The 121,896-nt window shown below is 39.4% G+C and overlaps 7 protein-coding genes across 13 annotated transcripts; 5 read left to right on the top strand and 2 right to left on the bottom strand.

Moving 5' to 3' along the window:
* Nucleotides 1-12,460: 12,460 nt before the first annotated feature.
* kcna10a (potassium voltage-gated channel, shaker-related subfamily, member 10a) lies at nt 12,461-33,376 on the top strand. Of its 2 annotated transcripts, none has more exons than XM_079848110.1 (2): nt 12,461-12,701; nt 31,442-33,376. In XM_079848110.1, exon 2 carries the CDS (start codon nt 31,580-31,582, stop codon nt 33,269-33,271), a length of 1,692 nt encoding a protein of 563 aa, XP_079704236.1. In that variant the 5' UTR covers nt 12,461-12,701; nt 31,442-31,579; the 3' UTR covers nt 33,272-33,376. The 2 variants fall into 2 exon arrangements, with proteins under 2 accessions (XP_079704236.1, XP_079704237.1); XM_079848111.1 differs by lacking the exon at nt 12,461-12,701 and adding an exon at nt 25,841-25,912.
* Nucleotides 33,377-54,223: 20,847 nt separating this feature from the next.
* LOC307146336 (uncharacterized protein) lies at nt 54,224-66,823 on the top strand. Its single transcript, XM_079850237.1, has 6 exons — nt 54,224-54,348; nt 55,097-55,706; nt 58,218-58,358; nt 58,522-58,586; nt 58,810-59,076; nt 66,325-66,823. The coding sequence occupies exons 2-6, from the start codon at nt 55,106-55,108 to the stop codon at nt 66,367-66,369; spliced, it is 1,119 nt and encodes a 372-aa protein (XP_079706363.1). The 5' UTR covers nt 54,224-54,348; nt 55,097-55,105; the 3' UTR covers nt 66,370-66,823.
* A 3,568-nt stretch (nt 66,824-70,391) lies between these two features.
* On the bottom strand, nt 70,392-77,081 carry pnpla1 (patatin-like phospholipase domain containing 1). Its single transcript, XM_079848582.1, has 9 exons — nt 76,805-77,081; nt 76,394-76,626; nt 75,266-75,331; nt 74,934-75,143; nt 74,140-74,200; nt 73,603-73,833; nt 73,390-73,522; nt 70,927-71,049; nt 70,392-70,837 (listed from the first exon to the last, which is right to left on the bottom strand). The coding sequence occupies exons 1-9, from the start codon at nt 77,007-77,009 to the stop codon at nt 70,525-70,527; spliced, it is 1,575 nt and encodes a 524-aa protein (XP_079704708.1). The 5' UTR covers nt 77,010-77,081; the 3' UTR covers nt 70,392-70,524.
* A 613-nt stretch (nt 77,082-77,694) lies between these two features.
* On the bottom strand, nt 77,695-85,639 carry etv7 (ETS variant transcription factor 7). 4 transcript variants are annotated; one of them, XM_079848601.1, is made up of 9 exons: nt 85,357-85,639; nt 84,746-84,866; nt 83,289-83,453; nt 83,070-83,189; nt 82,367-82,513; nt 81,988-82,143; nt 81,706-81,848; nt 81,532-81,632; nt 77,695-79,235 (listed from the first exon to the last, which is right to left on the bottom strand). In XM_079848601.1, the coding sequence occupies exons 1-9, from the start codon at nt 85,390-85,392 to the stop codon at nt 79,052-79,054; spliced, it is 1,173 nt and encodes a 390-aa protein (XP_079704727.1). In that variant the 5' UTR covers nt 85,393-85,639; the 3' UTR covers nt 77,695-79,051. The 4 variants fall into 4 exon arrangements, with proteins under 4 accessions (XP_079704727.1, XP_079704730.1, XP_079704728.1 ...); XM_079848604.1 differs by having other exon boundaries at nt 82,367-82,444; nt 84,746-84,863; nt 85,357-85,605; XM_079848602.1 differs by having other exon boundaries at nt 84,746-84,863; nt 85,357-85,605.
* Nucleotides 85,640-86,780: 1,141 nt separating this feature from the next.
* ube2t (ubiquitin-conjugating enzyme E2T (putative)) lies at nt 86,781-89,358 on the top strand. 2 transcript variants are annotated; one of them, XM_079849406.1, is made up of 7 exons: nt 86,781-86,901; nt 87,112-87,229; nt 87,316-87,385; nt 88,274-88,379; nt 88,552-88,650; nt 88,865-88,948; nt 89,097-89,358. In XM_079849406.1, the coding sequence occupies exons 2-7, from the start codon at nt 87,121-87,123 to the stop codon at nt 89,217-89,219; spliced, it is 591 nt and encodes a 196-aa protein (XP_079705532.1). In that variant the 5' UTR covers nt 86,781-86,901; nt 87,112-87,120; the 3' UTR covers nt 89,220-89,358. The 2 variants fall into 2 exon arrangements, with proteins under 2 accessions (XP_079705532.1, XP_079705533.1); XM_079849407.1 differs by having other exon boundaries at nt 86,798-86,883.
* An 807-nt stretch (nt 89,359-90,165) lies between these two features.
* LOC307145918 (putative methyltransferase YdaC) lies at nt 90,166-92,835 on the top strand. Of its 2 annotated transcripts, none has more exons than XM_079849559.1 (3): nt 90,166-90,265; nt 91,037-91,474; nt 92,354-92,835. In XM_079849559.1, exons 2-3 carry the CDS (start codon nt 91,039-91,041, stop codon nt 92,548-92,550), a joined length of 633 nt encoding a protein of 210 aa, XP_079705685.1. In that variant the 5' UTR covers nt 90,166-90,265; nt 91,037-91,038; the 3' UTR covers nt 92,551-92,835. The 2 variants fall into 2 exon arrangements, with proteins under 2 accessions (XP_079705685.1, XP_079705684.1); XM_079849558.1 differs by lacking the exon at nt 90,166-90,265 and adding an exon at nt 90,367-90,567.
* Nucleotides 92,836-105,942: 13,107 nt separating this feature from the next.
* Nucleotides 105,943-120,307, top strand: LOC307146271 (putative methyltransferase YdaC; the record flags this gene model as incomplete). Its single annotated transcript, XM_079850169.1, has 3 exons — nt 105,943-105,982; nt 108,124-108,561; nt 120,111-120,307. Exons 2-3 carry the CDS (start codon nt 108,126-108,128, stop codon nt 120,305-120,307), a joined length of 633 nt encoding a protein of 210 aa, XP_079706295.1. The 5' UTR covers nt 105,943-105,982; nt 108,124-108,125.
* Nucleotides 120,308-121,896: the final 1,589 nt, after the last annotated feature.

Below are 121,896 nucleotides of genomic sequence, written 5' to 3' on the forward strand. Positions count from 1 at the left end.
AGATTTCGAATAATTTTAAAGCCTATATACAAAACACAGCTTTGTGACGATACTTTCCAAGAGTCCGCTGCTTTCATTGTTGTCTTAACAAAAGCTATAGCTTTATAAAACACCTCCGCCATGTAATGCAGTTTCTTAATAGTGGGAAGTTCACAGCTGCAATTATATCCTTTAAAACCTTATCCAAATGTATTGTAGTATAAGTATACTTCATATACGTTAAGCACAAACACTGGGGAAAAAATGAACCTCTAACTGTAATTATCATAGAAGCTTTGCCTATTGATTACTGCAGTATATAAATGTATCAGCAATCAAATCAAGCCTTTATATCTAATCAATATTCAACTGAATGTCATTACAGGCTTTACTGTTCACACTCAGGCATGTTTTATGGAGAAGAAAAACATATGCCCTCATTTGTACATGCAATATGGATATACAGTGTATATATAGATATGGATGGATGGATGAATGAATGAACAAACAGATAGATGAACAGACCAAGATTAAGAGGATAGTTGAGCAGATGTGATTCAGAGAAAGACCATAACGGAGGTCTTCTGAGATGGATGGAGGTGGGAGCTATGAGCTAGCATCTCAACTCGTTTTGAATTGAAAGCTAGGCCTTGTTCACACAGTGCATATATCCGGGACTGACTGTCTACATTATAATGTTGCAAGTGATTAGGTCGGTTTGTTAACACAGTGTAATCAATATCCAGTAGTGCATCGACGTTGATAACTATCATAATGACTTAAGCATTAGCATGATGCTAAGCTACTGCAACTGAGACACATGGGGTGTATTTTACTCATTCAGTGCACTCATTCACATGTAGCATATTGTCAATGCCACATAATTCACTACGTTAAAAACGAGCGAAAATGGGCGACTCGTCTTAGAACACAACTAGAGACATTGTGAATTGTCTGTGGCATCATATAGGCTACACGCTAAGCCCTGAACATAACGCTAAAATCTGATCCGACCATTCATACCCTTGTGAAAAACAAGTGTGCTTAATTGTATTGAATGTGCACTTGTAGTGTACTTCAAATCTTAAAAGTATATTTTTACAAAATTACATTTGCAATATCTGCACTTATAATAATACCTGAACTTGCAGATACTATTAATGTTATTAATTTCTGCACTCGCACTTAAGGTTACTTAAATTGACTTTCACCTCTGTTTCGTAACACTTAAGTGCACTTTTAAAAACTGCACTTTGTAATAAAGTCAAAGTTTTACTTTAAAGTACATTTAAAATAATTAGCTTTTAATAATCTTTTGTCGTGCTTTAAGGGAGTGCACTTATTTTGATGTGTTGACTAACATACTAAAGCACATGCATACTAAAGCACAAGTACTTGATTTTTAACTAGTACGAGCACTAAACTGCAGTTTCATCATTACAAAAAATATAAAAATACACGGCACAAGTTTTAATAGAAATGACATTAAAGTCATTTTAAGTATACTTTAACCATATTTCAAAGACAAAATAGGCCTATCTTAAACTACAAGACATTTTCATTTAATTATAAATAACGTGTAATTAAGTGTCCAAGTTAAGTTCGCACTTAAGGATATTCTTTCAAAGTAGGTTATATTATTTCTGCTATACGTACTATTTTTATAAGTATGAATTTTCACAGGAGTAGCGAAACACATTTCCAAATTTCAGACCACCTGTGAATCTGGTTTGGGTTAAGTTTGCACATCGGATATACAAATAATTAAATCTAATTTCTGCTGCCTGTGTGAACAAGGCCTTATAGAAGTATGAATGGCAAACTTTTGACTGCTTGTAAAAGCTCATGTTATCTTTCTATGTAACAGCTCACCTCTCTCCACCCTCTGTGGAGATACTCTTGATGTCAACGGGTTGACGGATAATGAACTGTGCACATCAGCGGATGAGCTGAGGTTTTAGGTGTTGGTCTGCATGTGTCCATGTGTATATGTGACATTGTCCCCACATTGTCATCCAGGAGGCCTAATCTTTCATTTCTTGTACAGAGCCTTTGTTTTCTAGGATAAAGAAGAAAAAAAACAAACTTGAACTAAACACAATAACACAATAAAGAGAAGAGATGGAGGACTCAATACATTCTCTGGATGTGATAAATATCATGCACTTTACGAGGACAACTGGATGCTAATGCTGAACCTAAAAGACAATCTTGGAAAGAAAACAAGAGATGCGTCTTTTCCTTCCAAAAGATTATAACTGTAAAGAGATCTATATATAATGATTATGAGGATGAAAATAAATCATGATAAGCTGACAATGACTCCTGATTATTTCTGTGTCTCTTCAATTCTGGGAAGATGGTGATGTTGGTTGATTTATTCATGATATCATTGGTGGCTGCTGGCTGTTCATTGTTTTTTAACCTTCTCTACCTACTTGCCATATTATATAATAGTTGAAATGGTGCCTAAAGTGGAAGTAATATATGTTTTTAAAGAGTTTTCAGATGGTTGCTAAATGATATAAAGACTAAACGATATAAAGATATTCACGCCAAGAACGATATAACACTAACTATATTACTTTATTCTTTAAATGCTTGAGCCATTAAAGCAGGATGGATTCTGATTGGCTGTCAATGTTTTTATCATTCATCAGCTGTGTAAAAAATGGTTCTGAAAGTGATTTCAAAGATATTGTTTCTCTGTGCTGTTAGTTGGTGTGGACTCTGCTATTCTTTTATATTTAGAACGATTTTTAGAACTTTATTGTTATAGTTATACTTATCATCATTGGTGTGAACGGTCTTAAAAAGCTAGTGATCTCTTTGCTGATTATCTTTCTGTTTGCTATTGAGCACTAGTGTGCAGAAATAGCTGCCTAAATGCATTGTGTTGTGCTCTAAGTGAATCAAAATGCACTCTGTTGCACTGAGAAAGCAAAGTCATCTATTTATAATCCACTCCTTATGGGCCGATAGATAACCTCTGGGAGAGCGAACATTTCCAGCTTCCTGTGACAGGCTAAGATCTCACCTTCCACCAGCCGTTTGTCCCATCTGTTCTAGTTTAGCTCATCTGGTCCAAAGCTGCCCAACACTATTACCACCCCACTGTCACAACCTTAGGTGTTTACCTCTGCTTCAGATGCCTCCGTTCTCTTTGTTTGTAAGGAGGGCCGACAGACTGTCTGAGAGGAGATAGCATGGAGTAGACAGGAGTCCTGGCAGCGGATGGCTATTGATCCAAAGAACGCCATCTGAGGCTCAACAGAATCTGAAAGAACAGCAGGGAGAATCTGAACTGTCTCTTTCAGAGCCAGATAAAAAAAAAAAAATAGTGATAAAAATGGCGCTAAAATATATTAGTTATATTGGTAACACTTTATAATAACTGCACGCTATTAATCATTAGTTAAGCATTAGTAAACAGTTAATTTGTCATTTATAAAGCATTAATAGACATTAATAAGCAGTTTATAAATACAGTTATAAATGTTTTGTTCTTGATTTATAAGCATATCTATAATGTGTTTAATAATTGTGTTTTCATACTTTATTAATGATCAATTTATCATTTCTAAATGAAGTATTGCATTATTTACAAACCGGTTATTTAGGAGTTGTCAGTGGTTCAGAAGATAACTTAGAAAGTGTAAGTAAAAGATTAATAAACGGTTTAAATACATATTATTATTCAGACATAATAGTTACTTAGTGTGTTAGTAAATGCTTTATTAACATGTATTTCTACTGTAATTCAGGAAGTTATAAAGTATTTAGTAGTGGTCTGTTAACTATTTTTGTTAGCTCATCTAAAGTGAGGACTAGTTATGCCTTGTAAAGCATTTATAAAGGAGATTTAAAGGCTATTAAATATTTCTATGTTCTGTATCACTGTGTGTGTTTGTTTCCTTTTTCAGTTTAGAAGATAACTGAGTCTTTACATCTCCTTTATAAACGCTTTAAAAGGCATAACTAGACCTCACTTTAGATGAGCTCACAAAAATAGTGAACTGACCACTACTAAATGCTTTATAACTACCTGAATCTACTACATTTACTTACACTTTCTAAGTGATTTATTAGTATTAATCAGTATTAATCAGTGACAAAACCTAGTTTGTAAATAATGGTAAATAATGTAACTGGTTTGTAAATAATTCAATATTTCATTTAGAAATGATAAATTGATCATTAATAAAGTATCAAAATACAATTATTAAACACATTATAGATATGCTTATAAATCAAGAATAAAGCATTTATAACTGTATTTATAAACTGCTTATTAATGTATATTAATGCTTTATAAATGATGAATTAACTGTTTACTAATGCTTAACTAATGATTAATAGCGTGCAGTTATTATAAAGTGTTACCGTTATATTAAAGTCATTTATTTGAAAGATTATGATGCTTCAGTGGTTCTCTGGTGGTTTCTCTTCAATACCTAGAGTACAGTTTGAATGGATGTTGACCATAAAATAAATGGGAAGTGATTTCACCTTTTAATTTGTTTTTCTTTACAAAGTATTACTTTGTGGTTAGTTGAATTTATTTACATTTAGCATTGTTTTTCTCCATTGTCCTATCAAAACAGTCCTGCAACTCATTTTTGTATCTAAAGTTAGCAAATATTCACCTGACTAAAACATTATACATCTAAAACATGATTGATTGATAAAAAATGATGTTCCAAAACAAACAGAGATGTTGATCCAGAAACTGGAGTTTCTTCTCTGTTCAAGAAAATAAGGCTAGATTCCCTTGTGAAAAAAGAAGTGCGCTTAATTGTATTGAATGTGCACTTGTAGTATATTTAAAAATAAATAAAAAATACTTGCAGATAATATAATATTAAACAGGACATAAAGGATTACTTAAGTTTATTTAATATAAATTTCAACTATACTACATTTTAGCTAATTGCAATTAACATGAAATTAGTATATACTCTTTTTAAAAGTGCACACTTCTTTTTCGCAAGGCTTCCAGTGTCAGACTATATCACTATCAATACAAATAGGCCATATTTTAAATGCATATTTACCACTTTCTCATTCAGATTTAAGCTGCAACTCATAAGCTAATAAAGTAACTAATTCACAGTTCACAGTTTAGACTGCTGACTGCAGACTGACTGCTGTTTTGTAACTACTTGCATTTGGCCAAGGAAAGTAGGACAGGGAAGTGCTGGGAAGAGTCCATTGGGATATGTAGACTTACTGCTAGATTAATATACAGCATGACGGAGTTAAGCAGATCCGGGTGCTAGTGGTGAGAGTAGTTTCCTGACGCCTTGCTATAATAGCAATTTATCATCTCATATTGCTTATTAGCGGAGCAAAGAAACCTAGAACCGTTCAGAAGGGTTGACTGAGGTGACAGACTGAAAACTGGGTTATTATATATGAAAGAGATGATTTGGCAATAGCTACAGTCAGTGTTGTTTATGTTAACTAAAACGGAAACTGTTAAAAATGGCTAAAAAGCTGAAATGTACTATTAATATTAGATTAAAAACTTACCGTAAACTGTAAAAATTAGAAATGTTAAATAAAATATGTTTAAGTTCAAAAATGACTTTTAAGGCAAGTCATTTCACTCGGCGGCCATCTTTGAAATGCCTCTCTGCAGATATTTCAGTCATGCAAGTGCAGCTTCTATCTCTTTGAATGGGGAAACAACATATTCTCCAAAGCTGTTCACCAAGCTTATGATTAAATTTCATATTTGAAATCACCAATGAAATCTTCCAACTGTCTAATAAATTTTGTTTCTAAGAAAAAATAAATAAATATATTTTTTAGGCTGGACCAGCCAATGCGCATGTGCAGTTAGTTATAAGCCGTATCCCAGAACAATTGTTGCGTCCCAATTCAGAGGCTGCATCTTTCGAAGATCCTTCACAGCCTTTATACCCCAGAATTCATTGCGCGCTAGTGACGGCAGGATTTTTTTAAGAGACATTGCCATATTACACTTTTAAACGCAAGTATTGGGTTTTAACTAACGCAAATATTTAATGATACAAAAGTAAAAATGGGTGAAACCTGTTTTGTTTTCAGACAGTTTAATATCACTTTTTTAAAATCCAGTACAAATGTCACTGTCACTCAGACAAGGTTTAAGAAAGGTTACTTGTCTCAGACTAAAATGCATGTTTGAGCTGTTTTAACTGAAAGCAACTTCCACTGGCATATCTTAAAATATGTCAGTACCATTGCTTTTTCTCAAGATGCATATCAGTAATGTTTTAAATATGTTAATAAAAGCTACTTAAATGTCCTAATTGAACTAAGGCCTAATCCTGGCTTAATCTAAGCCCTGTCTGTGAAACCAGACCTTTAAATAGTTGTATGGAAGAGTGACAGAACGTTCGCTTTGACTCGTCCAGTTTAAACAGCTTGTTTGCGTCTCTGTACAGACTTCAGAAGGATCTCGGCATCAGAAACAAGTGAATGGTTTATTTGAATGGCGTCAGAGGATTATATGGTTGTTAAGAGCTTCTGACTGTAGATTGTTTAGTGAACAAGACACACTGTAATGGAGAGTTCTCAAAGAAACTTTAGTTGACAGATGAAGAAGTCCACTGTACTGGATTTGAAAGCAGCTACATCACAAAACTTCCAGCTCATAAAACCCACGAAAACAGGATTTCAAAAAATTAGAATATTACATGAAATCACACAGTAATTACACAGTGATACCATGGTCATTGAACCAGATTTTGGTTCTTCTGGCAGTGTGGGCAGGTGCAAATCCTGCTGGAAAATGAAGGAAGCATGAAGTGCTCTGGAAATGTCCTGGTAGACGGCTGCGTTGACTCTGGATTTAATAAAGCACAGTGGACCAAAGTCCTCTTTTCTGAAGAGAGCAAATTTTGCATCTCATTTGGAAACCAAGGTCCCAGAGTCTGGAGGAAGAATGGAGAGGCACACAATCCAAGATGCTGGAAGTCCAGTGTGAAGTTTCCACAGTCTGTGTTGGTTTGGGGAGCCATGTCATCGGCTGGTGTTGGTCCACTGTGCTGTCCACTCAACGCAGCGTCTACCAGGACATTTCCAGAGCACTTCATGCTTCCTTCAGCAGACAAGCTTTATGGAGATGCTTCCTTCATTTTCCAGCAGGATTTGCACCGGCCCACACTGCCAAAATAACCAAAACCTGGTTCAATGACCATGGTATTACTGTGTAATTACTGTGTGATTTCATGTAATATTATAATTGTTTAAAATCCTGTTTTCGTGGGTTTTATGAGCTGGAAGCCCAAATTATGTACAAATAAACAACTAAATACTTGAAATCGTTTAAGTTGTGGGCCCTGAATCTATAATCTATGGAAGTTTAACGTTTTGAATGGAATTATGGAAATAAATAAATTTTTCCATGATATTCTAATTTTTTGGAAAGGGACTGTATATATACTTATGTATATATATATATATATATATATTGTGCAAAAAAACAACATTATTAACATTATGTGAACCTCAAGGAACATATTAAAATGATAAAATAAATCCATGACTCCTTTAATGATAACTTAACAACATTTTAAGACAGACATGTGATCTACATCTGTTAATCTATTATCTAATTGTGTTCAACATTGGAATCCCTGATGAAAAACTGATTCTGCAAATCAGAGAATCAATCAGAGAGTCCTGACAAGCAAACAAACTCTTTAGTGCAGGTCCACTCCCATGAAGCACTGGGATAACATAAAAGTCAGATGTTGTCCTCCAAACTAATGTGTGCATCCTCCACATTAGAGGACCTGCAGTACTAGAGACACAAAACCTGCATGTGACCTTAAGTGATCAGATATCACAGACCATAATGCACTTGCTCAAGACTATTCTATGTCTTGTACTGATGAGGAAGTGCAGAGACCACAATGGGTCGATATAGCATTGGGTCGATGGTAATTGATAAAAGCTCTGGCCTCACTCTCCTTTCACCTTCAGTCAAGTCACCTTTAATAGCGCTTTATACAACACAGATTGTTTCAAAGCAGCTTTACAGTGATAACAGGAAATAGATTCATTCCGGCTGTTGTTTAGCGTAAGTCAGTTCAGTGTTTATTCAGTTCTGTTGTAAAAGTTCATTTCATCTATAAAGCAGCTCTGCAGAAAACAGTGATGTAATCGTCCAGCTCAGTTCAGCGTCAGTACAGTCAGATCAATAATACTGTTGAATATTAAGTGTCCCCAGTGTCAGACTTGGTAAGACTGAGATCAAACACCCTGCAATAAAACAATAAAACTCGCTAATCTGGAGGAAAGATCTCAGAGAAAGAGCATAGGACACCGTCTTGCCCAAACTTATCTCTTCGTCCATCTGCACCGACCCCTTGTCCTTTCCCCCTGATTCAAGTCACTGAAAGTTCACTGAGAATGTCTTTATGACACATATTATGTATCTTGTGAATCTATTGTTTGTCCCTTTCATGTTTGGTATCATTTTTAAAGTATCAGTGTGTAAAATGGTCTCAATTTCACCGCAGTCGCTTAGGAGAAAGATTGAAAAACAGATTCCTGTTGACCCAGTATATGCAGCCTAACAATCATTTAACGGATGTGAATAATAGAAATGTGATAATGTGTTATGTGTATATGCCAGGTTAAAGAGATGTGCTTTTATAGATTTAAACTGACAGTGTGTCTGCTTCCCGGACAATAGGAAAACTATTCCAAAGTTTAGGTGCTAAATAAACTTAAAAACAAGAGAAAGGATCTACCGCCTGCAGTTGATGTTGATATTCTAGGTATTATTAACTGGCCAGAATTTTGAGACCGCAATAGATGTAAAGGACTATAATGCGTTAAGAGCTCGCTCACGTACTGGGAAGCTAAACGTTTTAGTGCTTTGTAAGTCATTAGCAAGATTTTTAAAATGTATGCAGTGTTTAATAGGGAGGCAATGCAGTGACTGAACCGGGCTATAGTCAGAGAAAATGATAATTCAGACGAACCACTCCTGATTTCTGTCTAGGACATGAATGTATAGAATGAAAAAAAAAAAAAAAACTGTTTAGAAGTTGAAATACTATTAAATTTATATTTAATATTTATCTATAGGCACATTTATCTTTAATTGAGGTTTTTTTTTGTTTTTTTTTGGAGATAAAATGAACAAAATTTGCAGTTATCAAAAATGTACTGTAAGTATTCAGTATAAATGTAATGTATTTTTTTATTTGAACTCATTTAATTTAATTTTAGTAACACTTTTTTGAACTGATGAAACCTGTCATGACAAATTACTATAACTTATACTATATAAAAGTTTGGGTTCTGTAAAATGTTTCATGTTTAATGTAAAGCCTATTTTTCTTATCAATATGCATGTATTTGATAAAAAAAAACAGTAATATTGTGAAACATTATTATAATTCAAAGAACTGTTTTCTATTGTATGTGAATAAATGTAATTTATTCCTGTGATCAAAGCTGAATGTCACATGATCCTTCAGAAATCATTCTAATATGCTGATTTGATGCTCATCAATGTTGAAAATAGTTGTGCTGTCTAATATACAGTATTTGTGAAAACTGTAACCTTATAAAATATCATTAGTCACTTTTGATCAATTTAATCACCCTTCCTGAATTGATTTATTCAAAAGACAAGTCTTAAAGACACCAAACATTTGAACATCGCTGTATATCATTCACACTTTTAACAAAGAAAACTTTTGTGAAGCACAAGTTAGCAGACATCAGACCGAAGTAGAGAGTGCCTCGGTCAGAATGGAAATTGCTTGAATAAAATAGTCATTGACTGCTAATGGTCACTCAGCACAACATCATCCACTTCAGCTCTAATATCCATCTGAGAGCTCATTGAGGAGGAGAGGCGAGAGAAACGCAGAACACACCTCTTAATGAATCAAATTAGACATGATGGATTGTGTTGCTCCTTTGTGAAAGAATGGACGAGTCTGCTTTGAGAAGATAAACCGTATCCTTTCAGACAAACGCCGAGGCTGAGAAAGGTGGAGGCGAAGAACATGGTTTGAGTCATTTCAGAAAATATGTCATGTCGTATGTTAAGTTTTCCATCTTTTCGTATCATCACAGCCTGAAAACTGGCAAAGACAGGATGAATAAGAGAGAAAAACAGAGAGCAAGTCATCACAGAAGAGAGTATGCTGCTGTAAAATATTCATGGGGGTGGGATATTTTAAGACCCCTCCTGTCTGCTGGGATGAGATGAGAATACATGAAATGACTTAGTGCCGTCATATTCTCTGTCATACACTGTAAATCAAGACCTCCTCCTCCTCTTGAAATGAGCCATGCCAAACATTTGCTGTGAAATTCTGTGTTTATTCTGTGTAAACCCCATTGATGCTGAGTGACATTACAGCAGGCCTCAACTGCTGCGACCGCTGCCAGAATATTCAATACAACAACACTGTTATACTGTATATTTACATTTTTAATGGCTGCACTCTTACAGGATATTCTATATATAGGATTCTGTCAGACACTAGAACCTATTAGGGGTTCCCATCATGGATTTACTTTTAATGAATTCATTTTGATTTATTTTTAATAAACAGTAAACATACTCTATCTATAGAAATAAAATAGAATAACCCATTAAACGTGAAAGTATTATTCAATCATTTAAGACATTTCTCCTTATATAGATCCTTTTAGGCATAAAGCGTTCTTTAAAGGAGAACTCCGGTCAATTTTAACATTGAGCTCATTTTTTTTGTAAATTTGGAGTGCTGTCAGTATAGAGAACAACGACAAAAATCGGTGTTGCCTACACCGTGTTATCCTCTTTTTAAAATTTGCACCCTGTTGACTTCAATGGGGCAAGTTTTAAACCTGCTTTTAGCCTCTTAACATCCTTGATGTGTCATTACAAGTGCACAGAAAATGTGAGTGATTCCTTCTGAGTGAACACGGGTGAATCTGACTGCAGTAGATGTGAAAGATATGAATAAAAGTGATGTTATTTCAGCCAGCGCACATACCTGTATTTACATCCTGTTTTCGGTCGAAGTCCACAGTAATCGATTGTCGAGTTCACGCGCATTGGTTTAGTACCTATGATCACGCGCGTGAACTCGACAATCGATTACTATCGACTTTGACCGAAAACAGGATGTAAATACAGGTATGTGCGCTGGCTAAATAAATGTCATTTTTATCCATATCTTTCACATCTACTGCAGTCAGATTCACTCGTGTTCACTCTGAAGGAATCACTCACATTGGCTGGTGCACTTGTAATGACACATCAAGGATGTTAAGAGGTTAAAAGCAGGTTTAAAACTTGCCCCATTGAAGTCAACAGGGTGCAAATTTTAAAAAGAGGATAACACGGTGTAGGCAACACCGATTTTTGTCGTTGTTCTCTATACTGACAGCACTCCAAATTTACAAAAAAATGAGCTCAATGTTAAAATTGACCGGAGTTCTCCTTTAAAATTGATTCAAGAACCCAAGGGTTCTATATAGAGGCCCACTGAACCTTTTTTTTTTTCTAAGAGTGTATGTAAATGCAGACTGAGATAAAGCTGCTTTGGACTTTTAAAATGATGTTAGCTGTACCACTTTATTTCTCAATACTTAAAAAGGAATATTTCTTTAAAATATTTATGTGAAAAGGCACATTTAAAGAGGTCCTTTTATGCTCTTTTACGAAGTCTTAATTTTCTTGATATATATATATATATTCTTACCACTTAGAATATTTCCTGACCTCTTGAGATCTCAGTTCAACACAGTTACCCCTATTACTCACTGACCACGGAAAACACTCACGAGCCGGGTCTAAACCTCTTTAATAATAAAGTACGAATGGATTTTCGCCTCAAGACTTATTGATCCTCTTGTTTAAAATGCGGTCCTAAACCAACATTTCATCTTAACATGAGTTCATTCACTTTGAAAAATATTAGGGTGTCATGGCATTAAGAATCATACAGCCCAGTTTATGTCCCTAGTCTTTATGTAGTCTGCTCATGGTGAAATTATGTGCAGGTCAAATGCAGGATTTCATAATCCGACAACAGGATTTTTTGTAGCTGCAGCATCTCTCGGTGGCCGGCAGGGGGCGTGGGGTCCATAGATTTTCTAGGTCCATTTTCCTTGAAGCAAAGAGGAAACGTGAGTCTGATGAAAATAAATGAATTGCTACTTTTTTCATACATGAAGTGAAAAACAACACACGTGCTTTTATTATCAAAGTAGACAGCTATAGTTGTCACATTTTTTATTCTAGTAAATATTTCGCAGGGTAGGTTTTTTTTTTTATTTATTTTTTTTTTTTTTTTTAAAGAAGACAATTTATAGACACAGACATTTCCACAGTATACACACGTTGACATTTTAGCATGGCACAGCAATAGGGATACGCTTTAGTCATTATTATTTAAATAATAGATCAGCTGACACGTTTTGTAGCCTACTACAGCACATCTGTCTGATTTGTCCTGCCCCTGTCATTCCCACACATAAATTTAAACACGGATGTTCTGCTGGAATCCAGGATGAAAATAAACTTCACCAACAATGCTGGAAACTCCTTTTACACACTTTACATTCCTGCTACCTGCTGATTTTACGACGACTTTCTCGATCTTGTTTTGTCGAATTTTTCATAGTTTACGCGCGTCTCGAGCTCTGCTGCGCGTCACCGTGTAGTTGCACGGGCGCGCGCTGGCAGGAACACATCACTGCACTTCTCACAGGTAATGTCAACATTTACACCTGAACAAAACCTTTCAGATTCATGCCAGATTTCACCTAGCTGTAGAATAACTGAATTTATCCGGTATGAATTCGCCGCAGAGGTGTGTGAAGAACAGTATAACAGCTAACTGGGAACGTTCTCAGAACTTTAGCTAACTTTAGCTAGAATGTTCGTTCAAAGTTATCTGGTCTTCAGTAACGTTCTCAAGACGGTATTTATACCGTTTTTTATGTTTTAGTTGGACAGTTCAAACCAAGTAGCCTAGAGTTTGAGTGCATCTTTGAAAATATATCATTAAACTATATGATTATTGGGTAAAACTTTACAATAAGGTTCATTAGTTAATGTATTAACTAGTTCACAGTGCATTGACTAATGTTAACAAATACAACCTTTGATTTTAATAATAATAGTAAATGTTGAAATTAATTAACTAAGATTAATAAATGCTGTAGAAGTATTGTTCATTCTTAGTTCATGTTAACTAAGGTAGTTAACTTATGTTAATTATTGAACCTTATTGTAAAGCGATTATTGTAGGTATTGACTCGTAGCATTTTCACAGATGATTTGCTTTAAATTGAAAACCATCTTCCCACTCTCATGTCACTCCTTAGGCTATAGTTTTATGACTTTTTTTTTACCTGTGGAACACAAAGTTATCAAAATGTAAAATATTCTCTTTTCCATAAACTACAATATATATTTGCATAAACTACAATATACATATTCATTTTTGCTTAATTTATTAAACACACACACACACACACACACACACGTTGTATTTTCATGTTTTATGTCTTATCCATATTCTATCCCCTTACACTAACCCTAAACTACCCATCATGAAACACTTTAGGTAACACTTTGCTTTACTATGTCCTTGTTACATGTTATACTTACCATAGTAACAGTAAATTATGTATAATTGCATGCAATTAACCCTCAACCAAAACCAAATCCTACTCCTAACCTTATAGTAAGTACATGTTGTTAACTATTACTCAGTACTTAAATGTATAATTACACTGTACAAATGACACCTTATAATAAAGTGTAACCAAACTTTCTGCATTTTTACATTTTCAAAAAACATCACTTGGTGTAGTAGCCTATGATTTATAATCTGTTTTCCTCATGGGGGCCAAAAATGTCCCCACAAGGACAAGGATTTTGTCCCCATAATGTAGGGTTTACCTGAAACACACACACACACACACACACACACACACACACACACACACACACACACACACACACACATACACACACACACACACACACACACACACACACACATTAGGTCAGTTTGAACTTGATCCTCTTGCTCAGGCCACATATTACACTTATATAAAAAAAACCTGCAGGGGTGTTAATGTTTTGTTTTTTCTTTCCTTTTCTTTGGTCATATCTTTTCCTAGGGCGACAAGTCAGCCAGGGCCACCACTGGTTCACACTCAAAAAAAGAAAATAACATCTAAATTAAAATATGTCTGTCTATGAGCTTGAGACACATGTCAGGTAAAAAATACATTGAACAAGACTTTTGCAATCTAGCCAGCATTGAGTGCATGATTAAGGTTGGATGTCCACAATACTTTAAGAGGCTATATGTAAGAATTTGCATGTATTAAACACTTTTTTATTGCCAATGTGTGAACATCTTGTAACGAAACTTAAAAAATGAGACCTTCCCCAACTTCCTAATTGTCTGTGAAAGCCTGTAGACTTATTTTTATGTGAAGGACTCTGCACGTTTTTGCCAGGAAAATCAAAAGGATGTGACGTCTACTTACGTTCCCCTCTCTTCCGTTCAATGACACATGAAACGAATGCTAATGGAAATTTCAGGATAACGTAGAAAGAGCCATTCTGTTCTGTAATGTCAATGTGCCATGCACAGAAAAGGGATTAATTCAAACTATAGTCTCACATAGCCAGAACTACTGTATATAATCTATAGCAGTGGTGCCCAATCCTGTTGGAGCTGAATTGTGCAGGTAGGTAGATCTCCAGAAGCAGCATTGGGCACCCCTGATCTATAATCCCAAATATAAATATTATAATCAAATTATCATAATAGTGTAATTTCATCTGTTGACATGATGCCGGTTAATTACAGAGATGGTGGAAACATATCCACATCGCTATGATGAGATGCTTTCACAACTGCTGTTTTCTCACCGCTGTCCTTTTTGTTGTGTGTTTGTTTTGTTATTGAGAGGAAAGCATGGAGCACATTTTTACATTCATCTAAACGTCTCTTTCAGAAGTTTGGATGGCGTCAGGATGTTTGTTAACAGTATATCGCTACAAAGGTATTTCCAACTTCTTTTTACTTCTAAGCAAAGAACAGAAAAGAACTTCGGCGTGAGTATATCAGGGCCTTGAATCACGGTCAAGCAAAAGCAATTCTGTCATGACAACTCTTGGGAGGTTGGTGTGGTAATAGAGATTGTCATGGTAATGGATATGGCAATGGTAATGGTCTTACAGATCTATACAGGTGGAGCTGGGGAAGGTGTAGGGTTTCTGAAAGCGCACTGTATTCTGCTACCAGCAACACCCCGGTATTTGTTTTAATGTTGAGCCGCAGCTCATTGGACGCTGATGCAACAGCAACCAATCAGCTGTGCCATGTAGATAATGATGTGATCGCTACCAAATGAGTCAAAGACTTATCAGCCTGCACCATCTGTTTCATGCCAGAACTAGGTAATCAGTTGCTTCCTGCAGTCCATTTAACAGCCACCGTCATCACTAATAACAAGGGTTTCTGAATTCTGCTGTACAGCTCCTTTAAAACGGATTATTTCTTTAAAATACTTAAAATACAAAGATGCAGTGCTCACATGTTGACCTTTTGTGACAACATGGCACCAAATATCACTCTACAGGCCAGATTTACTAACAGCTTGCTCCATCACAAACCCTCTTTTGGAGTTAAAAAAAACTACTGTCAGGATTTACTAAAATCCGTCAAAAAAACAAAACAAAACATTCTAGTATTTAGAGATTAAAGTCGAAACGTTTCGAGATTAAAGTCGAAACGTTTCGAGATTAAAGTCGAAACGTTTCGAGATTAAAGTCGAAACGTTTCGAAAATAAAGTCGAAACATTACCAGAATACAGTCTTCTGTAGAAGTTGCGTGTGTGTGCTTTCATAACGGCGCGGTCCACTGGTGCATAGGGCGTGTTTCCAATTCTGAAATTTTTTGTGTGTGTGTGTGTGTGTGTGTGTGTGTGTGTGTGTTTATGTGTCTGTGTAAAGAAATGCACTTGTGAAGTCGAACTGCCTCAGACATGGATCTACACAAAATAGTAGCTTTTTACTTTTATCTGGGCTTTCAACAAAAAGAAAATTTGACAGGTGCCAATCTACCAACATGCATTACCATGGCGTTGACGAGCACAGACTCCGCCGGAGTAGGTTCACAGTCTGGTCGAAACTTTATGTGGCAGTGTTTTTGACGTGTTTTCGTGCTCGTCTATAATAGGCAACACTATCTGGGTCGAGAACACTTAACAGTAACCGCACTGATTCCCTCTTCACCGTTCTGGATACATTTTAAGTGCATCATTCTGTATCCAATCATTTGGCCGGATCCCGTGATTTCCTCAAATATAATAACCACTGGTGGTGGTTGAGGAGAGATTCCCTGAAATGATTGTAAAGCGCTTTTAAGTGTAGGCCTACAGTAAACATATGAAAGCGCTATATAAATGCCTCATTCATTCATTCATTCATAAAGCTGGATATCTTGATCCAGTCTGAAAAGTGTTTTCGCCTGTAGGCTAAAGTATATCTTATAACGTCCTATAGCCTAATGCCATGTTGGTAGACCTGTAGATTTTCCTTTTGTTGAAAGGCAAGATAAATGTAAAGCTATTATTTTGTGTAGATCCAGTTTACACACACACACACACACACACACACACACACACGCACGCACACGCATGAATGCCTGTGCGGCAATGTGAAATAACGGCAAGCACACACGCAACTTCTACAGAAGACTGTATTCTGGTAATGTTTCGACTTTAATCTCGAAATATTTAGACTTTAATCACGAAATATTTCGACTTTATTCTCGAAATATTTCGACTTTATTCTCGAAATATTTCGACTTTAATCTCGAAATGCTGGAATTTTTTTTTTTTTTTACGGTTTTTTTTTTTTTACGTTGCGGTTCAGGGCTTCCGTACTAAATACATGCAGTGAAAAAATTAGCTAGGAAAAGTATGAAGGTAATTTGATGCCATAAATAATCGCATGCGCAAGGTAAGATTTGTGAAAGTGTACATACAATTGCAAGAGTAAATTTAATTTGCATGCGCAAGAGAAGATTTGTAAAGGTGTAAATCGCCTTTCAAGTGTAAGAAAAAATGTTTGCAGCATTTTACTGTTTTTCGTAAGTGTAATTCATGTATTGTGAAACTGCAGCTTCATGTGTCATGATCCTGCCATCTAGTCCTTGATGTTGTTTAATTCTTGAGGCAGGATCATGACAGACCCATGTTTTATGTGTAAGCACATGGCCATTTGTTTGGGCTGTGTGCTTGCGTTGTCTTGTCACCTTACCCCGCCCCCTTGTTATCGCTTCTTGTTATCATTATTGTATCATCGCCGTCACCTGTTTCCCTCATTAGTTTCTCCCTATTTAATCCCCTTGTGTTTGCTGTCTTGGGCCGGTTCATTGTGTGATTTTCAGTGTGTGTTAACCTTCCTGTGAGTACCTTGTGAAGAACTCTGTCTTGTAAAGTCCTGATCTTGTTGCTGCTGTTAGTTATTTGTCTAGTTATCTGTCAAGTCTTAGTCTAGTGTTGTTAGTCTTTGTTTTTGCCCTCCAGCCTTGTTTTGCCCCATCGTGGGTTTTGTTTTCCCTGTTTTGTCTGAATAAATCTGTGTTTATTGCATTCTGTCTGCGATTGGGTTCATCTCTCTCCAACCTCATAACATCATGCTAACGCAAAATAAATCTGTATTCTTCTGACTTCCATTTTTCCGCGTTTACGCTTTTGGCACGTTTTTTTCGCACAAATACGGCCAAAAGCATTGCTGGCCTGTGAACAGAAATTTGCAAGTGAAAACAACAGAGTCAGGAACTGCAAAACAGATTGATCGCGTAAAAACCAACCTTTGTAACCTTTGCGTATAACCCTATTTGTACAGTTGCGTCTATCTTTTAGCTGTAATTGGCACAATTCTCACACTCATTGAGTTTTCCGAGCGTGAAGAGGAGGGCGGGTCCAACTTCATCATGTATCCAATCAAATGAGCTTCTCGCTGACACTCGATTTACTCTTATCTGATTGGTTCAATAAACACGCCAGTCGCCAGAACACATCTTTATCTTCTTGTGGCTCAGCATCGTTCTCGTGGCTGAAATGGTACTTCTAATGCACACACACATGTTAAATAAATACATAAATCATGATTGCTTAATAAGCTGTGCACCATTAGGCTAACTAAGGCTGACTGACATTCATACTGAATTTTGAGCTTGTGTTAACGTTAATTAGTAAATCTGGACCCATGTTCTTTTTTTCTTTTTTAAAGGAGAAAAAAAAAGAAATATAAAGTCCTAAGCTTTAATGAAATATGTATATGTAATAATATATATATATATATATATATATATATATATATATATATATATATTTAATTTTTAATGTTAAAAGAGAAGACAAGCAAAAACTATTCTATGTGTATGAAATATAATATATACATATAATGTCATGTAATATTTGGGGTGGATGTTGTTGGCACAGGTTGCGCAGAGAGTGCCGGTGAGAGGAGAGCTCATCCTCCTGCCCTCCTGTTCACAGTGAAGGACCTTCTGCGTCAGTCGTAGGCGTTGACCATCAGAGACACTAATGCCCTTGTTAAACAGTGCACAGATGGGTGCGCAGCAGGGGCAGGGTATTTTTAGTGTACATTTTGGAAGGGTTTCTGCAAACTCCTTAGCTGATGATTTTGTGACCTTTGAAGGTCACTTCACAGACTCTTCCAACAGACATAGATGGAAAGACTTTGTACTGTATAATATCCCAGCATAGGTTGTAATGGCGAGTCTTACATTTGCTCATGCTGTTAATAACTGGCTCTGCGATTTGAACGTTTAAACAGTTAAAGTGTACAATTTCTGTAAAAGTATTAGATGATGCTGGCATGCAAACATGTTTGATTTATCAAGCTGTGCCAGTTGGCAGTGCCAATCCCTTACCCTCCATCTTATTTATTTCCTCTACTCAGTGCAATAAGCCCTTCATCATGATGTACAAAACTAAAAATGTAAGTTAACTTTTGCAAGAAAAGAAAAACATCCCAATACTGTACAGTACACAGTTAATAAGACTTGTTTACTCTGCTCTGGGGATTTGCTTGAAGTGGAAGCGGAAAAGTAACATCTGTGTGGCCGGGCTCAGCACTTATCTAATGGTTAGTTGGGGCTTGTTTGCAGATGTGATTTGGCAACTAAATCAGGCTAGAACAGCTGCCACACAAGGGCAGATCATGACCCCACCAGTGCTCACAGACACCAGACATTCACAGAGCTCCAAGCTGAGTCAACCAGAGGTGTGTGAGAGACGGAAATGAGATGACAAAAAAAGTCCCCTCTGGCTTTGATTTTTAGAAGCTCAATGAGAACATGATGAGCTCAAGGAAGGCAAGAAAATATTCAATATATTGAATATATATTGAGAGATTTACTCCACATAGAACCCAAAGCTGTACATATTCAGTGTCTACACAGGCCAGTTAACACTAAATTGCTAGCTTGCTAACGGAAGGCTTTCTGAAAACAAAGAAAGGAAATGTTTAGTTTGGCCATTTATAGATTCTGTAACACCAACCTTATTTTCCAGTCATTTTATTTTATTTTTATTTTTTTTACCAACCTTATTTTAAGTAATTTCCTGTGAATGTTTGACCTTAGTTGTTATAGATAAATAACTGTAAGTGCAGTAAACGGTAAAACTATCTGTGCTTCCAACCAGTGTGCTTATGTTCACGATAATAATTTAAACTGACTGTCTATTTACACCAAGTGTAAATAGCCTACCTTGTTGGCAGAGGCTAACTCCGCCCACCTTTGTCTAATTGAACCTGACAAAAATACAAAAAAAAACCCTTTGATAACAGGATCAGTGGTGTGGAGAGAAAGGTGTGAATTCGACGCAAGTTCGAATCTGCCATTTTCCGAACTCATTCTTCTTCATTTTCCCTATGACATATCAGTTCGTTATTCAAAATTAACCACAAATTTATGCATCATCAATCTTTCTCCCAAAACATGTTTTTGTCCTACCCTGATTCACTATGGTAAGTCTGTGACCAAGTGGGATGGTTTTCGTGGGAAATTGCGTACGTGCGTCACTCGCACATGCTTTTCTCGTCTTATCAGTGCCGGTCCTAGACTTCTGGGGGCCCTAAGCAAAACTTTGTGATGGGGCCCCTGTCAGTGCGTTCATAAAAAAAAAAAACAAATTACCCCCAATCTCTTAATCTGTTCTTTCAGAGCAGTTTCAATGTCAACAAACAACAGTGAGTTGAAACAGTCAGTACAATAAAACATTAAATTACAAACAATAGGAAAAATACAAAAGAAAAAAAATATACAAATGAAATAAATTTTGTCTACAAATAATAATAGTAATAAGCCTACTCAACAGAAATTGCATAAAGTAAATCAAATGTAAAAATAAAACACTGCACCGTATGAATTATATATACAATCATTCTTATTAAAGTTATTCAGTGAATGATTCTATTGATTACTTTCCCAGCTGTTTATGTTCCAGTTTGATACATGCTCTTAATCACTGATTTGAAACCAGTTTGCAAAGGTTTGGAAGCTTCACAAAGCGTGTTTCGAAAGAGCCCATCACTACTAGTTGAATGAGAAAATTCTGGAATCTGAAAAAGTATGATGTGATGAAGACTCGTTTGCTGAAATCACATGACATTGATACAATGTTAGAGTTTTGTTCGGTTGTCGGTCTCTGTCAAATGGGACTTTTACGGTTCTTTCCATGTTTATAAACCCATATGGCTGCTGATGGCCAGGGGATTTGTCTCTGCTACTCTGTGCACACTAGAGTGGATGACCCAAAGGGACAGGCTTTTAATTTGGACTCTGGCATCTCTATGTCTGAGGGCTTCCTCGTCTCTGCAAATCTCAGAAGCTGTGCCAAGGAGAATCCCCAAGCTCCACGGGCCAAAATGCACAGAATGCCAAAGAGGGAGAGCATCCTTTCCTGTCAGATCCAGACATGCAAAGTCACTGAGCTTTAAGACTGCAATTGAATAAAAAAATTATGTTGTGTTTTTCAGTAAAATAGTTGGAATAGCAAAAAATATGTCAGTTACAAAAAAATGACTTTATCGGTCTCTGAGAAACAGCTTTTTTTTTTTTTTTTTTTGTGTGCATTCTTTAGGAAGTAAAAATAGAATTTGAAAAATAGTTTCCTTTCAGCAGCCCAGTAAGCTGAAATTTCTTCCCATGGATTGAACATGGGAAAACATGGGAAGAGAGAAAGAAAATAGATTAAATAAATAAATATGAGTTATAATTGAATATTCTAATATTTTTAGGTTGTATCCGTACTGACGCACAAGTCAAACTATGACGTAGAGGAGGGTGAAAACATAAACCTCTCTCAGTGTGACTATAAACATCTATCTATCTATCTATCTATCTATCTATCTATCTATCTATCTATCTATCTATCTATCTATCTATCTATCTATCTATCTATCTCTGTCTGTCTGGTACATCCATCCTGTAACCTTTAAGGTTTTATCAACTCAACGTGTTAAAATGTCTTTACATATTTTTCCTTTTCTAGTTTTAATTAATATTAATCGATATATAAAGCCGGTCATTAAAGCTTTCAGATTTCACATTACTCGAGGACGGTTGAACCTTCCTCTCATTTGAAGTATTAGCAACTTTATTTGGTCGCTATTCTGATGTACTTCCAGTGACAGGGCATTAAATGGTGCTTTTAGGATTATTATTTTTTTATAGGCAGAGACATATAATGTCCCGATGTGGGCTTGTCCTGCAGTAAATTCCTTTTAGGTCATACTGGACACTTCCTATTAAAGGAAAATCCTGCTCCATAACATATCTTTTAACACACGCACGACATGTTATGGGTCTTTCTTATCAGGCAGTGATGGACTAGTCATCTATTGTGAAGAAGCTTCTGGATCCTGATGATGGATTGATGTTTTGGACTTTTGGACTTGTGCCCACTATAATTGAGCCTGCAGCCATGTGGCGCTAATGTTTAGTTGAGCGAGGTGATCCTCAGCTTATATCACTGATCTGCCTCTGCCACATTAATCCTCTTAATATAACCATCCTGATTCCCAACCAAGCCCAGAATCACCTGCTGTGGATCGGGTGTAGCCCAATGCAATCACAATGCACTTTTTTTTTGCCCCACTTAATTTTAAATAATGTCTCAATGTCGACAGAAAGAAAATGTAGACTCATATGTCAGTTGTTTTTTTATTTAACGCTATATGTTACGGATTTATTAATTTATTTTTTCCCAATCGCATCAGCAAATATAATGTACTGTTTAAAATTATTTTTGTTGTGCATTTTAAGTAGAATCTTTTACAGAATACAAAATGAATGTTTTTGATTACTAAGCTGTTCAACTGCCTCTTACCTCATGGAATGGTTATAATCACTTTGAGAATTCCCCACTTAAGTCTTCAGTCTATTAATAACACAGACAAAATTGTTCAAAGGACGAATGGCGTTATTTAGGATTTACACGCTTAGCCTTTAATGGCTTTTGACTTTCATATTAATTTCCTATTGAGTGACAGACTGATTAAGGAATTGTAATCATGCTTGTTATGGAAACATTCTGCTTGTGATGTGCAGTTAAAACCTTTAAAAGGGTCATGTATTGAGAAATATAATTTTCCTTGATCTTTTGATGTATTAGAGGTCATCATATTCTAAAAAAATATCCTATACGTTTCAAAACTCAAAACTTCCTTGTTAGTCCAAAAAACAGCTTTTATTGAAACCAAACTCAGAAAATGACTCGTTTGGGATTTTGTCACATTATTACGTCATAGTGTGATGAAAGAAGAAGAAGATCAATGCCTACTTCTACATCATTGCCTCTTTAGCCCCGCCCACTGATTCACGCATGTCATAATAGTAAATAAGAGAGATGCAAAAACAGTTACAAAAAGATAGAGACACCTCTGAGGATTACAATTACTCTCATTTTAGTCTGTCTTAGTTTCATTTTCAAGGACTTTTAGTTTGCTCATCTTTTGTTTCCTGTTTTCTTTTGTTCCCGCCAGTCATTGTCTCCTTGGTTACTCATTAATTAGATCCCACCTGTTAGTATTCAGTTCGTCATCTTGAATATTTAAGCCCTTCAGTTCCCTCTGTTCCTTTGTCCGGTATTGTTGTATTTGTGCATGGCACGTTGTTTTGTTTGAGTTTCATCACTCTTGGATTACCTGAGTCACTTTGATGAAAAAACTTCTATTTGAATGACGTCATCTTCTTCATCCTGCATTTAGAAAACATTTAAATATGTAATTTTTGTGATCAAAGATCAAAGGGATACAATTATTGACTACAGGGGGACTTTAAAACACGACACTGCAAATTACAATATATACATTTTTCATTTTATCGAAAAGGATGAACTGTGAAAATAGCCTGTAAGAACGACACTGCATCAAAGCGATGGTACATTCATTCATTCATTCATTCATTCATGCATTCATTCATAACACCGTAAGTCATCATTTGTCAATTATTATGGCGGTAACTCCAAATACTTAATTATTTTAAAATGCAAAACTGTTACTCAATTATAGCAGTGGGTGTTTACTTCCAAGTCTTGAATGCGGCAAGCCTATCAAATCAGTGTTTGAATGAGAGGCTCAAAAAGGATAGGAAATAGTTTATTACTTATAAATTAGGATGTTTTTTGAAGAAAAGAGGAACTCGGAGAACATAGCAAAAAAATGCCCAAGGACAGAAATGAGCAACTGTTTAACAACCTGTCACATGGAGATGGGCCGTCTTTTTAAAGGACCTGGTTTAAAAGTGTGAAATAGAAGTCACTGTTTGATTTAATGACCAGACAGAGAGAAATTGATGAGAGCATTCAGTGTTTGAACTGCAGCCCACAAGTCATTAATCATGTCACATTACCACGGCGCTTGCCAGTGCATAATTAATCTCTCTTAGCAAGAACAGACCAGACATGGATAGTTACAGCATGGTGCTTTTATCTGAGAATCTATTATGGATTATCATCTTCAATAGGTTTTCGCTTATGAAAGTATAGGTGTAATAAATATAGTCCATATAAAGTTAATAGCGTTATTTAATTTGAATACTTACACTTTGAAAGGCACTTTAAAGAAGTGTTCTGAGTGGTTGCCAGGGTGTTGCTAAGCAGTTGCTAAAGTGTTCTGAGGGGTTGCTTGGTGGATGCTTGGGCATCCTGAATGGTTGTAGGGAGGTTGCTAGATAGTTGCTCAGTTGTTCTGCAGCAGTTGCTAGGTAAATGATTGCATCACGTAGCCAGACCTTCAGACTGATGGCAGAAGGTCTGGACTCTATCGCAGCTTTCATTGGCCAAGGACCGCCCAAGAGGACGTTTGACCGACATGCAACGCAACCAAACACAGTTATGTTTTGATCCGCGTCATGTTTAGGGGCATGAAAATGTAAAGTTATAAAAAAAATGTAAAGCGATAACAGACTGGCGTGGCATCTAATAAATTATTCATTCAAGAACATTGTGCAAGTTTACTGCAACAATGGAGCCACGAACTTCACATTCATTTGAAAATCCAGCGTTTAGTTGATCCTGATAAAGCGCTCATTGTCACAGTTTTAAACATGATGGCTTTCTTTTTCCATGAGGGGGTTTGGCATCACAACGGATGTTTCTAGGCGGACTGTTAAAGAATGCGACACACGTCTCCCGGACATCCTGTAGAACTCAACCCATCAGATAATGATCCAGATTAAGTGTTTCTAGTTAAGTGTGCCATATGCATCAGACGTTTAGCCAACGGTCCGTGGGCGTGACGTCTGAGGATGAGACTACCGGTAAATGCTAGGATATTCTTGGTGGTTGCTGAGTGGTTATTAAAGTTTTATAAGTGGGTCCTGAGTCATTGCTGGGATGTTCTAGGCAAGATGGATGGATGGATGGATGGATAGATAGATAAAATGACAGATAGATAGATTGATACAGACAGATAAAACGACAGATGGATGGATGGATGGATGGATAGACAGACAGACAGACGGACGGATGGCTAGACAGATAGATGGACGAACGAGGTAGATGGATAGATAGATAGATCAGTGTAGACCGACAAACAGCAGCAGTTTTCACAACAGAAAAAAAAATCAGTGACATCTGATGCAAGCCACAAATCAATTAATCAAATCTACAGATAAGTTGAGACAAGCAATCGTCTGTCATTTGACCTCCACCTGTCTGTGGATGATGGAGCTGATCTGTAAGTGTGGAGGGTGGATCGACGAGCCGGTGAGGTGTAGTGATCTTTAAATAAGCAGGCTCAGGACTGATGTGATATGTAACCGATCGCTCTGGCACGGATTGATGCTGGATGATGTAAGGCACTGGTCAGGTATATTCAGCTTTGGTTGATCTACGCTCATCAAATGTGTCTGGGCTGCACCGGTTCGACATGTCGTGATGAATATAAAATCTATCGTATGACAGTTAACAGCTGTTTTACAAGGGCGATCAGATGTCTCTCACTGTTAAAGGTGAGAAGGTGAGCCTCTGAGGAGAGATTGGTTACAGCATTGCCTATATGGACCTCTATTAAAATTTGATCCTTTAAAATCTGACTATTTTACTGCTGTGTGATAGTTAATTCTTCTCTCTTGTATTTTGTGTTTTTGTGTATTTTTTTAGTGTTTTTTTTTTTCTACTTTTTTTTGTCGTTCTCTCTCTCTGTGTGTGTGTGTGTGTGGGTGTGTATCGAAACAAATGTCTGTGACTGTGTGCGTAGTTGTTTGCGTAGTGTGAGCTCTAGTTTCTCTCCAGCATAAGGTTACCCAATGCGGACTTTAATAGATTAAGCCACTCTGAACCCAAATGTAGAACAAGCAACAAGCAGAAACAACAGCCGGACAGGAGACCCCTCTCTCACGAGAGGTAGGCCTGTGTGTGTGTGTGTGTGTGTGTGTGTGTGTGTGTGTGTGTGTGTGTGTGTGTGTGTGTGTGCGTGTGGTCAGTTAAAAAAATGAGTATTTGGCAACATCTGTTCAGACACCCTGACATCCTAAATGTTTGAGTAATTTTGTTCTAAATTATCTGTAATTTCAATGTTTTGTAAATGTAAATGTTGCTTTTAATATCCTCTATATGCTCTACTATCATAAATTTTGAAGTGTGAACAATTAATTTGTCAGATTATTGTTTAGATTATACTGTTTAGAACTAAAATAGGCTTTTATATGAAATTTTATTTTTATTTTTTTTATATATATATATATATATATTTTGAACTTTTTATTTATCAATATACGGCCAAATATGACCTAGATATGTTGCGTGAGATTCACTGATATAATATTCGATTTGATGACAAGATTTATTGTAAAAGTTATTGTTATTGTAAGAGTTCTTAAGATTGTTAAAAATGTCCAGCTATAGAACTGGAGCTAGAGCTATGATCTCAATAACTATATTGAAATGATTTTCAATTTGAAAAGATCCTTATAGAAAGAACCCTACAGTGATAAATGGTTCTTGATATGAAGAGGGTTATTTGCTAAACTTGAGATGCTGAGAAATGTTTTATTTTTTTAGTGTATAGAGAAAAATGACAGAATATGATGAAACTAAAATATAGAATAGAATAGGGTCATATTTATTTTAATTTACTTCTGTGACTTTCACATCATGTGAAACATAAAAAAAAAAGAAGAAGATTAAAACATAAAATTAAATTGCCTAACTAGAATAGCTAATTATGAAAGATTTGATTAGATTTTCCCGGTGTGATTTTCTCTGCCAGCAGAGGTGGTGTTGAGTGACCCTGAATATATTCCTGTAAATATCATTATCCAGCCGAACAGCCCTGATCAGCATCACACACTTCTCTTAATAACATTTTCTCTTCTGCTTTATTCTTTGTTTGCTTGTATTTTTTCCAAATATATGTAAGTATGTCCTACTACATCAGTGTTTCTTCATTGTTGTAATTGATTTCCCTCGTAAAGCTATACAACTATTTAAAGTTATTTAATCTCATTATACCTGTTTTAGCTTCTTTACACTGGTTACCTGATCATTTAAGATTTTATTGTTGACATGCAAAGCATTAAATGGTTTGGCGCCTATGTATTTAGATGAGCTTTTGAGACCTTATATGTCTTAGATCTTCTTTTAACAAATTGCTGGCTGTTCCAAGAACCAAATACAAGACTAAAGGAGACGTCTTCAAAGGTATGGAATAGTTTGCCAGTGGATATTAGATCTGCTGAATGTGTGTCTGTTTTTAAATGTCGTTCACAAACGTATTTGTATAGACGTGCCTTTAGGATTTTTGTGTGTTCTGGGCTTTGGGTATATTTTATATTTGTATTACATTTTGTTTGGTCATATATTGTATATAGCTCTTCATGAATGTATTCTTAATGATTGTGTTCTTATATTGTGTAAAGCACTTTGTGCGTTGCAGCGTTAAAAGTGCTACATAAATAAAATTTTACTTCGTGTAATGACAGCCTCCCTCTCTCTCTCTCTCTCTCTCTCTCTCTCTCTCTCTCTCTCTCTCTCTTTCTCTCTCTCTCTCTCTCTCTCTCTCTCTCTCTCTCTCTCTCTCTCTCGCTCTCTCTCGCTCTCTCTCCGTGACGCACATGTTCTCTGTTTTCTGGTCAGTGGCAGCTGAGCAGGATGACTCATTTTTGGCATCTTTAATTAAACATCTGTTTGCGCCTCTCAAACCACGCTCATATTGAGATTTAGCCTGTTAATGCAGGACTTTTAGAAACCTATAATACCTGTACTGTACATGCATGAAATCAAATCCAGTTACACTTTATTTTGATTGCCCACTACAGACATTCTACTGACTGTAAGTAACTTTGCAACTACATGTCAACTTATTCCACTAACCCTAACCCTACCAGTCTACTGATACTCTAATGAGAGTTAGTTAGTTGCAAAGTTACTTTTAGTTGGTAGACTGTCTAAACTGGACCGCTGAAATAAAGTGCAACCTAAAACTAACTCATGTTACACTTTTATTTCAGGGTGTCCTTGTTTCAGTGTAATTATACATTAAATTACTGAGTAAATTAACTACTTGTACTTACTATAGGGTGAGGGATAGATTAGGTTTAGTCTAGGACTAGTTGTAATTATGCATTTATAGTTATTACTATAGTAACTACATGTAACACGTGTAACAAGGACACTGCAAAACTCTTTATTTTGTTTGTTTATAGCCATTGTTTTTAGCATTGCTCTGTGGTAGCTAATGTGTTCGAAGTGGTGATTTCTAGGATATTCAGGATGATTGTGGTTAACCAAGTCATGTTCATCCCTGATATTGTTGTCTCTACATTTAACTCAGAGCCCTCCTTCAATGTAAGTCAATGGGATTTTGCATCTGTTTTTTTCATTGTCCATCAGGCAAAAAAGTCACTTAGTAATGTAGTAGATCTGAGGTATCATTCACATCCGCGGTACAAACGTGTGGGACGAGTTGTATTCAATTTAAATGTCATTAGTCGTGTTTCCATTACAAATTTGTGCAAAACATGTGCAATATTTTCTAAATGTTCTAAATGCTTGTTTCCATTAACCGATGTTATGCGACTAAACCATTTTTTTTTTTCCTCTCGCAATAAGTCATTCCAAAAATCATGGCAATGGATGTTGGGAGATTTACATATATCCCAGCCACCGCACTAGCCATTATTTTTAATGGAAGGAGACGTAGGTGTGTTATCCAAGCATTAATGGCAAGGAAAGACACTTATACATAGGAGGGCCATGTATGAGGTGTTTCTCCCTCATATCTGCTTCAAGATCTTGAAAAATGTTGGCATTTGTTTGTTGTTTAGAATCCAGTAATTCTTTTGTCTTTTATGATTTGAATCTTCTGTCCAAACATACCGCGTCATCTTTAAAAAAATGATCGACTTTTATGTACGCCAGATGACCTTCAAATGCAAAAAAAGTTTCCATTGCAGTTTTGCGAAATATTCCTTTTTTGAATTGCCTGAAAAACCACCTCATGCAAGCGCTATTTTTTTTTTTACGTGTTTCCATTGGCCGTATTTTCAGTTCTCAGTTTAAATTTGCGCAATTTGAAGGGTAATGGAAATGCGGCTATTGATTACCGGGGTTAAAACCACCAGAGAGAAATACTGGCTCTACACAGTCCTGTTATTAATGACTTGTACAGCTTGGCTGAAGGCATTGCAACATTTCCTCTGAACCCAATGCAGGTCAGTGGAATAGTAAGTGAATTAGATGAGGGGCGATTGTTTTCCCCACAGTCTTGGCCTTTACTGGGCCAACAGTTTCTCTTTCTCTCTCGGCTTCCTTGACTCTGCTGCTATCTCTCGACTTCTCTTTCGGCGGCTCTCTTATTCTCCCACACCGCCTCACAGGCCAGGACTCTGGTGTCAAGTGTTTGACAGGGGTTACACATTAGCTGAGGTGATGTCCGGCCGGCTGTTGTGTCAGAGGTGTGTCACCATAGAAACGGGAAACGTCACATTAAGAACAGCAGGGAACCCGTCCAAATGTCTGGTCACATGTACGAAACTCGAGTTTGTGACAGCGAGAGGATATGGGAATGCAAAGAAGCTTTGCAACCTTCAGCATTTGAGTGTTAATATGAATGGGTGACTAGGTCACATTTTACCCCAAAATCAAAAGAAAAAAAAAACTAAATTATTAAATATTTTGCATAAAGCCTGTTTTAAGATGCACATTCATGATAATCAATCTTTCCAAATTCTCATTCATGTAATCTGTCCAGTTACTGTTAATGCTGTTATCCCTTAAATGTTCTTTTTTTTTAAATGCACTATTTATTATTGTTTTATAAAAACATTATTATTTAATTAAATTAAACAGTACAACATATACTACCATGATGTATAAAAACCTTTGGTTCCACTTTATATTAAGTGTCTTTAACTACTATTTACTAACATTTAAATTAATCATTTGATACAATGCACTTACAATGTTTTTACATTTTACATTGTACTAAAAAATACTTGCATGTAATTGTCAGTAATTAATTGTCAGTATATATACATATATACTGTATCCCACTAACCTTTCCCTTACCTCTTAACCCATCCTTAAAGGCCCACTGAAGTGCCTTTAAACGTGTAGCGTTATTCAATGTGTTGATGTAATTTCCACTGAAACAGGAAGACAGGGCGGGACATATCGAACAGTTCCTCCCTTTTTTTTAAATAGCCAATAGCGTTTTGTTTATATCACAACTCGGCCAGAGCCATTGAGCTCGATAAAGCTGCAGTTTCCTCCTAATCTCTAACCGTTTCTCCTCCTAATCTTCTCCATATCGCTTTAAAATACAGCATTCTGTGCAGAATTCAAATGCTGATGTGTTTTCTGGCCTGCGCCGACTCACACATATGATCCGCTCTGTGCTATCGTGTCTCTGGACCGGAGCTGCGGCGTGAGACTGACGTGAAACCAGACTTCATTCGCCCCAATGGAAAGCTTATTTACACTTTCTGAATCGTTCCCTATTCACTAAATAGTGCACTATATGCCATTCACCATGTAGAAAATAGTAAATGTGTGAACAAGTGACCGATTTCAGCTGCAGATTCAGTATCTATTTATAATGTAGGAGGCGGAGCTTCAGATTCTAGAGAGCATTTGATTGGACAGAAAATCTGAAGAGAAGTGCAGAGTGATGTCATCAAAATCATTTATCCATATTGGCGGAAGTGAGAGACTGTAAGTTTTGAATGCTTATATCTTCTAAATGCGAATTTTGTCATTGTGTTGGAGCACACTAGATTATAGATAACAGTAAGACGAACATATTCATACTAAAAGCCAAAAAACATCAATTTTTCAATTCATGGGGATTTTAAACCTACCCATACCACCCAACATGTCCCTAAACTTGTCCCGTATCCCACCTCAATAGCAGCACAAGTGTTTTGCAGTACAACACAACAAGTGTATTTTTATGTAAGTACATAGTAGTTAAAGACACCTAATATAAAGTGTGACCATACTTTTAAAATAGTTCATTTAATATATCATTATTTCTTTTGCATTACAGTAATTGTGAATTGGAGGAGGACATGTTTAATTCTCATTGTAACAATGAAAAAATATACTAAGAGCTGAACATGTCAGTCCGAAAGAGGATGTTTAATGCTTCCTTCATGGATTGTGATAGACTTGTGAAATTTGCCATCACTCCCACATTTGCAGTGTAAAGTAGATTATCAGCGAAAACAAAAATAACCCAGCAACGACTGGCATTTTTGGAAGTGTTGTGATGCTGACACCTCCCAAAATATGTCATCTTCACCAGCTGCTCTCCTTAGGGTTCATCTCAGAGCAGTTACCCAGAAACAATGTGCCTCTCAAACACCATTTACTGCTTTAGTCTGAGTTTTACTATGCAAAAACATGCTCTAACACTTCTTCTTTGTTTTGCAGGTCCCAGCACTGTTGATTCTTCCTCAGTTTGTTGACCTTCACCTCGAAATCAAATGCAGAAGAGCATTTGAAGTATTAAACCAGTGATTTTGTTCTGGTGAAGGTAGAATTGGGCTGTTGTGTGATATCTGGGGCCACATGACGGTCCAGGCTGGAAGGATGGAGGTGGCGCTAGTCGACTTTGACAGTATGGAAAATATTGACAACTGTGTGGACAACTTCAATGACCCAGACTATCCCAATGAGATGACGGCTTTGACAGTAGAAATGCCAGAGTTTGGGTCTGGCAGCACCTACTGCAATACTGCAAAAGTGTCACCATATAAAGAGAAGACCCCACCAAATCTGGATGTACCGCAATCACCTGTCCTGCCCCCTCGCACAAGGAGAGGACGTGCTAGCTGTGCTAGTCTAATTTCCAACTGGAAGTTACTTTTGAACAGTGAAGGAACACAAAGTGAGACAATCTTCAGTAGACTGGCCAAAGAATGCTACGAGGACTTGTTTGTTGATAAGCGAGGTCTTGATGAGGGTGATCAGAAGGTCATCATCAACATCGCCGGTCTTCGCTTCGAAACCCGCCTGAGGACCCTCAACCAGTTCAATGAGACTCTTCTGGGCGACCCAATGAAAAGAATGGGCTATTTTGACCCAATGAGAAACGAGTACTTCTTTGACCGCAATCGTCCAAGCTTTGATGGGATCCTCTACTACTATCAGTCGGGGGGCAAGATTCGCCGGCCTGCGAATGTACCTTTAGATGTCTTCTCAGATGAGATCATCTTCTACGAGTTAGGACAGGAAGCCATGGACCAGTTCCGCGAGGAGGAAGGCTTTATCAAAGAAGTGGAGGTCCCGTTGCCGTCCAATGAGTTCCACAAGCAGTTCTGGCTGCTTTTTGAGTATCCCGAGAGCTCAAACGCAGCCCGAGGGGTTGCTCTCGTTTCCGTCTTCGTCATCGTCATCTCCATCATCATATTCTGCCTGGAGACTCTCCCAGAATTCCGTGAGGAGCTGGATATTTTTCCAACTGCTGGTTTTTCCTTAAACCAAACGCATCCCTCAGGTTCTCCTCCAAGCGACTCCCCCAAAACCATCACCAGCACCTTCTCCGACCCCTTCTTCATCATTGAGACAGCTTGCATTATCTGGTTCTTCTTCGAGCTCCTGGTACGTTTTATGGCCTGCCCAAGCAAACGAGAATTTTTCAACAACATCATGAACATGATTGACATTGTCTCCATTGTTCCCTATTTTGTCACTTTGATAACTGAGATCGTGACCACCACCCATAAGTCCAACACAGGGCAGAATATGTCCCTGGCCATCCTGCGAATCATTAGACTGGTGCGAGTCTTCAGGATCTTTAAGCTTTCCAGACACTCCAAAGGCCTGCAGATCCTGGGCCAGACACTCAAGGCCAGCATGAGGGAGCTTGGGCTGCTCATCTTCTTTCTCTTCATTGGTGTCATTCTCTTCTCCAGCGCCATCTATTTCGCTGAGGTGGACGACCCCAACACCCAGTTTGTTAGCATCCCTGATGGATTCTGGTGGGCTGTAGTTACCATGACCACTGTGGGTTATGGAGACATGTGTCCCATTACACTAGGTGGTAAGATTGTGGGCACTTTATGTGCCATTGCTGGGGTGTTGACCATCGCCCTGCCAGTGCCTGTGATAGTCTCAAATTTCAACTACTTTTACCATAGAGAGACAGAGCAGGAGGAGAAGCAGCCCATAGCTGAGACAACCGATGAAGCTTCAAAGTCAGGGAACAATACAAAACATGGAAGTAGTTCCTCTCTGAACAAGGCAAATGGGAAGTATTAAGTATTAAAACCCATATCGAAACTTCATTTTCATGAGCATAAATCACATTAAACATCTGCAGGTCATATTTCACCCCAAAATCAAGAGATTATACACTGCCCAGCCAAAAAAAATAAAATAAATAAAATGAATAAATTCGCTGTTTGGATTCAAATAGGCAAATGCTTAAGAGTCTATGACTGGATCATTATTGATTATTATGTGTCTAGCATGTTATATGTTTGGCAACAGTTCTTCTAACCCCAATTGATGGAGTGTGTAGCTTTTACTTTCTTAAACAACCATGTAGGAAGACACAGCATGGCCATATTCCAGGATGACAAGGTCAAGATTCTTCAGTCTTAGACTGTGAAAGAATGGTTGGGAGGAGCATGAAGAATCATTTAACACATGAATTGGCAACTTAAATTATTTGAAGGTCTTTGGGATGTGCTGGAGAAGACTTTACAGAGTGCTGGACTCTTGCATTGTCAATACAAGATCTTGACCAAAAATTTACCAAATAAACAACATTTATTTCCATCAAGAGGTGCATACATTTTTGGTCAATATCTTGTATGGACAATGCAAGAGTTACAGTGCTATGCATAAGTGTATACACCCATGCTAAAGTTGACTAAAAAGAGGAATAAAAAATCATATTTTGGAAATTGAACTTAATGCCTTAATTTAAAAAATTTGGAAAAATCCAACCTTTAAGGACACCAATTTTCTTTGTGAATGAATAATGTATCGTAAATAAATAAATGTTCTTCCTTAAAATACATGATGCATAAGTGTGTACACCCCTATGTTAAATTCCCATAGAGGCAGGCAGATTTTTATTTTTAAGTTTTTTTTTTTTTTTTTTTTTTTTTAGGATACTATGCATCCTGATAAAGTTCCCTTGGCCTTTGGAATTAAAATAGCCCCACATCATCACATAGCCTTCACCATACCTAGAGATTGGCATGGTTTTATTTCAGTTAGCCTAAAAGCTAGTTTGATTTGCATTGAGAGATGATCTTAAGGAAAGTACCCCATGCCAATCTCTAGGTATGGTGAAGGCTATGTGATGATGTGGGGCTATTTTAATTCCAAAGGCCAAGGGAACTTTATCAGGATGCATAGTATCCTAAAAAAAAATTTTTTTTAAATACTTAAAAATAAAAATCTGCCTGCCTCTATGGGAATTTAACATAGGGGTGTACACACTTATGCACCATGTATTTTAAGGAAGAACATTTATTTATTTACGATACATTATTCATTCACAAAGAAAATTGGTGTCCTTAAAGGTTGGATTTTTCCAAATTTTTTAAATTAAGGCATTAAGTTCAATTTCCAAAATATGATTTTTTATTCCTCTTTTTAGTCAACTTTAGCATGGGTGTATACACTTATGCATAGCACTGTAAGTATTTCTAAAACAAGTATTTCTAAGATGTATACATACTTGACCATTCAAATAATTCAATTTCTTTTTCTGTAATACGTTTTTGTGCATACAGTAATGAGAATTGGGGAATAACTGTAATGCAAATGATTTGTAAAAAAAAAAAAAAAAAAAAAAAAAATGATGGTGCTAAAATATGCATATTTTCCCTAAAGAAAAAAAAATTCTATATTTTTCTATTTATTTTGTGGTGAAAAATGACCCAGTCAGGTTCTTCACAGGTTTTGTGAGATTCAGCCAATGAGTTTCATTTTTAGTGTTTCGGTGTTTGCAAGATTTATTTGGGGTGAAACAGATGCTTATTAAAGTTACCTAACTAATAACAGTTTCTCTGAAAACATAAGTAACATAAATTAGATTCCCATCCGTGTTGCATAATCCTATTATTAAATAATAAAACAACTTAAACCATCTCATAATCTCATAAACCTATCACATCCTGTCCACTATGTGTAATTAAAAATGAGAGAATCACTCTAAAATGAAACGACAAATGCACTATCATCAAGTGCATTTGGGTGGCTTAATGTTTTCACCAGCAAATTACCATTTTGGGTAACTTGCAAAACGCCTTTAACATTTATCCCTAGCACCTTTGTCATATAAGTGTCTCTTTGTATGTGTTTTCTAATATAATTCCAAGTAAAGAGTGTATATCATAATTCTATCATGTTGTATTTGAAATGATAATCATGGTTTGTTGTGGCACTTTAGAGGAAGCTCAGCCAATGAAGAGGAGAAATGTATTTAGAGTTTTCCACTTACAGTACCTATTTATTTCTATGAGCATTACAGTGCCTTTCACTCAAATGGGATGTACCAGGTTTTATATTGAGTGGAATTGATTTCATCTTATTAATGGTAAATGTTGACTTGAGTTGAAAGAAATGGACCTTCGTATCAAGACTTCCCAGTCTTGTTCTCTCTGATTATCACTTTCTCTTGACAATTTTCAAAGACATTCACTCTTGGATCATTTTGATTAATAATAAGTGAAAATACATAACGTTTTGTTGGAGAGAGAATCAGGGAGCTATGAGCCAAGGTCTCATTGTATTATACAAGTTGTTTTTCATTTATGGGAATCTTGGTGAGCTGTTTTCCCCAAGACATACAGGATATACTGTAAACACATATTTTCATTGTGTTTTTGGTGTTAATAACTGCTGCTATTTTATACTTACCTAAAGTTATGTTATTTTAGTATGAAGGAGAAGTAGTGTGCTATTTCTGTTTGAATTATTAAGCAGATAATCTGACATTTATTTGCACATCTTGCCTCTATAATGATGGTTCTTAACAGACTAACTGAACACTGTGGTGGTGGCGCTACAGAATGAATTGAACATTTTAACGCATCCTTTTATTCTAGAATTTGAATTCTAATGAGAAAATTCAAAGCCTTCAAAAATATTAAAAACGAAACTTCAGGAACTTGAATATCATGTGCTTAGCCTGACAACTTATCATAGTTGGTCGTACATTTATGACTGTAAATAAGTGACAACATAAAGCCATTGAATGTGTTAATAACTGTGTTATTACTGTATGTATTAAAATTCTACATTGTGTACTTGTTGAAGTGTTTGGTATGAAATGCAAATCTCAGTGATATGAATCACAGGCTGCTGATGCGATCACTTCAAATCTTGTTTCAATAATTATCATAGATACTTGCATTTATCAGCTGAAATCCTGAATTAGTTATTTTATGCCAATAGCAACTATAAGGCTAGAAATGTCATGTCTCTTTACTGTTATCAACGCAATAGACCAATCTTTTTCTCTCTCTCTTAGATTTTCTTAATTTGGCAGGAAAGCAAAGACTTTGGTCACACTTTAGTTTAGAGTCAAATCCTCACTATTGACTACGACTTTTGCCTCAATAAACTCCTAATTACTAGTTAGTGAGGTAGTTGTTAAGTTTAGGTATTGGGTGATTAAGGGATGTTGAATATGATCATGCAGAATAAGGCATTATTATGTGCTTTATAAGTACTAATAAACAGCCAATATTCTAGCATGGTAATTAGCAACTAATTGGACCCTAAACTAAAGTGTTACCCAGACTTTGCCTATAAGCATTGAATTATTCAAATAGCATTTTAAGTAAAAAATAGAAATTGTCCTGCATTGTGTCTGTCCCCAACATGAACTGCAATATACAGAAACCTATTTAAAATAATAATGTGGAATGGATTAAAACGATATAATTAAATATGATTAAAAGATATTGACTAAATGGACTCAATTATCACAAATGACACACATATACATATATTACTACTGTATAAGAGCCTTATTTTCCAGTAACCTACATGCATGTATGTAACTCGCATCAGTGTTTTACATTAGTCTAATCAGAAAGTGTGCCAAGGAGTTATCTGGCGGTCAGGTCTTTGAGGTCTTCCACCTCTCTGGAAAGCCCTCTGCCTCATTCACTTACTTTGTGTTATATAAGATGCCCTCATTACCGACAATAACAGGCTAGACTTTCACTGTAACTTGAGCAGCTGCTCTTTTTCTCTTTCATCAGAGACAGATCATAGACATGCTTCCCTTTTCCTCTCACATTGTTGCTTCGGCTGTATCTGAAATCACTCAATATACCCTCGTTCTATGTAATACATTACACCACTAATATAGTCCACTGTAGTTGTTAATGAAAACAAGTGAGCGAATTCGGACACTGGGTGTGCCGGAAGTGCTGTGGAATTAATTCGGCGTGACGCTCGCAGGGCATCAGCGTCAGGGCGTTCAGCGGTGAGCCGTTCAGTGTAAACCGTTTGCTTTGAGGTGCATTATGGGATTGAATGATTGTACTCAGTGTCCACTATGAATTCTGACACCACTGCAAATGGCTTTTCCCTCTAATAGAGGACTATATAAGGGTTTAGGGGGCGATTTCCAATAAGCCATTTTCTCAGGCCTTTTTTTTTTTTTTTTTTTTTTTGTGAAAAAAGATTTGGGCACATTATAAATGTTTTAGTACAATCAACTTCAATGTTTAAGTCATTCCAACTTAAATTACATTAAACTGACTTAAAAAAAATTAGTTGAATCTTGCATAACTAATACATTTTTTTTTAAATTATTAATTGCTTAATTTATAATAATGTGATGGGACCCCCTCGAAAATGAGATGTTACATCTCAAGGGGCTTTCAAAAAATTCAAAATTCAAAAAACGTATTTTGATGAGTTAAAGCAATGTTAAAACACATGTTGTCATAACTTATTGACTATACTTTTTTACAGTGCACAGACTTGCATGTACAAATGATCAATTATACCACAGTTTTCATACTTCCCTTCTGCATTTAATTTTATTGAATGTGCATAGTGTTCATCAAATCTTTAAAGTATATATGAAGAGTTCAGATGCAAAAGCCTCTAAGTGCCATCTGAAATTTTCTTCTAGAATGATCATTTTTATCAAGCTCGTATATTTAAGTTCAGTAATTTCACTTAAATGGCAATGAAAATTACCTATTAATTGTCATTTAAGTGAAATTGCTGAACTTAAACATACAAGCTTGATAAAAATGATCATTCTAGAAGAAAATTTCAGATGGCACTTAGAGGCTTTTGCATCTGAACTCTTCATTTACTAATGTAAGTCCTACTTAGCACTCTTAAGTTCAGTTGATTGCATTTAATAAAAATTTCAACAAAAATACATTTTCATTCATTGTACATAACATGCAATTAAGTGTCTGAAAATGTTACATTCAATTCACACTTAAGAATATTCTTTTCAAGTATATTATTTCCATAATAGGTACTCCTTTTAAAAGTATAAAGCTAAAGTGAACGTTTTTCTCAAGGGTTGTGTTGATGTATTTCCTGTTGAAACAGGAAACTGGGCGGGAATATATCAAAGTGCTCATCTCCTTATATTTATATAGCATTTTGTTTACATGCTTGCTAAATGCTACAGCTAGTCAGAGGCATTCAGTATATAATGTGTAGTATATCTGCTAAAAGATTATATTTGTCAACTCTTAGGGGCACATTAGCACATCGGTTAGCTTCAAAGCTAATAGACATGAATTTTGATTTCATGAAAGTTAGTTGAAATGACTCCATTACCTCCCTTAAAAACCACAGACTACAGAAAGATGGACTCCGTCGGGCTCTGACTTGTTTTATCCCCAGTCATAATAGCTGTGTCTCCTGTAGCGATCTGACAAAAGCCCCAGGAGTGATCACTTTAGTATACTGTAGGTAACTCTAGCCCAAACGCTGCTAAGAGGTGAGAGACAACGAACAATGCAGAGTTTGATGAATGGATTATATGTGACATGGTACTTTAGTAAAAAAAAAAAAAAAAACAGAGCTGTGAACAGGAGAGGGAGGCAATGAGAGATACTGTCAATGCATTGCAGCTGTTATTTATGAACCTGAAAGCAGCTCTTGAAGGGTATGATAATAATTATGATAGTCAGATCTATTACAGGCTCTAACAAGGTCTTAGCAATGGTTTATGTGTGTGTGTGTGTGTGTGTGACTGTGTTTGCGGGGAGTTAGTTCTTGTTTTACCTTTAACTGGATGGCATGACACCTGCTTGCTACACACACACACACACACAAAATCAATGCAATATTTATGTAGTGTAAACAGACCAAACTGAGTGAACCCACTTGCACTATACTGGTTTCCAACTTTAAAACTCACCAAGCACCAAATACAAGAGACAAACAAATCTAATTCACAGAATTGAAAAACAATTTCTGGTGCATAGTACATAGTACACAGTGTATAGTACATAGTGCATTGTTTTAAAGGTTAAATGTGATTTCTACGCTAATAATGTCACCAAATGCACCTACAAAGATCATGTATTTCTAAACAGGTTTCAAACCTTTCCTGTCTGTTTTTGTTAAGTCAAACACATAGTCTCGTCCCAGTGTTGCTGTCAAAACTACGTCTTGCTTTCTGGTGCGGTACATTGCTTATTCTTGCCATTGAGACCACTAAACAAAATGAAAAACAAATTTAGATGGGTTTTAATGTTTCAAAGGTGCTGTTTTACAGGATTGATAAGTGACACAGTGATCTGTGCTGTCTGAAGCAATTCTAAAAGGAAAAACAGTGGAATAATTTTATGGTCATAATTACATAGCTTACAACAAGCACATAAAAAATGCAAAGTAGTTTCATGTAATTTAAGGCAAGTACATTCACCCACCATTAGCAGATGTTGTTCATTTTGGATTCTTCTGACAGCACACTGAAATCACATTGTGAAGAACACGTGAACAACTAAACTAATATGTTATTTAAAGCTGCATTTGGTTTTCTTTTTTTACCTTGATCAACATTTATTTGATGACAACTGTTGGCAGTCGCCTTGAACCTTCACTGACACCTGGTGGTGTGGATGCAGCATCACACAAAATCTCAATTTTCAGTTACTGATGCTATTGTAATAGTTGCAGTCAGACATGATTACATATGATCGAACAATGTTTTGGTAACACTTTATTTTACAGTGTACTTGTTAAGTTTACATTGTGTTACATGTAGTAATAACTATAAATTATGCATAATTACATGCAACTAACCCTATACCAACCCCTATTCCTAACCCTATAGTACATGTTAATTATTATTACTCAGTACTTAAATGTATAATCACACAGAAAAACGGACACCTTAAAATAAAGAGTAACCGATGCTACTCAGATAAGTCTTCATCTCATATAAATATGATTTTCAAAAGCGCTGTTAATGTATGTGTAAAACTTTTAATTGAGGAAAATTTCTTATTGCACCTTTAATCACCAAATAGCATATCATGTAACATATTTCTATATATTATTTTTTTTATCAACTACTGTTCAAAAGTTTGTAGTTAATAAGAATTGTTTGTTTGTTTGTTTTTTTCATTTTTTTATTCAGCAAGGATGCTACAAATATTGAAATGATACACATGTGTGTGTTTGTGAGAGAATTTAACCTCTACATTACACATGGAATGCAACTATTGAGTATGCCATGTCTTCATTTATGTATGTGTGTCTGTGTGTACACATGCATGTCACACACAGGCCTACTTGTGACGAACAGATGACTATGTGGAAGCATGTGAAAAATATTTCAGGTGTATTTTAACAACTAAACATCACCAGGTTATAGATGTTAATGCCAGAGATAAATCACTGAAGTATTGAGAGGTGACACTACTTTTTCTTTCTGTCTCAGCTGCCTCATACACCTGAAATAACTCGTCATGATGCACACACACAAAAAAAAGATTTTAAAGTTGAAATCTTAGTTGTTTTCCATTGGTGGATCTCATGTGAGTGATAGGTTGCCCCGCCCGCACGCCAGTAAACACATCATCAGAGAAGAGAAGACGCTGCAAGAGGGAGGGAATAAACAACAACCAGAGTGATGGAAGAGTGAATGAGTCCAAACAGGTTAGTAGCGCCACACACACCTTTGAATCGCTGTTGTGATAAACAATAATAATAATAATGTCTCCTTTCCTTTTAGGAACAGACCAGACAATATGGAGGAGATGGAAATTCAGGCAAGTCGACTCTCAACTCAGGCAAGTCGACTCTCGACTCAGGCAAAAGTCGACTCTCGACCCAGGCAAAAGTCGACTCTCGACTCAGGCAAAAGTCGACTCTCGACCCAGGCAAAAGTCGAGTCAGACAAAAGTTGACTCTCGACTCAGGCAAAAGTCGACTCTCGATTCAGGCAAAAGTCTACTCTCGACTCAAGCAAAAGTCAACTCTCGACTCAGACAAAAGTCGACTCTCGACTCAGGCAAAAGTCGACTCAGGCAAAAGTCGACTCTCGACTCAGGAAAAAGTCGACTCTCGACTCAGGAAAAAGTCGACTCTCGACTCAGGCAAAAGTCGACTCTCGACTCAGGAAAAAGTCGACTCTCGACTCAGACAAAAGTCGACTCTCGACTCAGGAAAAAGTCGACTCTCGACTCAGGCAAGTCGACTCTCGACTCAGACAAAAGTCGACTCTCGACTCAGGCAAAAGTCGACTCAGACAAAAGTCTACTCTCGACTCTGGCAAAAGTCTACTCTCGACTCAGGCAAAAGTCAACTCTCGACTCAGACAAAAGTCGACTCTTGACTCAGGAAAAAGTCGACTCTCGACTCAGGCAAGTCGACTCTCGACTCAGGCAAGTCGACTCTCGACTCAGGCAAGTCGACTCTCGACTCAGACAAAAGTCGACTCTCGACTCAGGCAAAAGTCGACTCAGACAAAAGTCTACTCTCGACTCTGGCAAAAGTCTACTCTCGACTCAGGCAAAAGTCAACTCTTGACTCAGGCAAGTCGACTCTCGACCCAGGCAAAAGTCGACTCAGACAAAAGTCTACTCTCGACTCAGGCAAAAGTCGACTCTCGACTCAGGCAAGTCCTATATCAGTCCTAGTAAGTGACGAGACCAGGCAATCTCTGTGCGTGTGGTGCTGGCTTATGTAGAGCGGTAGATGAGAATGATGACAGACAGGTGTGATGATTGAGAAGAGTGTGCAGGTGATGGCCAGGGAGGATTATGGGAAATGTAGTGCGCAGAAGTGACAGGCATGGTGATAGGTGATCCTGACACCGGGTGTGTGTCCATTGTTTGCAGTGTGTGTGTTCCTAATGTGTGTGCACTATCTTTGATGGGTTAAATGCAGAGGACAAATTCCAAAGTATGGGTTACCATACTTCACTTAGTAGTCTCTCAGACAGTGAAACCTGAAACCATTATGTGAAGTCAGCGATCTTCTCGGCTCTGACATCAGTGCTTATAAATGACCCGAACACTAGAAGGTTTCAGTTTGTGTCAGTAACCAGTACTGGTTAATGTTAAACACTTTTTTAGTCTCATGCACCAAACTAAATTGCACTTTTTATTCCTTTCATGCATGCTATACAAGCAGAGGTATACTTTGAACATATTTTTTAGGATAAAGTATTAAAATAAAATGGCATGTTCTAGGTCAGATGCTATCAATTGTGCTGAAGTCAAGTCAAGTCAAATTTATTTATATAGCGCTTTTTACAATACAGATTGTTTCAAAGCAGCTTTACAGAGATAACAGGAAAATAATGCAAAAAAAGTTTGTTTCCAGAAGAAAATAGTGTCACAGTCCAGCTTATAAGTTCAGTGATGTTTCATTTTTGTTTTAAAAAAGTTATTAATTAGTTAATTTATATATATATATATATATACTGATCCAAAATGCCGAAGCTAGAGTGGTCTTTACGAGCCAAAGAGAGCACATGTCACTCCTCTCCTCACAAAATTGCACTGGTTGCCAGTTGCCGCTCGTATCAAATTCAAGTCACTGACGTTTGCCTAAAGAACAACCACTGGTTCTGCTCCGTTTTACTTAAACTCATTACTTCGGACTTATGTGCCATCCAGAAACTTGCGCTCTGCAAGCGAACAACGTCTTGTGGTGCCATCTCAAAGAGGCACAAAATCTCTTTCTCGGACCTTTACCATGACTGTTCCCTGCTGGTGGAATGATCTGCCTAACTCAACCAGAGAGTCCATAGCCACTTTCAAGAAACGGCTTATTTTTCGACAGCACTTGATCCAGTAATACTAACTTCTCTTTTATTCTATTCTATTCTGTTCTATTAAAATAATAATAATAATAATTAACATTTACTGCGTTAGATTAAACTGAAAAGGGTTATAGCACTTGCATATTGTTGTCCTACTGTTAGTTTCACTGCTTCTATTGTTCTCATTTTGTAAGTCGCTTTGGATAAAAGCGTCTGCTAATTAATAAATAAATGTAAATATATATATATATATATATATATATATATATATATATATATATATATATATATAGCTGCTCAGGAGTAAACCGTGATGTCATTGTCCAGCTCAGCTCAGTTTTATATATAAGTGTCAATGCAGGCAGATCAATATTATTGTTGAATATTAAATTAATGTTAAATTTAATGTCCCCAACTAAGCAAGTCAAGCCAATGGCAACAAAGGTGGAAAAGGCGACAGTGGCAAGGAACCAAATCTCCATCAGGTGGCAGAATGGAGAAAAAACCTTGGGAGAACCCAGGCTCAGTCAGGGGGCCAGTTCTCCTCTGGCCATTGAACGAACAGTGTATGATTATGATTCAGGCAGCATTATAGATCAGAAGTCAGATTGGTTTGGAACAATCAGAGTATTATCCAGTTCCATCTGGTTTAAGATCAGAGTCACGCCGGTATGGAGACGGGTTTGTTGAGGATCAGTGCTGATGGCTGTCGTATCGATGAAGCCTTCAATGAGATAGTTGACACAATCTCTGCTGACACTTCAGGGATGCGTTGTGGTCGTGTCTAGGTGCAGGTCCTCCTTCTGGTCTGGATACGGCCCGTATCCATCATGCGTTGTGGTCGTGTCTAGGTGCAGGTCCTCCTTCTGGTCTGGATACGGCCCGTATCCATCATGCGTTGTGGTCGTGTCTAGGTGCATGTCCTCCATCTGGTCTGGATACGGCCTGGATCCAGCTGATTACAGTAAACCTCGGAATAAGCAGAAAGACTAACGTTAGCGTAGATGCCATTCTTCTTATGATGTAACGAGTACATCGGGTATTATAGGAAGTGTTCGCGGTTCCGGCTGACTTAATTTATGCAGCCTAATAATCATTTAACTGATTTGAATAATAAGAATGTATACTTTTCTATGTGTATGCCAGGTTAAAGAGATGTGTTTTTAGTCTAGATTTAAACTGACAGATTGTGTCTGCTTCCTGGACAATGTTAGGAAGACTGTTCCAGAGTTTAGGTGCTAAATAGGAAAAGGATCTACCGCCAGCAGTCGATTTTGATATTCTAGGTATTATCAACTGGCCAGAGTTTTGAGATCGTAATAGACGTGAAGGACTATAATGCGCTAAGAGCTCGCTCAAGTACTGGGGAGCTAAACCATTTAGTACTTTGTAAGTAATCAGCAATATTTTAAAATGTATATGATGTTTAATAGGGAGTCAATACAGTGTTGACAGAACTGGGCTAATATGGTCATACTTCCTGGTTCTGGTAAGAACTCGAGCTGCTGTGTTTTGGACCAGCTGTAGTTTGTTTATTAAGCGTGCAGGGAAACCACCGATAAGAGCATTACAATAATCTAGCCTTGAGGTCATGAACGTATGAACTAATTGTTCTGCATTTTTCATTGAAAGCATATGTCGTAATTTAGATATATTTTTAAGATGGAAGAATGCGGTTTTACAGATGCAAGAAACGTGGCTTTCAAATGAAAGATTGGTATCAAAGAGCACACCCAGGTTCCTAACCGATGACAAAGATTCTTGACAGGCCATCAATTGTTAGACAGTATTCTAGGTTAGTACGTGCAGAGGTTTTTGGTCCAATCATTAGAAACTCTGTTTTTTCAGAATTAAGTAATAGGAAAGTATTGGTCATCCAAATTTGTAAATCAGCTATGCATTCCATTAATTTCTTGAACTGGCAAGTTTCATCGGGGCGCGAAGAGATATAAAGCTGAGTATCATCGGCATAACATTGAAAACTAATCCCATGCTTCCTTTTGATATCTCCCAAGGGTAGCATGTACGGAGTGAACAGCAACGGTCCTAGTACTGAGCCTTGTGGTACTCCAAACTGAACTTGTGATCGATAAGACATTTCTTCATTCAGAATCTTCATTTCTTCTTCATTCTAAAATGTATTTAGTTATGCACAAAGAAAAAAAGAATGGACAGATCTATGATTAATGTTTTATTTGAAATCCAGTATTTATGTGATGCTCTTCTTTAATTTAGCTTTTGGATCTTTGTATCACTTCTGGTGGACCCAGTGTGTCCTGCATGCATAATGATGGAAACATAATTTTTTACATGTGTAATCTTAGATTTCCTTCTCACTAAATAACAACAGTGCTCAGGCTGTTTTCAGATGGTGACTGCTCTGAATTTCTGTCCCACAGTACAGTTCTCCACTGCTTCTTCTCACCACATATATATGCCTTAAATTCTTTTTTCTCAGCAGGGAAAGACTTTCTGCCTGAGCTTAATGCTTAGTTGGGAATGAATGCGTTTAATTTAGTTGGGAGATTTGGTGTTTTAATCCAGGTCTTGACAAAATTGAAGATTAAAGACGAATAAAAAGGTGATTTGGAAGCAATTTAATTTCAGCTCTTCAAAAACTCACTTAACTTCTATTTGAACACAGTCTGTCTGAACACTTTAACCTTGATTTTTTTAGATAATAGAATACATTTTCTTGCTTAACACTTTATATTAATTTAGGATAACATTTTATTTTAATGGTCCACTTTAGACATTTTACTAACTATAAGTAGGCCTATGTTTGTAACTACATGTCAACTGAGTATAAGTAGACTATCTGCTTAATATCAGCTAACTCTTTATTTTGATGCTCCTCCAACAGACATTCTACTGACTATAAGTGACTTTGCAACTACATGACAACTTATTCTACTAACCCTAACCTAACAGTCTACAACAGTCTACTAAAACTCTAATGAGAGCTAGTTGACATGTAGTTACAAAGTTACTTATAGTCAACAGAATGTTCAAAAGGGACCACAATAAGTTTTACTGATAAGCTATGGTTCAACAAATTTGTTTTGAAGAAATTAACACTATTCTGAGAGTGAACGCAAAGCTCCTCTCGGGGGAACTCAACGTTTTTCATCCCATATTTTTTCCACCACCATGTCCACAGAGGACACTAAATACAACAATGACCTAAACAAGAAACAGGTGAGCATAATCAATTAAGAAATCAGAAACCATGGAAACAAACTAGCAGAGTAAACTTAGAGGCCGTTTACACGATACCATTTTCAACTAAAAACTTTTTTTTTTTTACGACAATGGCGTTTTGGGGGCCTGAAAATGCAAACTTTTAAAATGGGTTTCAAAGTGCACATTTTTGAAAACGATACCGTTATCATCTCCGAAACTACAAAAACGTGAATTTGTGAAAACGGTGACGTCATGTGCATGTGTATTACGTGTTCAGTCTCTAAGTGCGTAGTGCTTCTTTACAAAGTGACATCGCCAACTACTGGTCTGTAATGAATAATACAACGTTTTAGTATACATTGTTGTCGTGTAAACATACCCTAGGGGAACAAAGGACAAGGTGGCGGGAATGCATAACAGTAATGATGGTTTTCCAACTGCCATAAAACCTCAAAAGAAGAAGAAGAAGAAGAAAGGAACAAAAGACACAGGAACTAAACATAGGAACAGAAATCAAAACTAAACATGACAACAGTACATCTGCACATCATTAATGTGAGTGCTGGTGGTTTATAATCATTTAAAAGGGAGACATTTTAGTGAGGCATTCTTGCATAAAAAAGCACAGACTGCCTCAGCAAGTCAGAAAACCCATTGACCTTCCCATTATCTTAAACAGAGACAGTGTGCATTTCAAAACAACTAAACTTGCCCATCTGAACACCTAGTGCGGAGAGATGCTTGTCTTTATTCTTGTCTTCTCACAAATTAGTTACTGTGTCCTGTTGACTCAAGTGTTTTGTCTTTGCACAGTGTGAAGTTTGTGCACAGAGCAAAGACAGATGATTTTGGCCTCTGTTACTATGTCTGCTTCTCTAACCAGATACACCAAGCCAAAAATAACCAATACCTTCCTTTGCAAGAAACCAAACCAGCTCAATGCACTGGTCTCCGCAGAGACATGGAACTTTCCATCAAAGAGACTCGTTAAAGATGGAGTGAACTCATGAAAGTTTAACGAGTCAGGAGAAAATCCTCTGAACCATCCGAGCTGGCACTAAGCCAGGCACTGACAAGTGACAACAAGTCAAGTAAATAGTTGCTAAAAAGGAACATTAAAAAGTAATTATTGCATTACTGTGACTCTCAAAAGAATACAATATACTGAGGAATGGACTTCAATTAAGACCCCCTAAAAGTGTGAACAGATATTATGTATAATATAATATAATATAATATAATATAATATAATATAATATAATATAATATAATGGAAACACACATATGGAAACATCAAGGTCAGTTCAAGGTCCATTCTCTCAAGGATTTGTCTAATGGACTTGTGTGAAGACTAACTAAAACTGCAATTTCAGTGCAGAGAATTTCAGTGTCATTTTCTTTAGAAAATTAAGATCAAGTTTCTTCTGGTGATGAATTCGTACAGTTTGAGTTGTAGGAAGATGTAAGTTTTTTAGAAAAAAAGGTTCACCTCTTACCTCACCCCTAAACTTATCATACGAAAACATTCGGAAATTTTAGAATTTACCAGCATTTCACTAAAACGTAAATTGCCATGATGGTTATTATCATTACTTAAAACTAAAGCCATATATATATATATATATATATTTTTTTTTTTACAAATTAAACGTTATAATTATAATAAAATAAAATATTTAAAAATAAATAACATATTTTATTTAATTGAGTTTAGTTTAGTTAAACTTGAAATACTAAAATAAAAAATTATAAAACTATAAAATATATGCATTTACGTTGACACATTTAGTAGATACTTTTATCCAAAGAGATACTAAGGGTGTTTTCACACTTGGCATGTTTGGTTTGATTAAAAGGAACTCAGATGCAATCGGTCTGTTAGTGTGATTCATTTGAATAAGTGTGAACGCTGCCATCTGAACCCTGGTGCGCACCAAACAAGCGGGCCGAGACCGCTGAAAAGATGGGTCTCAGTCCACTTACAAACAAACTCTGGTGCGGTTCAAATGAAATATGAACGCAACACGGACCAAAAACATCTAAACAAACCAAAACGAGGACATGATGTCACAAGATGCGACCCTAAAAAGGACAGAATGCTGAAGCATACCTGTTTTTCCTCGTTATAGTCATGTGTCATGTCATAGTCAAAATGTGTATACGCTAAGTGGACCAGGACTAAATGTTTTTTTTTTCTTTCTTTTTTTCTTTGGTCTGGACCAAATGAACCAAGCGAACCAAACTACAAGTTTGAACACACCCTAAAATAACACTTCCATGAACTATGATATTTGCTCAATGACATATGATTCAAAGCTAAAAGAATACTATGAGTCTTCCACAGAGGTTTTTCAGTAAAAGGACCCTGGAGGACGGACTGGGCATGTGAGATTGTCTTACTGATCGCTGTCTGTAAAGAACAGCAAGATTTTGTCCATGGCTCTGGACTCTTGACTTTGGACTCTTGACTTTGACTTGTCGACTGGTCACTGGAAGCAATGCGATACACAGAGATTGTGATCAAGCAGACAAGAGACCCAGCTGAAATTCTTTCTTATTTCTTTCTCCTAAACTTAGTCTCACCACATTAATGTTTAAAAGACATTTGACTTGCAGTTCCATGTAAAATGAATAAAACTGATGACATTAAATTGCTTTAATTATGTCATTTAGTCAAGAGAAAGACAAGTAAACAAGTACACTTAATGTGAGGTGAAAGTAACTTATGCTATTCTTAAGTGTACACGTGTAATATGTTTGGTCAAGCTAATATGAAGTGTGACAGGTCAATGCTGTCTATTTGATATATTGTCATTATTATGCATGTTTTTAAGGCAGATTGAGGCTGGTATCTGTTTTATTTTGAATGTTACAAGAAACCAACTAAGCAAAGAATCTTTGCAGAAGAAATATCAGAAAGATGTTTATCAAATAAGAAGACAATACAAATGTGATCACTCATAGGAGGATCGCTCCCTTGAGGAGCACACACAGAGTTTTTAGATCTTGCTCATCTCGATCACTACCCTGATAACAGCCTCTACAGTGTGTTTTTCCTGGAAGGACTCAATCCTCAAATAAGAGGACACTTGCTCCTCTAGGGACATTTCGAGAATATGTGGACTTGGTGCTATTTCAATGTGGGATCCTCCCATGTTCGCCCAGGAGGCAAAGCCCACTTCTATGTCTGACCTGGTGTGTGAGGCGGTTGCTTTATCAGTCCCACCAGGTGTGTGAGCCGATTGCTTTATCAGTCCCACCAGGTGTGTGAGCCGGTTGCTATATCAGTCCCACCAGGTGTGTGAGCCGGTTGCTATATCAGTCCCACCAGGTGTGTGAGCCGGTTGCTATATCAGTCCCACCAGGTGTGTGAGCCGGTTGCTATATCAGTCCCACCAGGTGTGTGAGCCGGTTGCTATATCAGTCCCACCAGGTGTGTGAGCCGGTTGCTATATCAGTCCCACCAGGTGTGTGAGCCGGTTGCTATATCAGTCCCACCAGGTGTGTGAGCCGGTTGCTATATCAGTCCCACCAGGTGTGTGAGCCGATTGCTATATCAGTCCCACCAGGTGTGTGAGCCGGTTGCTATATCAGTCCCACCAGGTGTGTGAGCCGATTGCTATATCAGTCCCACCAGGTGTGTGAGCCGATTGCTATATCAGTCCCACCAGGTGTGTGAGCCGATTGCTATATCAGTCCCACCAGGTGTGTGAGCCGGTTGCTATATCAGTCCCACCAGGTGTGTGAGCCGGTTGCTATATCAATCCCACCAGGTGTGTGAGCCGGTTGCTATATCAGTCCCACCAGGTGTGTGAGCCGGTTGCTATATCAATCCCACCAGGTGTGTGAGCCGGTTGCTATATCAGTCCCAGTGGGAATATTGGTGGAGTTGGATGAAGAGGAGTCGTGTCCTGCACATCCTCCAGCATTGGATATCTGTTTTTTACGCCGTTTGGAGTAATTGATGCCCTGATTTCCTCCCTTCCTTCTCCGCTGGTTCCATCCAGCATCCAAGTCTCTTAGTCTCGGCTTGTCCCGCCCGACCTCCACGACTCCTCATCTCCGCGGGTACCGCTCAGCTTCCAAGTTTCTCCATCTCTGCTGGTCCCATCTGGCTTCAAAGTCTCTGCATCTCCGCTGGTCCCGCTCTTCTTCCATGTCTGCCCATCTCTGCTGGTCCCACCTGGCTTCTATGTCTCCTCTTCTCCGCTGGTCCTGCTCAGCTTTCATGGCTCCACCTGGGATGTCGTCCTTCTGGCTCCACAGGGCTCCCTTGTTCCTCCGGCTCTCCCTCTGTCAGCCGTTGCTCTGCCTCCATCATGGACTTCCAGACTTATGGGTTGCGTCTCATCCCTCCGCTTCTCAGGCTTTGTTGGGCTCCTCCTTCCCTCCGGCTCCTCCTCAGTCTTCAGTCCCATCAGTTCCACCTCAGCCTTCCGGCTCCACCTCGGGCACTCGTCACCATGGCTCTGCCTTGCCCTCCTGGTCCTCCGGTGTTGCTTGGTGTCTCTGTCCATCGGACTCTGCCTGGATCTCCACCTTTCCCGGATTTACGTCTGTTGGTTGGGCTCATGACTCCACCCTGGCTCCTCTCTCCATCAGTTCCACCGTGGGCCATCCTCCTCCTGGACCTTACTGGGGACGTCCCATGGTCTCTTCCTCCAACTACTTCTCCATGGACTCTTCCTCCCTTAACTCCCCCATGGACCAACCCCCAGAGTTTTGGCAACCCTCCCTCCACTTTTTTGTTTCTTTTTTTTTTGTTTAAGGCACCAGGAGGCACCTAATGGGGAGTGGTGTAAATGTAACATGATGTTTTAGTTTTAGTTTTGTACTTCCTAGTTTTCCTGTGTTAGTTCTTGTTTTCTTTGTGCCATGGTTATTAATTTGTTAATTGTTTATCTCCACCTGTTCCTTATAGTCTCCCTTCACTTAGTTTGTGTATATAATTAGATCACGCACAGTCTTTGTCACATGACAGTGGGAACACGGGGAAACAAAGAGGTGAACTCAATCTTTTTAAATCTTCACTTCTGCTTACCTGTTCTCATGTTTTCTTAACCAGCAGGGCACATCTGAAGACAGGGGCAGTAACGAATCATGACTGCTTAACATTTTAAAGCTATGCACTTTGTCACTCTTTCTTCTCATGACAACCACCCATGTGTCTTGCTCTTCTAACTGTAAGTCTGTGTATGTGTAGTCCATCTTTCCTCTGAGTCTGCAGCCCCAGACGCAACATTCATCATTCTAAAGGTCATCTGTCTCTGTCCTCTTTTTCTCCTTTGCTCCATATTTTTTCAATCTGTCCTAACTTCCACACCCGCGCAATCAATACACTTCAATAGCTTTCTATTGTCATCTCACCATTTTCTCTTTTCCCTACCTTCCTAACAACATGGAAGACGCCCATCTCATTTGAACTCCAGCATATGCTCAGTCCAAAACCTAAGCATCATTTTATGCAATTACAGACATAAATACTGCTATCTTATTTATAATGTCCAATAAGATGCATTCCCCATATCCCAATATGCCTACTCTCTTTCTACACAGTATGCAAAAAAAAGTAGTATGTCTGAATTCATAGTATATTCATAAAACAGTAAGCAAACATATTTTCACCCTTGTGAAAAATAATTGCTCTTTATCATACTTTTAGGAAGAACTTATGCAAATAATACCCTTTAAAACAACATAAACTGAATGTGATGTTTTCGGACACTTAATTTCCTGTTATTTACAATCAAATGAAAATATAATTGAGTTTAAATGTGTATTAAATGCAATTAGCTAACTTAAGAGTGTTTTTTTGACCCACTAAAGTAGGACTTTTGTACATTCTTATATTCAAGTTCATAATTACTTCGATTGTCTTTGAAATATGGTTAAAGTTACTGATAAATGTACTGACAAGCATTTATGGTAAACTAAAATATATAATGTCACTTCTATTAAAACTTGATGTCATGCATTTAATATATTTGTAATTACACATTTGTAATGATAAAATTGCAATTTAGTTCATTTAAAATATACAAAATTTTAATGTAATATCAAATAACACACTACAGTTAAATTATAATCAGTACGTTTCATGTGCTTTTCATTTGATATTATTCGAACATGCACTTTTTAAGTGGCCTTTCATTTCATTAATATTATATTATCAGCTTGATTTTTTAGATTTAGATTTAGATTTAAAATAGAAGTAGGCTAATTATGAAATTACAAATAAAGATGTATTAAGTCCTACTTAAGTCGGTCAAATAAAGCACTCTTCATTTAATATAAACTGAAACTATATAAGGCTACATTTTCACTTAATTTGAAATAACATGTAATAAAGTTTCAGAAAACATTACATGTAGTTCACACTCAAGTATATTTGTTTAAGGTTTATTATTTTCGTAATAAAAACTATGACAAAGTGCACTTCTTTTTCACAAATGACTGAGCGCTCTGTTTTAGGAAACAAATCACACTGCAAATCTATAAATCTCTCTGAATTGTATAATCTCCATTGCACTTAAAAGTTGCTACACTGTCTTTTAGAATTATGTATATTATTGTTTATTGAATGAAATGCCCCCTTTAATCTCCCTGGCTGACCAACTTCAAGCAAATCTAACATTAGTGTTAACCTACTTCTGAATAATTAAACTACTGGAGTTGAGTTAAACTCATGTGAATTATTCACTTGGGTGACTTAGAGGTAACATGGTGTTTCCTGACCTATATCTGTTTGAAAGATGCCAAAAAAGACACAGGATCTCACGGTAAGCCCTATTTTGACTTGCGTATGGTCTCTTAAGGGAATTTAAGTTGAATATCTGCTCTGCCGCAGTCTATGTAAGCACAGGTTATGTTTCGCCAGTCAGATTGAATTCTATGTGATAGGCTCCTGCAGTCATCAAGCTGTCAAGTGTTTTGATGTTATCGGAATGGAACGGAATAATTAAATAAGGTGTCCGACAGTTTGTCAATTTAAAGGATGGTCAGGAACTAACCGAGCCTAGTCTGATGAATAGACCAGTTTTGTAAATATTTCATTGATTATTTCCAATTAGTTTTAGAGAGTGTTTTAGAGGAGGCACCGCAATGCTGAATACAATACTGAGTCTGAAGAAGAGCTGGGTTTTCTTAAGCTCAAAGAGAATGAAATACCCAAATATTTTAACCTAAGGCAGTTTATAAAGAGAAAATAGAGAGGCCTTTATGAACACATAGTGCATAATTACAATTATTTCAGTTTAGTTGAAGACGTACAAAAAGACTATATGCAACACTGTAAAAAATTATTTTCATGATTTGTTGTCACAATTTTTTTTTTCTTTTGTTAAATCAGCTTAGGTAATTAATGTGGATTAGATAACATCATATTTAGATTTTCTGTTGATTAAACCAATCTCCTTAATTGTATTATCCTAACTAAAAATATATATATTTCAATTATCTAAAAAAATTGTAAGACAATCAGGTAACTTTTCTAAGTAAAACCAACAATAATGTTTACAGTGCATGAAATAATGTAACTATAACGCTACATTTGAGGCTCAAGGAACATAAATGGCGGACATTGAAATGCAGAGATGCGTTTCTGCCAAGCAACAAGAGAGGAAACTTGTGTCTTTTCTGTAAGTAGCATAATTAACTTTGAATGAATAGCGCCATCTTGTGGAGAGTTCAATATGTAGTAGCCTGCATGTGGACTAGAGTGTGCTTCTTGTTGTTGTTTTGTAATGACTACAAAGTATTCATGGTGCTAATTAATATTCATGAGGTGGGTGGGCCATGAAGTCACGTGATCCAGTCGGAACCGCTAACTTGCAGGGAAGTTGTCGCGTTACTTCTGCAAGACAAGTGCACTTTTAACCCGTTATTTGATCTCTACGTCCAAAGGTGGTCTACATCCAATAAGGTGAGGTGTATTTACTTAAAATAATGATGTCGCGATAAGTGTAATGAATGGGACAGCGCGTCTGGCCGTCTCAACAAATGAAAAGTGTTTTTAGGAGACTACGAAGGTAAGTTAAAGGCTGTGCCTCAAAACTTAGTGAGCTGCCTACTTAGACAAGCATTTGGAGCCATCATAACCATGGACATGTTGCCCAAAAGTATCTAAGTAGGCAGCTCGCTAGGTTTTGAGACACGGCACTGACCTAACTTCCGTTTTAACAGATACGGTTTCATTTTAACACTGTAAACTGTATGAAGCCACTTGGTCTAAATGTGACTTTTACCATAGTCCTATTTTTGGTGGAATTTTTATTTTTTTTCAAGTAGTACAAATAATGAATTAATAATTATAGCCTATATATAATGAAAAAGATTAATTCTTTAGTCGCCTAATTATTGTTAGGCGACTGTAAAAAACTGTCATTTTTGTATATATGAATTTATCAGATTGAAAAAAAAAGATAATATAAAAACAGTGAAATAATATAAATCGTTTTGATTATTGTGTGAATAAATAAATAAAATGATGCCTGTCACACAGTTGTGGGTCATTTTCACCATGGTTAATGTTTACCAAGGTCACAGAAGTCTCAACGAAGATCTTGGGATGTAATAAGAAAATAAAGATTAAAGACAAAATAAAGGTTTGAAAATACAGTGTTCATGTGTGTGTGTTTTGGTTCTAACAGTATTATATTGTTTCATTATAGACATTGTGAATGCAAAGTACAAACATGTTCAAGTCTGCTTCCCGTAACTCTCAGCTGCTGTTGTTGGATCAGAAGTGTGCTAAATGTCTGTTAGAGACGTACGTCAAGCGGAGCCTCAGCCTGAATGAAGGATGCAAGAAACATCAGCTGAAACAACTCAAGATGGTGAGAAGGAATGAGCGAGGAAGCCAGGCCAGACGGGCGTCCAGTGACCCCTCCAAGCCCTGCCTGTCAGCAGAGAGGCTTCCGATGATCAACCAGTGCCCAGAGTGCACAACATCAGCATCTGATTTGCTGTGTAAGGACCTGAAAGCACCAAAGAGCCAAGCCAAGGGGCGTTCTGCCTTAAGAAGTTTTCGCAACTTCTTCTCTAAGAAGAAGTCTGACCTGAAAGTGAACAGAGAAGGGGTTTCAGAAACAGACTGTGGACAGTCTACAACAGAACGGGGGGTTGGCACTTATCGTGGAAGCTCACCCGGCCGCACTGAGACTCTGAGGAAAAAACACTCTCTGAAAAAGATCTTGATCAGCGATCAACATGTTGAGCAGAGAGAGTCATTACCAACGGACTCCACTCCAGTTCCTGGCGGTGTGGAAGGGCTTTCAGATGGTGAGTCAGTGCGATATTGCCTAAAATCTTGATATTTTCAGAGATTTTATTGATAATGGTAATAAGACAGTATTTTTAGTGTTTTTTGCACTGGTAACTTGGCTGGTTTGGGCCTGTCATTGACAGCTGACCCCAGAAGCTTTTCATATTCTTTAAATTCTGTGCAGAAATTAACGTTTTCATTAAGGAGCAATATCTGCCACATTAAATTGATTTCCAGTGCCATTTTTTTAACCTTATTAGATGTATTCATATTAATCTTTTATGTCAAATTCTTACATTGAAAGGAATAGTTCACTTAAAATGTAATAATGTGCAAAAAGAGTTCACTTCTGTCATCATTTACTCGCCCTCAAATTGTTTCACACCTGTATGAATTTCTTTCTTCTGTTGAACACAAAAGAAGATATTTTGAAGAATGTCAGTAACCAAACAGTTTTTTTCCACAGGAAAAAACCACTATGAAAGTCAATGGGGTCCATCAACTGTTTGGATACTTGTATTTGCTTACATTTACATGTATTTACACTGCAATTACAATTGCATTAATAATGCTATGAAATTTATGTTTTAAAAATAGTATTTCGATTTTTTTTTTTTTTTTTTAATTAAATGATACTTTAAATACACCATCTGTGGCTTTGTTTGGAACTAATTTTATTTGCCAAATAGTGCAAAAACAGACAATATTGGTAATATTCTGTCATAAATGTAACACAATATTAAATTCTTGTTTATTGAATCAAGTCAATATCACATTTGTAATTGTGCAGATATTCGGGGAAAAAATCCTGGTTGCTCGTGTGATATTGCTTAACTATGTCATATAAAAATACAGGGGGAAAAATCAGATGGGGCATTAGCCTATATTATAAGAAGATATTTTAAAGAATGTTGGTAACCAATCAGTTTCTGCTCCCCATTGACTTCCATAGTGTATATTTTTTTTATACTATGGAAGTCAATGGGGACCAGAAACTGTACATTCTTCAAAATATCGTCCTTTGTATTTAATAGAACAAAGAAACTCATGCATACAGGTTTAAAATAACTTGAGGGTGAATAAATGATGACAGAATATGTATTTTTTTCTGGTGAAATAACGTGTCGTTTAGGGAGTCAAGGTCTGTTCACACTAAGACACTAAAAGTTCAATACAGAAATTCGGTGCAATAAACATTTTCATTTGAATAAATGGGTGGTCGCACAACACTTTTCGTTTCCTTGACTTCCATCCGAAATCGCATACTGTTTAGAAGGTACTATGTTTGGTTTTAAACCTGCTTCGTGACCACTAAAAAAGTATGTTCTATATAGTATGAATGTGTGTGTGTAATCTGGATGTACTACATTCGCCATGTTGTCATTATCATGTGACTTACCAGCGTCAGTGACATTGCTTCACCTCCATTCATAAATACTCTCCCGTGGCCTCATGGGATAGTAAAATGTCCCTCGAGTGCACACTTAAGAATCTCACCGGAAGTAGTACATCATCCAGGTACTTTTTGCCTATTTCATGAGTACTATATGAATACCATTCAGCTCGCATACTGTTTTTCGCCTGCTAATGCTCTATAGTATGGAAGTAACTATACTCAGACGCATAGTGAATGAATTTTGCTGTGTTCCTAGGTTCGAGTTGAACTCTGAACTGTTTTTCCCTACAGAAAAGGTCTGACTCACACCCAAATACAATCCATTACAATGATCCTAACAGGATCCTATCCTTCTTTCTCCAAGTCCTCAAAGGAGAGGATAGACCTCAGCTTAGATATTTATCTAATATGAAAAAAGCTGGTTGTCATGTCAGCATTTATTTGTCCATCGGATATTCCACCTAGGTTTTTCACACTAGAAAGTTTTTTTTTATCCCTGAAAGCAATCCCAGGTGATCCACATCCCTTTGGACCGAAAGAGAATTAACTTTAAAATTACCTTTAAAATGGTTAGTCAACCAACCCTCAACACACATCAGCCAGACATTCATACAGAGACTCAAGAAAAAGTTGCTCAACAACAGTAAGAATACACACTTATAAGGTGCAGGTTTGCAGCATTTCAAGAAAATTTTGAATGTATTATTATTTGTTAAATGTCAGCGACCCATCTCTACACTGACTGAATAGCAGAGGAAGAATCTGGACCCGGCTCTGTACTCTTGTATTTGGTATTGTTTGATGAAAAAATCTCAATATGTAAGCAAAGTTTGACTTCCTTTTTTCTCCACGACAGGCAGGTGTCAGAAATGGACATTTTTCTTGCGCATCGTTTTGTGTACTCTGGCAACTGGAGCATTTCTGTTTTTCTATAAGCGGTCTGGGAGTTCATTTGTATTTTCATTCAGCATGTCTGCAAAGTTTTTGTGCCAAATATTTATGCTGGTGTGAACAGGCCTTCAAACTTAAATGTCACTGTTTCATTGGTCCATATACATCAACTAAATCTGAAAAATAAAAATAAAAACTTGTGTATGTGAATGGTTTCTTGTTTCCCTTCCTCTCTCTGTAGTGTGTGCGGACTCCAGTAATACATACTTTGAGAGGGTTTCAGAGGAATTGGAGTGGATTGTGAATGAGATCCAGTTCAGTCCGAAAGATGATTCTGCTCCACTGCCTTCTAGTGCTTGTGTAGGAGATAGCAGGTCTTCAGGTGATTCTCTATGAAACATGACTAGCAGGAGATCCAGTCAATTCATGTTTTTAGAGCAGATCTGGGGGATCTGGCTCTGGGAGATTTTACTTATTAATTGATTTATTCAAAGCTTGTTTCAATTTATCACAAGTTGTAAATGTACACACTTGTGTCTCCTCAGGTGATGACAATACAGAGAGGATTATCAGCTTGCTGAAACAACATGGAGATATTATTGATCAAAAAGTTAGCATTCAATTTAAAAAATCATTACTGACGTTTGAGTCCCTTTATCCTTTGACATAATGTTCAGCCATTTGACTGTTATTCACTGTATACAGAAGTTATTTTAATTATTAACACATTTTATTACATGGCTCTTTAGGACATTGTATTCTGACTGGTCAATCACACCATTCTGTGGTTTATTTGGTCATATTGACCAGCATAATGACAATTCTCCTTCTAGATCAGCAAGAATAAGGGTGTCCAGGACTTCCTCCAGAAACTGACGTACAGCTCCTTCCAGCAGATGGCGGATCGCTATATATCCCAGATCCCCAGTCCTCTTCCCCAGACCACAGACGCCTCCCCTGAGCTGGTCAAACTCGCCTTCACCCTGGACTTCACTGCTAAAGTAGCTGGACTGTGCAGCCAGACGGTCGGTCGAATCATGGGGTTCGGTAATCAGTACCTACAGGATTCCTTCACACAAATGTGTGCGGCCCATAGACAGGTAAAAACGGATCAGTCAGCAAATATCAAAAGCACTTTATCATTAAAAGGGTTAGTTTGCCCAAAACTGAAAAATATCCTGGCTCTTCCAAGCTTTATAATGGGAGTGTATGGTACCTTAGTTTGAAGCCCAAAAAAGCACATCAATCCATCATAAAAGTGATCCATACGACTCCAGGGGGTTAATAAAGGCCTATTAAAGTGGGCCTTCTTAAGTGAAACGATGCATTTTTGTAAGAAAAATATCCATATTTATCGATTTGCTTCAGAAGGCCTTTATTAACCCCACTGGAGCCGTATGGTTCTCTTACGAGAGGTTCTCTCGTATTGCGTAGTTACTACGCTACGGGAAAGCCTTTCTTTCTCGAGATACTGAAGCCAAAAATTATCCTTAATTTTTATAATCTTGTCAACGCAGTGCGGCAGCCTGCAGACCTAGGGCAGGCTTACTAGCGTGCCCATTGGCTGCCCTGCGGCAACTGCAGCAGCCTACCGCTGAGCCCTTGGCGTGACGTCACGACCAATGAGCGCGCTTGGCGCGCTTAATGCGTCACAGCCCGCGAAAAGGGGTGTGGCTTAGCGTATAAAAGCGGGGCTCGGAGGCTGCTTCTCTGATTTCTGTCTTTTCAGCGAAGCTCTACGCATCGCTGCTCTCTGAGGAAGCCGCCGTCGAAACAAGCGACCAGCACGCCGAGGATCTCAGCCTGAGGACGCCGGCCGCCTTCGCCGCCTTCAGCTTTCCCTGCCTGCTTCGCTATCCGGCGAATATATCCTTTTACTGCTCTGTGTTGTATGTGTTTGTGTGTTCGCCCCGCGACACACTTTGCATCTAAAAGAGCGCGAGGCGTTGTTGCAAATGCCTCGCTCATCCTGTGGCTCGTGCAGAGCCGCGCTCAGCGACGGAGACCGCCACGTGATCTGCGCTCTCTGCCTGGGTTTCGACCACGCAGCCCGCGCCCTTCACGGGCGGCTGCGAACAGTGTGAGGACTTGCCGATGTCGACCCTGCGGGCTCGACTCGCCATGTTTCACGATCCTCCACCTTCTCCGGCTGCCTCTTCCGGGCCGCGTAAGAAAAAACGCCGCTCTCAAAGGCCTTCCGAGCCGGTGGTTATAGCTGAGCGCTCGCCGGAGCCCCTCCCGCGAGCCTCGCTCTCTCCTTCTCCCCCGCCCTTCACCGACGCGCAGCGGCCGGCCTCTGCCCGCACTGCCGTCGCATCAGGGGGTGAAGCAGACCAGCTGGTTACTCCCCTCTGTCAAGCCGCGCAAACGGCGCCGCTCACAAGGGATGTCAGAACGGACGGTCACGGGCTATAGCTTCCTTTACGTTACAAGGAAGCTACCCCCCCCCGGATGACGCACGCCCTCTCCCCCTCTGTTCGAGCCGCGCAAGGCGCCGCTCACAAGGGATGTCAGAAGTAGACGGTCACGGGCTGGCTTCCTTTACGTTATAAGAAAGCTACCCCGCGTCTCGGTCGCGCGCGTCACTCTCCGGCCACCTCCGTTTCTCACACATTTCTCAGTCCCCTCCTAGCTCAGGCGACTAGAAATATCTATATTGCAGTAAACGAGCCTGTTGTTATACACGCACGCCTGCAAACAAACGATGTCACAGCACATAATGACATCTTCCCGCTCTCTCTCCCTTTGTTCGAGCCGCGCAACTGCGCCGTTCTCAAGGGATATCAGAGCGGACGTCACGAGCACCGGCGAAAGGAGGAAGAGAGAGTGATTTCGTCCCGCTTAGGCCGGACTTCCTCCAATCCTCGCATATTTCTCAGTCCCCTCTAAGTTCAGGCGGCTGGAAATACTAATACTGCAGTAAACGAGCCTGTTTTAATACACGCGCGCCTGCAAACAAACGCTCGGTCATATGCTCGCACTGACTGGAAGCTCATGTGTGCCCCTGTGGCTCAGTGGCAGAACATTAGGCTTCCGCACCAGAGATCCGTGTTCGAATCCGGCTCTGGCAGCAGAAAAACTTTTTTCTGCTTGCTTCTCCGAGTTCGCGGCCAGCTTTCTTACATACAGAAAGCAAACCCGCATCTCACGGGATACATATTTCTCAGTCCCCTCTAAGTTCAGGCGGCTGGAAATACTAATACTGCAGTAAACGGGCCTGTCTTAATACACGCGCGCCTGCAAACAAACGCCGAAACGAAACACGACGCTCGGTCATATGCTCGCACTGATCGGAAGCTCATGTGTGCCCCTGTGGCTCAGTGGCAGAACATTAGGCTTCCGCACCAGAAACCCGTGTTCGAATCCGGCTCTGGCAGCAGAAAAACTTTTTTTCTGCTTGCTTCTCCGAGCTCGCGGCCAGCTTTCTTACATACAGAAAGCAAACCCGCATCTCACGGGTTAAATATTTCTCAGTCCCCTCTAAGTTCAGGCGGCTGGAAATACTAATGCTGCAGTAAACGGGCCTGTTTTAATACACGCGCGCCTGCAAACAAACGCCGAAACACGACGCTCGGTCATATGCTCGCACCAACTGGAAGCTCATGTGTGCCCCTGTGGCTCAGTGGCAGAATATTACGCTTCTGCACTGGAGAACCGTGTTCAAATCCGGCTCTGGCGGCAGAAAAATATTTTTTTCTGCTGGCTTCTCCGAGCTCGCGGCCAGCTTTCTTACATTCAGAAAGCGAACCCGCATCTCACAGGATGGTGCTTGAGTATTTATGAGCGTCTAAACATATGAGCCATCAAAGCATTTGCTCTATAACGCCGATGGTGTTACAAGTGTAGAAAATGTGCCCACTCCCATGTGCTCACTGCTACACACAAAACACGGTCTCCCCGGTAACGCTCACAGAGCGCACTCTCATAAAGCGGACACATGCCGCTTGAGTACTAAGTGTAGTAAATGTGCCCACAACTCTGTGCTCACACCTAGCTGCTGCCCGCTCTATCACACAGTTACCCCGGGTTGCAGATCCTCTAAAGCTCACAAACATTCCGGCTCTGGCCGAAGGTGTCATAAGTGTAGAAAATGTGCCCACTCCCATGTGCTCACTGCTTCACACAAACATGGTCCCCATGGTAACGCGCATAGAGCGCTCTCTCATAAAGCGGACACAAGCCGCTCGAGTACTAAGTGTAGTAAATGTGCCCACAACTTTGTGCTCACACCTACCCGCTGCTCGCTCTGCCATTCAGTTACCTCGGGTCGCACACCCTCTAAGCTCCCAAACACTGGCCGTGTCATTAGTGTAAACTCTGCGCCCGCTCACGTGCACGCGCACTCACTTTTAGACATTACAATCCCCACGCCGCTTTCGCGCCAGGGGTGTTTGTCAGCAAATCGCGCTCCATCCTCTGGGACCGAGCTACCGAACGCTGTACAGCCGGCCAATACTGTTTACCAGCCCCCGTGTTCGAGCACCAGCGGCGCGCACGCCGCTCCATCCTCTCTGATACAGGTTCCCCAATCCCGCGCAGCGCGGCGATCTGAACCCAGAGACCATTCGACCCCTAGCTATGCATGCGGAAGCATGGGAAGCTATTCAGGGCGCGTCAGAATGGGTGCTGAGTACTATAAAACACGGCTATTCGCTTCAATTCGCTCGTCGCCCTCCGCGCTTTCAAGCACAGACGGAGACGAAAGTGAGTTCAGAAGCTGCGCACCTGCTTCAAGCTGAAATAGCGAAGCTGCTGCGCAAAAGGGCTATAGAACAGGTTCATCCTTCTCTGAGCGAGTCGAGCTTTTACAGCCGCTACTTCCTCGTACCCAAGAAGGACGGAGCGTTAAGACCTATTTTAGATCTGAGACATCTGAACAAAGCCCTCATGAGACGGCCGTTCAAAATGATCACAACCAGAAAAATCCTCGCGCAGATTCGCCCAGGAGACTGGTTTATCTCTCTCGATCTAAAAGACGCATATTTTCAGATCCAGATAACTCCCCGTCACAGGCCATTCTTGAGATTCGCCTTCAACGGTCGAGTATATCAGTACACAATCCTGCCCTTCGGCCTGTCTTTGGCACCCCGTACATTACGAAATGCATGGACACGGCTCTCGCTCCCCTGAGAAAACAGGGAATGCGAATACTGAATTATCTGGATGATTGGCTTATTCTAGCGCTGTCAGAGACGGAACTTGTGTCTCACAGAACAGCGCTTCTCAGCCATCTGGAGGATCTGGGTCTCTCGGTCACTGGACCAAGAGCTCGCTATCGCCCCGTCAGTCAATTTCCTTCTTGGAATAGAACTGGACTCGGTGGCCATGACGGCCAGACTGTCGGAGCAGCGCGCGCGCCGCATCCGCCTCCTCGCCGCATCCCTCCAAATAGGCAGCCGGGTTCCGCTGAGGACATTCCAGCGTATCCTGGGGCATATTGCCTCAGCTGCAGCAGCGCTCCAGCTGGGCTTACTGCGCATGCGCCCGCTTCAACGCTGGCTGAAAGCGCGCGTGCCCCACCGAGCCTGGGCGGCCGGCGGCTTGCGAGTCAAAGTGAATCAGAGCTGCATTTCAGCCCTGCAGCCCTGGCTGGCAGCCGAATGGTATCACACAGGAGTGACTATGGGAGTGATTTCACACCGGAAAGTTGTCTCGACAGACGCTTCCAACCTAGGTTGGGGAGCGCTCTTCGAAGGCAGACCGGTCTATGGCCGCTGGTCAGACCAGGAGAATCTCCTACACATAAACTGTCTAGAGATGCTCGCGGTCGAGAAAGCGCTCAAACACTTCCTCCCATTCCTCCACGGTCACCATGTTCTAGTCCGCACGGACAATACATCGGTAGTGGCCTATGTGAATCGCCAGGGCGGTGTCAGATCAAAGACGCTCTGCACCCTGGCGGAACGCCTCCTCGTGTGGGCTCAGCACTCTGCGCTCGCTGAGAGCCGCGCATGTGCCTGGCCACCTGAACGAGGGCCCCGACAGACTGTCCAGGGACAACGTTCCCCCTGGGGAGTGGTCTCTACACCCCCAAACAGTCCAGTCACTGTGGCGCCGTTTCGGCAAAGCGAAAGTCGACCTTTTTGCGTCAAAAGACAACGCTCATTGCCCAGAGTTCTTCTCGAAGAACGAGGACGCGCTGGCCCAGCGGCCCGCTGTATGCTTTTCCCCCGGTCTCTCTGCTGCCTCAGGTCATCAAGAGAATCAGGGAAGCGCGCCACACAGTGCTCCTCTTAGCCCCATACTGGGAGAACCAAGCTTGGTTCCCGGATCTAATACAGCTGGCAGACTCAGCCCCCTGGCCGATACCGGTGAAGAGAGACCTTCTCTCTCAAGCCCGCGGCTCGATATGGCATCCCCATCCAGAGCGCTGTCTCTGCATGCGTGGAGCCTCAACGATTACACGCTGATCTGCCAGACGGGGTCATGAACACGATCATACAATCTAGAGCCCCCTCTACGAGGCGGCTCTACATGTCGAAATGGTCAGTGTTTAACAGATGGTGCACTGCTAAGGGGCTCGATCCACAGACATGTGGGGTATCGCGAGTACTGTGTTTCCTTCAAGAGTTACTGGACGCGGGCAGGTCCCCCTCCACGCTCAAAGTCTATGTCACGGCCATTTCAGCGCTCTCTGTTCAGAGCTGGGCCGCGCATTAGGAAGGAACGAGTTCGTCATCCGCTTCCTTAGAGGAGCCAGGAGGATGAACCCCCCGCGACCCCCCTCGGTTCCTATGTGGGATCTTTCACTGGTCTTGGAGGCCCTGAAAGCGCATCCCTTCGAACCCTTGGAAACTGTGGATATGAAATACCTCACGCTCAAAACCGTTTTTCTGATAGCACTGTCTTCAGTCAAACGAGTGGTGGAACAGCTCTTTGTTTCGTTTGGCGGGCGCACCAAGGGTCTCGCCGCCTCGAAACACAGCCTGTCCAGATGGATAGTGGACGCTATTGCTGCTGCTTATGCGTCTAAAGACCTGCAGTGCCCATTGGGCATTCAAGCTCACTCCACCAGAGGCATGGCCTCGTCGTGGGCGTGGTCCAGCGGGATTCCCATTCATGACATTTGTGCAGCGGCAGGCTGGGCCTCCCCCTCCACATTTGTTAGGTTTTACAACCTGGATGTTCCCGCCTTGCAGGCGAAAGTGTTATCAGTCTAAGTCTCGCGTATGCCAGCCCACTATCTGTGCGCGGGCTACGTTGTGTGATTTAGCTCTACTGGTTGAGCTGCACTATACAGGGAATTGTCAGTTCGGACCGGCCGTGCCGCTCCTAACCCCCTAGTGTGTGCTTATGTACGGCGCTAGCCCTCTGTGGGCCGCCCGGCTCTCTGCTATCACGTTCCCCGGGCTCTCCCTGGGACTCATTCAGTGGATGCTGGGCGCGCACGGCGTTGACAAGGGTGTTCCCGTAGCGTAGTAACTACGCAATACGAGAGAACCTCTCGTAAGAGAACGTTTCGGTTACTAACGTAACCTCTGTTCTCTCTAGAAGAGGGAACGAGTATTGCGTAGCCCGCCGTGCTCGCGCCACGAGCTCATTCGCTTCATGCGACAGAAACCAGAGAAGCAGCCTCCGAGCCCCGCTTTTATACGCTAAGCCACACCCCTTTTCGCGGGCTGTGACGCATTAAGCGCGCCAAGCGCGCTCATTGGTCGTGACGTCACGCCAAGGGCTCAGCGGTAGGCTGCTGCAGTTGCCGCAGGGCAGCCAATGGGCACGCTAGTAAGCCTGCCCTAGGTCTGCAGGCTGCCGCACTGCGTTGACAAGATTATAAAAATTAAGGATAATTTTTGGCTTCAGTATCTCGAGAAAGAAAGGCTTTCCCGTAGCGTAGTAACTACGCAATACTCGTTCCCTCTTCTAGAGAGAACAGAGGTTACGTTAGTAACCGAAACGATATCTTTTATGATGGATGGATGCGCTTTTTTGGTCTTCTAAAGCTCAGTCACTATTCACTCCCATTATAAAGCTTTTATTTTTTTAGATAACTCCGATTGTGTTTTGATTGTTTAATTCTTCTGATGTTGGTAAACAGTAGCACTGTGGGCCAAGTTTCTGTTCACCAAATGGACGGGTTGATTTGTAAATGTGGTCATGCATCTGTGTTGATGCATTTATAGCTGTGTCAGAAGCTATAGAAATAAACGCGTCTTTTTTTCCCACTGGGGTCCGGGAGGAAGTTTTGAGTTCTGAAATTCAATCTCTTACATCAAAGTTAGTCATTAAGTTAGTTATTTAGTTCTAGTTATTTCCTCATTTTGTTTCCTGTTTCTTGTAAATGGTTTCAGTTGATTTATTATACGTGTGCAGTTTGGTCATTTCTCCTGTTTTTCATTTCCTGATAGGTGCCTGAAGATTTGGAAGGACAGAATACCTGTGATCCAGACTGACAGCTTATTACTGTGAAGTCAAAAACGACAAATGGTACAATAGGGTAAACTCTGGGAAAGAATATTGTGATATATGTGTAGCTGCTTTTGTGAACAAGCCAAATGTAGTAGTATGTTTATACTGTAAGCTTTATTACCATTGTATAAACTACAAGGACTGAACCTAATGTTGAAGCTGTGAATAAGAAATGTCTCTTGGGTGCCGTATCATCTGAATGATCTGAATGAACATGTGACACTGAATAATGATGCTGAAAATGCTGCTTTACTGTGACGGGAATATGTATTGTAATATCATTAAATTGTAATACATTCAAATAAATGCAGCTTTTTTTCAAAAAATACTATATAATCTTACTAAGCCCAAACTTTTGAATGGTAGTATGTATTAGAAATATTCTGCACTGTGACATTTTAGGTTAAACCACGAGAAAATTAAAATAGTTTATCAGGGCCTCATGCTGCGTGTAACTTCTTTTCAGAACCGATATTTACGCTAAACAACATTACGCTTGGGTATAAAATGTAAGATATGGATCTAAAGTCATGTGATTTTTAGATCAGGTTGAGCTTTTAAAAGGTAATTTGTCGTGCTCTTTAACTGAGGAGGTGGTGTCTGTGGAAGGACCAGCAAATGTTTGTTCTGATGGTGGGAGAGGATGTTTCTTCCGACTGCATGAATGAGACCAAGCTTCGATGCGCTCTCTTTTGTGCCATTGTGATGAAATGGTAAATGGTTGCCATGAAATAATGGCAGTATTTGTTTCTGGATGTGAATGGCAGCAGGGCAGTGGTGTCTGGAACTGTATTAGCCACCCTTGACATTTCAGTGTGTCCTGTAGAAACACATTCTGCATTGAGCACCATTGCTAATCAATCTGGAAGGTATTCCTGGAGTTTGGGATTTGATGTCATCGGGGTCCTGTGATCTAACCATGGCTGCGTACGAAAACTTAGGCAGCTGACTTGTTGCCTTACCTCATCAGGCAATGACTTTGCGGGCAGAGTTTATGCACGAAGGTGCCTCATGAAACTGATTTCAGACAGACTTTTGAGGCAGCGCAACGGTTTAATGATCTACATCAAAATCGAGTGAATATTTAATTACTATAAAAGTAATTTCTCACTAGAAATGCCATCAGAAGTGGAAAATTAGGGCTGGGTAAAAAATATCGATTTCTCGATTTTAATCGATTCTCATTTTTACGAAACAATATCGATTCTTAAATCCCAAGAATCGATTAGTCATCCTGTTTTCCGTTGATGAACGAATGGATCATTGTTGCGCGCATCCCATCCAATAAATCGCAATCATCTTTGTGCTTTGTTATTATTGATATGAAACAAAGTCTCAGATTTCAAATTACGTCCATTTTCTTACGAAATTCAAAAACATAATTACCGTTTTGGCGTTGTGGCGTGAGATCGCTCCGGCGCAGCTCAGCTCAAAAGAAGCAACGGAAGCAACTTTTCCGCCTTAATACCAGTTACAGCGCGAAATAAACATGAATGAGCATCTGAAAGTGTGTTAAAAGATAGAGTACACCATATCGAAGTCCATATCATTTCTCATGGAATCGCTCAATCTGTGTTTCAACCGTGCAAAGACGTTAGTAAACAATGTCATGTAACGTCACATATACCTCAGAAAACCAGTGACCATAAACTCGTTAGTCAGCTAGAAAAGTTAACTCTAGAGAGAAGCATTTTGTTAAATATATGCACCATATTACATATTCATTATCATTTTTAATGTTCTTCAATATTTAATGCATGTTTGAATAAATCTGGAAAGTTTTTTATGACAGCCATCATTTAAAATTTTATATAATTTCATATAACTTTATTATTATAAAAATAAATAAAAGTGTATTTTAAGTGTTTATATACAAATCAGTTAATTTTTACCTTCAATATTATAGTAGGCTAGGCTAATGAAGCCTATATAGGCTACAACTGACTCCCATGGCTTACAGCATTAGTTAAGAGATTTGTTTTCCTTGAGAAAATTTGCATTGTATTGTACCTGATAGCCAAAATAATCGATATTGAATCGAATCGAATCGTAATCGAAATCGAATCGAATTGCAAGCTTGTGAATCGAAATCGAATTGTGAAATTTGTGTCAATACCCAGCCCTATGGAAAACGTTGGTCAAAAACACATTTATACTCGCAACTTTCAGACGCTATCTTTATTTATTTTTTGGCTCAACTGTTACAGAATGGAAAGCACAGGATTGTGGGATATCAAAGGCAAATCAATCAGCTGAAGGTATCTCAGTAACATTGGATTTTATAATTGGTCGAACTATTTAACACAAATCATATAATGATTGCTTGATGAAATAATAAACAACTATATAAAAACAATTGTTTACCAAGACATGGGTCTTCAACCCTCTTGGTGCTCAGGCAGCTGTATATTTTTTCTGTGATATTAAACAGACAACAAAATTAAACTATTGGTTAGTATATTTTTATAATACTAAAGCAAATAGTTAAAATGTGTTGACAGCATATAGATATGCTGATTCTGAGATTAACACATTTTCTATTATTTTCAAAACTTTACTGTTAAAAACTAGTGCTGTCAAAAAAAAAAAAATGTATGAATAAAATGGTAATATTATGAAACTTGGTCAATGTAAATGCAAAAAAAAAAAAAAAAAAAAAAAAAAAATTCTATAATGTCTTATAAGTATTATCTTAAGTGTTTACCTGTTGTCATGTATCTTCTAAAAGTTCTTAAAGGTGCTCTAAGCGATGTTGGGTGACGTCACTTCTTGTTGACGTTCGAAGTATTGTCAAACAAAACGGAGGCTAGCTCGACCCTCCCTCCTCCTCATCCCGTCCCCTCCCCCTCCCTTCCGTGCTTTTCCGATGTAATTTCGGTACTTCGCGTTCCTTCTCCTTTTTTCCCTCTTCTTTGCTATTTGTTCATCGGAACATCGTCTCTTTGGTCGTGTGTCGGCCATATCAAAATTCAAGATATATATATATATATCAATATAATTCTAACGTTAGTTGTTGTCTAGGACATCTCTCCTCTAGCTAACTTCCCTCTTCATGCTTCTCTCTCCTCCACTCCCCACACCCCCCTTCATGTGCACGCGCACTAACCCCCCACCCCCACCCCCAAATCATACTTGTCGGTTATTGGCTGGAACACTGTTTGTTATGTTTCGTGGTCCAGGCTGGGCCAGTTTGTTTTTGTTGCCGTTTGTGGAGCCTGGGCTGTCTACAGAGACCGTTTTTTTTACAGTGTGTTCAGGGGACAGGCAGCTAGCGGATAGTGAGGAGATGTTTGCTGGATGTGACAAAAAATGTTTCAGCCTAAAAAACGTGTGAAATCGCTTAGAGCACCTTTAAACTTTAGTTAATGCATTACAATGAGCTATGTATTTGTTACAGTATTTATTAATCTTAGTTAACATTAATTAATAAAAATACAACTTTTTTTTAGTTCATGTTCGCTCAGTTCCATTAAATAATATTAACAAATACAACTTTTGATTTTAATAATGTATTAGTAAATGTTAAAATTAACACAAGATTAATAAGTGGTTTAGTTACACTTTATTTAGTAACACTTTATTTTACAGTGTGCTTTTTATGTTACATGTACTGTAGTATTAACAGTAAATTATACATTATTACATGCAACTAACCTTAATCCAAACCTTAACCCTAGCCCTAATTATATAGTAAGTACATGCTGTTAATTAATATTACTTGGTACTTAAATGTATAGTTACACTGTAACAAGGACACCTTACAATAAAGTGTAACCCTTTATTTTAACGTGTCTGGGTTACAGTGTAATTATACGTTTAAGTAGTAGGCCTAATAATAATTAACAACATGTGCTTACTATAGAGTTAGGGTTTGGTTAAGGGTTAGTTGCATGTAATTATGCACAATTTATAGTAATTGCTATATTAACTACATGTAACGTGTAACAATGACACTGTAAAATAAAGTGTTACCAATAACTAAAGTTAACATATGGAACCTTATTGTAAAGTGTTACCATACATTTTTATTAGATTTTTAAAAAGAAAAAGACACTAAAACATCTAGAGCATTGTCCCAATGCTAGTCCCATGTTAGTATATATAAAAAAAATGAAACCGCACAGAACGATACATCAACTTCACTTTGTGTTAAGTAACGCTAAGCATCCTGCATTGCTTGCATTATTTTCATTTCTTTTCACATCAGCCACACGTTGTTGTAATGTGTGTTGCACCTCTATCTTGCGTCTTCTCCACTTGCGCTCTGTTTCTAGTGAAAACAGGAGCGTGTAGATGTTTGGCAAGGTCTGTGCCACAGAAGGGCTCGCTGGGAGAAGAGATGAGACGTGGCCATTCAGATTAGAGGAGGCCACGTGTCTCTTAGCAAACTCTCTGGGCCTGCGGTGCTCATCGTGAACGTGTGCTGGCATGAAACTGATCAGACTCAGCATCCTTTGCAAAAGACAGAAGATACTTCCTCAGTGGTATTAATTACAATAACTGTAACAGCAGACAATGTTTCTTTGTTGTTGTGTACTTACATGTCTCCAAGGACTTTCCTCATAGTGGACAACACAATTTTGAGTACAAAGATCATAAATATCTTGATGCCATGCCAGAGCCAGTATGCCACAGTCATAGCTTTAGTGATCCATTTCTGAGACCTGTGAAACAACATATCCAAACAACATGAGTGCTTATGAGCAGCCTCTAAATAATGCCTTTTAAATTCAGAAACCTTTAGGTGGAATTTTAAAATAAATGATGTTGATTTTATGCATTTAATGAAAATAACAGATGCACTGAAATCAATTTTATTCACTGAAAATATGAATCTATTTAATAATCAACACCGTTAAAAACAGTTGTAAAACATGTCGTTTTGATATAAACTTGATATAAAATAATTATAATTATGTTTCAAATCTAATTTGTTGTTGAAATATAACCATTCGGACAGTGGCTGTAATAATTTCCATGACAGATTCATTCAAACATGCATTAAATAATGAAGACAACATGTTAAGTAAAAATCTAACTAATATCCAATTTAGTCCATCTATTTAGCAAAATCCTAGAGGGTTTTCTCTTTAAGCTACTAGGAGCTGGACATTAAACGGTAAGTTATACAGTTTTTTATCAACCATATCTTCTGATGTTCTTTCATGTTTATTTTGCGCTGTAACTAGTAACAAAAAGGAAGAGATGATTTACTGCTGCTTGAATTGAAGCAGTGTTCTGTCACGCCACAATAAAGATTGCCTAAGCAGTATTTATTGTTTGAATTTTAATTGAAATTAAAATAAAATTGGGGGGGGGGTGAATTGTTGCATTCACTCGCAATATATTTGTTTTCTCCCCAGAAACTTTGTGTACGCTTGCAAAATGTTTTGCGTTTCCCAGGACTAAATTGTTTTGCATTTCCTGCGCGCAAATTTTTTTTGTTGTTGTTTTTTGCATTCTGCCAAGAATTATTGCATTCACTTGCAAAATGTATTGCATTACACATGAGCGAAATGTTTTGATTTTCCCCAAAAAATGTTGTGTTCTCTTGCAAAATGCTTCGCTCTGAAAATATTTTGCATTCCCCACGAGTGAAATGTTGCGTTCGCTTGGAAACTGTTTAACGTTCCACCGAGAAATGTTGTGTTCACTTGGAAAATGTTTTGCGTTCCACGGGAGCAAAATGTTTTATGTTTACCCCAAAAATATTGCGTTTGCTTGCTAAATGTTTTGCATTCCCCTGAAAATTGTCGCATTCGCTCGCAAAGTATTTTGCGTTCCCCTGAGAAGAAATGTTGCATTCACTCGCAAAAACGTTGCATTCGCTCGCAAAAATGCTTTTTTGTTCCCCCAAGAAATGTTGCGTTTGCTCGCAAAATGTTTTGCGTTCCCCCAAGAAATGTTGTTCGCTCGCAAAATGTTGTGTACCGAGTCCCTAAAGGGACGTGGTGGTGGAAAAAAATGGGGATGGGAGAGTAAAAAAAAAAAAAAAAAAAAATTATTTTGCGTCACCTCGCAAAACGTTTGCGTTCCCCCGAGAAACTTTGCGTTCCCTCGCAAACCTTTTACATTCCCTGCCAAGATATTTGCGTTCCCACGGTACGCCAAGTCCTTATTCGGACTTGTCTTTCAACCGCCTGCTTAGAGACAAATTTATATTATAAAGCTTGTTTTGAGGAAAATTGGGTTGTAGCTCGTTGTCTACGTTACTTTGATAGTAAATATGTGTCATTTGTGTTTTAACTACGTTTAGCTCACGAATATTGATCCGGGAAGTTCGAATCTGTGAATATATTACCAACTTCACTAAACTCCTTGAAGCACTCACTGCACACATTTCTTTATATTTGAGTCCAAGTTCAAACACTATGAAACGCTTCATTGTTAACGTACGGAGCTATTTGAAACACTGCCAGCGGGACATTAAACAGGAAGTGTCTGTCTGAGCTCACAACAGTTTTTGCGAGGGAACACAAAGTTTCTCAGGGGAACGCAAAAGTTTTGCGAGGGAACGCAAAATAATAACAAAAAAAATATAATTCTCCCATCCCAAATTGTTTCCACCACCACGTCCCTTGAGTCTACCATGAAACTGTGAATTTTTGTTCACGCATCAATACGAAGCCCCTAAAGGTGATGGAAAAATTTTAAGATGGGAGAAAAAAATATATTTCAATGCTTTTGCCTTCCCCTGAGAAACTTTGCATTCTCTTTCAAAGAACTCAAAAGTTTTCCTCCCATCTCATATCTCTTCCATCACATTGTACCATCAACAGAAAGCAGCATAGAATAAACAGATCAATAATAGACCGATTAATAAACAAGAAATCGATATTGTCAACCCGGTTCTAGCGTCCACACAGCTGAAATGTTTACCTGTAGTTTATTTATGTTGTCTGCCTGCAGTATTTATTATAAATGGTTCATCCTTGGACATCTTTTTTTTTTTTATTCATGTGTCCTCATAATCTTTAATCAAAATAACTTCCCTTCCTCATTACCTTTCCCATAAGGTTGTGGCACTCCAGATTGGCAGTGTAAACAGCAAGAGCAGGTATGAGAGCGTCCATTGAGATAAAGAGACATCCGGATTACTCAGAATCTCCAGCTGTCCCTCAATATTACACAGCAGCACTAAAACAGAGAATAGGAGAATGTTTCACTTATGTATCGAATCCTTCATAATCACAAATGCAAACAGGACCCTGCAGTACCTTCCTGAACCTTTACTGGCGAGTTCTTATGTCCTGTCCGCTCTTGACGGGATGGACTGACGGATGAACAAACCCCATTGATGGTCTTCTCTTCGGGTTGTTCCAGTGAGTTCTGCTGTGAATCCTCTTCCTCAACACCACCACTCTGTGTTAGCATCCAGTGATCTGAGCTCAGGGAATCATCAGATGCATCTGACTCCTTTCTCCGCTCAGGGTACAACGGCAAAGCGTCTGTCGAGGTGTGTGAGACAGTTATGAATGACAGTTGACGTGATTCAGAGTTGATTCAGTTTTTTTAAGATTGTTGTCTAAATATTAAAATCACAAAGGTTCCAATATTTCTGATTAGTATTTGCAAAAGATTTACAAGTATCGCTAAAATTGTATATGTGAAAGGGTTTATGTTTTGAAAGCTGTGCATACATTGACATTGGTTGGATGTATCGCTGTCTTACCAAAAGTAATTGTTCACTTTACATATATACTTATGAATACTTCAACACGAACATCCGAAAAAATCATTACTGTAAAACTCACTGTTCTGCTGCAGAAAGTATACGGTATCTTGGTATCCACTGTAGAAAGCCTTCTTCAAAATCTGTCAATTAACAATGAATTAAGTTAAAGGAAGTGTTGATAAAAATTATGTCATCACTTATTCACCATTGTGTCATTTGAAACCCATATTACCATTTATTTATTTAATAAAGACCATAAAAGTTACAGAATGTTCAAGCTGCTCGATTCCATCCAAGTGGAGAGTGATTAGGGTTGTTTACTCCAAAAAAAAAAAAAAAAAAATGGGATGCTAAATATCATTTTGGCTTTAATAAGATTTTCACAATTAATAGGCAAGAATAAACCTGGTGTCCTCCATAATTCCTGTTCTTTCCGACAACAAAGCACTTGAATGTGACAAGCTTGTAATCATAACCTCAGAAGTGGGATGAAGGATATCTCCGATTGTCAGGGTTGGCTAACCGTGGTCCGTTCGTGTGTGTATGTTTTTGTGCTGATTGTCATCACCTGGACTGATCAACTGATTACTACCTCATCAGCACCGGCACACCTGTTATTTATTTAGATCTGTCTATATAAGCATTGTCTCTTGTTTTGTTAACTGTCGGATCATTGTCATTGTCACCTGCCTCTGCTTCATGTCTTTGTTACCTGATATCCTGGATTTCTGTTTTGTGTTTATTTGTGTAAATAAATCTACATTTGTTACTTGCGTTTGCATCCTCACCTATACATGACACCGATAGCACGTGAAGGCAGGATTAGAGCAAACAGCCTAAAGGTACTTGTGTTGGGACATTTACAGAACTCACCCTCCAATCCCGAGGGAACATAGCATCTACCAGTCTGAGGAAGTTGGTAAGGGAGCACTGGAAGAAGAGCTTCTGGATGATGGCGTCACAGAGGATGGTGGAGGTATCGGAGGGACAGATGTCCATGTTTCCAGCAAACGGGGAGATGGTGAGGGTGGGAGAGGAATCCTCTAAGGGCTGGATGTTTGTGAAACCTCCATCCATATAGTGCTGGGAAAGTATAAAGATGTTATATTTAGAGCTTGTTTTAAGATGAATGTTGGTTTAGAGTATTTCTGTAGTTCTTAGGCATGTTGTTACAGAGGACATACAGTACAAACACTTGTACTCACCTCGCCTTTATACTGTGGTGGGATCACGCCAGAGTATACAGGAACAAAACAACTGCACAAAAGAGCCTTGTAGAGGACGGAAAGAGACCACTTAAAGGGTTAGTTCACACAAAAAATAAAAATCATCCCACAATTTACTCTCAATCCCTCAATCCTAGGTGTATGACTTTCTTCTTTTAGCCAAACACAATCAGAGTTATATTAAAAATAACCTGCTCTTCCAAGCTTTATAATGGGAGTGAGCGCCTGAGATTTTGAAGCCTAAAAAAGTGCATCCCTCCATCATAAAAGTAATCCACACTACTTCAGAGGGTTAATAAAGGCCTTCTGAAGCGAAGCCATGCACTTTTGTAAGAACATATCCATATGCAACATGAAACATGACATCATGACTTTGCGTAAACATACACGCCACTTTCAAGTCAAGTGGCGTGTTATTTACGCATTTTGAGCTTTCCGCATGTCCACGCATGTGTACGCCGTTAAACGTCCGAGTGATTCCGCGTGTATGTGTACGCCGTTAAATGTCCGAGCGAAACGGAGGAAAATGTATATCTACATCTGGGGAGCAATATTTTTTTTCCTAGGATGGTAGGGGAACACTCATAAATGGTATTAACCCGAGTGATGGGTAGGTTTAGGGACGCGGTTGGGGTAGGTCATATTTATATACAGTAATGTAACGTAAATCAACGGCGTTCATAAACACGCTGAAAAGCGATTATGCGTGTTGATAACACGCCAAAAATGGAAATACGAATTGGCGTGTCATACATACGCCATTTCATGAGATCAGTCTGCCATATTTATAACTTAATAAACTATAATCGCTGGCTTCTGTAACGGCCGTACGCGAGTCTAGTTCCGATGTAGGAGTATCGGAGCGAGGCGAATTGGTGGTAAGTTTGTATGAACTTGAATAGTCTCATTTTCATATTTGCTTTTACCTCACCAAAGTTTAGATTTTTAGGACTTTTTTCCAACAAATTTGTACAAATCATACAGTACAAATAAATACAAATGAATAGCTGTAATTGAGCTGTAACATGACACACTACTGTAAACTGAACATTTTTATACATTTTATACATATACATTTTTAAATGAAATGGCAAAAATGATGCTTACTTTTATAAGGTCATCTTTGGAGTGAAATTCCGACACTAAAACATTTTTCCCATCAGACATGCGAGTCATGGAAACATGCAGCCGTCCGGTGGCCAGAGTGTGGGCATTATCAGGCAGACAGCGCTGTAGTGTGACCTCCAGCCACCTGAAAATATCCACCGTGGGACTGAGAAGACCGAGCGGCTGTTGTTTGGCAAATCTCACAAATTCCAAGAGCTGGTCTCGCACACGTCCTGTGAGAAGGTGGATTTAATGATACTGACTCATTTTAACAGTTCTTACAGCACACTAATCCCTGGACCAACCTGGTCTTTTTTTGGATGGAGTTTGAACCTACAACCTTTATAAGTACAACACTAGTCCCATAGTCGATAAATGAAGGTGAATATGAATAAAAAGATCTCAGATTACCTAGATTGGACCCACAGGCGACCGCTGCAGCCACGAGAGAACCAGCAGACGCGCCGTAGACTCTTGGTGCTCCTTGCAGGATCCAGGCCGCGTTATCCAAAAGACTCTGCGCAGCACCGAGTTGGTAAGTTGCTAGAAAGCCAGAACCACAGAAAGACACGGAGAGGTTCTCATTTTTAGACAGAACGCAAAACGGTGATGACATGACTGGAAATATCTCCTCGTGGTCGGATGGTATCAGCTCTTCAGTGCTCCGACTCTAACTTAAGATGAGGACCGTCAGAGCAACAAGATAAAATCAGACCGTCACGGTGTTGTTAACAACAAAGAAATGTAAGAAAGCCCACAAAGTCTCTCCTTCCCCTCTAGGATACCAGAAATGGTCTCAAATCAATTACTCACGTAATGGTGTCTGAATTAGGCCTTTTATATGTGTCTGCCCACAACCTTCAGAGGGCTTCAGAGGTAAATGTATATTATTGTCATCTTTGGAGCAATACGAATTACTTGACATTTAGTAAACGTCTTTAAATGAGCGTGGAGATTACCGTAGAGAAGAGCTAAACCATGGCGTGCATTACAAGCACATCTATCAAGAGGGAGTATATGGATCCAAGAACTGAATCAATAAAGTTGAAACAAAAAGTTGTCTTCTTCCTCTTCCAAAACGTATGTAGAGACCATTATTTTAAATGCACCTACTGTTCACACAGTCAGTTGATTTGCCGTGAGCAATAAGCCAGTGATGTAACTTCATTGCTTTTTAGATCAGAGGTTCTCAACCGTTTTTGACTCAAAAGCCCCTCATATGTGAACAATATTCAAAGGCCCAATGACTTTTCCAAATGTTCATGATTTCTTAGATAAAAATTGAGGATGATGATTTTTTTATAGAAACATCTATATTTATTTTAAAAATCAGTTTGAGTTATAAGATTTTATTCATTTACATGACTTTTCCAGGTCTAGAAAATCACACTTTAAAAATTAGGCTAATATAAAGGCTTTTCCCAGACATTGTGAATCCCAGTTCTTCAAAGAAATTAAAAAAAATAAATTAGGTGGTATTTAATTTTATTGACCATTCATCAACATTTTTCTATTTATGTTATAATAATGGTAACTTTGGGGTCTAATTCTCACTATCAACTACGACTTTTTCCTCCTAATTTTTAAAACTCCTAATTACTGCTAATTAATAGTTAGTAAGGCAGTTGTTAAGTTTAGGTATTGGGTGGATTACAGGATGTAGAATCCTGTAGAAAAAGGCATTAATATGTGCTTTATAAGTACTCATAAACAGCCAATATCCTAGTAATATGCATGCAAATAAGCAACTAGTTCATAGTGAGAATTGGACCCTAAACTAAAGTGTTACCATTATTATACTAGATTTTATGAGACCAAATGACATATTTACTTATAAACAACTTATAAACTATTTAAAAAAAGCATACAAACTATTTACTTATTTACGTTTGACTGCAGAAAGCCTCAAAAATCAAATAAAATTTCCCAAAATACAAACTTTCTATTCTGCATTCATATTCATTTTAACCTAAAATATGACAAATTAGATATTCATGAACTTTTTTTTTATAGTTACCTTTATAGAGTTAATTATGAAAACATAGATTTCAGTGTACATATTATGGTCGCACTTTATTTTACAGTACGTGCACTTATGTGTACTTACAGTGTACTTACCTAAGAAAGTACTGGGGCACATAAGGTAACTACATGGGTTAAGTTTAGGTTTAGTGTAGGTTCAGGGTTAGTACCTAGTTATTACCCAGGTACTGAAATTACTGTATAGTATATTCATGCGGAACAGGACTGTAAAATAAAGTGTCACCCATATTATTAATGCTATTTGATTAATCGATGCAGTACAATTCACACATTTGTAAAAAATAACATTGCACAGTTTTACAGCCTGAGAACGTTTCATATCAACTCGACAACGAGACTATGAGAATCAATCATAATTGTTGCGTTGATGAATGTGTCGTGTAAATTTCAACACATCCTCACAGCAAACAACTGCATAAACTACCCTGAGTCTTCACCGTGTGAAGTAAACTTAAACTGAGCATCTCCTAAAATATTCCAATGGTTCCTCTACAGGATATCAGCAATCTCTGGGGATGTAGATGGCAGTCTGTATTTCACATCAAACTGTATCGGACGTCCAGCTCTGGGGTTTCCCATTCTAAAAGGCCAGGTTAATTCATGTAGAAGTGAGTGTCATGGGATTGGCGATATGCTGAAGTTGTGATCAGAGCTGGGACTCGGGGTGGTAGGGGTCGAAACAGGCGATACTTCCAGAGCGTCTTCTCTGTAGTCAGGGGACGCGGGACTGTCAGGAGACTCCGGAGGTTCTGCACGCTCCGACCTGCCTTGCATTATTTCCTCAGGCGTCTTCAGAAACCTGCGGCAGACCAAGAGACAGTTTTAAAGACATTTAGGTAGTGACTGATCAACATATGGGCCAGGACGCAGATCCAGATTTCACCAAGTGCAACATGTTCCTGGATCAACATCTTTGTTGATCCTGGAACAACATTCCAACCAACCAATCAGATTTGAGGGACAAGTTTACAGTTTATGTCAAGTTTAGGCTCACAGCCAGGGTTCGGTGCTTCTACATCAGTGTTATTCACCATCATTTCACTCTTTTTAACTTATGGCTAGGGTTAGGTTTAGGGGTAGGGTACTACATTTTTTTAGACAGGAATGTTGACCCTGGAATACGTCTAACTAAAATCCAGAAGTGCGACCAGGACAGCATTTTCCTTTTTGAGATCATCATGCCCAGTTTAACAGAATTAACAGTTTTAGCTCCCTCTTGTGTGAGTTCAAAAATCTACTGTATCTGTAAAAAGAATTTTTCAAATATTTTAGTGAATTTCTATTTTGTATAAAATATGTATTACTTAAAAAAAAAAAAAAAAAATTACAAAGTGTGGGGACATTTACTCATTCTTAATTTTCCACATTTTATAATAACAGTAAAGTGATTAAACTATGAAATTACAGATATGGACGTATGGGTACTGTCACGGTTTCCCTGGTTTTCCCTGGCCCTGTCAAGTACTACATTTCCCAGCATCCCCCTGGATCCACACCTGCACTCACTTCCCTCATCACGCAGCTGAATCCCATCTCCTCATCATTACCTCATCACCAGCCTTTATATTCAGCTCCTTCACATGCACTCACTGCTGGGTATTAATGTGACTTGATGTTATGTTCTGGGTCTAGTTTGGTTATCTGTCACTGGTTCCAAAGCTCATCGGTGAGCGTTTCCTCTCTCGAGATGATTCCAGTGTCTACGGTGTTCTAGTGTCTACCGAGTCTGCATCTATGTTCCATGTATCTGTGAGTCTTCATTCAAGTTCAGTGTATCTACGAGTCTGCGTCTGAGTTCTGTGTATCTACACGTCTATGTTCCATGCATCTATGAGTCTGCATTCAAGTTCAGTGTATCTACGAGTCTGTGTCTGAGTTAAGGATCTACGGAGACTGAGACTACTGTATCATCTATGAAGACTATTATCTACGGAGACTGTCATCTATGGAATCCATTATCTCCTGAGTTTGAGCATTCAAAGAGACTCTAAGTTCATTGCCTTTTGAGTTTGACCTTCAGTTGCCTCCAGGGATTCTTGGGGTTGCACACGTGTATAAATAAAGTTTGAGTTTAAATTGTATTCTGGTCTCCTGTCCTGGTATAACGTGACCGGTACTATTATCGATACACTGTTCATTCTCTCAACCGATTTAATCAAGCATCTCTTGGGATGCTTATAAACACCACACTTAATCCACATTAAAATCCCTCAGACCACATATAATCATACCATTTCAGATTTAAAGATTTTTAGCATCATAAGAAACAAACAGAAATTCATGCAAAAGTTAATTGGCTTTTAGTATCACTTGTGAAAAAAAAAGTACACTTTACACAATTAAAAAGAGTATTTATTACAGTAAATACATTTTAAAGTCAACCCTGTGGTGAAAATCAAGTTTGCTTGTCTGTCGTGTTTTTAATATGCTTTAAGACAAATCATGTGAGTCAACACCATTGCTGAGTATTTTCCCCTTAAAACTGCAGTGAACCAAAGACAGTCTCTAAAATGCTCTAAACTTTTAAATATGTAATTTTTGTGATGTTTTAAGGGATACAATAATTGACAACAGGGGGACTTTAAAGAATGTAGCTACTGTAAGTGTGAACTGAAATGTATTAAATTCAATTAGCTGAACTTGAGTGTTTTCGACTCATAAGTAGCCTAGGACTTGAGTGTGATTTCATCCTTCTATTGTGTTTTTGGTTGAAGTGTACCAACCAAAAAGGTACACTTCTGCTTTATCGGCAGATAAATATAAAAGATTATGAGGGGGCACATACATTTTTTTTTTAAATGATGATGTGCACCGATAAATCATTTATAATAAACACTGCAATATTCCATAAAAAATAAGAATTGTCCATTTTGAATTCATGGTGACCTTAAAAATGAACTTAAAGTACAAATGCCCATTCAATACAATTACACTTCTTTGTTACAAAGGGTATGACTAATTTTCCATCATTATTAGCCTATATAGGAATTATATCAGCATCACCATCAAATAACAACTGATATAAGTCAACTCCGACATTTGAGTTATGAGCAAGTACAAACAAATACTAATGTGCTTCAAATGCCTCCACTTACCGGAAGAGCAGCCTCTGCCCTGTCTCTTTCTTGATAATGTTGAGCTTGTAGTAATGGCGCAATGCTCTAGACATTTTCTCATAGGTCATATTGGCCCTGTTCTGCAATAACAAACAAACAGACCCGATTATTGTCAATAACACTTAAACACAGAAGACTCTCCTGATAAAGTACCTTGTGGTTTCCCCAGAGTCGTGCCAGTCCATTGGGATCCACCACTCTGAAGACCATGGAGTCCGGATCCTCCCAGCGGATGAAGGCCTTATACCGACTGTCCGACAGCAGGTGGTACACATAGTGCCATAACAGTTTGCAGTCTAAAGAAAGGATGGAATGGTCAAAGGCATGTTACTTTATGGTTTTGACACACTGTAATTTGTATTCTTTTTTTCTTAATTTCCGGGGTTTGGAAATTATTAAATGATATCAGCCATAGTTAATGTCTCCAATGAGCACCTGGAATCTTTCCATTGGCCTCAGTGGTGTGTGTGGTGTTTGCAGGTTTACTGGACAGGTTGAGAGGCTCATCTGTACAGAAAATATTTACAGGCTGTCTGGTTTTGTCTGGAGATTTCTGTTGCAGTCCTTCCTCGGGGGAATGTTGAGAAAGCTCTGCAGAATATGGGTAAACAGTGAGCTAAAAAAACAAACTCATCCATATCCTATATTAGTGGATCTCAACCAGAGGGCTGGGACACACTTGGAGGCCACAAGATGGACAAGCTTTGGTGGGTTTAAATTACTCATATCATGATATAAGGCATCTGCATAAAACCTTGAGATCTAGTCTCAGGACTTTTATAAAGTGGGTAACAAAGATGGCTTAAACACTGACCTGTTTTCATGACTTGTGGATGCTCAGGGTAAGAAGACAAGGGTTTTCCCTCCTGGCTGTGATCCGTGCTGCATCCGGCTGTTAACACCCGAGAATTTGGATTCACAGGACAAACAGGAACACTTCTGTTAGAGGGAACACAAGGACCTGCAAGACCATTTATCAAGTGCTATTTACAGCTGCAATTGCAAAGCAAATTAACATTTTATTTATAACATTACAGGGTCAAGTCTAACACAAAAAGCCAAATATGAAAGTAAAATAAAATGTGTAATATTGTTTGAATGAAGTTAAGTCTGATTTAGCCACACCTTTTGGCAACAGCTCTAGTTTTGCAACCAGGAAATTCCCTCCTGCATAAAGGAATGGGTGTAATTTAACCCCGTTTCACAAATGAAGCAGATCAGTGTGTTTATAAAGAAACAGACGGAACAAGGAAGAGTTCTTTCAACTTGTTACTTAACCTTACCTTGAAACCTAAATAACCAGATAGATAGATAGATAGATAGATAGATAGATAGATAGATAGATAGATAGATAGATAGACGGATGGATGTATGGATAGATAGATAGACGGATGGATGTATGGATAGATAGATAGATAGATAGATAGATAGATAGATAGATAGATAGATAGATAGATAGATAGATAGATAGATAGATAGATAGATAGATAGATACATAGATACATAGAACAGATCACCTGTGGTCCCATGCGAGTCGAGCATCTGTTGTGTGTGTGTGTTGGAGTTGGCTAGCGGATTGAAGATTGCACATCTCCTTTGCTGCTTCACATGTTGAAGGAGTTCATACAGAACATCACCTGTTTCACAGCAGTTGCAGTTATATTCCACAGTGCAGTTATTATAAAAGTTCTGGACAAATCTGATAACTATAACCTAATAGTTTTAGCATCACGCACCAGAGCTGGGACAGCGGAGACGGAAGTCCTCTTTGGTGAGAAGACAAAGTGCCTTTCCGTTCATCTCAAATCTTTGGTGGTCCGCACGTCGCAAAGAGTATTCCCTCTGAGCCCAGCGCAGCCAGAGATTCACATCCTCTTTATCCCACAGAGAAGGATTGATCCCTGTACATTACAACCAGAAAATAAAGAGCTCATTTACTCACCCTTGTGTCATTCCAGAAACATAAAGAGATATTGTGCAGGATGTCCTAGAATGAAAGCAGCAGTGTGAAGTGACTCTGAATCTCCTAAAAAAGCCATTTAAGCTCTTTAAAAAGTAGTCTGTTACTATTTATGAAGCCTTGCATGTGTTTGAGGAACAGACCCAAATTGATATCATAATTTGCTGAAAATACATTCCGTGTGTCGCAAATGTGAGTATATTCAAATCTCATGTGATGCATCTGGAGCCACAATGTTTGAATATGTGCAAGTTTGAATGTTATTTGAGAGTAAATTGAGTGAAAAATTTCAGCCTATTCCTCTCACAAAACTTTCGTATGACTGTCGACTACAAGAAGACTTAGTCCCTGTTTACACCTGGTGTTAAGATGCGTTTGGTGGATCGGATCACAAGTAGACGAGGGAGACACATTCCCGTCTACACCTGGTTTTTTAATCCGCCTCTTTTGTCCACTTTCGACCACTTCTGTCCTGATTTCTTCAAAAACAGGGTCTATGGGCGGATAAAAGTATGGGCTTTTTCAGATCTTTTGATCTAATGGACAAAATAAGCTCTCGCAATTTACATATGAACACGAAAAATAGAAAAACTTAGCTTTAGTTTCTGCTCTGACAGCAGCAAGATCACGCTGAACGCTGTGAGTGTGTGTTAGAAATCAGGAATGGTGAGAGAACATTGTGCTTGGTACATTTTTCATCTTCAAATTAAACTTGGGTCTTCAGCCGCCAGTTTAAATCCCGTTTGGCTAGAGCGTTTCCCATAATGTTACTCATTATGTCAGTAGACGGAGAGTAAACGGTCTTTTGTGGCTGTTTGAACACATTCGACCACATGAGCGTTTACACTACGAAAGCAATCCGGTCAAATGTGTTTTCAACTCTGGAAGTGGTCCAAAGTGGACAAGCTCAAAGCGTTTTAGACCCATTTACGTCTTTATTTAGCGTCGTCCACTTCTGATCCGATCGACCAAAACGCATCTTAATACCAGGTGTAAACAGGGCCTTAGATATAGACAAATATATGAGGCCAAATGCTTTATGGTATTGTTATTGTTCTTTTTGACCTTTTTTAAGACTATTGGCTACTGTGTGGAAAAGTGCAGATTGGATGTTCTCCTGGAAGAAGTTGAGTACATTTTTCCTTTAATGCATGCACCTAAAAACATGTTTAGTCGTTGTGATCTGTATGCATTTATTGTAATCGCAGAAGTGTAGTTTTGATGGGAACATACGTAGTCTTCCAGGGAGCTTGCACAGTTCATCAGGCATGGCTTCATTCATGGAGGGAGGTCCGTTCTGAGGGCTGGGCAGAACGGGCACACAAACTGAGGGTTCGTTCCCATTACAACTCTGCTGACGTTTGGAAGGGAAAGCAGAAAGAAACATTTACTTTAATAACAAATGAAAGGCCTTTAATTCCCTTTCATGTTTTCAGTGATGTATAATATATGAATGAACCAGAAAGGACAGAAACTATAGTGACTCATATTTTGCTGAATGAAAACAACACACTGCAAAAGTGAAAGTAAATTTGAGGCACACAGTTTTTATTTTCAGTTTTACACCGTCGCCTAAATTGTTAATAAAGTAGATTTGCATTAAAAATCTACACTAATATTTTACTTTCACGTTATGATATTTTGAGAGGGTTTGCAAAATAACAAAACAGCCATTTGAATATAACATTTGCTTAAAGTGAGGAGTAAAGTGTTTTAATGTGATTAAATTACTTTAGTTCGTTTTTTATTGAGGCACTAATAAAAACATTGATTAGCCTACTCATTCAGATTTTTTAACAGTAGGTCTACAATGCACTTATTTGGTGAGTGAGTGAGTCTCTTACCTTTATTAAAGGTGGCGGAGAGGAGGCGTCACTCATGTTAACCTTCAAGACTTGACACACTCTTCTATTTATTCGCGACGCTATCAATAACTGATTAAAATATCAACAACTTGTCGATGTATACACAAAATAAGGCGTTTAAAGTCGCGTGACGTCGTATTCTCGCACAGCAGAGTTTGTCTTTTTCTTATGCGGATCGCCTGTAAAATTAAGAAAGGAATCCTTCCGGGAAATGAAAACGAAAGAGACGAAAGAGAGCGGATCTGCCAGGGGCTGTGTGTGTGTGTGTGTGTGTGTGTGTGTGCTCTTAAATCTCACTAACACTGTAGGGAAAAGATCGGGCTTATGTTTGTGTTTGACTCTCCAATAGCCCGCTGGTGTTTCCTGAAAGTCCAGAAAGATTATTAAACTGAAATGCGTAGGAAACAGTGGTTAAACTATAAAAGAGCGAAACTTTAAAAGAACATTGCAAACAAAATTGAGATGCTCTGAGAACCAAAAAAAAAGTCTCTACGTGTGTTCATTTTTAGGTTTTCTACTTTAAGTTTTGTTTATCCATTTCTGTCAGCAATTTTCGGTTGAGGTGCGTCTTTTACGCATGTTACTTTAGCGCCCCTGCAGAACGTGAGGGAAAACATTCATTCATTTGAATAAGGTTTCAGCGTCTGCATCCCCATTTCCCTATAGGACAAGCAGTTTGGAAGATGGATGGATTTCAAGGATCAAAGTGACCATTATACTATAGAAAAATTATGAAATTAAATAATGGTGAAAATAATTGATCACTACAGTGCGTGCAGAATTATTAGGCACGTTGATTTTCTGATCAAATTTTTTTTCCAGGCACATTTGACCAATTCCAAAACACATTAATCTTAATAACTACTATTGATTTTGTATTTCATTTATAAGTGACATATAATTGCTCATGGTGGCTGGAAATGAAAAACTAGACAGTGTCATCAACGAGGTTTCTATGAAAGTTCTCACTGGAGACAAATGGCATCCTGAGGTAAATATGGAAGCAGATAGGCTATCCGAATTGAGAAACTTTTATTTGCATTGCATTTCTATTTGTGCAACTGCTAAATGATCTGTTCTTCCACACTTTCCCAGGATTGTGTTTCATATAAAATAAATCCAAAAGGAGTAAATATTTCCAATGGTTGACATTATGCACTAGGCTAGCTTTATTTCTAAATGAGGTGAGCTCATTTTACAAAACATTTCAATAAAAGGTACAAAACATTTCACCTCACACACCAAACAGGCATTTTAAGACTGTATGACAGAACATTTTAAGTGAGGATTGCTTCAGCTGGAGCAAAAAAGACATTAATCAAACTATGACGAGTGAATACGCAAGAAACTACAATACCCACAATGCACCTTGAAGTAAAACCACGCGTCGGTCGCACAATGACGTATGAACATTTAGCGGGCAGAATCAAAAACAGGGGCTGTTTGTGTTTAGTGTTCAGCGTTCACTGTTTAGTAATTAAGCAAAACGCGGCAGTAACGACACTAGTAAGTCAAGATATCAAGGTAAATATCTCATATGATGGTCAATGACATAATTTGCTTTAGCTATATAGACGTTATGTAACATCTTGACAAAATTGAGTTCTCACGCATTCTTCATAGATTAACATTGGGCTGCTTGTAAGGGGAATGTGCCATTAATATTAGTGTGTATTGTGAATATGGCAAGTGCTAAAGTATTGTTCGCTTAATAACCGTGTCGTGTTGATTCAGACAGGCGTTATGCAGAGAATCAGTCGCCTGAAGCGGGAGATGCAGCTTCTCAGTGCCGAACCTCCTCCGGGAGTCTCGTGCTGGCCGGTCGAGGGACGGCTGGATCAACTACAAGCCCGTCAGTCTGCCTTCACCTCACATTACATGCCATATCTAAGTAAATCTTCAATACTGACAACATCCTCACTCCTGTGTTTGATATAGAGATTGTTGGAGGTGCCAACACTCCCTATGAAGGAGGCCTGTTCACACTGGAAATCAACATACCTGAGAGGTGAGCCTACAGTACACATCCTGATGGTCAACACTGACTGAAGGCAATTTGTGTAACTTTATTTATTTAAATGAAATCAATGTACTATATTTTAGTACAATACTAATTTGTTCTGTATTGTTTCATTGTTTTGAGCGGTTTTCATGTATGGTATTCACCTCTAATATATTCACAATTTATTTCTACAATAAATAATACAGATATTATAAAAATTTAAAATAGAGTGCAAGTAGACTAGTGACATCTGGTGTAAAAGCCATATGGAAATCACATGTAATACCATGGTTTAACTACTAACATAGGCTATATTAGCACTGATTGCAATTTTCTGTGCTGATTCCGATTTTCTTTCAAATAACTATTGACAAACAAAAATGTTCTTTTCTTCAATGCACAATTTTATGTTCTTAAAAAAAAAAACGACACAAGTTAAAGTCAGTAATAAAATAAGACCTAATAAACTAATTGCAAACAACAACACAAATAAATGCAATAGATATAATAAAGACAGATATGTCTTAAGTTTTTCAGGTGGGTCTAACAGTAGGTTAGTAAATTAATCAAATGTAAAATAACACTGGATATTCTTCATTGTAAAAATAAAATACAAGATTAATGCTTGCAATTAAAGTTACTAAAGTCGTGATTTTCTTTTTTGTCTTTTGTTCTTTGATTAAAATGACAGACCGCTGCAGGTTTATTAGGCTACTGTCACTTTAAGAGCTTACGCTCAGATCCAATATACTGTTACACAACATGCGTTTTCTCTCAATTATTTACATAGTTAAAATGATTCAAGTCTACCAGAGCGTTAAATGATTTTAGCATCAATGTGCAATTTTATTAAATAGATTTTTGACGCGTTTAACACTTTTCTCATGTTTGAAGGTATCCGTTTGAGCCGCCGAAGATGCGTTTCCTGACACCCATCTATCACCCCAACATTGATAATGCAGGACGCATTTGTCTTGATGCTCTGAAATTGCCACCAAAGGTAAAGACTGAAAATATAATTGAACCCAAACCTTTAATGTATATATGTTTTGCAAAAAATAATTTATACATGACACTTGTAGTGATATTAACACTGACAGTAGACTTTTTTTATGCACATTTGTTGCTATTGTAAACTAGTCAAGCTGATATTCATGCATTTTCTTTCAAAGGGAGCGTGGAGGCCCTCGCTCAACATTTCAACATTGCTCACTTCCATACAGTTACTGATGGCCGAACCGAACCCCGACGACCCACTCATGGCTGATATAGTGAGTTAAGCTGCTGTGTGTTCCCTCAGTTTAAAGATCAAATGTGCAACTTAAGGAATTGAAATGTTTGTTTGAACTGCACGACATAATTGACAAACCAGGGAATTAAGTAGGAGATTAGCTGTTAGTTCAAACAATGATTTTCTTTACTTCATGAGGTGTTCTGACTGTCATTGCTCTTGCAAATTAATGGAGTGTCTTACATACTTTCCAGTCCTCAGAATTTAAATACAACAAACCACTTTATCTAGAGAAGGCAAAGAACTGGACGGCTGAACATGCAATCCAGAAGAACAAGGTACGATTTGTGCTTTTTAGGTCTGTTGTGTTTCAACTGTCTGGCAAAGCCTGAGCTCAATACACACTTGTCGTTACACACATGAGCCACTGGTGGGAGCCATTGTTATTTCATTCTTCACTGTTTCCCTTCCCTCTTGTGTTTGAAGGGTTGTGTGGAGACAGAAGAAAAGACTTCAACTGAGAATAAAAATAAGAAAACTGCACACAAGAGAGAAGCACTTACTGCACAGGAGAATTTAGAGCATACCAAGAAAGTATGCATGCAGTAGGTTTATATCTTACAAATGACTGATACAAAATTAAGTTGTTGTTTATTATACAAATTGTAGATGCATACATTGTATTATTTTTCTTGTTTACTTTTTTTGGTGATTATGTGAATGTAATAAAATATATTTGAAGTTACACAAAATGTGCATCTTCTCGAATTGTTCATTAGTCCTCTACATTTATAGCGTATGTATGTTGTCTAAAGAGCCTACAAATGTCAATATAAAATTTTATCTTGGTACACATTTATTATACTTTACAATCTGTAAAAGATCCCAACAAAACTATATTGCAACCTGTTTAAATCACTCATGGATCTGTTTATATCTTCAGTTTATGGCACTGACTTTGTTTGCACTTCTGCTGAGGATTTATTCACTTGTGGTCTGAAAAAAGGTGATTATTACAATAATTATAGCAGTAACAAGTAGTAACCAATAAACAAGAAATATGTTTTTATTTTTGACAATGTAAACATATTTAATACTATAATGTTGGTAGGCAAAACCTTTCAGCGCTGTTGCATGATTATTTCTGAAAATGCATAACACGATTTTTAAGTCGACATGAAAAGTTGTGATATACTTTTATTTCATATTGTGTCATGTCAGAGTGAAATGGCTTTTAAAACAAGAAAAATATATATGTGGCTGGACTTTACTTTGTCCATGTGGAATTGAGTAGATGTTTGTGGTTTGCTATTGGTGGATCTCATGTGAGTGACAGGTTGCCCCGCCCTCACGCCAGTAAACACATCATCAGAGAAGAGATGAGATGTCCCTGCAAGTAGGAGGGGAATTTATTTTGATTAAAGATTATGAGGGCACATTAATTAAAAAAAAAAATAAAAAAGTGCACGGATGCATCATTTATAATAAACTACAATATTCAATAAATAATAAGAATAGTCAACAAATGATTTCACTGTGACTTTAAATGGCTACTTATGTTAGGGACTCCTTGCGAACCTAATGCAAGCGTCAGAATGTAAAATATCCTTCAAGTGGATTTGAGAAATAATTAAGCACTGTTCCAGGTATTTGGGGTAAGTAAATAACATTTAGAATATGTCGTATTGATGTTTTTGTCGTAACTAAATCAATGTATGGACGCTTCGGATGTCGTTCGCGCGGTCGGTGGAATTTTCACACGATCCCTTATTTACTGCAGGAAAGGAAAGCTCGCACACATACATTACATAATACTGCTGTTTTATCAACTTGCGTAGACTGTTTTTGATTAAATGTGTTGTTAACTATATTTGTAGTATAGTTATAAAATCGTCAACGTAATTGTGCTATTTTGTAGGACAGACTGTCTCTCCCAAGAGAGCCCGTCCAGGAGAAAGTAAATAGAACAAAACTTTACTTTACCTGTATGAGTTTACATTAGACTAGAACGCAGAGAATGGACCTTGCCTTCATATTTCATAGTCCAGCACATGCAGTAGCGTAACTTTGACTGTGTGCGCGCACAAAACAATAATATTAAGATGTCCAGAAATCAATTTCAATACTATAGTATTGAAATTGATTTCTGGACATCTTAATAGCCTACATTGAGTTTAATTTAATAGATCTATAGATATAATCTTTAATGTGATAGTTTCAGATACAAATGCCTAAAAGTCCATTTTGTTAACTTTTTATAGTAGCCTACTTGATGACATTTTTTTCATTGTCACAGAATTATTAGTATTTATTTACAAAAAAAAAAAAAAATCAGTCTTTATGAAATTATTTGAATTGTGTTCAATTCTGTTTTGGTCATAACACATGTTTGTGTGTAAAATAAAAGTTTTGTTTTGTGTGTCTAGAAATGCTGTCTAACAAAGTGGGCAAACAGCTGGGTCACCCAACATATTCTTTAACTGGATGGTTAGTGAGCAAGTTCTTTAAATGGCACAATCAGATTTTGGAGGAGAATGCAGTGAAATTGTGCAACATACAACCCAACGACACAGTGTTGGAGCTGGGTCACGGGCCGGGCCTCGGTCTTCAGGAAGCCTCGCAGCTCCTCGTGGGCCCGAGAGGGAAACTGCTGGGTGTGGACTACTCACAATACATGCATCAGATGGCCAGCAAGCGCATGGAGGAGCAGATCTCCAGAGGAAAGGCTGTGTTGTATCACAGTGATTTGGTGACCATGCCGATAGAGGAAAACACTGTTGACAAGGTGTTTCACTGTAACTGTTATTACTTCTGGCCGGATCTCAAAGCGGGAGCGAGAGCGATCCACAGAGTGATGAAACCAGGTGAGATGAGTGATTTAACCAAATCTCAATACCAAAAGCGATATGTATTTATTATAGGCAAACTTTAATTAGGCATATATAGATGAATTAAGAATAGAATGAGATTTTTTTTATCAACACATTAAATGGTTGTGCTCTCATTAATCTTAATGGACATTTAAAATGGCATATTTGGCCATCTTACACTTCAAAATAAAGGGATCTAAAAAGGGTTATTTGCAGAAATGCCAGGGGTGTCAAACTCAGTTCTTTGATGGCCACTTCCCTGCAGAGTTTAGCTCCAAAATAAACACTCCTGCACCAGCTAATCAAGAGATGTGTTCAACTTGAAGCAGCGCTGCGCAAACCGATCGTTTTATGACATTGAAGTACCGCAAGAGCGATTCGAAAGCACATGGAGTCATCTTCTCTCTTATCGATCACGAATTAGAAACTTCTAGGCATCCGTTTTGGCAATGCTATCTCATAACTACGATTTGTCTAAACCCCCATGATGAGTAGGATTAGGGGCAGGTTCAGGTGGAGGTCATTCGTACGAATTCATACGAATTGGGCAACTATGTACGATTAAGCAAAAATCGTACGAGTGAGGTCGTATGAATTCGAACGAATTAGCCACCTCGTAAAATTTGTTAAAACAGGTTTTGGAGCTAGTTGGAGCTAAACTCTGCAGGTCAGTGGGCCTACAGGAGCGGCGTTTGACACGTGTGCCATAGAAGAACCATTTTCGGTTCTCCAAAGAACTTTTCAGAGAATATTTCTTATAAGAACTATTTTTGTATAAAGTGTAAAGACCATTTTAATAATCCAAAAACCTTTTTCTGCTATAAAGAACCTTTTGTGGCTCCAAGGATATGCTAAAGGTTCTTTGTTCCTCAGGTGGAATTATGGTTACAACTCTCAGACTAGAGAGTGTTAAAAAAGTAGCCTTGAAGAACATGTTTAGCGGGGAGAGCTGGCGTCCTGAGGTCTACATGGAAGCGCTGGAGTCCTCTGGGTTCACAGATGTCCGAATGGAGAACAAAAGAGAGAAACTCGTCACATTTCAAGCTATTTTTGCCACTGCTGTGAAGTAAAATCACTGTGTAATATACTGATATGCTAAAAAAAAACTATCTGCCCTGTCAAACTTTCTCAAGATCGAATATACTCCAATTCATTGTTGAAATTAAACAGTGGTAATAATAAATAATAAAGACAACTGGTCAATTAAAAATATATTGAATAAGAAATGTAATGCATATATTTAGCAAAATGATTTTCTAGAAGATGGAAGCAATGGACATTAAATGGCTTTCCTGGGGTAATGACGTGTTTCCACGGTTGAAACACTGATTTAGCGATTAAATGAGACATGATACTGTTCAGTTGTACTGTTTCTTTCAACATTCCTTCCAGGGATGTGCGGTCAGGGTAGGCAGTGCCTCACCAAAGGAAATGTTGACATTACATTTATTAATTCCAAGAGCTTTATTAATTCACCACATTATTAATTGCATTTATTTTATTCCAAATATTAATTTTTGTAACAAAAATTTTCAGGAATACACATATAATATACTCATTTTGCCATTGTTTGCTCATAAAAAACATTGTTTCATGCAGGAAATTCAAGGCCATGGCCATTGAGGCAGAGGTTAGCAGTGCATCTTTGGTCCATAGAACGTAGTTTACGTAGATTTGCGCATGCGCAGTCAGTTCTCATGCTGTCTTGAATTATCAACATTGAGGCAGACATAGATATCATATAAAGGCTAGATGTCTCGTCCGCGCTGCTGGCCAATGGAGCTCGACATCCGCACACGGCGGCCATCTTACGACAGGGTGCTCGCTCACTCATAACATGGTGCATGTACTTTTAAATAACCATAACTTGCTCAATTTTCTACCGATTTTCAAACGGTTTGGTTTGTTATAAACGTCAGAGATGTAGCTATTATACTGCATACATATGAATAATTATGTTCAAAATGTTTAAGCATTCAGAATTATAGCCACGTTAATAACGTTTGTAAGAAACCAAACCGTTTGTAAATCCGTCCAGATTTCAGCGAGATAAGAGGATTTGTGTGCGTGCTGCTCACTCACCTTAATTCACAGAGCCCTGTCCTAAGATGGCCGCCGGTGATGCCGGAAGTGACTCCGCCTTAAGACATCTAGCCTTTATATGATATCTATGGAGGCAGAGACCGAGCTTGCTTCATGTCACGTGATCCACTCACTCTCGGGCTTGGCAACCGACATCACTGCGCAGTGCATTCTGGGACGTAAACAAGAGTGCGCCACCATTTTGTGAGGCCACATCGGGCGAGAACCACTTACTACACGAAACAATGTTGAAAAGCCGATTAAAAGAACGAAATGTACTATACAGAGACAAACTTCTACCTGACACATGAAGACAGTAGGCTACATGGAAAAGATGTCATTGATCGGAAATATGGATCCGTGAGGTGCCTGCAAGAGAATATACTCGAGACCCCGACGATTTACCTCCTCTGACATTTCCAGATATTTTTGTTTATTTAGTCTGTGGTGTGAGTGCTTTTTCCGAGGCTCAGTTTCGTAATTATGAATCTATGGAAGCCCACGTTCAGTTCACAAATGGCTGGGTTCATGACTTGGAAGCCTACAAACCGCCGAGTTGTGAAAACACTGTTGTTCATACAAAGGTGCGCATCTTTTTTTAATCCTGGTGCGCCGTCGCCAGACGCTCATTGCGTGTCGTTGTGTGCGCCTGGCGCAGTTTGTAGTCTGAGCGAATAAGCTGTTTTTGTACTTTAAAGCTGTACTGCTGACACAATGTTTTCTGACTGTAGCCTATTCAAATCCTGGTGCGCCGTCACCAGACCAATAGTGTGTGTGTGGCTGTCTGTGCGCGTTTGCGCATTTTGAAGGAGTGACTAGGCTGCTTGTCGGTTCGCTGACACCGCGCCGCCTCCCTCTCTTACTGTGTCCCGCACAAAACATTTGTTTGTTGTATAAGTCATAAGAGAGATGTGTCCATTCATTTGATTATTAGATTTGATTGTGCATTAGCCTCACATATGACTGACTTTGCTGTATGCAGGCAGCGATGTGATGATGCCTGATATGAACTTGGGTTACTACATTAACTGAATGAATATATGAACATATAAGCCACATTGATAGGTCACAGCCTACCCATGACAAGATTTCACCGCACGTTCCTTCTGATGTTCATTCATGATGATTTCGTGCTATAACTAGCAGGCCTAAAGATGATATTGTCGTGGAAATTCTTAATTCGAATACAACCTACTTAATCTGACTTCACCACGGACAATTTAAACTTCTAGTTGTTAAAAATAATAACTACAGTATTTTGAGGTAATTACCTGAATACTTACAATACAATACAATGCTTCCCTGAAGTAAGGTGACAGTGTCCCATCAAGAAGCAACTATCACTACCTCAATCACACATAGATGTTCTGTTGTTGTCTTTTGAGCTCAGCTGCGTAGCATATACCTGACATGACTCCCAAGTTGTTCTTTGCAGAAATTACGTTTTATTCATGGCCGGGAGATCACTGGCCACAACAACCAAGTGAGTCTCCTGAATAGAAAGATACAAGTACATTTAAATCATACAGTTGAGTAAAAATCCTTGTCACTCAAGTCTTCTTCACTGTGATTTGGTCTGGTGATTGGTTTGTAATGATCTGAGCTAATCATATGACTGTTAGTTCTACTGTGTTAAGCACTTTTTGAGTAAGTATGGCCTTTGACCTGAGCATCCTTAGTCTGCATTTCTCTGTACATTTAATGTTGAAAATACCTATTACATAAAATATTAAAGGGCACCTATTATGCAAAATTCACTTTTACATGGTGTTTGAACATAAATGTGTGTTGGCATTGTGTGAGCAAAACCACCCTAGAATGATAAAAATCCACCCAGTAGTTTTTTTACTATCTCAATAAATCACAAGCACTGTCTCAGAACGCCCTGTTCTAAGATTGCTCTCACTGTGACGTAGAATTGCGCTAAGCCCCACCGACGTGGTTTGATTGACAATCTGGTTTTGGCATAGAGTAGACCCCGCCCTCGGTGATCTGTACACCATCCTCCATTATTTCAACGACAGCCGGTAATGTCTCATAAGAAGAGTAACGTTAGGTGTTCTGTTGTGGGATGTAAGAATGGACATAGTAGTCTTCACTGACACCAGAGCCACTGAAAACGCAGCGGATGGATTTTATTTATGAAGAAAAGGCGCCACTTAAACTTCCTAAATACGTTTATGTTTGTGCGAATCATTTTCTGACTGACTGTTTAGTGAACGAGGGTTAAAGTTAATCCTCAAGTGTGGATCGTTGCCTACTGTTCGCGATCCAACGTCACCTCCAGAAGAAGTAAGTGTATTTTATGATTTTTGAGCAAATAGTCATTTCAATCGATGTCAGCCAGTTCAACAACAAATGTGTCTAAAGCTATTTATTGTCGTCGTCATAGGATGTCTCAACAAACAACGTCAGACAGTTTTATGTCACGTATCATTTTTTGCAGCAATTACAAATGTAAATAAATTAAGGTCTGCTCTATCTCCATAGACAGTAGCCTATATAAACTTATATCTCCCTGCAGCATATGTTTTCTGGTTCTGTAGCCATCTTCTCACATTTGCCACATAAGCACCTGTACGACAAGTAATGTCAACATGACGCAACAGCACCCCTCGCATAAATATAATTTCGTTTGTACTTAAAAAAAAAAAAAAAAAAAATTGTTTGTACTTAGCAAATGTTATCACAGTATTTGTGTGTATGTAGTTTAAAAAAATTGCGCGAACGTTATCACAATTCGTGTGTGTGTGTGTGTGTGTTGCACATCCATAATTGCAAAGGGGACACGATTAAAACTTTGTAAGTACATAAATGTATCAAATAACCATTCCGAGACGTTTAGTCCATTCTCTTTCGTGTTTATTCTGTGCCGGTGTTGTGCCGAATTTCGACCCCCTGCCAAATTATTACCCCCCTAGTATTGGTAGGTTTAGGATTAGTTGTGGGGGAGGGGTAGGATTAGGCAATCAGGTACTGACTTCAACGAGGGGGGTAATAATTTGGCAGGGGGTCGAAATTCGGCACAACACCGGACTCTCTTCATCATCTGGGTCCAGCAGGGCGGGGATATGCAGCTCATTTACATTTAAGGTGGTACACACCAAAACAGCTCTTTTTAAAACAGGCCCCAAAAATGACATTTTCAAATGGTTATAATAAATTAACTGTGGGGTATTTTGTGCTGAAACTTCACAAATACATTCTGGGGACACCCAAGACCAATATTACATCTTGTAAAAAGGGGCATAATAGGTGCCCTTTAATATCACAATATGTTCACAAGCGGTCAGGCGCCGCGCTGCCACTTCAGTGGCTACAGGCTAATGAAGCATCACTGTTTCAGTCAGTGATTTGGCCCTAAACCATTTTGGTCGAATATGTTTCTGAAATTTTTGCACATCACTTACACTAGCAGGGTTCCCATGTGCCCTGGAAAACCTGGAAAAAGAATGACCAATTTTCCAGTCCTGGAAAACACATGGAAAATGAAAGAGAACACAACGTCCTGAAAAATCTGCTTGTCCAAGTAAATTCTTTCTTTTTTCAAAACGCTCTTGTTCATTGAAGAACAGACAGTTTACAATCGGTCTGAAACAATAAACATAAGTAGCTGGGGTGTGACGAGACACTTACCACACGAGATTGGGTTGAGAACGAGACAAGATTTTTCCGCTATTTTTAGAGGGATAGTTCGCTTTGAAATTAAATGTTGGTATGTTTTAGCTTACCTCAAGAGCATCCAAGATGTAGGTGTCTTTTTTTCCGCAGTAGTTTCAATTTTGATATTTTTAGGTCAAACCGTTCTTCTCTCTCAGTCAGATGCAGGTCTGTGGTCACTGTCTCAAAGAGCATGCACAGAGTCCAAATTAAAACAATTCCCCATCGTCCAAATTAAACAATTCCCCATCGTAAGTACACATTGATGGCCTAAGACACGAAACGAGCGGTTTGTGTGAGAAAACTAGATGTCGCCTCGTTCCAATGAACTGCCGTAGCCAAGGCGGCATCTAGTGTATATATCTATGCACCAGTCTGCGCACACGTCACACAATAGGAAGCGAGAAATGTAACTGAACTCCTTTACACAAATCTAACATAAAAAATGATATAAATTATAATAAATATAACAGTATAAATAAACATATAAATAACACAAATAAGACTTTTAAGTGCGAACAATAATTGTAACCATAATCAAAATAGTGCTCTCTTAAAACTAAAAGTGCAAACTGAAACTAATCACATTTTTCCTTCAAGCATGAAAAAGGGATAAATGAACTACACAGAAGAGCCTAAGATATGGTCATGTTCATTTTCTAGAATATAAGCATGTCGACAATTTCTTGCAGCAGTTTGAGACCTTTGGGCAGTAACCATGTCCCCTGCAGTTGAAAAGACACGCTCACTTGGAACAGAAGTAGCAGAGATGGAAAGGTATACTTTGGCAAGTGGAGCCAGCAAAGGATATCAAGAACTGTTTTCTCTCCACCACTTCAAAGGGCAACATCTGAGTGGGATATAGGCCTCTCTTCTGTAGAGATCAATTTCCCTCTTTATCCCTTTGCTGGGCTGTTCTGACTTGGAGAAAGAGTCCCCTAGTAGATCCTCAAGAGCTGTCTTCTTGGAGGCATCGCAGTTGTTTCTCCCTGAAATATTCCTGAGGATTGCTCTCTTCGTGTCGGCCACGATGGGGGAATCACCATCATTTGGTGTCATGCTCCGTTCAGTCATGCTCTTCAGTGGCACAATGAGAAACAATGTGGGGCTCTTCTACTTACATGAGTCTGTGGTGGCTGTCTTCAAAGGAATCAGCAGCTTCACAAGGTCTTCAGCATTGATGATATCGCAGCTGTCCAGTGTGTCAATGCTTCGGGCGTTTTGTCTGATCTCAGGGCAGAGAGTTGCTGCTATGGTAGCTTGCTGCTCCAGGTAAGGAACAAGCATATCCAATGTGCTATTGCATTATGTGGAAACGTCCATGATTCATTTGTGTGGTGGCAGTTGTAGCAGCTTCCGCTTGGGCATAAATACCGCCACAGCTGTTGAACTCAGGTGAAAAAAAGCTGTAAAGCGCCTCACCCTCCCAAGCAAACTAGTGAAGCGCAACACCGAGGCCAGCCTGGTAGCAAGGTTTATTGTGTGTGCGAAGCACTTGATGCGCGGCTCCAATCCTGTGTCGCACACAGCCACTTTGGCACTTCCATATTACAAGCATTGTCAGTAAAAATCGCGGTTCCATGGTTTGGGTTTTTAAGCTCACAGTCAGTGACAGCTGCTTGTAAAACTTCAGCTATGTTCACCTCTGTATGGGACTCAAAAAGTGGGCGATTCCATTTCCCAGTCATTGTTTATTGTGTGGGCTGTAATTGTTATATAGCTCTGTGTACACCTAAGTACAACCGGCAGTAGTAATGGCGATGCTTTCTGCCTCTTTCAGAGTCTGTAGCTATGTCCCAATTCAGGGGCTGCATCCTCCGAAGGCCGCATTTGAAGGGCGATTGCGTCACATCGGCGCGACGAAGGCTGTCCCAAGACGAAGGATCCTCGCCTAGTTATAACTTGTAAATGTAATAAAGAAATTATTCTGTACATTTATTTTTGTCATGTCAATTAATTTGTAGCGTACATTTGATACAAAATATTACATTTTTACTTACAGTACTTTTTACAATTATTTACAAGGTAAGTTACGTTTAAGATAAGAAATACAAATTAAAAAATGTAATTAACAGTATACATAAAACCGATTGGAAGAAAACATTTTTCGTAGACTTGTATTGAGCTGAGCAGGAGATCCTGAATAGAGACACTGGTAAGGCCTCTGCCGGCGGGACATCATCTGGGATGGGTACATATTTCCACTGTCTACCAACAGGTTTGTAGGGCTGAGTCAGGCGTGGGCTGCCATGTCACTGAGATGTTCTCATAAAGAGGGAAGAATAAAAGAAATTAACTCACATCCTCAAAAATCAAACCATAAAATATTTTAACATGCAAACCCGTTCTATGAGCGAAACTCTGCAGGACATCAGCCCTCCAGGACCGAACGTTGCCTATCTCTGATCTATAAAAAATATTTGTAGTGTTTCTATTATATACTATTCATATTTTTTTAAACAATATCTAATATCAAAATCTAACATCCAGTCAGTTTTTCATAAAAAGTGCAATATTTGCCTCTGAGATGAAGTGGAGTTGAATAACAATCTAAAGTACTTAAAATGTATACTTTAATCCAGAGTAAATTTATGTTGTTACATTCCACCACTGGTTATTTGGAAAATGAAATAGCAAAATGTATTGTCACATTAACAAATTGTTGCTAGCTTTGGAGTTGTTCAATGGGACGGTCTGGTTTTGTCGCCTATAGCAATTGTGACAGCCGTTGTGACGAGTGGTAGTAATGGTACTGGACTTTATATATAAAACTTTGTATAGTTTATAGTATACTAGCCTATGTAAAATCACATACTGGTAACATATAAGTCAACAATTGAACCATTATTGTATTATATATATATATTTCTTTCATTTTTATCATTAGATACATTAGATTACTCGATTAAATTGAAACCCAATACTTACATTTAAAAGTGTAATCTGCCAATTTGTCTTTCTTTGTGCACTTCTAAAACTTTTCATCACAAACCCACACGTTTTGCTCTCTTTTCTGCTGTCTTTTTCGTGGGTCTAAATATTTTGCTTGTGAGTTAAAAAGTTTTGCTTGCACGTGAAGCTGTACCTCAGTGGGCGGTCTCTACCAACCAGGATAAAAGGCCTTTTCTATAGACCCCTTTTGCGCCGACGTCACAGTTAGTCACGGCGCTAGCTGGAGGCAAAACAAACGGAAAACTGGAGGCGGCCAATACAAACCAGCACAGATTCGGCTACATAATAAGGAGCTTAAATTATTATTTTTATTATTAAATGTCATCTTGTTGTGTTATTGGGTGCAAGAATCGATGAAAAATGAGTATGCTGTATCTGGAATTTTTATTTCTAGAAAATATCCACATCTTTAAAGGTCCCGTTCTTCGTGATCCCATGTTTCAAACTTTTGTTAGTGTGTAATGTTGTTGTTAGAGTATAAATAATATCTGTAAAATGATAAAGCTCAAAGTTCAATGCCAAGCGAGATATTTTATTTAACAGAAGACGCCTACAGCGAACGGCCGATTTGGACTACATCCCTCTACTTCCTTCTTTAATGACGTCACTAGAACAGTTTTTTGACTAACCTCCGCCCACAGGGATACACAAAAAAGGGGGCGTGGTCTTGTTGCGCTCCCACGGAGAAGAGGAAGAGACGAGTTGCATTTGTAGAGTGTGTTTGTCGCCATGTCGTCGAGATGCTGTTTTCATCCCGAGTCAAATCACCTGATGAGAATGTCTCCTCGTTGTAGGTGTTGTGTGGCTGGATGTATTAATCCACATAGCTCTCTCTATTTACTCCTGAAATCTGAGGCAGCCGCTGAAGACGAGGTGGAATTATTTTGTTTTTAAAGAAAATGCTCCCTCAACTCTACCGAAATTCGTTTATGTAACTTACTTGCGCACTTCTTATAACTTACTGTGTTTACTCAGCTCTTACAGTGATTTTCTGAAGTAAAACTGACGCTTCATGATCTTTTGTGTGATGTACAATAAACTTTATTAAACTCATCAGTATATGTTTGATCATCATTCGGACCTGGTCCGAAACAGCAGACTTGTAGGCTGTTAATAATGGATACATACAAGCAAATGACAAATACGTTATAACCGTAATTAAACTACTAAACTATACCTGTTCCATCTCTATACAGCACTCTGACTCAGTAGGCATTATTGTCCGACTCGAAATGAACACCGTTACTGAGAGTTTCTGATATTATCATCATTCCGTGAGATGAAATTGTCCTGAGAGACTGAGCGCGAGCTCATGAAGCTCCGCCCCCTGTGCCGTCCAGCAGCAACTTATTTGCATTTAAAGGGCACACACTAAAACAGGGCGTTTTTCTGAGCCCCAAAAAATGACAATTTAAACATGCTGTAAAAAATTATCTGTTGGGTATTTTGAGCTGAAACTTCACATACACACTCTGGGGACATCAGAGACTTATTTTACATCTTGTGAAAAGGGGCATAATACGGGACCTTTAAAATTGCACCGTAATATGTCACTCTTTACATTGTCGTCTTCTTGGCGCTGGTTAGGCAGAACTGCGGATCGTACCACACAAATGTTTACATGACCATTCAGCACATAGTTATAGGCATCTAAAGAGTTATATGTCCTCAGTTTCTCTATCGGGCAGGTGTAGAAGTCAGGCCACTCAACCGTTGGTAGCGTTAACGTTAATCCTGTCAGATCGTCCATCCATTGACTGAGCGTGTACGGTCATCTGGTTCCGTCCGTTAAAATTAACTTTTGCAAAACAATCGCGGTCCTGGACAGTGAGTGACCTTGCACATTAAGATAAAACTGGATTTTCTCCAGTCATTGTTAAAAAAACAAGCTAACAAACTGGCAAACTAGTGTTGAAAGTAACCCTCGATTGAAGTAACAGGGTGGCCACGCCCACTAAGTTTTCCCGCTGCTGCTGCTGAAAAGCGCTATTGAATTTAATTTAATTAAATATCATGTGCACTATATTAACATATTATATTTTTACTTGTATCATTGAAATATTATTACGTTGTTATTATAATGAAAAACACATTATATTTATATTTGAGTTATTTTTAACCCTTATCTATTAACATTGTAAGGCTGGAAACTTGCGCTGCTATTTTGAACCAATAATCGGAACAAAAGGCAGTTGAAGGATGACGTGTATAATTCAAATATTTATCTGACTCCAATATAATTAATCTGACTCCATTAAAGTTGTTGTTATTCTTTAACCTCTTATTCTTTAAAGGTAAAAGTCTTTCTTAGAACTGATAGGAAAATGTAGGATTTAACCTGAACGTTTAGATAACAAAAGTTATAATCACTTTAGCTTTCTACATAATCAGTGATAAAAGGAAAGATTCTCAAAGCCTTTAAAGCAGGCAAAGTTATTTATTAAGTTACATGTTTAAATATACAGACAGTAGAATGGAACAACATACTGTATAGAAACTCAGTTGTAACAAATAATGCACTGTCGTGCAGAAGAGGCCATAAAAGCCTTTCTTGTAGTAAGAGGTTACGCACTGGTGTGCGGGAGTGGCGGGGTTAAAGCCTTTCTCCTCAACAGTTACCTTTCCTTCTTATACCCTGAGCAAAGCATTGTTAAACATGAGTGGAATACATACCAACACCAAACCCAACTGACAGGAAACCAAAAGATGAGGCAAATGGGTAGTGATCAAGAGGGGGAGAAGAACATAAACATATTCTCCTCAATGCATGTTTAACCAATAGTACCTAGAATTGTACATTAGGATACTTTAATATCTCTATTAAGTTCACCACCATTCATTTCAGTTTATAGGCTGTCAGATGAGACCAAACATGGCATAGTTACATATCAGAACACACTAGTAAATAAACAGCATGTAGTTGAAAGCATAATGTCCTGTGAAGCAAATGGTACAGACGTGCCATTGAGGTGCAAACGACTCTGTCTCTCCCGACAGAACCATCCTGTGCCTGGAGTGTCTTAAAACAGTCCTCAATCAGCATATTGATGAAATCCCTGCACTAGATAGGCATTAGCATACTGTGAAGATAAAGGCCATTGTGCCACGTTTAATTCACATTTAAAAGGCTTTTTGAAGTACTAGGGCAGTAAAGAGTTCTGTCCATATTTGCTCAGCCCTACAACATATATCAACGGTACCTATATTTATCTAAATTAATCGATATTGAATCAAGATCGGAATCAAATCACAAGAATTGAATTGAAATCGTGAAATAATAAAAACAGTGGCCTACAGTCATTACCATGTTGAAACATGTTGTCACTTAAATGGAACTTAATAAAATTATGTTTAGTTACCAAATGTTTTGACAATCACAATACACTTGTTGTGATGCCATTTTTTTTTTTTTTTTTACATCCCTCCCAAATCGGAGTTGACGTCCCAATCGTACTGCATTGTGGGATGTATAATTGCCTGAAGTATACATGAAGTAGACTCGCTCCCTCGAGCGAATAAATTGTACCCAAAAAAAGGGGGATGTTTTGCAGGGTGGTATATAGGGCTTTTAATTGTATTAACTGCCCTAATAACGTTAGAAAATTATGAAAAAATGACATGACAATTTATTGAATCATATATTGTAATGATTATTATATCAACTGATAACGTATATTGTGCTTAAGTTTGTTGACCATAATGTACCCTCATGCCAAATTTGTACTATCTTGATGCAGGATACTGACACCGCTACAAAGAGCACTTAAATATCTTATCCTTTATGGGAGAAACAGCGGAGGACCTCATCAAAGATTTCCTGGTAAGGCCAGATTACTTTAGAGATGTGAAAATGCTATGGCTGTCCACTTCAAAATTAGCCATCAGACTATGTTCAGATATATGTCTGAAAACAGCCTGAAGGCTAATTTCAAATATAGAAACAATTACTTTAAGCTAAAATCAGAGTCCCATGTGCTGGAAAGTTTGTGCAACTTATATTTATGTCAACAACAAATTGGAGTAAATTGTATAATTAGTTAGAAGTATTAGTATTATGTAAACTAATTTGGGGGGAAATCCAAGCTGTATTGATTCCTTATTCTTTTTTTCTTTTTCTTTTTCTTTTCTCCTTCCTAAATTATTTTCCAGGTGTTGGAGAAGGAAGAGGCTGAAAAAACTCTTAAGCAGAAACCATGGAAATCTTTGTCATCAGAGATGCACAAGCACAAGCTGTACCCATGCACAAACATTGGATTCATATACTTGAGGGTCAAGAGGTTCTGAGGGACTTGCCGTCTGTCGCAAATGTTGAAAATCTGACACGAAATTGTGTTTGTGTGGAAGTAATGTATAATAATTCAATAAATATCGATTTAATGAAAATTATGTGTCTTTTTTATTTGATTTTGGACAAGATTAATTAATGTTCCTTAATGGGAAATGTTTTATTGGATCCATATCTTTTTGTTTAAAATAAATAATTTCTATTAACTTGTATTTTTAAAAATGAGAAATAATTGTGTTATTAAATCAATATATATTTAATTGGAGAAAACAAATCATTTCTAATACATATTTATTAAATGAGAATTTTTGTTTTGATTAAATCTATATATGTTTGTTTAGATCAAAAATAGAATTTAAATTAATTGATTTTTTTCAACAAGAAAAATATGCTTTGTGCCAAGTGTTATAAAATAATTTTCATTGACATAGAAAATATTGGTAAGGGCAAGTTATTTATTTTTCATTGGCTCAAGTTATAAAATATAGATGTGAACCATTACCCTAAAATTTTTTAATTGGATGAATGAAAATATTTTTTCAGTGTACATACAATAATTAACATCACTTTTTATTAATTTATGAACGCATAGACATGTTTCGTAAATAATTAGTTAATCATTTACTAATCACTTGTAAATGACTTGTAATGGAATTTACAAAACACATAAAATGTTAGTATATCACTTGCTAATCATTTATGAATGTTTTGTAAATGATTAGTTCATCATTAACTAACCACTTATTAATGACTTACAACTGAACGTTATTATAAAGTGTTACCAGTATTTTTTTTTTATGTTTATTTGAATTATTTTATATTTGTATAGAGAATTTTTAGTCCCTTTCAGAGTGTTAAATTAGCTTTATTAACCTGAATTGAATGTTTTATATTTTGTAATTAATAAATACATTGATTTGAAATCCATTTGACTACTGTACATTTTTTGACAATTCAGACATTAGTTATGTGGTGACTGCATCCATTTCAGATGTATAGAATAAGTTATATAGTAGCTGAAAAGTATTTATAGTGAAACAGATTTATTGTTGTAGATTAATAGTGTGGGCCCTGTGTGGGCTTAGTGAGGGCTTCCTGGGGGCTAAGTGAGGGCTGCCCGTGCAGGGCCAGCGCTAAGGGGCCAACGTTTTGCCAATGAGCAAATTCTCATGGGCCCTGCGCTGGCAGCCTGCTGGGGGCCCTTAGGCTAGCCCTAAGTGGGCCCGTAAAGGGCCAGTGCTGGCTTGTTTGCACATTTAGCCGACCTGACATGTCAACGTCCTGGGCAACTTTCCTCCACACGATTAATGTCTCTATAAAACTCTTCAGAGAGATCATAGGCTATAGCCAAAATCAACTGTTCTAATCTCTCCGCCATTTTTGTTCTACTCGCTTCCGACGCTTTTCAACGGTGTAGCACGACGTCCGCTGGGGGCGTATTGCGTATTACGGAGCTGATTTCAACTGCCAGTGTGAAGGCGGCGTGAGCTTTGGCTTTACATCGCATGCGATCTACTCGTTCAGTGTGAGTAGGTACCTTGCTGAAATCGCACAGACATCGCACAGTGTATGCCCGCCTTTAGGCCTTATTCTTAGGTGTTTGAGGTAAGTACATTTTGACTTGGGGTCTTTAGGATAACAAGCGAGCGTGTTGCTGTTTTTATTATAACTATAATCAATGTACACGCCTCAGATGTTGTTTGTGCAGTGGGTGGAATTTTAACACGATCGCTTGTTTACTCGCGTGCAGACATTGCCTTACTGCTGCTACAACACGCGTTGACCGTTTTTGATCAATTATTTTATGTAGCCTAAACTATGCTTCGCCTATATAGTTGTCAAAGTATTTGTACTGCTGCTATCTTTTATAAGACTGTCGCTCCTAGAGAACAAAGTGAATATCGGAGCTAAATTTTACTTTACCACGCTTAAGACTCTCCCAGTTCCGGAATTGTCATTGCACAATCGGACCAGTGTTGCATGATAATTTGCACGTAGGGCTGGGCAGTAGGCTACAGCTAAAATATTTATCACGATATAATCTTTCATATCATTCCGTATCCATATTTTTTTTTAAAGACCAATAGATTTTTTTTTTTTTTTATTATATATAACCACTATATTTTTAATTTACCCAATTTATTAAGACAAAACAACAAATAATTTTAGCTTTAACAGTAAAACACAAAATAAAATGTAAACACATGTTTTTTCTTGTAGCCTATAGTCTCTTGGGGCATGAGGACGCAGTGAGCAAAATATTAATATACCGCATTCAATTGTTTATTCAAACCATTGAAATAACATGGATGTTTGTAAAAAAACATAAAAATGTGCATACCGTTTAAAGTAACATTTATAAAACAAATGTAGTTTCATGAATTGCATAAACAAATATGTACAAAACGGCAGTATGTATTTATGCATAGCTTAATACAGCCGAAGCGCCGATCACACAGATTGCATTTAAAAACATGGGATGCAGTGGAATGGAAAAAAAATCCCCACAAAGGCTCGAGACATATTTTCTAATTCGTTTCTCTTTTAACTTTACATGACTTTCTAAAGGAGTGCAGCGCGACACGAGTGCAACAGTCAAAGTTTTCCATCTAGAAAACGCGCAAATTATGCGTTCTGTGTGAATGGCTTGGTTTTGAAGTAACCAAGATTTTTTTTTTTTTTTTTTTTCACAATGAGAAAAAAATATTCTCTAATATTTCCACTATTTCTCTAATATTTTGAATGAACAGCGCAGCCGCCTCGCATCTCGTGGGTTCAACTAGATAGGCTAACAAAACATTAAAACGCAACAATTGACATTCCCCATTTTTATCTTTAGGATAAAGACCTCCCTTATCCTTTCAACAAAATGTATATCTCTACTTTGACAAATGCAAAAAACATATGCACACTCACAATGTCTGGTTTTCAAATGCACATTTCAAGGAATCCTTGTTCAAGGATTTGCATCAAATGTTTATTTTGAATTTCATTATTAAAAACAGTATATTTTACATTAAATGCCCATTCTCAGTGTTTTTAAGTACTATTTGTAACAACGTGAATATGAAGGAAATAATATTATCACATAGTATAGTCAAATGGAAATCACTTTTTACAGGACTTTTACACTTTTATTAGTATATTAAAATAGTTTTAAAATATTGCTAATTGTACGTCACACTATCTTGTGCATGCACGAATTGAAAAGTGATCTTAATAAAAACATATTTTTGTTAAATTTGGTAGATGTGAAAATAGCACATTCCTTTTTAAGAAAAGTACGTGTTTAGGTGGTGCAAGACACTATAAGCCATGCCCCCCACTTCTGCTCTGTGGCTGCTGGTCTGAAACTGCGGTTCTGCAGCTGTAAAGTATTGAAAGAGCCCTTGAGTAGACAGAATTGCGTCATCTTCATTCTCTCCAACGGACCATTTTTTACAGCAATGGAGTCTCTCAATAATTCCCTGAAGGCACCAAATACTAACAGCGCAGTTGAGTTGCAGCAAATCAGACTATTTGTGCTCAAAATAACATCTGCATCAAATTAACTTTAATTCATGCTAGTGGATTATTCCTAACTAAATGAATAGATTTAGGGGATGTTATCAGACAGGATAGGCTTGTGTAAAATAAATATTTATTTGTTTTGTTGTGTGTCTAGAAATGCTGTCTAACAAAGTGGGCAAACAGCTGGGTCACCCCACGTATTCTTTATCTGGATGGTTGGTGACCAAATTCCTTAAATGGCACAATCAGATTTTGGAGGAGAATGCAGTGAAATTGAGCAACATACAACCCAACGACACAGTGCTGGAGCTGGGTCACGGGCCGGGCCTCGGTCTTCAGGAGGCCTCGCAGCTCCTCGTGGGCCCGAGAGGGAAACTGCTGGGTGTGGACTACTCACAATACATGCATCAGATGGCCAGCAAGCGCATGGAGGAGCAGATCTCCAGAGGAAAGGCTGTGTTGTATCACAGTGATTTGCTGACCATGCCGATAGAGGAAAACACTGTTGACAAGGTGTTTCACTGTAACTGTTATTACTTCTGGCCGGATCTCAAAGCGGGAGCGAAAGCGATCCACAGAGTGATGAAACCAGGTGAGATCACGAGAACTTAAGTTATTCAATACAATCTCTAAACCAGAAACGATAACTTAATTTTTCATCCGAAATATAAACATTTGTGTGATTTATTCAATCAAAACAGTTTTGAGGTTAAATTAATTTAAGGTTAGGTTTATGTTAAACAATAGTTATCCCTGTTGGTTAAAGGGATAGTTCACCCAAAAATGACAAAAAGTCATTAATTACTCACCCTCATGTCGTTCCAAACCTGTAAGACTTTCGTTCATCTTCAAAACAAATCTTGAGAAATTTCGGTCCGCGCAACTACCACTTTGTCACTTCAAAAAGTTCATGAAGAGATCTTAAAATTAATCCATATGAATCGAGAAAATTCTGAAAAGACTTGCTTTATATGATGATTGAATTTAGGCTTTTATTCACATATAAACATTGATTAGCGAACAAACAGAAGCTCAACCGTTCTTTGACGTGGTAGAAAAAAACCATAACTGGTTCTTGCGGAAGCTCAGACGTGCTGCGTACACGGGAATTAACCTAATTTGTTCCTGTGGAAGCTCAAACTTGCTGCGTAACACGAGAATGAACCTCATTGGTTCTTGCAGAAGCTCAAACGTCCTGTGTAACACGAGAATGAACCTCATTGGTTCTTGCAGAAGCTCAAACGTTCTGTGTAACACGAGAATGAACCTCATTGGTTCTTGAAGAAGCCCAAACATATGGAGTTAATATTGTGCCATAATTAAACAAACAAATCCAGCATTTTGCAAACAAACTCGATCTGCTTTGCAAAGGAAAACTCGGCTCGCAAACAAACAGAAAGCAATGTGCAAGTCCAAAGGTCAATTTGAGCGAAAAGGCAGTGGAGTAACACATGCAGTGTTTTGCAAATATAAATAAATGAGCCTATAATATTTCACAAATAAATACAAACCATCCTTTGAACAAATACCAAATCTAGTGCATACAAATGCATATCTGTCTGTTTTGATTGTGAGACACTTGGCTTTTTATGAGATCTCTCGGCTCGATTTTCTCACAAATGTGTCCAGGCAGATTTTCTCACAAATGCAGTTGAGCAACTTCCTCTTCTAAAACAGTAGATGGCGCTAAGCTAGGGGATTAATTTAGCGCTAGTCTCCCGGGAGAAACACTGATTTGAAACTTGCCTTTGCCAGAGCTGAGGAAAATGACCGGTGAACAGGCGTGTTTCTGTCTTACTTTATCTATAATTAACCTTTTTGAGGTTTTCTTTTGCAAAATGTTTATTACATCTAGACAGATTAGCACTTAGTAGCAATTCACTCTCTCTAGGATAGGGGAATTTATAAGCTGAACGCCCTGCCATTATATGTTGCTTTTTTACATTTTTGTAAAAACTTTACATTTACTGAACGAGTCTATTTCTTTCGTTCTCCATAAATTAATGAGAACATTTCATTTAATTGAAAGGAGGGACTCACTTATTTATTTAGTTGGATTTCAGTCAGCTTAACTGTGTAATAAAGTAATTAATGAACAAAACAAACAATATACAATTGTTTCTTAAGTTGCCTGTGACGTATGCAGTGCCCAAATTATTATTATTTTGGGCAGACAAATGAAACCCTCCTTTCAATTAAATGAAATGTTCTCATTAATGTATGGAGAATGGAAGAAATAGATTTGTTCAGTGTAGACCGAATCACTAATGTAGTCATTTCGCACACGTCCGATGTAGAAAGTTTTTAAAAAATGCAACATATGATGGCAGAGCTTTCAGTTTATAGATTCCCCTATCCTAGAGAGAGTGAATTGCTAATCTGTCTAGATATGTAATAAACATTTTGCAAAAGAAAACCTTAAAAAGGTTCATTATAAAGTAAGACAGAAACACACCTGTTCACCGGTCATTTTCCTCAGCTCTGGCGAAGTTACTGTATTTGTTAATCTTTGTTAACGTTAGTTAATACAAATTACAGCTGTTAATTGAATTAGTAAATGTTGAAATTAACAAAAGCCCTATTTGGACTGGACTAGTTTAACATGGAGAGGTGGGGTAAAGTAATAATTACCAGAGCTTCTCTGTGATTTTAGTCCCGTCCGAATGTGCATCTCAGTAATCATTACGGACAATGTCAGTAAAGATTACGGCGACTTTTACCTTCAGTAAAAAGGTCCGGAAAAATTACCTCAGGTAATAATCCCGTGTGAATAGACCCGCTGTAAATATGTACATGAGTATTTCATCATTTCCTGTTTAAAAGTAGTTTTCCGTGGTTTTTCAAGTATGGAGGCGCTTGAAAAAGCATTCAGTTGCGTTCTAGATGCTGGGACAAGTCTGTGGCAAAACTCAAGCGTTTTCCACATACCATTCAGATCAGAAAGAAGATCGAAAGCACTTGTTAGAGGCACGAAACTTCTTTTAGTGTTATGTAAGTGCCTATTACCAACACAATCCAATCTGAAGTTAATTAATACATTGTTCGACCAGACATAATAGGTTATATGTGTTTGCGGACGTGATATCAGGAAGCAACGCAATATGCACATGACGACAGGAGGGGGGGGGCGTCGATGCATAAATCGATACTTGGTTACTCACGTAACCTCGGTTCTCTCTAGAGAGGGAACGAGTATTGCGTAAGGAACTTACGCTACGGGAAAAGTCATCTTTTCTCGAGATACTGAAGCCAAAAAATTATCCTTAATTTTTCATAATTTGTCAACGCAGTGCAGCATTGTCCTTCACAGCAGAGCTAGAGCGGGCAATACTGCGTGCTCATTGGCTGCCGCGCGGCAACTGCTTAAGCCTACCAGTGAGCCCCGCGTGACGTCACGCCCAATCAGGGCACGCGCGCCCTCGCACGTCACAGCCCGCCAGAAGGGGCGGCGTCAGAGCGTATATAAACAGGGCTCGGAGGCTTAATTCTCTGGTTTCTGTCGAATGAAGCGACATGAGCTCGAGGCGCAAGCACGGCAGGGAACGCAATACTCGTTCCCTCTCTAGAGAGAACCGAGGTTACGTGAGTAACCAAGTATCGTTCTCTTACGAGAGGGTCTCTCGTATTGCGTAAGGAACTTACGCTACGGGAACCCTTTGTCAACGCCGTGCGCGCCATGCATCCACACACAACTCCAGGGGGAGGGGGCCCGGGGAGTGAAGAGTGGGGAGAGAGGTGGCCAGCAACGCGGGCCAACACATGTACATAAGCACCCATAGGGAGAAACAGAGCGGCGCAGCCGGTCTGTATATAAGAGCTTTCCCTGAAAGTGCGGCTCGACCAGAAGAGTCAAATCTAATATCCAGCCTGCGAAGAGCAGGGCATGAACATGATTTTAGACTGCAAGAAGTTTAGCCTGCAGGGCGGGAACTTCCAGGTTATAAAACCTAACAAATGTAGACGGGGAGGCCCAGCCTGCTGCCGTACAAATGTCATAAATGGAAATCCCACTGGACCATGCCCACGATGAGGCAACGCCTCTGGTGGAATGAGCCCGTATGCCCAGAGGGCACTGCAGGTCTTTGGACGCGTATGCTGTCGCGATAGCATCCACTATCCATCTGGATAACGTCTGTTTCGAGGCGGCGAGACCCTTGGTGCGCCCACCAAACGAAACAAAGAGCTGCTCTGAGAGCCTGAAGGCTGCAGAGCGCGTAATATAAAGCCTTAACGCCCTGACAGGGCAAAGGAGGCTATTGTCGACCTCGCTGGCTGCCGGCGGCAGGGCTGAGAGGGAGATAACCTGTGCTCTGAAAGGAGTACCCAACACTTTAGGGACATAGCCATGTCTGGGTTTGAGAATGACTAACGAGTCGTTAGGTCCAAACTCGAGACACGACGCGCTAACTGATAGCGCATGTAAGTCACCCACGCGTTTTACTGAGGCGAGGGCCAGCAGAAAAACGGTTTTGAAAGTGAGGTATTTGAGACCCACAGAGTCTAGCGGCTCGAAGGGAAAAGCTTTAAGGGCCTCCAGGACCAAAGACAGATCCCATATCGGAACCGAAGGTGGCCGCGGAGGGTTCAGCCTCCTGGCGCCTCGCAGGAAACGGGTAACGAGTTCGTTTCTTCCAAGTGCGCGGCCGCGCGCCGAGTCGGCGAACGCAGCAATCGCCGCAACATATACCTTGAGCGTGGAGGGGGACCTGCCCGCGTCCAAGAGCTCTTGGAGGAAGTTCAGAACCTGTGGAACCTCACAGGACTGAGAGTTCAAACTCTTCCCTGTACACCATTTATTAAACACTGACCATTTAGACGCATAGAGCCGCCTCGTCGAGGGGGCTCTGGACTGCGAGATCGTGTTAACTACCCCTTCTGGCAGATCAACGAATATTCGTTGATTACCCACGCATGCAGAGACCAGTGCTCTAGATGGGGATGCAGAATTGACCCTCGGGCTTGAGAGAGAAGGTCTCTCCTCACCGGAATCGGCCACGGGGCTGTGTCTGACATGTTCACCAGCTCCGGGAACCAGGGTTGGTTCTCCCAGTGCGGGGCTATGAGGAGCACTGCGCAGCACGTTTCCCTGATCTTCGCTAATACCTGAGGCAGCATTGAGATCGGGGGGAAAGCGTACAACGGGACACTGGGCCAAGCCTGGGCCAGCGCGTCCTCGCTCTTCGAAAAGAACCTTTTGCACTGAGCGTTCTCGCTTGTGGCAAAAAGGTCCAATTTCGCTTCGCCGAAGCGGAGCCACAACGTCTGTATCGTCTGGCTGTGTAACGCCCATTCCCCTGGGGGAACATTGTCCCTGGACAGTTTGTCCGGGCCGTCGTTCAGGTGCCCGGGCACGTGCGCGGCTCTCAGCGAGCGCAGCGAGCCCTGAGCCCAGACCAAAAGGCGTTCTGTTAGAGCGCGCAGGGCTCTGGATCTGAGTCCGCCCTGGCGGTTCACGTAGGACACCACTGACATGTTGTCTGAGCGAACTAGCACGTGGTGTCCCCGCAAGTATGGGAGAAAATGCTTCAAAGCTTTCTCGACCGCTAACATCTCCAGACAGTTTATATGGAGGTTCCGCTAGGGCTGCACGATTAATCGAAAAAAAATCACGATCTCGATTCAGACATAAATGCGATCTCATTTCTTAATGATGGCGATTCACTTCCGGGTATTTCCCTGCATTCAGATCATGCTGCATTCACGCGTTATTGGTCACACTCACACAATAACAAAATAGGGTTGTGATGGCAGACCGACGATTCGTGTACACTAGTGGTTGGGAATGGAACATATGGCTCGCGAGCCATACCTGGCTCTTTGACAAAAACCATGTGGCTCGCAAGCTCTCTCACCCTTTACCAACAAACTAAAAAAATAAATTAAGACACATCAACAAAGATCGGCTCTCTGCAGAAAAAGCAGCCAATTACAATTCCCTTGTTGTAGGCCTACAGCCTACCGAAGTTAATGAAAAGTGTATGATAATAATAATAATATTCAAGTTGTAGGCCTACCGGCAAAAATGCGTGTTCAGTGCTGTTCGCGAGTGTCACGAGTCACCACAGCAATCAACTAACCGCTTACGTTTCTGTGTTAAATTGTAACCTACAGCTCCTGCACTGGATTCAAGCAGCTGCAGCTTGTTTAAGGTAATGGCGAAAACCATTTTAGAACAGCAGCGAAAATGTAAAAGTAGGCTATATAAACTTTAATATATCCTTATTGAAACGGGTGCTTTGCTGTGCTTTTACTTTCACTTTTGCCGCAGAGACTCTTTTATGTCCTATAAATGTGTCGTATTTTTGATAATCCGCGCAGATTTCAGTTGATGATCCTGTTTAAAGTTATTAAAAACAAAACGTGAATGAATGAGAAAGAAAAGAGCAGGATGTGCATTATATTGAAATTAAATATTAAAAGCGCGATAAGTCGCGAAAGAGAACTGAATTATACTGACAGGATGCTGTGCGCGCGCTCTGAGCGCAACACGGACAAGCAGTAGTCTCCGGTTGCGCGTCTAAACGGCCAAATAAACACAGAAATATTTCAAAATGCCAAGTTGAGTATTCCCGTAAACACAGTAGATGTAAGTACTATGTACATTCTGTGCCAAATGGAGCAAAAATCACAGGTTCTATTTAGTTATTTTTATTTATTATTGTATATGTTAATGTTCTCTTATGTTCAACAACATAAAGCTTTAAAATTATTCACTTTAAGGGGTCTAAAATAAAGAAAAGAGACAACTTTTTGTTACTCCTGCACTTTATTATACTGAATTTCCTATGTTTTTGTTGTTGTTGTTGTTGTTGTTGTTTGTACTTGATTGCAATACATTTTGGTTGAAAAAATGAGAATCGTGTAAGAGAATCATGATCTCAATTCCCATGGAGAAAAATCGTGATTCACATTTTAGCAAGAATCGTGCAGCCCTAGGTTCCGCTCTGGGCCCGACCAGGGGCCGCAGATTGGTCTGCCCTCGTAAAGCGCTCCCCAACCCATGTTGGACGCGTCTGTCGAGACCACTTTGCGGTGTGAGATGGCTCCCATTGTCACTCCCTGACGGTACCATTCGGGCGCTAGCCAGGGCTGCAGGGCTGAGACACAGACCTGAGTCACGCTGACTCGAGCGCTGCACGAAACCCACGCTCCGCGGGGTACTTTCGATTTCAGCCAGCATTGTAGCGGGCGCATACGAAGTAAACCCAGCCATAGGACCGCTGCGGCTGACGCCATATGGCCTAACAGCCTTTGGAAACGTTTCAGAGGGAGGTATCTGCCCTTTTGGACGGATGCGGCGAGGTGTCGAACACAGCGCGCGCGCTGATCTGACAGCCTGGCAGTCATCGCCACCGAGTCCAGTTCTATTCCTAGGAAGGAAATAGACTGACTGGGGATAAGTGAGCTTTTGTCCCAGTTCACCGAAAGACCCAGGCTTTCCAGATGACTGAGAAGCGCTATCTTGTGAGAGATGAGTTCCTCTTTTGACTGCGCTAGAATGAGCCAATCGTCCAGATAGTTCAGGATTCGCATGCCCTGTTTTCTCAGGGGAGCGAGAGCTAAATCCATGCACTTCGTAAATGTGCGGGGTGCTAGGGCCAGGCCGAACGGCAGGACGGTATATTGATACACCTGGCCGTCGAAGGCGAATCTCAAGAATGGCCTGTGACGGGGTATAATCTGGATTTGAAAATACGCGTCTTTCAGATCGAGAGATATAAACCAGTCCCTCGGGCGAATTAGCGCGAGGATCTGCCTGGTCGTAAGCATTTTGAACGGCCGTCTCATGAGGGCTTTGTTCAAATGTCTCAGATCTAATATGGGTCTGAGCCCGCCGTCCTTCTTGGGCACGAGGAAATAACGGCTGTAAAAGCCCGCCTCGGTCAGAGAAGGAGGAACTCTCTCTATCGCCTTTTTTCGCAGCAGCTTCGCTATCTCTGCATGCAGCAGATGGGCTGCTTCTGCGTTCACTTTCGTTTCGGTCCGGGCTAGAAAGCGCGGAGGCCGACGACTGAACTGTAGCGAATAGCCCTGTATTACTGTGTCCAGCACCCATGTCGACACACCCGGAATAGCCTTCCATGCATTCGCACTCATAGCTAGGGGTCGAATGGCCTCTGAGTCCCGTCCGTCGCATAGCGCGGGACGAGGAATCTGCAGTGGCGGGCGCGCGCTGCGCGCTGAGACAGTGCTGCGAGACGGGGACTCGCTGATAGCAGTGACCGGCCGAATTGCGCTGGGAGAGCGCGCGTGAGTGTTTACAGCAGAGTGTGAACGTGGGGGAGCGGGCACAGGACTCTTTATTAAAACACGGCCGGTGGCGGTGGCGATATCTGAACCCTGAATGTGTGAGACAGAGCGAGCAGTGTGTGGTTGTGAGCACTCGTGAGCGGGCACATTTCCTACACTTATCGCTCGAGCGGCAAGAGCGCGCTTTATGCGAGTGTGCTCTGTAGGGTACACAGGGGGATTTGTGCTTGTGTGTAGAAATGAACACTGGGTTGTGGGCATATTTACTACACTCATAACACTGTCGGCATGAGCCGAATGGCCAGATATTATGCTCATATTGTGATTTATCTGGGTCGCCGTAAAAACGGTGTTTGAGTGCAGGCGAGTGAGTCGACAGACTGGCTCGTTGGCTGCTGAAAACACTACTGCAGTAGCCTTTTTTAAGGGGACTGGCAGAGGAAGACAGATGAATTTTGACGGCGGTCCGGCCGCAGCGGGACCCGGCCGTCTTTTCCTCCCGACGAGTGCTAGGAGGACTTCGCAGGCTCGGGCTTCAGCGAGACTCGAGGCCGAGGCCCTCGCGGGGGCGGCGGCCTGCGCTGGCTGGTTGAGCGGGACCTAGGGCGGCCGCGCTGGCGCTGCTGAGTGGTCGGAGGGCGGGAAGAGCGCTGGGCAGAGCTGCGTGCAGGAGGCTCTGTGCTAGAGCGGCCTGCAGCGGAGCTCGAGCGGCGAGGCAGGAAGAGGCTCATAGCCTGTGATGCCTTCTGCACCTCCGTAAACCGGTCCACAAGGCCACTCACTGCTGGTCCGAAGAGGCCGGTGGGGGAGAGCGGGGCGTTAAGGAAGACGGACCGCTCTGATTCTCCCATATCGGCTAGCGTCAGCCACAGGTGGCGCTCTGTGACAGTGAGCGAGGCCATTGAGCGACCGATAGCTTGTGCAGCTACCTTGGTAGCGCGGAGAGAGAGATCTGTCGCGCTGCGCAGGTCGGTCAAGGTGGACTGGTCGGGGCCCTTCTCGTCCAGCTGGCGGAGGAGGTCGGCCTGAAGGACCTGAAGGACCGCCATCGTGTGCAGGGCTGAAGCGGCCTGTCCGTTAGCCGAGAAGGCGCGGTGGACGAATGCCGAAGTAGTCCTGCAGGCCTTGGACGGGAGGGCAGACTTTGAGCGCCATCTCGCGGATGGGGGGCAAAGGTGCGCTGCGACCGCCTGTTCGACCGGAGGGATGTTGTTGTATCCCTTCTCCGCGGCTCTGTCCACTCGGGAGAGAGTAGCTGAAGCTGAAGAGCGGAGCCTGGCCGAAACCGGAGCGTTCCACGCTTTGGAGAGTTCCTCGTGGAGCTCGGGTAGAAAAGGCGCTGGTCTGGACGCTGTAGACTGGCGGCGGTTGGGCAGGAAGCATCCATCGAGCCTGTTCGGTGGAGGCACCGCAGGCGGGGACCACTCGAGGCCTAAGAGCTCGACTGCCGTCGTGAGGAGGCGGAGAAGCTCGGCGTCCACACCGGTATGGGTCCTGCCAGACTCTCTTGAAGATGAGGCGGAGCGGAGTGAACCGGACCACTCTTCGCTGTCTGACGCCAGAAGAGAGCAGCTGTCCAGAAGCGCGTCCACTTCCGCTTCATCCTGAGAGGCGACGGCATCGCGGGCCGTAGCCGGCGGCTGCGCGTCGGGAAGCGGGGGAGGCGAGGGAGAGAGCGAGGCTCGCGGGAGGTGCTCCGGCGAGGGCCTGGCTCGAATCTCCGGCTCCGGTGGTCTCTGCGAGCGGCGTTTCTTCTTACGCGGCCCGGAGACAGTTGGAGCGGGTTCTGCATTGAACAAGGCGAGTCGAGCCCGCAGGGTCGACATCGGCAGTTCCTCGCAGAGTTCGCAGCCGCCCGAAGACAAGGCAACGGCTGCATGGTCACGTCCCAGGCAGAGAGCGCAGGCCACGTGGCGGTCTCTGTCGCTGAGCGGAGAGCGGCATGAACCGCATGAAACTCGAGGTATTTTGAAACAAACGCCTTGCTCTTTTAGTGAGTGCTGCAAGAAAAACACACACAAAGCAAGCGAGAAAGGATATATCGCCGGATAGCTGAGCTGGCACGGCAGGCTGAAGGCGGCGAAGATTCGACCGGCTTCCTCAGGCTGTCCTAGGCTGGCTCGTTGCTGGTTTCGACGGCGACGGCTTCTCTCAGAGTGCAGCGATGCGAAGAGCTTCGCTGAAGAGACAGAAATCAGAGAATTAAGCCTCCGAGCCCTGTTTATATACGCTCTGACGCCGCCCCTTCTGGCGGGCTGTGACGCGCGAGGGCGCGCGTGCCCTGATTGGGCGTGACGTCACGCGGGGCTCACTGGTAGGCTTAAGCAGTTGCCGCGCGGCAGCCAATGAGCACGCAGTATTGCCCGCTCTAGCTCTGCTGTGCCGCCTGCTGCACTGCGTTGACAAATTATGAAAAATTAAGGATAATTTTTTGGCTTCAGTATCTCGAGAAAAGATGACTTTTCCCGTAGCGTAAGTTCCTTACGCAATACGAGAGAACCTCTCGTAAGAGAACCCACTTTTGCTAGTTTTACTGAGTTATCTTATCCCGTGTGAATTGGCCATTAATATTACTTATACCATGGTCTGGGTGAATACTCGATTCTGATTGGCTGCAGGGTGTCCATTAAAAAGTGATAGAGGACAAACCGTCAGCCGTAACCAGGGAAACCAAGTTATTGTTTGTAAAAACTTTAGATTTCGATTGTAAAACTAATTAAAATATAAACTAATGTTTTAAAAATGTGTTATTTGGCAAGTGACCATGGTATAAGCGGGTTAATGCCCTTCGAGGTGTCCATTATCAGACTTCGGCGGAGGCAACTGTCCGACGCGCACGCCTCGCAGTCGTCCATCAATGGACACCTCGAAGGGCATTAACCCTTACAGACGTCCTGTGGTAAAATTACATTACTCCAGCTACCCTTGTAAAGTTAATCCCGTCCGAATAGGGCTAAAGATTAATAAATGTTGTATAAGTGCAGTTCATTATTAGTTCATACTAATTAATGTAGTTAACTAATGAACCTTATTGTAAAGTGTTACCAATTAATTATTATTTTAACCATTGTTTAAATCATTAACTGCTTCGAAAAGCATGCTGTTAATGAAATTGTTGAAACATTAGTTAAAAACAATACTACAACACAACATAAATACATAAACGCAACAGTACAAAGGCGATTTCAGAATGCGCACTTTGACATTTGTAATATGCTGAGGTGTCTAGTCCGCTCGCCGAGCTGATGTTCACTACTGTATGAATATGAAGGGGAAATTCCCAACTTTAGACAAAACCATTTACATGCTTAGGACATTTGCGTTGTAAGAATGTACAGGGAAACCTCAGATATAAAAAACGGTGTCTGGTTAGGCAATGTTTTCTCAGTGAAATCATATAATTTCCTATTAATTCAATAGAATGCGTGAGCTTACTAGGGAATACCAATATTTTATGACGTCATGAGCAATCCAGTTCTCTCTTTAGTTCAGTGGACCGATCCCAGTTTTACAAATACAACACTGTTCTGATAATGTTCGTGTATGTGGTCTTTATGAAGTAATTTGTTTTTAAAATCATTGAAAATAAGTAAGTTTTTAAAACAAATCAATGCTTAAGTTGCCTTAACAGAACACAAAATAATTTTATTTAATAGACTTTTTTCATTAAAATGATAGTACCAGCATAACAATTAGAGTGAAAATGCTTATTTGAATTGCTATGAAAAGGTTTCGCATTAATGACAGCATGCAATTCACAAGTTAGTGATGATTCATGTGAGCATGATTTGAAAATGAAACTTTGCATACGGTGAGTCTAAAAGTTTTAGGGCCACTCTGACCCAACATTTAATAATTAAAACAATGTGCAAATTATTTTCTGTTCCTCAGGTGGAATTATGGTTACAACTCTCAGACTAGACAGTCTTAAAATAGCAGCTTCTATGGGAGTGCTCACTGGAGATAAATGGAGACCTGAGGTCTACATGGAAGCGCTGGAGTCCTCTGGGTTCACAGATGTCCGAATGGAGAACAAAAGAGAGAAACTCATCAAATTTCAAGCTATTTTTGCCAATGCTGTTGAATGAAATTCCTGTGTTATGTATTGATATGTTATAAGTAGGGGTGTAACGATACACGTATTCGTGTATTGAACCGTTCGGTTGGTATGAGGCTTTCGGTTCGGTTTTCGGTACGCATTTTCAAACCGAACGGTTCGTTGGACCATTGGACCAAAATGTCGTTATTTCAAATGTAGGCGTGTTGCGCGTGCAGCGCGCTCATAATGTATGAGACGCCGGCGCAACCACAACATTGCCCAACATCAAATGGCAAACGTAATGCAAGCGGAACGAAACTGCTCGTTATTATGTGGTTGAAGGACCGTTTATCAGTTTGGACCAGTGTGGCGCGGCTCGCGATCATGCGACACTGTTACTACACAGCGCTAAGAGATCCAGTAAAGAAAGCATTTTAATTCGCCACAGAAGTAATAACATCTCTGCGAGATCTAGTGAGAAGCACTCACATTTCTCCGTTATTAACGGATCAAACAGCGCTGACGTGGAAACCAGGAAGAAACATTGTGCCATGAATAACTATCCAGTTAGCCTGGTTAAAACCAGACCATTCTCAGTAGTAACTGAGTTATGGTCTGGCAAAGCTTCTTTAATAACTCATTTCCAAAGGGGCGTCACCAACGGACGTCGCTCAAATGCCTCTGGGCGCAATTGGATAGACCTAAAACTCCTAAAACCAATCAGAGCGATCGGTATCGTGTAAAACCATATGCTGTGTCCGAATTCGCCTAAGTTACACTACGCGATAAAAGTATGTACTCTTTTTGTGAAGAAAATGTATTTACTTTTGAATGTGTAGCAAAAAAGTAGGCAAGCTTTGGGACATACTACTTCGTCATCTTTATCGGACGGATATGTCGCTTGCATCCTGTCACGTAAACTGCCCTGTCAATCATCTTGTCACAGTTAAAATCATCTTGTCACTCTATTAAATCTAATTTAATTTCCTACCGTTTCGGAGAGAAATGTAGTAGCACGTTCATCTGCCAGTGGGTCTTTCATGGAGACTGTCCTCATGTGTTTGCAATTTTAATATAATAATGCATAGGGCTGGGCGATTTAAATCGTGATATTGTTATGCGCATCTCGTCAGTGGCATTTACTACAAAGAGCCGTAGTTAACTGACAAGCTGAGCCATATCGCATTAAAATCGCGGACGTATCGCCAGCGATAATTAATGCGATATGGCTCAGCTTGTCAGTTAACTACGGCTCTTTGTAGTAAATACCGCTCCATCTGAAAGCAGGTGATGGCGATTTACTACTAATCAAGGAACCGGCTTTACTGACGAGATGCGCATAACAATATCACGATTTAAATCGCCCAGCCCTAATAATGCATTTAAAAGTTGGTGCGCTTCACCAACGGACGTCGCTCAAATGCCTCTGGGCGCAATTGGATAGACTAGACCTAAAACCAATCAGAGCGATCGTCATCGTGTAAAGCCCGCCTCAACGTTTCTGATTGGTGCCGCGATTTCGACGGCATGGAAATGGGCTTGAATGAGCTCTTTGCCAGACTACTTGCAGAGCAAATCTAAATTTGCCGGAAGTTGTCTGGGTTTTTCCAGGCTACTATCCAGTGTCCACAGATCTGC

Source organism: Squalius cephalus (genome assembly GCF_949319135.1).
Source record: "Squalius cephalus genome assembly, chromosome: 18".
NCBI classification, from domain to species: domain Eukaryota; kingdom Metazoa; phylum Chordata; class Actinopteri; order Cypriniformes; family Leuciscidae; genus Squalius; species Squalius cephalus.

Coding starts and splice junctions, on each gene's coding strand:
- etv7 (XM_079848601.1), bottom strand. CDS start 85,392: ATGAGTGACGCCTCCTCTCCGCCACCTTTAATAAAG. Junction 83,190..83,288: donor TCTCCGCTGTCCCAGCTCTG/GTGCGTGATGCT, acceptor GCTGTGAAACAG/GTGATGTTCTGTATGAACTC. Junction 82,144..82,366: donor TCCACAAGTCATGAAAACAG/GTCAGTGTTTAA, acceptor CATATTCTGCAG/AGCTTTCTCAACATTCCCCC.
- kcna10a (XM_079848110.1), top strand. CDS start 31,580: ATGACGGTCCAGGCTGGAAGGATGGAGGTGGCGCTAGTCGACTTTGAC.
- pnpla1 (XM_079848582.1), bottom strand. CDS start 77,009: ATGTCATCACCGTTTTGCGTTCTGTCTAAAAATGAGAACCTCTCCGTG. Junction 73,834..74,139: donor ATACTTTCTGCAGCAGAACA/GTGAGTTTTACA, acceptor ACACCTCGACAG/ACGCTTTGCCGTTGTACCCT. Junction 70,838..70,926: donor AGGAAAGTCCTTGGAGACAT/GTAAGTACACAA, acceptor TCTTTTGCAAAG/GATGCTGAGTCTGATCAGTT.
- ube2t (XM_079849406.1), top strand. CDS start 87,121: ATGCAGAGAATCAGTCGCCTGAAGCGGGAGATGCAGCTTCTCAGTGCC. Junction 87,230..87,315: donor GCTGGATCAACTACAAGCCC/GTCAGTCTGCCT, acceptor TGTTTGATATAG/AGATTGTTGGAGGTGCCAAC. Junction 87,386..88,273: donor GAAATCAACATACCTGAGAG/GTGAGCCTACAG, acceptor TCATGTTTGAAG/GTATCCGTTTGAGCCGCCGA.
- LOC307145918 (XM_079849559.1), top strand. CDS start 91,039: ATGCTGTCTAACAAAGTGGGCAAACAGCTGGGTCACCCAACATATTCT. Junction 91,475..92,353: donor CCACAGAGTGATGAAACCAG/GTGAGATGAGTG, acceptor TTTGTTCCTCAG/GTGGAATTATGGTTACAACT.
- LOC307146336 (XM_079850237.1), top strand. CDS start 55,106: ATGCAAAGTACAAACATGTTCAAGTCTGCTTCCCGTAACTCTCAGCTG. Junction 58,587..58,809: donor GAGATATTATTGATCAAAAA/GTTAGCATTCAA, acceptor TTCTCCTTCTAG/ATCAGCAAGAATAAGGGTGT. Junction 59,077..66,324: donor TGTGTGCGGCCCATAGACAG/GTAAAAACGGAT, acceptor ATTTCCTGATAG/GTGCCTGAAGATTTGGAAGG.